Source organism: Eublepharis macularius, chromosome 3, assembly GCF_028583425.1.
Source record: "Eublepharis macularius isolate TG4126 chromosome 3, MPM_Emac_v1.0, whole genome shotgun sequence".
Classification (NCBI taxonomy): Eukaryota; Metazoa; Chordata; class Lepidosauria; order Squamata; family Eublepharidae; genus Eublepharis; species Eublepharis macularius.
The window spans coordinates 89,173,488-89,295,383 of record NC_072792.1 but is presented as its reverse complement, the minus strand read 5'-3'; the positions used below and the strand labels follow the sequence as shown (position 1 = coordinate 89,295,383).

General features: G+C 41.4%; 3 protein-coding genes across 6 annotated transcripts; all 3 read left to right on the top strand.

The window, feature by feature from the left end:
- Positions 1-1,623: 1,623 nt before the first annotated feature.
- On the top strand, positions 1,624-80,724 carry TRAPPC10 (trafficking protein particle complex subunit 10). 2 transcript variants are annotated; one of them, XM_054973780.1, is made up of 24 exons: positions 1,624-1,857; positions 35,269-35,350; positions 36,724-36,859; positions 37,205-37,401; positions 40,524-40,719; positions 41,455-41,566; positions 41,743-41,990; positions 44,955-45,101; positions 47,845-47,959; positions 50,523-50,599; positions 52,011-52,102; positions 52,720-52,860; positions 55,583-55,695; positions 57,772-58,286; positions 63,508-63,649; positions 64,674-64,832; positions 65,653-65,882; positions 66,411-66,511; positions 66,900-67,026; positions 68,705-68,875; positions 72,437-72,614; positions 73,399-73,593; positions 75,288-75,347; positions 79,295-80,724. In XM_054973780.1, exons 1-24 carry the CDS (start codon positions 1,740-1,742, stop codon positions 79,531-79,533), a joined length of 3,891 nt encoding a protein of 1,296 aa, XP_054829755.1. In that variant the 5' UTR covers positions 1,624-1,739; the 3' UTR covers positions 79,534-80,724. The 2 variants fall into 2 exon arrangements, with proteins under 2 accessions (XP_054829755.1, XP_054829756.1); XM_054973781.1 differs by lacking the exon at positions 75,288-75,347 and having other exon boundaries at positions 1,625-1,857.
- Positions 80,725-83,909: 3,185 nt separating this feature from the next.
- Positions 83,910-106,301, top strand: PWP2 (PWP2 small subunit processome component). Of its 3 annotated transcripts, XR_008596733.1 has the most exons (22): positions 83,910-83,998; positions 85,664-85,776; positions 86,980-87,074; positions 87,341-87,440; positions 87,815-87,958; positions 89,227-89,362; positions 89,988-90,208; positions 91,473-91,616; positions 92,612-92,682; positions 94,985-95,121; positions 95,811-95,959; positions 97,085-97,232; positions 97,642-97,792; positions 98,695-98,875; positions 99,242-99,389; positions 100,038-100,146; positions 101,129-101,194; positions 102,102-102,320; positions 103,802-103,952; positions 104,268-104,342; positions 105,003-105,214; positions 105,494-106,301. XR_008596733.1 is itself a non-coding variant. In XM_054975118.1 (21 exons), exons 1-21 carry the CDS (start codon positions 83,981-83,983, stop codon positions 105,157-105,159), a joined length of 2,733 nt encoding a protein of 910 aa, XP_054831093.1. In that variant the 5' UTR covers positions 83,910-83,980; the 3' UTR covers positions 105,160-106,301. The 3 variants fall into 3 exon arrangements, 2 of the variants coding, with proteins under 2 accessions (XP_054831093.1, XP_054831094.1); XM_054975118.1 differs by having other exon boundaries at positions 105,003-106,301; XM_054975119.1 differs by lacking the exon at positions 83,910-83,998 and adding an exon at positions 84,021-84,103 and having other exon boundaries at positions 105,003-106,301.
- Positions 106,302-106,820: 519 nt separating this feature from the next.
- On the top strand, positions 106,821-119,845 carry GATD3 (glutamine amidotransferase class 1 domain containing 3). Its single transcript, XM_054974401.1, has 8 exons — positions 106,821-106,914; positions 108,831-109,132; positions 112,823-112,875; positions 113,091-113,204; positions 113,602-113,721; positions 114,805-114,897; positions 117,650-117,806; positions 119,068-119,845. Exons 1-8 carry the CDS (start codon positions 106,821-106,823, stop codon positions 119,194-119,196), a joined length of 1,062 nt encoding a protein of 353 aa, XP_054830376.1. The 3' UTR covers positions 119,197-119,845.
- The last annotated feature ends 2,051 nt before the right edge of the window (positions 119,846-121,896 follow it).

Here is a 121,896-nt window from a genome sequence, read left to right as displayed (position 1 = left end):
ATTGGCTGTGTCAAGGTAGGGACTATTTTCCAGGCTAGTCTGAGCTGGAAGGTCTTTTTGCAGCTGCATTAATTTGCTTCTCTAGCAGCACTGCTAGATCCAGTATAACCCCTAGGCTTTAACTCAGTCTTCCAGGGTTAACTGAACCCTGTTGAAAGTGGGAAGCACAATGTCTTTCAAGATCTCTGCTTTCTCAACCAGCATCACTTCTGTCCTATCTGGGTTCAATTTCAGTTTGTTTTCTTTCAAACATTTGACCACAGCTGTCAAGCAGAGACTCAGGACTTCTGCTGCATTATTAGGAGATTCACATAGCAAGACCTAGAGCTGGATATCATCTGCATATTGATGGCATTGAGTTCCATAGCTACCATGCTCAGTTCAAGGTATTGGTTATCACATGCAAAGCTCTTCACAGCCTTGGCCCTGCATACCTACGGGGCTGCCTTCCTCCCTGTGTCCCTTCACAGTAGCTTCGTTCATCTGAACAGTCTCCTGCAGGTGCCACCCTGGACATGGGTGAAATCAACAGCAGCCCATACATGGAACATAGAACGGCCTGCCTGAGGAGGTCAGGAGAGCCCCCACTCTCCTAGCTTTCTGCAAACAATGCAAAACCAAATTATTCCAAAAGGCTTTTGTATTGTGGGGAGGGGCTTTCAGGTGCTTCGCTAATGAGTTAAGGACCATAGACTTCACCACTACGTTGCCTTACATACTACCTGTTGTCTTAAATATGTGCTCCAATGAGCTATTTTGTGCTTCATGTGGTCTGATGTCAGCCTTAGAATTGCCTACGTTCTGTTTCAGCATTTCTTCAACTCTGTATTGGATTCTTACTAATGCTATGTCTTTGTAAAATTGTATTTATTTACCCTATGGTATTGTTTATCAAAATCTCCTCGAAACTGACTGTACTAATCTCACACAGTGTAATCTGCCTTGAGTCTCAAAGAGAAAGGCAGACTACAAACAAACAAACAAATTTCTCTTATGTGGAGGGTGAATAACATGGAATTAAAATTTTATTATAATTTTTAAAAAATACAGTGGTGACTATCCAGTGTTTTGTTTCTATCAGTGGCCAGTAAGTAGCAAGTAGAACTCAACTGATTAACAAAAGGGGAGCACTCAATGAAGAACCCGGAAACAACACGTTATGCCCAAATCAGCGTAATCTGATGGACAGGCAGGAGTGGTTTGGGGGCTCCCAAAACAGTATTGTATGAACTAAGGCTGGTTTTCTTATACAGTTTATATGCCACCAAAGCTTGTACCATGTCCCTCTCTACATAGCCAAAAAGTCTTTGTTTTTACAGAAATAAGTACATTAGCCGCTCCCCTGTTAGATGGGAAAGCCAGCTACTCCCTTACTGTCCTCTCCATGCGCCTGCTCCTTCCACTGTCTGCACTCCCCTTTAAGGGGTTGTTTAAATCGGAGGCCACAGACCACGACGCTACCCTTCCCTTTAACACTCACGGCTTCCTTTGCCGGAAGCAGTAATGCTGATCTAATGATACAGGAAGCGAATGAGCGAGGGACTCTTTTCTGTTCGTGGGGGTAGCGCGTGAGGGGGCAGTTGGGGTTTGGGAGGGGGGAGGGGAACGGAAGGGCTTTTCCATTCCGTGGCAGACCGGGGGGGGGCTGCTGTGAGCGGGCAAGGTGTGGTGCCGGCCGTTCCATGGCGTGCAGCAGGCGGGGGAGTCGAAGGAGCCGGGGCTGAGCGCTCTGCCGGTCCATGGAACCCGCCCCGGCGGCGGCGGCGGCCACTGAAGAAGCGGCAGGGGTGGAAGAAGAGGCGGTGGTGGAGGTACCGCCGGTCATCTACACCATGGAGAACAAGCCCATCGTCACCTGTGAGTGACCGGAGAGCTTCGGGGCCGGGGAGGCGCGTCTGCGGTGGGCGGCTGCATTGTCCCCCGTGAGGAGCCGAGCGTGCCAGGGAGGCACCCACGGGGGCTCTTCTTCTCTCGCCCACTCCTCTCCTTTGCGAAGGGGCGTGGGGAGAGTTGTGCCCAGGGGTCCGCCGTGGCTCTCCCCCTCGTCTCATCACCAGCCTTGGCCATTGGCCTTCAGACCTGACGCTGCCGCCACCGCAGGCGCCGTCGGGGCAGGCAGGTCGCTTTCCTCAAACTCTGTTTGCCTCTCTTGTAAAATGGGAGCCCGCTCTGCTTCCAGGCTGCACGGGTGGCCCCCTGCGCTGTTAGGCAGGAAAATCCAGGGTGGCCTGAAGTGGACTCCGGTGCCTGCCTCCTTGCGTGGGTTTTCGGTTAGGAGGTTGCTTTATTTATATGTTGATACCTCTGGCAGGGATATAAGCCTCGGGGATCTTCACTTCTCCCTGTATATGACGAAGGGAATTCTGGCTCTCGAAAGCTCATACCCTGAAAATCTTGTGGGTCTCTAAGGTGCCTCTGGACCCAAATGGGTGCCCGTGCATTGGCCAGCTGTCACGACCCACGCCCTTTGCATGGCTAATGTTATGTGTTGGCCTCAAGCACCATTGTTAGTGATCAATGATTACACAATAGCCAGAAACTAAGTGGTCACTGCTATGTTGACTCTTTTTATACTGTTGTTATTGTGCTTTTGACTTTGCTGCTGGGAAAAAAAATAAATCTCAACTAGTTATACCACTGATGCACCAGTGCAGCAACAGCCACCTTAACTGAATGACAGGATAGGGCAGTGTGACAAGCAAAGGCAGCATACTTTAATGAACCTGTGAAATACAACAAATGTTTTAATGTTTTAAGTTAAGTCAGTTGCAAAAGAACATTCATTGAGTGGCTATACAGGAAACACTATAGTAATATTAAAAAAACTGCATAGTTTTCAGCTAACCACTATCTGTTAATTAGGTTTCATTTGCTCCCTCAGTTTTGAGTTTTCCTTCATCTTCAATAATTCAGACTATCCTTACTCAATTGCAAATGCCTACAGTGATGTCTTTGCATGTTTTTTTCTCCCTGCAGATCTAAGTAAAAGTATTGCCTTTTCTCCAGAAAGTTAGAGTAGGACTCAAACACACCCTTATAGTTTAAAAATCAAGTTCAAACTTTATTTTCCCTTTCTCCTTCCAACCCTATTTGACTAATATGTTAGCAATTTAGAAAAATGAAAATTTCAGATGGAATTGGGGCCATATCTGAGTTGCCCCTTCTTGCCAACAACTGGCATTCTTACAAAATTAATCACATGCCCTGGTGCCAAGAGTTAAAACATGGTAAGGCTTGAAAAGTACCCTGCTATTCCAGGAAGGTATTGTCAGTTCTAAAGCTATGTCCCTGTCCACTTAAGTAAAACATCCTTAAAGTCTTTGCAGAGCTCATTTAATTGAGACTGCATCAAAAGAAATTTTGCAGAACTCAAGGACTGAAGTGTTTATCACATTTTTTTAAAAGCAGGAACCCTTGCAAAGCTTCACAATTAAATGAACAAGATTAACTTTATTGATTTTTATCACAGCAAGCCAGAAAAGAAAATCAAGCGTTTCTTGTTTCTTTTTTATGTGCAAGAATTTTGAAGTTATTAAAAGGTGATCCATAACTCAGTGAGAGGAGGTAGACAAATGTTTAGCAGGAACATAAAACATTTTGAGCTTCATAATAACAACCAAACACTGAGTTTCCAGCGCATGCTTGTCTGTCACCTGAAGTTGCTATTGTCAGATAACTCAATCTGCAATGTATTTAAGCTAAAGAATGATATACAGAGCTAGTGGGCAACTTCAGTTCAGAATATTCTGGGTTCAATGGGAAAGGGCACAGAACTGGAAGGTTTTTTGTTTGTTTCTTACTCCTGGTAGGTGTTGATGAGACCTCTATAAGGAAGAGTCTACCTTTTGGATATTCTGATGGCAACAGTAGTTTAGTGAGAAATGTGAAAGGCAGTGAGGCTAGATTTCTGGTATTCTTAGAAAGCAGTCAGTGCTATAACCCATCATGATCTGGGACCCACAATTTGGAAGGACCGTCTCCTTCCATATGCCCCAGTGTTCCAGCTATGACCCTCAGTTAGCCATTTGTTGGCTGTCCCACCATTTAATTTTTTTTACTTCATTTATATCTTGTCTTTCTCTCCAGTGGGGACCCTAAGTGGCTTACATAATTTTTCTCTCCTCTGTTTTCTCCCCTCACCACAACACTGTGAGGTAGGTTAGGATGAGAGTGAGTAATGGCTTAAGGTCATTTAGTGTGCTTCCATGACAGACTGGGAAATCAAACCTGGATCTTCCAGATCCTAATCCATCACTCTAGCCACTATACTACACTGGCTCCCATAATTAATGGCTCTGAATATCTTAAATGCTCATAGTTTCCAGAGGACCTAAAATTCCTACCAGATCTTTGGATAGTCTTTTTTAACTGGCACCATTCCCAGTCATATTAAGCAGGCTCTGAATATAATAGCCAGGCGGGCAGTAGGGCAAATGGCCTCATTCAAGTAATGGTCTCACCCACGTCCCAAAATACTTTGTCTACCTCTCTTCCTTACTTTTGCCCACATCTTCTTTCACATTCAGTTGTTTTGTATTATTCACTGTCCATCATGCCTTATGGTGTTGTAAAGGCAAGGCTTTGGTAAGAAGATCCTGGTGAAGTGTTGTAGTGGGGAACCACCGCCCCCTTCCCATTTTGTGTTACAGCGTCAAGACATCTGATACAAGTGAAGTTATCTCCATCAGCTCATCATAATGTTTCCACATTATGATAAGGTGTATTGCACAGAAATGTAGTTGCGAGGCCTTGTTTCTGCCAGGTTCTTCTGAGTGGCATGTAACAGAGCAGTGGCAAGTGCAGCTTTCCTGATTATTTCAGCTCCATCCTAGGTTGTTGTTTTCCCTGCTGCCTTATACATTTTAAAGAGTCAGCATGGTGTAGTGGTTAGAGGGTCAGACTAAGATCTGGGAAGCCCAGGTTCAAATCTGCGCCCTACTATGGAAGCTAGCTGGACCCAGTCGCACATACTCTCAGCCTTACCTATTTCACAGAGTTGTTGTGAGGATAAAATGGAGAAGAGAACAATATATGTTGAATGTGGGATACCACTGAAGTAAATAAATAAAAGTCTAAAAAGATTTAAAAGCCCTGGGAGGGGAGAAGTCTCTTCCCAATGTTCACTGCTGCATGCCTCACTTCTGGGCTTAGGTCTGCAGGGCATTGAGTTTGGCATAGCCTTGCCTCTGAATTTTGGCTGATGGTCTGTGAAAATCTGAGTACCACATGGGTAGTAGTTGCAAAGATGGTGCTTTTGACTGTGTGCTCATTGTACATTTTGTAGGTAATTGAGAGTATGGGTATATTTACATTCTGCATGCCCTAGCCAAGCTTCCCATTCTCTCAATGAGTGCATTCAGCTGGTGGGGCTCCAGATATTTACATCTGAAGATTTACCTGCTGAGAGATGTGATGGTGTTATTAACATAGTGACCATCCCATGAAAGGAGTTGCTGTTTATTCTGATCCATGTGTCCTGATTTGGTCCTATATGCAAGAATGAGTCAGAGGTATTTGGCCAAAAGTGTTAATAGGTGGAATAATTAGTGTTCATCCAGTAAAAATAACCGCTCACTACTGCTTTTCCTTGTACCTGGTGAGAGTTTTCTTTCATAGCACATTGTCTGTGTCCTCTTTGTGGGAGGCACTGCTATTTCCTGCTGAGTAAGGAAGAGTTATTTAGACAAAAACTGTCTGAACTGTTTGGGCATGGATGTTGGATTTCTCAGAATATATTGTGTGTGTGTGTGTGTGGGGAGGGGAGGGTAGAGAGTTATAGGTTCTTGTCATGTGGGTTCCACCATGGCAAGCTTCTGCTTTGCTTACCTGGGTGAGTAGTAGTATTGTTGAATTGCCTAGTACAAGTTTTCTGGACTGTGGTGCTAACTACAAGGCATCTGAGAGTAAAAGATTTGATCAATTTGCCTTTCCTTGGTTGCTTGTCTCAGCTGGCTGTTTTGTACAGAGTGCCCATTTATGCTTTTGAATACTCATATTCATATGTTGTTTTGTGCCACTCCTCTTGATTTGAGAGCTGTGCACTGTTGTTGAGGGTTATGTCCTTTTTGTGTTGTACTCTTACTGGCTGTTTGGTACCGTAGGCCTCAACTTGGCTGGTGGGAGCAAGATATAACATCTACAGCTGTCCATTTTCTGAGTGCTTTTACTTGTACCGCCTATTTTGTAGGTATAGCTTATATTGATGGAGGAGGCAGAACCAACACCTGTTGGCATGTGAGATCTGAACTAAATTAATCAGTCCTTCCCATTATATGCACCTATATGGCAGCAGAGTTGTTCTGGCAGAACATTTATGCTGAAGGTTATATCACTATAATTGCTGTTTCAGTTTAGTAGCAATCCTACTTTAATCCTGCTGCCATAATTGTAATGATAGGATTTCATTGTTAATCTGCTCAGACTATATAAATTGCTTAATTTGGGAATATTTACTTTAAATAATCTGCATATGTAATTATCACATGCTGTTCATTGAGATGACTTTTAAACTTACATGTTCCTTGAATCTCAGGAGTCAGTGAAACTTGTTAGTGATCTTTCTTTCTCATTCTCAGAATGTTATCAACAATATATAGTCTTATTTATTCTGGTGAAGGTTGCAATATCTCTGAACAGAAAAAGATACATTCTGTGTACAAGACAAATTCCAAAAGTGTAACTATGTTAGTCTGTTACAATAGCAAGAGTCCTAGGCATTGAATTCTAACTGGTTGACATGAGCTTTCATTGACAGAGATGTGCTTCAGCAGGTAAAGTGGTCTAAGAATGAAAAGGATGCGTACTAGTACAAGGCACTTGTGGAAACTTATTCCCCACCCCACCCTGTGCGCAGCCTCCTAAGACACAAAAAGCCAGTGCTAGGGATTGATGGACAAAAAGTCACATGGTGGTGGTAGGGAGACAACAGTAAGAAGTGGGAATTAGATAAAATTAGTGGTACTTCTTTATGGTGTAGGGAGTGTAGCAGGGCAGGTTTTCAGTTTGCTTAAGACGGAGCAACTTGACCTGATTGCCCTTCCTCACTGTGATCCCTGTGCCTCCTGGCATTTTTCTGTGAGGCTTTTGTAATTCCTAGCACTCTCTTTTCAGAAGTCTTAAAAGAGAGATGGGAAAGATGGAGAAAAGATCCACTTCTGTGAATGTTCTTTGTTCACAGGATCCAAGCCATTGAATGCATCCTGCTGTAGATGACACATGAAAATAATGCATAATCTACTGTTACAGAGATTTATTACTTTTTTATCCCACTCTTCAGTTCATTGTCATCAATAAATGCATATGGTTTTCACCTCTTTTTTAAATCTTCACAAGGACCCTGTTACACAGATTAGTTTGAGAGAGAATGACTGGCCAAAGTCACTCTAGAGAGGATTGAATCGGAGTCTTCTCAGTTGTAGTCCAGCACTTCATCTGCTGCACAACAATGTCTCCCTCTCATTAAAACAGTCTTAAAGGTTAAATTAGAAATTTCTAGGACTATGTTGAAATTTCTGTCCAATGGTTATACAATAGTGATGAGATCATTAAACTGTTCAGATGAATGTTGATTCTGTATCAGAACTCAGAGGAATGCTGATGAAACTGTATCAGCCTGAAAACAAACAAAAATGATGGATGGAAATACATCTAGAATATTGAGCCCCTATCCTGATGCAAGGATGAAAAATTACTTTAGATTTCTAGATGCTTCTGTGAAATGTAAGAATCCAGGCCTTTTTTACAGTCCTCATGAATGCACAATGTGTTTCTGACTAGGAATATGCTTGGAACAATGATTACTTCACATGGATGCTTCTTGAAAAATTCGTGTAATCTCTCAATTCCATATACATGTCACCTCTACAGGAATCCTTCCAGACACTTATATGGAAGATATTGTTAATTTTGGAATCTATCCTCAGTGATGTGTTGAAAGTATTCAAGCAAGAAGTTCAGCAAAAGAGTCAAGCTGGTAGTGTTTTGTGTTAATGATGGTGTACTTGGTGTGTGTGGGAGGGGGTTGTTTTAGATATTAAATGTTGGGAAATTACCAGAAATATTGAGACACTGAAAAATTTATTTCTGTTTACATAAGCTTCTCATTGTGGAATAGTGTGCCTCAGGAGGCTGACTTTATTACAGCCATTCTGTATCTTTTTGGATTTGATAGGCAGTTACTTTGTTAAGCTTGTTGTGTCCTAGGAAAGGAAATGTATCTGTCAGAATTACTTTGTGTGTCATTTTTTACTTCTGTTTTTAGTTTGTATCATGTGCAGAGTGACGATTTAAATATATATAAAATAAAAATTCAGTGGTACACTGTGTACTTTGTTTTTATTTTCCTAAGGTAAAACTGGCATCATCGTTGTATTATTTTTGCATAAACTAAAGGTTTCAGAAGCAAGAAGCCAAATATTTTACACATTTCATTTTTAACAGAGCATAGTACTTAGTTAAATGTTAATGGTGTTTATGAATCATACCAATCTTTTATTTAAAGCTGTCATTGGGCATGGCTTGGTGATGGTCAGGGAATACTAATAGTTATTCAGTGCAGAATATTATCTTGGTCATGTGAATGGCAATAAATACACTAGAATTGGCAAAAGATCCTAAAGTTATCCAGTTTGAAAATGTGGGCCAAGAGATCTGAAAATACAAATAATAAATTTTGTAACTGACTGAAAGATGGGGAGAGAGTCTGGCAGGCAGAATTTCTTGGGAGGTTCAAGGTGCAGCTGTTCTGAAGCAAACACTTCATGCTGTGTTCTTGTTTTACACTTCAGGAATGCCAGCTCAATTGTTTGCATGTGCATAGAATACTAAAAGACACCATGTGTGTTTTCGGCATTGTTTCAAAAGAAACAGACACTCTACAGTTTTCCTGCTTGCGGAGGCCAGGAACATGCAGCAATGTTAACTAAATGGAAGGTCTTGCAAACGAAATGTTGACCTGAATGTGTGTGAGAGAGATGTCCCGTCTGCACAAGAATTACTGCTATTAGCTCTAACACTTTTCCTTCCCTCCACTTAATTAAGATGATGGACAGAAAGTGGTTGCCTGGCATGCTTTCTGTGTGGCTTGTTTTTCCACACAGCCCTACTAACAGAAATAACCGTGCTGATTACCATTTTGTTGGTTCGTATTATAAATACACTGGCTTTCCAACAAGTTGCAGTTAGATTAAATCTGCATACCGCAGGTATATTGCATGATCATCCATACTGCTAAACGTGGAATTTTTCTTCCTCCAATCCTGCTTCATTCTATATTCATGTATTTGCTTCATTTATACTCCACCTTTCTATCAAATGGGAACTAAACTGGCTTACATTGTCTTCCTTGCAACGACCCTGTATGGTAGGCTGGGCTAGGAGTGTGTGACTGGTCCAAGATCACCTAGTGAGTTTCTGTGTAGGCATAATGATTCAAATCTGCCCATCTCACATCCTAGTGCAACATGATAATTGTTATGCCATTCTGGTACTAGGAACTTACTTGTACTTTTCAATCTGCTTACAATTTATTTCTAAAACTTTCTCTGTGGTTAGTAATGGGATGACTGTGTAATGTGTACCACCATAATGTGTGTTCTAAGAATATATATTCTTAATACTAAATATGGTGAACAGTGCAGTTCACTGTATTTTTTTATAAGACAAGTAGCTTTGAATAGGCTATTGGTGCATATGCTTTTGGAAAAGAGTAAAGTCAAGCATTACAGAATGTTGGTTGTTGTGGGTTTTCCGGGCTGTATTGCCATGGTCTTGGCATTGTAGTTCCTGACGTTCCACACTGTGACACTGAGAGATCTCTGTCTTTTGATGCTACACCTCTGAAGATGCCAGCCACAGCTGCTGGCGAATCGTTCTCCGGCCGTGAAAGCCTTCGACAATACATTACAGAATGTTAATCAATGTTGATACTCCATTGAAGAATGTAATATATAATGCTTATTTGTAACCAGTAAGTGTAGAGAAGCTTAGTTAGTCTAAGTCTTAGTTAATCTAAAAAAGGTTTTTAAGGCAACTTTTGTGATCTGAATTATATGTTTTGCTGTTTTAAAAATTATGAATGTTTTGGATGTGGAGCTCCCAGTTACCTGACAACATGACTTGTACAGTGAGTAAAGATAACCAAAAATGCCTCAGTAAATGCTAAACTGAGGGATGTCAAAAGATTGTGGACAAGGTATAACTAAACACAAGTTTACTCATGTATGTAACTTATTTAGTGCACTTATTCCGCTCATTGATTCTCAAGGTTTCTAACAGATTAAAAGCTGAAATATATAACACATTTGATTTTTAAAAATCTCCATGAAACCATAAGGTAGATCAATACCAAAATGCAAGGAAAATAAAAAGCAAACTGCATGCAGTCCTTTACCTACATAGCTCAGAGACCTTATGGATTTTAACTGGCACTTTGCTCACCTCCAGGTTAGATTTCTGTAATGTACTTTATATGAGACTGTCTTTGAAAGCGGTTCAGGAACTACTCAAAAGTAGCAAGGTATCTTAAGGATCCTCCTGTATCAGCCTTCCTGGTTTTTGAGGTCAATTGCATCGTCCTCTAGGAACTAAACTCACCCACAATAAAATTAAATGGGCCCTGTGGCTTTCTCTCCAAATTGAGAGAAGGCCTGAGAAAAAGCCAGAAAAATTAGGAACCCCCCCCCTTCCCTGAGGACTTTGCTGTTTAGATAACCTTTTATAGCATTCTTCAGCACAATAAACATGAGAGAGTATTGTTTATTTTATTATTTTATGCCCCACCTTTGGCTTACATAGTTTTTCTCTCATTTTATTCTCACAGCAACCCTGTGTGGTAGGTTGGTTGAATTTGTGTGACTGGCCCAAGGTCACCCAGCAGGCCTCTATAGCAGAGTCATGATTCAAACTTGAGCCCCCCAGATCCTGTTGTGAGACTCTAAGCACTACAGCACAATTTTTGTATAGTAAAAAGAAATGGAAGTTTTGTAACACCTTTCAAGACTAACTTTATTTTGTTCTAGCATAGGCCTTTGTGCCTACTTTTTTAGATGCATTATATCAGATCCTCACAGGTACCTCTTTTCTGAAGGAGGTTTAGGTAAAAATGGAGACCATTACTAGTTTTGTTTAGCCAGTTGACATCAGTAATTGAAGCAGGGTTCAGGTTTTGTTGAGACAGTTAGAAGTCCCAAGTACTTGTTCCTGGGGATGGGGGAAGAGGAAAGGAAATAGTGCTAAACATTGTAGCAAGCCTCCCTAAGCCAAAAGAGAAAACTAGTCAAAAGTTTCTGATAGTTCTTGTCATTGTGTAAGTGGCAATGACTGTAACTGCTGACTAGGAGGGAAGTGCTGACTAGAAGGGGCGCCATTAAAGCTACCAGGAAAAGTCCCAGTAGGCCCAAAGGAAGGCAGGGAAGGAGGTGAATGTACCCCCAAGCTCCATGATGGGTAGGGAAGTAGGTATGTAGTCAAGGAGATGCCTGACCACAACTGCAGGTCTGGCAGAGCGGGTTCTTTTTCCTTCCCTACCTTGCTTACACTTGAACTTCATTTGCCCCTGTGACTGACTGCACTTAACAGCAGGTTTCCAAAATGCAGTAAAATCAGAGAGCTGGGAGGGGAAGGGTTAACTGTTCCCTAGAATGGTTAACTGTTCCCTAGAATGAAGAGCTTGAATGTCAGGCTGCTCCCTCTTTTCTGATTGAACAGTTAGAACCAGTCTGAAGGCAGTCAGTTGGTTTCTGACAGAATTTGGAGTCAGTGAGTCTGACAAGGAAAGTCAGACAGGTTCACCTTTAGAATGAAGGGAGAAGTCTCCTTTGCCTTAACTGTAGTATTACTGTCCTGAGTAAGAATTCTAAGAATTAGTGTCACCATAAGCTGAAGTAGGCTTTATACAGACACCAGAAGTTGGGAGTGTGTTTTGGCGAGAGTGATTGGGTAGTGGCTTGAGACTCCCTTTCAAGCCAAAAAGAATAGGGGTTATGTTTTCTGAGAAGAAGATTAATTCTGGCTCAGTTTTTGAAAGAGGTTGACTCTGAGGAGGACCCCGGGTCAGTTGTGAAAGGAAAATGGTTTTAGCCTACTCAGGAGATGGAAATACCCTGAAGTTTCACTAAAAATGAAGAAAAAGGAGGAGGTAAATATAAGTAGGAATATATGCCAATTAGAGATGGGCACGAACTGAAATACGAACCGAAGTTCGTGATGAACTGGGCCAGTTCGTGGTTCATCAGAGCCCATTTCTGATGAACCGCCACGAACTTTAGGCTGGTTCATTTGGTTCGGTTTTTGGTTCATCACGCCAATTTCCTAGGCAACAGGATGGATTTCCTGCAGACCTTCTGCTGACCCGGAAGTGGCCTTCTGCTGGCCTGGAAGTGACCTTCTGCTGATCTGGAAGTTATGATTTGCTGACTTGGATGTGACATTTTCATGAACCAGTTTGCGAACTGGGGCAGATTCGTGAAAGTTCATGGTTCGTGAAATGCGATGAGCTATGAACCAAAATCAAATTTTATTATTACGGTCATAGACCAGCAAGCAAGATACAATACAAACTGCAGAGTTTGTTTTTTCCAGTTCGTGTCCATCTCTAATGCCAATTTTTCATTTGAAGAGGTCTAACTGCAATATATGTTTTACACAAACTCTAATATTACCATAAGCAAACATCTTGCCTTTCCATCTACCCTCCTCCTAATCTTTCTATATTCTTACCCTCCTCCTAATCTTAAAAAACACAGATAATTAGTTCATCTCTTTCTTTTTCTTGCAAAAAGTCTATAAGGGGTTTCCATATAATTAAATATTTATCAAAAATCTTTTTCCTGATCAGATGTCTGTAGAAACATTTCAGCATAGTCCATCATTTTCGCCAGCCACTCTTCTACTGTAGGTAATTTTGTAGTTTTCCATTTTTGAGCATATAAAACAATCTCGCTGCCGTTGTCATATACAAAATAAGTGTGCCATATATGCCTTCCAACGGTTTGTCCTTTAAGCCCTGCAAAAAAGCCTCTGGTTACTGTCGTACATTAGTCTTCAAAATCTTTTGAATAATTGAATGTATTTGTTTCCAAAACTTCTTTGCTTTGTTACATGCTCACCATAAATGATAAAATGTCCCCTCATATTGTTCACATTTCTAACATCTGTTCATATTGTTCACATTGCTAACATCTATTTGAAACATTATTATACATTTTTGCTAATTTCTCCGGTGATACATACCATCTATACATCATTTTATAAAAATTTTCTTTCAAACACAAATTTAATGTAAATTTTAAGACCCTTTAGCCACATATTCTCCCATTATAATAATAATAACATTCAATTTATATACTGCCCTTCAGGATGACTTAACACCCACTCAGAGCAGTTTACAAACTATGACATTATTATCACCACACGGAAACAAGAAAAACCTCAGAACCCAGAGAACACACTACAAGGTGTGCAAATTCATATCTCTATATTCAGTGCAATTCAACACATATGTACAGTGAATTCAATAAATAAATATATATCAAAAACTATGTAGTTCTCAGTCCATTTGTTCATCAAGATACATTATGCATACACAGTCCTCTTACTGAACAGTCCGATGACTTTGTGAAGAATATACTTGTTAGTTGAATTCCAAAGCCCAATGGCTACTGTGGCATCAAGTCAGAAGGCCAATTCTTTCTCTGCTTCCCCCTGACAATGTGTTAGTCCAACGCACAATGGCTCCTAGGGCTGAAAATCGCCTCTAAATTGACCAGGAGATTGTCCGGGAGATTGGCAGCGAGCCTGCCAGCTTCTTACTATGCTCGTTCCGAAACGAGCATAGTAAGAAGCTGGCAGGCTCGTTGCCATTGTCAGGGGGAAGCAGAGAAAGAATTGGCCTTCTGACTTGATGCCACTGTAGCCATTGGGCTTTGGAATTCAACTAACAAGTATATTCTTCACAAAGTCATCGGACTGTTCAGTAAAAGGACTGTGTATGCATAATGTATCTTGATGAACAAATGGACTGAGAACTACATAGTTTTTGATATATATTTATTTATTGAATTCACTGTATATATGTGTTGAATTGCACTGAATATAGAGATATGAATTTGCACACCTTGTAGTGTGTTCTCTGGGTTCTGAGGTTTTTCTTGTTTCCATTTGGTTTTGGAACCCTCCCGCTTCTTTTTGGTTGAATTATTATCACCACAACAATCACCTTGTGAAGTGGGTGGGGCTGAGAGAGCTAGAAGCTGTGACTGATCCAAGGTCACCCAGCTGGCTTCAAGTGGAGGAGTGAGGAATCAAACACGGTTCTCCAGATTAGAGTCCTGCTCTCTTAACCACTACACCAACTGGCTCTACACCAAACTTGTTCAAGTTGCATATTATATCCAAAATTATTTGCCCATTTTATCATGCCTGTTCTTCTGTATCCACTCTCAACAAAAGTTTATACATTTGACAATAACATGGTCATCATTCATACATAGTTCTGTTTCAAATGCCATCATAGTTCAGTCAAATCAATCTTTTTATCAACTTTAAAGTACACTGTTAATCTAATGATTTTTAAAATCCACATTTACTTGAACTTTATCATACCATAGATACGCATGCCATCTGAATTTTATATCATGTCCCTCTAATTCAAATAATATTTTATTACTCAATGATAACCATTCTTTGAGCCAAACCAAACAACAGGCATTGAAATATATATTTGGACTAAGTAAACCTAGACCCCTTCTTTCCTTTGCATCTTGTGATATTTTATATTTTATCCGTGGTTTCTTTCCTTTCCATACAAACTTATAAATATCCTTCTGCCATTGTTTAAATGGTGTGTCAGATGTCAGAATTGGTATTGTCTAAAACAAAAATAACATTCTAGGTAAAACATTCATTTTAATTACAGATATTCTACCCAACAATGATAATTGTAGTTTTTCTCATCTTAATAAATCCTTCTTAATTTCTTTCTGTATCTTAACATAATTATTGTGAAACAACATATAATTCATACTTGACAACATAATATCCAAATATTTTACTTTCTATTATTTTATTTTTCCTTTCCCTGTATGTTTTAACTATTTCAAAATTATTTCAAAAACTCTAATAAAACTTATTCATAAAGAAAAGAAATACCATATAGTTTCAAGAAATGAGCGAGCTAGGTGCAGAAAGAAAGTGACTTATTCCAGGAAACCTGAATTGTCATAGGAAACTTTCTGAAGAAACATTGTTGCTGTACATAAATTACTAAGTAAAACACCTCTCACTGTAAAGAACCAAGAATATATGAAAATTAGCTCCAAGGTTACCATTTTGCCTGTTACATGAAGTGTATTCTGTAACACCAACAAAATTTTACCCCTGCATTTCCATCCCGTCTACACTTACTCAATCCCTACCTGTTAAATAAAATTATTTCTTTTGAATGTTAATACAGTCTCCATTTACATTTCCATCAAAAAAGAAGAGGGGTCCAGCTTTTCTCCTTCAAGTTCCTGGGAGGGGCTAAAAAGCCCAAATTATATCTGCATGTCAGGGTGGGACAAACAGACTTTCAAAATCACAAATATTAACATGTTACTTGTGGCTTGTCAGTGGAAGCAGAGAAACTGAATTTTGGTGCCACACAGTGGGGAGAGTGAAGGGTGTGTGTGTGTCCATCATAGCCCTGTTGTTGCCCATTCACCCAATTTGCAGAGATCCTGCTAGAGCTCTTCACAGTTGGCTTTGGTTTTTACTATCTTTACTATGATTAATTTCCTCCAATCACCACCCCCGACAGAAAAGAGGCATAATGAAAACATTAGTGGATCGTGCAAGACGGATATGTGAGCCGCGCTTTCTCAATGAGGAAATTAATCATCTAAACCACGCACTTCAGGCAAATGGCTACTCCAGAAATGAAATCCGAAGAGCAATCAAACCCAGGATGAATCAAACAACCAAGGAAAAACAGTCACCTACAGGAAAAGTGTTTTTGCCATATATCAAAGGAATTACTGATCAGATGGGAAAGCTTATGGAAAAGCATAACCTTCAAGCAGTATTCAGACCCACCCGAAAAATACAACAGATGCTACGATCAGCAAAAGACAGCAGAGACCCCCTCACCTCTGCAGGAGTATACCGTATACCCTGCAGCTGTGGACAAGTTTACATCGGGACCACAAAGCGTAGCATCCAGACAAGAATAAAAGAACATGAAAGACACTGCAGACTTGGACAGCCTGAAAAATCAGCAGTGGCTGAACATAGCCTAACTCAAACAGGGCACAGTATCTTATTCCAGGACACCAAAATACTGGACAACACTTCCAACTACTTTGTCAGACTGCACAGGGAAGCCATTGAAATTCACAAGCATAAGCAAAACTTCAACAGGAAAGAAGAAACCTTAAGAATGAACAGAGCATGGGCTCCAGTTCTGAAAAACACCAGGCCAACAAAACACTCCACACCCGACAATAGCCCTGCAGAGAAGATTAGCACATCAAGCACCAATCCATATGCAAAAGAACCTCCTCAGGTTACAGTGAAGCCTCCCGCCATTAGCATTCCACACCCTGGGAAACTCTTACAGAATGACTCAGCTCAACCCCACCCCTCCTGAGTAGATACAAATGACCTACATCTTTTCCACACTGTGACACTGAGAGATCTCTGTCTTTTGGTGCTACACCTCTGAAGATGCCAGTCACAGCTGCTGGCGAAACGTCAGGAACTACAATGCCAAGACCACGGCAATACAGCCCGGAAAACCCCCAACAACCATCATCTGGAAAAACCTTGAGATAAATCTTGACATCAAGCTAGTCCTTCAGCTCAGACCCGAGACTCAGAAGGGAGGATGGAGAAGCCACTTGTTTCCGATAATGACGCTGACTTACCTCAGAGATCCGAGGGATTGGGGGATGATGACAGAGAAGTGCGGTCAGAATACTGTAGGGAGCGCCACTCGACCTCCTTGAAGCAATCCCCATGTTCCTATCACAGACAACTATGGTATCTGCCATACCCACCTATTGATGACTCACAAGGATGGGAATATTATATCACATATTTGTCGGCATTGGCTTCATTACGTTTGGTGCCGAGTATCAGCTCGCGTAGCTCAGACTCGACCTGGTATCTATCCGCCCATACATTGTCGTCGAGACATGAATCTGATTTGGGATTGGAGGGGGAAGTAATTGGTTCCAAGCATAGTCCTAATTTACTTTGGACCCATCTTCTGAGGAGGCGATTGGGATATTGAAGAGAGATTCTTTTAATATCAACCACAAGTTGTATGTGGAGCAGAGGCTTTGCATGGCAAAGTCCTTGAACATAGACTATCAACCACACAAGAGAAGCCAAAAGACAGCATTCTAAAACATATCTATTCAGACACTCCAGATGTGGTCACTTTCCCCATGATTTAAGGTTTTGTAGAGATCATGGATAATCTATGTTAGAAACCAGCCTCAATTCCATCAACAACCAAGAGGATAGAGGCACTCTACAAGGTAAAACAGGTCAAGTATCCATATCTATTTACACACCCTCCAGCGTCATTCATGATAGCAGAAGAACTACTGGCAAAACATTGCCAGGTCAGCCTAGCTACACCAGCAGATAAAGAGGGAAAGAAGCTGGATGCAGTAGGCGGGAAATTGTACACAGGATCAGCCTTAAACATCAAGATGGACAATTTTCTGGCCATTATGAATGGATACCAAATACTCCTTTGGCAACAAGTGTCAACTTATATGGAGGCATTACCAAAAGACAAGAAACCTTTAGCTAAGGTAATTCATGATGAAGCGATTATGCTGTCAAGACAGCAGATAAGTGCCAGCAAACGTACGTTAGATGTGTCAGTGAGAGCCCTTAATACTGTGGTAGTCCTGCGCTGGCATGCTTGGCTACGCGCCACTGTGCTCCCCTTTGAGATCGGCAATAAAATAGAAGACATATCCTTTGAGGGCACCACATTATTTGCTGAAAAGACGGATGAATATCTGGCAAAAAGAAAAAAGACCGTCAAGCTGCCAAATTGTATGGAGTGCTGCTTCAATCACCTGGATATATGGGATACAAGTAGCCTGGAAGGAGAGAATATCAACAGAAACAGGACTATAGGTCTTATCGATTCCAGCCTTATTGACAACAGTATCTGTTCAAGTCAGTCACGGTACAGGAGGAAACAATCTGGCAGGTCCAAGGCATCCCATCATGCTCAACCAACCAATGGCCCTTCTCAAGGGCAGAAAGACCAATTCTAACTAGAATCCAAAGTAGAGCCAAGCCTACTTGTATTTGAGGACAGGCTAGCTCAGTTTGCTCAAGCTTGGCGAAGCATTTCTGATGATCTTGGGTTATTAAAGTTGGATACAGGTTGGAGTTCTATTCACTGCCTCCTACTTCCATACTGTGCTATGCTCCAAAAAATACTCTTTCTGAACTGCAGGAGGAAATTCAATCCTTACTGAATAAGAGAGCCCTTCAAAGGGTGCTAGATACAGACAACCCTTTTGGGTACTTCTCGAGGCTCTTCTTAGTAGATAAGGATGAGGGGGAAAGACCTATTCTAGACCTAAGGGGTCTTTTATTTTTTTATATATAATAGGAAGGTTAAGAAGGAGAGAGAGAAGAGAAGAGGGGGAAAAAGTCATTTAGACTGCTTACATCAACATTCTAGTTATTTATACATCATGTTTTTCCTACCAAGTGTTCGACTGTGGTTACTGGTAATAAGTTACAATAGTGCCTTTATATATTTACTACATTCTAGTCTTTATATTTAATTTTAATCCAGTTGTAGAAGGGGGTCCATGGGACAGAAAAGTCTTCTTCCATTTATGAAGTTAATTTGTCCATTTCCGTGTTTTTCATTATCTTCGTTATTAGATCCTCTTGCAGGGGTATTGTTGGGCATTTCCAGTAAGATGCTAATAAAATTCTTGCCGCTGTTACTACGTATACTATAAGGTATTTCTGTTCTTTTTTCAGTACATCTGGCATACAATTTAACAAAAATAACTCTGGTTCAAAGGGAATTGAAACTTGTAAGATAGTTTGTAAAATTGTGTGTACCATTGTCCAAAATCTGTGCACCTCTTTACAAGTCCACCACATATGGTAAAATATCCCTGTATACTTCCCACATTTCTAGCACTTATTTGACATGCTTTTATACATTTTAGCAAGCCTATCCCGTGTTAGATACAATCTATAAAACATCTTATATAAGTTCTCTTTAAATGCGACAGACTTAGTTATTTTAACACTCACTTTCCATATCTTATTCCATTGTACAGGAACAATAGTATAGCCTAGATTCTGTGACCAAAGAGTCTTACATCTTTCCCCCACTTCATTTGTCTTCCTTTGCATCAAAAATAAGTACATCTTCTTAATCAGTTTTTCATCAGAATCACATAACAATTTTTCAAAATCCTTTTGAAAAGGGGTCTTAATAGCCATCTGAGAATTGCAAAATTTAGAATGGTGACACTCCCATAGGTGATTAATATGGTCCTTCAAGATGTGTGGTTTGTGATCATGGGTTTGAAGGACGCATATTTTCATATTTCCATATACCAAGAGCGTAGGAGATACTTACGCTTTGTATACCAGGGTGAGGTATTCCAATATATGGCTCTCCCTTTTAGTTTGGCAACAGCACCTCCAGAGTTTACAAAATGTGTTGCAGTAGTGGTGGCTCATCTCAGGAAATGGGGTTGCTCAATCTACCCCTATTTGGATTATAGGTTAATCACAGCACACTCCCTGGAGGCACTGAGAAAAGACATAGCATTGATTTTATCTACATGTGAGGCACTGGGTTTGGTAATAAATAGGAAGACATCCAACTTAGAACCAAACCGCACCGTACAGTTCATAGAGGCTGTTTTGGATGCTGAAACTAATAAAGCTTTCTTGCCCAGAGACAGAATAACTAGAATAATATGGTTGGTTCACCATTTTTCGGTTAATAGATTTCAATCTGCAGAGGCAATTCAGATTTTGTTAAGTCATGGCATGTACCACAGCAGTGGTTCCATGTGTGAGACTGAAAATGAGGAGGTTACAAATTTGGTTCCTTAGGGGATTTGATCCTAAACGTCACTCCCCTCAGGAAAAAAAAATCAATTCTGAGACAGATATTACATTCACTAGCATGAGGGGTAAACCCTGGGATCAGAAGGGACTTCTTTTGGTGTTCAAAGTCATGAGCTTCCCCTCACAACAGATGCATCCCTAGAAGGCCGGGGAGGACATTGTGAGGATATATCAGTTAATGGTGTCTGGTCAAAAAGTGAGAAGGAATGTCATATTAACTTGCTGGAGTTAGGTGCTGTCTAACTCTCACAGATACAGTATCTCACAGAAGGGTCCAGTGTTGCCAAGTAGGCCCCCTCTCCTGCTTTAAGGCCTGCCATGAACTGTGTTAAAGTTTCCTGCGTTGCTGTTTCACTGCTGCACCAAAGACTGCCCTGCACGTGTGTATTCTGGTACACGTGTCAGTTTCCTGCCTGCGTGTTAATTACCTTGCTGCTGCAATAGACTGTGTAGTTCCCTGACTCCATGTTTGGTTAACTGCACAAAGGACTCTTTTCCTGGGCAGCCCTGCCCAGACCTGTACCTGGACTTCCCAGAGTGTGTTTGGACTTTGTTACAAGTGTGCCCCATGCCTGTATAGCCATCTGCCACGGACCGTGCCTGTTCCCTGCTTTGGACTGTGTTTTGTGTGCTGTTTCCCCTGCCTCCATGGAAGCCTGCCTCATATGGGCCCAAGCCGCTGCTAGCAGCCGGTCGCCTGCCGGGGAAACCTCCAGCGAGCCTGGCTAGGCGCTCCCTGGTCAGTTCCCGCCTGGAGTCTCCCGCAAGCCGGTCGCCGAGCTTGCCCTCGCTACCGGGCAGCCTGCAAACCAGCCCCAGCTATGCCCAGCCGGCATCCATGTTCTTAGGCAGCCAGAAGACCCAGGGAAGAAGACTGCTTTGAGAAGCCATTTCGGCGAAGCGGGCACACCACGTCCGCAGCGAGAGCACCTCGCCCCGCTCTGCATATCTTAGGAGCCGCCCCGGAGAAGGAACTAAGTGCCGACCATCCCAAGCACTTAGAGAATGCATCTCAAAGAAACCTCCGCATTCCAGAGCTGATGACATCAGGACAAGCCCTGTCCGCTGGAACATCCTTTCAGCCCACTTGGATTTCCCCCCTCCCTCTTTTGTCCCCTCTTCCTGAGGTGTCACTTATCACAATCTGATTACCAAAGTGGCCCATCCAAGCCATTCAGTAACCCATTAGAACCTTTGTTTTAATCTGTGAGAACCACCAAGTACAGCACCAGCCCCAGGGTACGTTTTGGGGTATTTAAGCCGGTCTTGCAGACCGCATGGTGCTCGTGCCATTCCCGTCTTGTCCCAGCAAGGCGCGTGCCACCCTATCCAGCACCCCTTGCTGTCCGTCTGTGGTCCCAGTGCTGGCATTGGGCCACCTCGCTGTTGTGTCTCTGCTTCGCTTCAGGATTGTGAGTATTCCCCACCATCGTTGGGAACCTGCTAATGCGAAAGTCTCTGCATTTCTTACTCTGTGTTTCCTAGATCTTGTATGCTTTCTCGTGTGTATGTGCAAGTTCAGGCTTACGCCACACTATTAGTAAATACACGTGTTTGAACCTATTTGTAGTCTGCCTCTTTGTCACTAGAGTGTCTGGAATCGGGACCTCCGTAAACATAGGTTAGATCCGCGCTAATTTTAAGTTACAGACTGCTAAGCTAATTTCCCCCATTTAATATAGAGCAGTTCTGGTAACACCAGATCTTATCAGACATCACCACCACCATTTTTTACATAAACAAGCAGAGTGGCACAGTGTCAAGGAAGCTTTGTATGGGAGCCGTTCAACTGTGGGAATGGGCTATTATCCACAATATTACACTTTCTGCCCTACATATTGCTGGGACATCCAACACCAGAGCAGACTGGCTGAGGAGAGTAGGCAGCTTACACCACGAGTGGATTATCTCAGACAAATATTTCCAAGAGATCTTCCAGTTGTGGGGCTTCCCAGAAGTGGATTTATTCACAACACAGGACAATACCAAAGTCCCCAGTTTTTGCTCAGTAGGGGGCAGTGGCATGGGGTCCTTAGGGGAACGCCTTTCAAGTTTATTGGATAGGGAAATTGTTTTGTGCTTTCCTTCCATTTCCCCTAATACATAAAGTCGTTTGCAAAATGCAGTCAGATGGGACAAAGTGTATCCTGATAACCCCGTTTTGGCCATGTCAGCATTAGTTCCATATGCTCAAACACCTGGCCAGGGACAATTACATTCAGTCGCCCATCGCGCCCAATGTGGGGCTGCACAGAAGGACGAAGACGAACTTACAGTTTTCTGAGGAAGTGGCGAACATACTGCTGAATGCTTGCCCTAGACCATCTTATAACTTTTAAGTGGAATAGATTTGTTTTTTGGGCTCACAGTAGAAATGTAGCCCCAGACACATGCCTGCTGTCCACTATCTTTGATTGTCTTGTGCATTCATGAGCTACAGGCCTAGCATTGACATCCATTAAGGTTCATTTGGCTGCAATCTCAGCCTTTCATACAAATATTGATGGAAAGTCAATTTTCTCACGTTATTTATCCAAACAATTTGAACCTGCCAAGGGTGATCCCACAGTAGTGCTATCCTTAGTTTTATCAAAGTTGATGTTAAAACCTTTTGAGGCAATGACAACATGTCCTCTATCAGTCTTGTCTTTTAAAGTGGCTTTTTTGTTGGCAATTACCTCAGCGAGGCGAGTCAGTGAGTTACTAGCTTTGAGAGTAGACCCCTCTTTCTTACAGATCTATCAGGACAAAGTGGTCATGTGAACTAGTTTACAGTTCCTACCAAAGGTAGTTTCTAAATTTCATGTGTCATAAAGTTTATCCCATCCAGTATTTTTTCCTGACCCGCAAACTCAACAAGAATGCTCACTACACATGCCGGATGTAAGAAGGGCAGTTTTATTCTACATGGAGAGAACCAAATCTTTCAGGAAAGACACAACTTTTGTTGTTTGTCATTTGGGCCCCAGCAATGGTATGGCAGCTTCAGCCCAAACAATATCTAGATGGGTAGTCTCAGCCATTAGATTGTGCTATAAAACTGAAGATGTCCCATGTCCGCTTGCACTGCGAGCCCATTTGACAAGAGCACAGGCGGCTTCCGCTGCATTCCTCCGTGGAGTTCTGTTAGGAGACATCTGTAAAGCAGCTACATGGTCTTCTGAGGAGATCTTCGTGAAGCATTATGTGATGGACATCAGCTCTAGAAGGGAGACAGCAGTGAGTCAAGCAGTTCTACATTCATTTTTCAACTGAGAGCATCACTCCACCTACTTGATAGGTAGCTTGCTATTCTCCAAAATGTGGGACTGCACTGAAGACCGTAGATGAAAACAGAGTTGAACTTACCTGTAACTGTTGTTCATCTAGGTCTTTGTGCAGCTACACATTCCCTCCCTCCTGCCCCGCTATGAGCTCTCTTAGATGGTATATGAGAAGCTTGTGGCAGCACAGGAAAACTGAGGGAAGGTGGGGGCAGCCTCGCTCCATCATGTGACTGTTCTGCTGGGAAAATCTGCCCTGGGCTGGTTTGGAGGAGGTTGCCCCCTTAATAGCCTAAAAGCTGAGAAAATTCTGTTCCGAACGGCTGGCCTGAGCAAGCGCAGTACCCAAATGTATACCTGCACGAAGGCTTAGATGAACAGCAGTTAAAGGTAAGTGCAACTCCTTTATACTACAATTTCCCCCCGTTATACTACAGTTTTTTCCTTTATACTACAATTTATCAAAATCTAAATAGTAGACATGCTCAAGATTGGAGAATTCTTTTAGTGTTGCCACCAGTTTGTGATCAAGGTAATTCTGTTGCTTAATAAGTCTCTGTTTTGTTGATTGATACAGTGTTTTACTATCGTAAGTCTGTAGTTATATACATCTGTTGTTTGCTGTATCATGGTGTCCAACTGTGCGGGGGCAAGGTATCTACTTCCTTTTCGGAGAAAGCGTTCAAGAACGGACAATAATACTCGGGTATTTGTTTTATGTCCTCCCGGGTGAGAAGAGCTTTTTCGGTGTGGGAGGGATCACTACCCCAATTTTGGTCCCATCGATGGGTTTTACAGTTAGCGTGATTAAAGGTGACGCACCCTTCTGCCCAATTAATGTGGGGGTTGTGATCACAGAGCCACTTGCTGCCTAAAATCAATGGGTATTTGCCGTTGAGCTGATGACGAAAGATCTTTTCTCCCAGTGTTGGCCCATGCCCGTGACCACTGGAATGGTCTCGGTGGTAACAGGGTTCATGTTAGTGCCATCCATTTGTTCAAAAATTACTGGGTTCTGTAATTCGCGGACTGGCAGGACCAATCCGTTGACTAGGGCTGGGGCGATGATATCTCTTGAACAGCCCGAGTCAATAAGGGCTTGTACACGAATGTGCATCTTCCTCTCCGGGTTCAGCAAAGTCACTGGCAGGAATAGTATGGACCCAGGCGGCCGGTCCCGTGTTGGGACGGGCTTGGGGTGGATCTGTCGTTTGGGCCCTTTTACGACAGATCCATTTCGTTTCCCGACAGGGGGCTTTCTGGATTCCCCTCCACACTTGGGGAAGCGGGGTCGTATTCCATGACTTCTTCCGCCTCCAGGCCCCTTTCTGAGGCTGGTCGCTGGGAAGCGCCGCGACCTCTGTTCGCTCGTGGAGCTGGAGTCGGGCGTTGGAGTGTAGGAAATGGAGCAAGGGTTGGACGCCGTAGTTGGAGCGGAGGTCTTCGCACAGGCCGGTGGGGGCATTGTGCTGCAAAGTGACCGGCTTGTCCGCATTGCAAACACAGCCCTTGCTGCCATCTAGCATCTCTCGCTCCACGGGTGGCATATCCAGCGCCCCGTCCTCCCCTTTGTAGAGTCAATGGTCTTCTTTGTCCCGTTTGTTGTTGTTGTTCAACCAAACGGACTTCCAAAATGCGATTCTCAACTTCGCATGCAAGTTGGATCCAGCCTAATAGAGTAGGGGGATTATCCTGCATAAGGGCTCTATCTAGGAGTCTCGGGTTTAGCCCTTGCTTGAACAGGATAATTTTGGTGGATTCCTCACACCTAGGGCATTTAGCAGCTAGTTGTCGGAATTTCGTAATATAGTCTCTTGCCGACATGCTGCCTTGTCTAATGGCTTGCAATTCTGTTCGGGCCCTAGTTTCCTCTAGGGGGTCTTCGTATTGTGCTCGAATAGCATCCACCAACCCCTGGAGAGTATTAAGTTCTGGGGCCCCAATATTGTATAGACCTACATACCAGTCCGCTGCTTTACCTTGTAAGCGAGAACCGAGATGCTCAATTTGGCTGGCCTCGCTACCAAAGAGGTGTCCCCACCGGTTGAAGAATTGTACTACTTGCACTAGGAAAAATCCCAGTTTGGAGGGATCCCCATCAAAAGTAGCTTCCAGTTTCACCCAGCCCATAGGAAGGTCTTGTCTCGGAGCCGGTGCTGGGTAAAAGTCCATCGGAAGCATCAATTGCCCTTGCGGTACGGGGAGGGGTCGTTGGGGACCCGGTTGTGGCGGCGGTGCTGGCTGCGCTGGCGGCGGTAACACCGGCTGGGCTGGTGGCGGCAGCCCCGGCTGGGCTGGCGGTGGTGGTCTGGGTTGGGTTGGTGGCGGTAGTAACGGCCGGGCGGGCGGCAGCAACCGCGGCCGTGCTGGTGGAGGCAACACCGGAGGCGTGGGCAGTAGCGGTTGAGGTGGAGGTGGCCGTAGCGGTTGGGTCATGATCGGCCGCTGAGGGGCGGGTCGGTGGGGTCGCAGTGGTATAGGCCCCGCCGGTTGATTAGGAGGTGGTAATATTGGTCGGTCCTGAGGCAAACGTATCGGTTGCTGTAACGGTATTAATTGCGGTCGAAGCGGGAGGGGCCGCAGCGGCGAAGGCCTGACTGGTGGTGGGCCGTGCGGGCTTGCCCCTCCCGGCGTCGTTACTCTGGGAAGCAGAGGCTGTTCCTGTGGCACCGGTAGACCTTCCCTTGGGATTTGCTGAATGGGAACAACTTCTGGCTGTTGGTGTGGCAATCCCTCCCTTGGAGGAGCCGGAGGCTCTTCTGACTGATCCGGCCGGACCGTTATTGGAGAAGCGGGAGGGGGTATCACCGGCGACGTGGTCGGACGGGTTGGCCCTTCCTCTCCGTCTCTAGGCACCTCAGCTGGAGTATCTCCGGGAGGTGGATCTCCGTCCGGTCTAGGGGGTTCCGTTGGAGCTTCTCCAGGTACCTCAACTGGAGTATCCCCGCGAGGTGGGACTTCGTCTAGTCTGGGAAGTTCCGAGGGAGTTTTCCCCGGTTCCCCAGGACAGGATTCCTCTTCTCCTGAGGGCGGCGGCTGCCACGGGGCGGCATCCATCGGATAGGAAATAACGCTTTGGAGGGTAGCTATTTGTACAGCCATTTCTTCAGGTGATAGTCTCTCTCCTGCCCCCATCGCTGCGATTAGATGAATGGCATGTGCCAAACTTTCCTCCATGTCGATCAGTTTAGCTTCCAACTGTTGTATTCGACTTGGACCCGGTTGCCCCATCATGGAACCTCCCTCAGTTGCGGTCACTGGGGAAAACGGCCCCCAAGGCGGGGGGTCTCCTTGATCGACTTGCGATCTCGCTGCTAGAATTCCTTTGGCTAGACCCGTCACTGCCGAGATGCCGGAATCTACAGCAAGGGTGCGACTTTGCATCTGTACCCAACTTTGTTCAGGAACTTCCGTTGGCTCTTTCCACGGGGCAAGTTCCGTATAATCCCAACTCAGAACGCCGCGGCGGGATGTGTCCCCGTCCGTCTGTTCGGTCGTCCTATTCCAAAACAGCCACGGTTGGCTGCTGTCCAATTCAGGGACAGTCTCTAGGCTTCGGCGCCCGTCCATAGAAGCTCGTGGATGTAGCCCGCTGGCCCGGCGCTCTCTCGTTTCTCGGGGTCTGGCCCCCCACTCCGACGGTGTGGGTAACGAGATCAAGGGGAGGGCAGCAGCCGTCGGCCTTGTCCCCTCACTGCCGAGGTCGATGAGAGGCAGGGTAGTAGTCGAGGCTCCGGTCCCTGCTGGCACAGGTTCCTGAGGTTCTTGGGGTTGCGCTGGTTGACTGTCGGGAGACGCATACGGATCGAACAAAGGATCCCTGTCCGGGACTACCTTGGATTCCGCTGGGCCCGATTCAGGCATGATTGGTAACAAAATGTCAGACTGTGGCTAAATAAGGCTCTTCCTACAGGTTCCCCCTCACAAGCAGACAGGAGTCCATTGTTTGAATAAGGAAACTTTACTGCAGAAAAGGTCCATTATAGTCCACTGTCCTGAATAGGAGACTCAGGATGGTACACGATCATTGTTACCAATGAAGGGCAAAGCATGAGGTACAGAGTAACAGTTCCCAGCTGGACCAGCCTCCCCCCACAGTTCTCAAAACAACATCTTTCAGTCTTGGGAAGTTGCTCTCTCTCAAGGCCAATGCCTGGTGGAACGGTGTTAGACAAAACAATCTCCTCCGGTGAGAAATCTGCCTGGGAAGTGGTGAGGCCTGTGGGGGAAAGCACTTAAACACTAAAAGCATTAGAAAATGGAGTCAGTACAGTTTACATGTACACTGGACCTGACATCCAACCACCATGACTCCAACTTATACAATGTGACAAATATGGGTACCTGTAACAGGGCCCCCACCAAAGAGTACTGATTGCTGAGCAGAGGTTGCAGTCTTACAGAGAAAACCAGCAGCTTCATACCATACAAGCCCAACACTTAAACACTAATCATTGGGTGGTAAGAGATGGCAAGTGAATATAACATTGCTGCTACAAGACAACAATTTGTGGCAATTATTCCTTTTAAGAAGGAAAAAAGTCATACTCTGCTTTCTTGGTATTTAGTGATTCTTTTGTCACTAGCAGAGTATCCCTGTTTGCCTTAGCTTCAAAAAAGATTAGGGCCAAGATTGTTTCCTTAGAAACCTAATTTTCCCATAACTGTCTGGTATTTATTAAGATCCCATTTTAATTGTATTCTATTTTTATTATCTTAATAACTGTATTTTATGCTTGTAAGTTAGATTTCTATTTTTACTGTTTTTAACTTTGTATTGTGACGGCCTTTGGCCATATACAATTAAACCTGAAACCAGTAAACCAGTAGTGTAAGGCTAGGGGGACAGAGCATAGAGAAACCACAGTCTGTCAGACAGTGGCTTGCTGAAAGTTGCAATCCAGACTACCTCTTGCAATGAGACAAGAATCCATTGATTTCAAAAGATTTACTGAATATAAACAACCATTATAGTCCATTATCCAAGATACTAGGATCTTGGCTGATACACTAGTATTGTTACGAATGACAGGCAAAGGCTAAGGTACAGAATAGCAAATCCCTGCAGGCCCCATCCTCCCCCCATAGTTCTCAAAACAAACGGCTCGGAGCTGAGAAAGTGAAAGTTTCCCAAGGCTGGAAGGGTTGTAGTCATAACATTCCTCTTCTCTAAGATATCTTCTACGGAACTGCTTACCACCTGCAAGAGAAGCACTTAAAACACTGACAGTATTAAAATGGAGTCTCTTTGGTTTGCACATACAAGAAACATAGTCAGAACATGACATTCTGCCCCCTCTAAAATGCTCTTCCCCCAGGCTTGAAAGGGTACAGAGTGTGAAACGCATTCAACAACTTAGGAGCATGAACATGAATAGACTCCACCTACTCATCATACCCAGAGTCAAAGTCTTTCCACCTGATGAGATAAAACAGTTTATTACGTTTGATTTTAGAGTCCAAAATTTGCTGTACTTCGTAATGGATCTGGTCATCAATCAAGGTTGGTATGGGAGGAGCACGGGTGTGCCATTGATTTTCTGGGGGAACCCTTTTTAATAAGCTGATGTGGAAAGTAGGATGCACATGACGTAGATTCTTTGGTAAATCAAGTGCTACAGTCACTTTGTTGATTACTTTACGAACAGGGAAAGGTCCCAAAAACTTCAGCGCCAATTTACGGCTGGTTTGTGCAACTTCCAAATTTTCCGTGGACAAATAGACGAGATCACCAGGATGCAGTTCCCATTCAGCCACACGATGGCGATCTGCGTATTTCTTATAATCCTGTTTAGCTTTGTCGAGATGTTTTTGAATAAGAGTCCATTGCTGAGCTGCCTCCCCCCACCATTCTGAAACATCTTTAGAAGCTGCAGCAGGGGGAAGAGCTTCAAAAGGAAATGGTTTAAAGTGATAACCATAAACTACTTTGAAAGGTGTTTCCCCGGTAGAAGCATGTACACTGTTATTGTAGGAAAATTCTGCTAAAGGCAATAAATCAATCCAATTGTCTTGTTGGAAATTAATGTAGCAGCGGAGAAATTGTTCTAATATTTGATTAGTTTTTTCTGATTGCCCGTCGGTTTGCGGATGGTGGGCGGAGATTAAACCTTGTTCAATACCCATAAGTTGAAGAAGCTCCCGCCAGAAGTTGGCAACGAATTGTCCGCCGCGGTCGGATATCACCTTCGATGGAAAATGGAGTTTTACAATGTATTTCAGAAAGATGTCCGCTAACTTTTTTGCTGAAGGCATAGTGGTACAAGGAATGAAGTGGGCTTGTTTTGAAAACAGGTCTACTACAACCAAAATGCAGGTGTGATTTTTGGAGGGGGGGAGATCTGTGATGAAATCCATAGAAATGATTTCCCATGGTCTACTTGGGGTTTCAAGGGGTTGTAAAAGTCCAGGAGGCTTGCCTTTTCGCGCTTTGGCGCTGAGGCAAATGGGGCATGAAGCCACATATTGTGAAACATCTTTGCACATGCCTGGCCACCAAAATTGCCTTTGGACCAGATGGAGAGTTTTTAAGTATCCATAATGGCCAGCGGTTGGAGCGTCATGACAGCGTTGCAATACTTCTTTTCTCAAACTAGCTGGTACATAGAATCGATCACCCCAAAGCCATTCCCCTTGTTCGGATTGAGTCAGCTTCTCTCTGGGCACATTCTCCCCCTCCTTTTCCACTTCGTTTTTCAGTTTTTGTCTCCACCCCTGATCTGACTGAGGAATTCGCGTTGCGCGGCTGCGCGTAGTGACCACTCCTCCTAGTTGTGTAGGCGAAAATACTGTATCCACAGTCTCCTCCCTCCTGCTTTTAAGTTGGGGCATGCGCGATAGGGCATCCGCAAGGAAATTCGTTTTACCGGGCAGGAATTTGAGAGTGAAATTGAATTTTGAAAAGTATTCCGCCCATCTCAACTGTTTGGCATTTCGTCTCCGAGGACTACGTAAAGCTTCCAAATTTTTGTGATCTGTCCAGACTTCAAAAGGATGGCGGGCCCCTTCTAACCAATGTCTCCAAGAGGAGAGTGCCACTTTTACAGCAAAAGCTTCCTTTTCCCAAACATTCCAATTTCTCTCTGGTTCAGAAAATTTTCGAGAAAGATAAGCGCAAGGTTTAAGAACATTGTCCTCCCCCCGCTGTAGAAGGACACCCCCAATTGCGGCATCGCTTGCGTCCACCTGTACTATGAATGGACGATTTTCATCGGGGTGTTGCAGCACTGGCTCGGAGACAAATTGCTGCTTTAGGAGATCAAAAGCTAACTGGCATTGTGGTGTCCACAATAGTTTAGCATTTGGTCTCTTTGCTTGTTCCCCTTTGTTTTTTGTTTTTAACAGTTTAGTGAGGGGAAGAGTTATTTGGGCAAAGTTTTGTATAAATTCTCTGTAGAAATTGGCAAACCCCCAAAAGGATTGCAGTTCTTTACGGTTAGTGGGGGTTTGCCATTCTTGTACTGCTTTTACTTTGCCTAGATCCATTTTTAGTCCATCTTTTGAAATGCAATATCCTAAATAACTGAGTTCAGTTTTGTGGAATTCACATTTAGACAATTTGATGGGCAGTTTGTTGCACATTAGAGTAGTTAAAACTTTTTGTACTAGATTTACTTGTTCTTCTTCTGTTTCAGAGTAAATTAGGACATCATCTAGGTAAACAACTACTCCTTTATATAAAAATTCGTGCAAAACTTCATTGATCATGGACATGAAAACAGAAGGGGCCCCAGCCAGGCCAAAAGGCATAACTAAATATTTGTACTGTCCTAAGGGCGTATTGAACGCGGTTTTCCATTCATCCCCCTCCCTTATACGAACGTGGAAGTAAGCATCTTTTTAATCTAATTTTGTGAAGATCTTACCTTGTGCCACGACGTTGAGTAGATCTCTGATGAGAGGTATAGGATAGGCGTTTGTGGAGGAGACTGCATTGAGTCCTCTGAAGTCAGTACACAGTCTTAATCCTCCATCTTTCTTTTTAACAAACAGTACTGGAGCAGCATGAGGACTGTTTGCTGGTCTGATGAACCCTCTTTGAAGATTAGTGTCAATGAATTTGCGGAGCTCCTCTCTTTCATTTGGGCTCATGGGATATAGTCTGCCTTTGGGTAAGGTGGCTCCTGGAATGATTTCCACTGCACAATCTGTCCTCCTATGTGGTGGTAGGGTGTTAGCTTCTTCTTCTGTGAAGGCTTGCAAATAAGCCCTGTATTCTTTAGGTATTTGATTAATTTCTTCTTGGGTTAAGAGTGCTTGTTCCAAGAGGACGGGATTGTTACCCCAATTCTGGTTCCAACGATGATTTTTGCAGCTATCGTGTTAAAAGCTAATGCTTCCAGCTGACCAGTCTATGTCTGGGTTGTGATCCCACAACCATCTACTCCCCAAAATCAGAGGATATTTAGCTGTAGAGCTAATTACAAACGATCTTGTTTCCCAGTGTTGACCCATGCCTGTGATTACAGGTATTGTTTCAGTGGTGACTGGGTTCATACTGGTACCATCTATTTGTTCAAAAATAACTGGAGTTTCGAGCTCCTTCATTGGGAGTACTAGTCCATTCACCAGAGCAGGCGCAATAATGTCTCCAGAGCATCCGGAATCGATAAGGGCTTGTACACGAATATGAGTCTTTCTTTCAGGATTAACCAATGTAACAGGCATGAATAATATGGACCCTCTAGGTCTTTCCACTATGGGAGTCGACTGGGGCTTGATCTGCCGTTTGGGTCCCTTTACGACAGATCCATCTCGTTTCCCGAGTTGGGGCTTTCGGGTCCCTCTTCGCTGGTTAGGGCGGTTGGATCAAGGTCCATAATTTCTTCTAGCTCTAACCCTTTCTCGGGAGGATTTCTTAGGGTAGCCCCTCACCCCCTTGCTGTTCGTGGAGTTGGCGTTGGGCGGTATGGTGGGGGAGGGGTGGTAGAGATTGGAATGGAGTTCTTTGCACAGGCCTGGATGGACATTGTGCCGCAAAGTGACCACTTTGGCCACAATGTAGGCATAGTCCTTGTTGCCATCTAGCATCTCTCGCTCCTCTGTCTGCGTACCCTGTTCCCCTTCCCCCTCTTACAATTATTGAAGTCCGCCGGTGCCCTGTTGCTTGCTGTTGCTCAACGAGCCGTACTTCTTGCATGCGGTTTTCTACTTCACATGCCAATTGAATCCAACCCAAGAGTGTGGGGGGATTATCTTGCATAAGGGCTCGGTCCAGCAATCTGGGATTCATGCCTTGTTTAAACAAAATTATTTTGGTGGATTCCTCGCACCTTGGACATTTAGCGGCTAGTTGTCGGAATTTAGTAACATAGTCTCTGGCCGACATACTGCCCTGTCTAATGGTTTGTAACTCTGTTCGGGCTCTGCTCTCCTCCAAAGGATCTTCATATTGGGCTCGAAGTGCTGCTACTGTAAGGATTCTAATTCCGGGGCCCCCAATTCATACAACGCTACATACCATTCCGCCGCCTTTCCTTGCAACCGGGACCCCAGGTGTTCAATTTGGCTAGCTTCGTCCTCAAATAAACGTCCCCAACGATTGAAGAATTGTAGTGCTTGCACGAGAAAAAATCCCAACTTCATAGGATCCCCATCGAACGTAGCTTCTAGCTTTACCCATCCCATCGGTAACTCTTGAGGTCTGGCTACTGGTGCCGGAAGTGGGTAGTACGGTAAAGGCGCTGGTCCCGGTCTCGGCTGTAGCTCAGGTCTGCGTGGGATGGGTTGCATTGGAAGCGGTTGGGGTCTCGGTTGCGGGGGCCTCTGTGGTCTCAGAGGTGGAGGACCTTGTGGCCTCGGTGGTGGTCCTTGCGGTCTTGGACCCGGAGGACCTCGTGGAAGTGGAGGGGGTCCTTGGGGTCACAAAGGTGGAGGACCCTGTGGTACGGGTCCCGGCACTAGACCTTGCGGGAGAGGTTGAAGGGGCGGCTGTTCTTGTGGTTGAAGAGGTTGGAGAGGCGGTGGGAGACCCGGAGGAATCTCCCTTGGCTGCAGAGGTTGTTCTCCTGGGAGGATTGGCGGTTCCTGCGGCTGGAGAGGAGGTTGATCTGGCTGACCTCCTCCTTCTTCGTCTCCCGGTGGGCCTTCCGGAGGGGGTCTTACTGGCTCTTCTTCCTGGAGGTCCTGGGGTTGGTCAGGTGGTGGTATTACTGGTTCTTGCTGATCATCAGCTGGCAAGACCGGTTGCTCTTCCTGAAGGGGAACCGGATCTGGTACCGGACACATTCCAGGTAAAATTCTTTGAAGAGCTGCCACTCCTCGACTAATCGGAACTCTGGTGTGCTCTTCTTGCTGGGGCTCCTCTCCTGAGCCTTTTACGACCAACACTGACAACAAATGGACCGCATGTGCTAAACTCTCTTCCATGCTACTGATTCTTTCTTCCAATCTTTGCACATGTCTTGGAGTTGAGGTGTCAAGCTTCTCCTCTGGTGAATCCTGGGGTTGTTCGGTTGGAAATTGAGTAGTCTCAATATATTCCGCACAGGAAGCGGCAGCTCGGGGCCACGGCCGAATCTCTCCCATTCCTGTGGCCCCGGTGCCTTCTCCTTCCTCCGATATACCTGCTAGGATTCCTTTCGCTAGCCCTGTTATTGCTGAAATTCCAGCATCCACCGCTAAAGTTCGGCTTTGTAACTGCTGCCAACTTTGATCACTCGACTCGCGTTGCCCCGTCCACGGGGTGACTTCCGCGTAGTCCCAACTCATCAGATCGTGACGGGAGGTTTCCCATACCTGGGTGCTTTCAGAACCTCTTAGGTCCAACTGCATTTGGTCGGATTCTCTATTCCAGTAATACCACGGTTGACTACTGGAGACTTCCACTGATGAACTGACCACTCTGGAAAACACCGTACTCGCTCTCCTCTCCCTCATCTCTCTCGGCCTCGAACCCCACTGCCTCGGTGTAGGTAACGATATTAGGGGTTCCGCCGCCGCCCTTGGTCGAGCTCCCACTCCGTCAGGCACGAGGGTATACACTGTTGTACGGCTTGACACCATTCCCCCCGGAATGGGTTGATTTGTAGGTTCCAGTCCTTCCGAGTTGGAGGCATAAGGATCAAACAAAGGGTCCCTGTTGGACGCAGCCTTGGTATCCATCTCCCCCGGCTTAGGCATTGGAACAGCGGTGATTCGTAACAAAATGTCAGACAGTGGCTTGCTAAAAGTTGCAATCCAGACTACCTCTTGCAATGAGACAAGAATCCATTGATTTCAAAAGATTTACTGAATATAAACAACCATTATAGTCCACTATCCAAGATACTAGGATCTTGGCTGATACACTAGTATTGTTACGAATGACAGGCAAAGGCTAAGGTACAGAATAGCAAATCCCTGCAGGCCCCATCCTCCCCCCATAGTTCTCAAAACAAACGGCTCGGAGCTGAGAAAGTGAAAGTTTCCCAAGGCTGGAAGGGTTGTAGTCATAACATTCCTCTTCTCTAAGATATCTTCTACGGAACTGCTTACCACCTGCAAAAGAAGCACTTAAAACACTGACAGGATTAAAATGGAGTCTCTTTGGTTTGCACATACAAGAAACATAGTCAGAACATGACACAGTCAACGTGAAAACAAGCTTGGATAATTGAATATCTAGCAATTGCTCCTGTTTTGTTAAAGTGCCACTCCACAGTAGTGATAACAGTGGGTCTAAAGAATGATACTTGGTTACTGTTAGTGATTCAGCTTGCATTCTTCCACATTGTCATATAAATAAAATAACGTGACTGATCTCCTGATTTTTATCTAGAATACCATTTGCTGTAGCTATGACAGATCTTGAAAAACTGGATTTATGTAATAGAACTAATTTTTGATCAATGTTTTTAGTGCTTTTGACAAGAACAAGGTTCAGATTGTTATATTCTTATCTTTTTAGGTGCTGGAGATCAGAATCTCTTCAGTTCTTTATATCCCACACTTTCTCAGCAGCTCCCAAGAGAGCCCATGGAATGGAGACGGTAACAGTAATACTACTTTTCTTTTTAAGACATAAATTAGACAAGGAGTTAATAATAATTTCTTGGGTACTGTGTGAATTTTTAAAATAATTTTAAAATTATACTGCTGCCTTTAAATAATTTAGTCTGCTTCTGAGTTTTTACTGTATTTTACTACTTTCTTATTGTAGTTGCTGCACAATTCTATACAGAATTGAAGTCAATGTGCTGAGAAGGGTGTGGTGGTTTTTAGGATTGCACTTTTAGTATTTTAATATTTTTTAGTTAAAGGCTATTCTAAGCTGCTCTGTATATGCATTTTAAGTGGAAGGGTAGCATAACAATCTGGCATCCTCTAACAATCTCATATTAAGAGTTGCAGAAAACTCAGAAGCTAAGAAGAAGAAGATCACAAGTTCAGGGGCGTGAAATAATATTTGGCTATGGGGTTTTGTTCCTACTCTTAGTTATGTCCTGTTTTACTTAAAACTGATAAACAGAACAAAAAGTGAATTCTAACTGGAAGCATCTTTAGCTGATGCTTGCAATATCTGCCTCCTGATGCATGAGTTATTTGTGTGTTTGTAACAATAATAAATATTGAAATATCTCAAAACTAGGTCTTTTTTCTGATGGTTCCTAAGTTTGGTAGAAAACATTTATAAAAGTTCAGACATGTTTTTTTGGGAGGGGGGGAAGGAAAAGAAGAAGATTTTAGGCTGATTTTGTACAGTATGGATTAAGTATTCATATATGGCACTACTACATTGGGATTTTTAGACTGAGGAGTTTTCTGCACAAGATTTTTCTATTGGTACTACTTTGATTCCTGCATGCATTTTTTGCCTTTAGTTTTTGCTTCTGTTGTTTTTGCTTTCCCCCCTGGTTCTTTTGAGATGACTTTTACCCTGATCTTTTTTTGAAATCTGTTTTTGAATCAATTTAAGTGTAGGTGGTGGAGCTGCTCCCCTTTTAGACTTCCCCATGCATAGACTTCCCATGTGTTCATTTTCAATCTTTTAAAAAAAATTATAAGCATATGACAAAAAGACTAAAGGGGGGGGGTGCTGTTACATCATCAGTGATGCCACAGATGATGACAGCACCCTCCCATGAAAATCCTGACAATTTAAGCCATGTGAAAAACAAAATAAACCATAAATGTATGGTTTGTAATGAAAGGCGATATGTTGAAGAACCATATCCAAATTGATTCCAGTGTTTGGTGATGGACTGCTAAGAAAATCTGGAATAAATAGAGTGTGCAGAAGATCCCTGAATTTCCTTGCTATCTTGCCTTGGTATAAATAAATTCTTGTTGTAGAGCCCTTTCTACATATTTTATCTTTGCTTTGTATATATCAATTAATGCCAGTGTTTTATATACTATACAGATCTTATGGCCGTGCCCCTAAGATGATTCATCTAGAATCTAATTTTGTACAGTTTAAAGAAGAGCTACTACCTAAAGAAGGAAACAAAGCTCTTCTGACATTTCCCTTTCTCCATATTTATTGGACAGAATGTTGTGTAAGTACTAATGTGTGTATTCAAAGCACTGACACAAAAATTGACAATAGATGAAGGCAATCTAGAATTGCATCTTATCATGAATGTATTTTTAGGGCAAGACATTCTACTAGGGGTGAGGGGTGTTTTATGTGTCAGGCAGCAAAATGAGTTTTGATTTTAACAGTTTGTTCCACTTACACTAGGCAATTGTTCTCATTTAAAAAACCAATGATAATTTGCCAACTAAGTGTCTCTATACTAATTCAGTGGCATGAATACTGATTTTTCTTCTTCTGGTGAACTAGATTAAGCATTTCAACTTTGTTCAGTTAGTCAATTTGATCTTTTGATTTATTCCCTCAGGACACAGAAGTATACAAAGCAACAGTAAAAGATGATATCACCAAGTGGCAGAATGTTCTGAAAGTTCATAGCTCTATGGATTGGTTAATTGTGGTGGTAGAGTGTGATGCCAAGAAAAAAAACAAAACCAATATTCTTCCCCGGACATCTATAGTAGATAAAATAAGAAATGACTTCTGTAACAAGCAGAGTGATAGGTAAGTTTTTGGTACTGCAAAATGTAATTGATGGTGCTGTTTGCTAACTAAGCCATTGAAGACTTCAAAAGTAAAATAATTTTTGTTGGTCTTGCATTCAATCCATTAGTAGTGCAATCTGTGATCTTAGCTATATCAAAAATAATAAAGATAAAGAAGGTTGTTTAGATTTTTGTCGTCTTTGCTTGGGGAGGTTGTACGATACAGAGTTAGGAATTTTTCTTCTGTCTATGTACATGGGGCAATTAGTATTGCAATCTCAGATTTACAAACTGGGAAATTGGTATAGGAATACTGAATGATATTAAATGCTGTCAGTAGTTTCAGAATGAGATGAGATTGCTGTGGCATTGTCTCATGCTCTTTGTCCCTCAGAAGCTCTTTCTGCAGTTCTTGCTTGAGTATTGTTTGGGTGGGAAAAATAGGGAAAGATGTGTTTCACGTGACCTGGAGAACAGAGAAACAAGAAATATGAGGGATTTGTGATGCTTTTCTCTTTTCCCCTTGCCCTGTAAATTAAAACTGTTCTCAGTAATTCAGTTGTGACAATTTCGTATAAATATTTTTTAAAAGCTTGATATGTAGTGGGAATTATGTAAACATTAGCTTTTAAGCTCACTAATTTGGGTTTCATTTTTATGCTTTTTGTGAAGCTTTTCCTTCACTTTAAAATTCAGAATTGCTTTGATTTTCAAATCCGTGTGAATTGCACCACTCTTTCCCTTTTTTTCTATAATATTTTAATCATTTTTTTACTTTGTTTGATACGGTATGTTTCTCTTAGTCTCATCCTTGTATACCAGACTGCATGGATGCTATATAGCTTTCTATAAGGTATTCTCCAGGATTTACACCCTGTTAATTCTTTATTGGTCTATGACCCCACTAGAAGGGGAACCTTCTTAGCAGGTCAGACTAGGTGTTTTCAGAAGGTATCTGAGTGGTGGCAGCCATTACCAGGTCCTTTCTAAGGAACCCTGCATTGAAGGATGTTTCCCCAACAAGGAAAGACATCTTTCCCCCTTCCTTCCATCACATATTTGCACTTTAAGTGGTTCATAATGGTTTTCCTATCCTGCACTATAATGTATTTCAGTGGACAGCATCCATTGTTCATCCTCTTGCTGTATATGTAATCTCTAATTGGGACCTTTTTTTTTTTTTTAGTACTGAAGGCTCTCAGGCAGGGTGGATAAAAATCAATGATTTTTTAAAAAAAATCTAAAAAATCGGATTTTTTAAATTTAAATCGGATTTTTTTTATTTAAATCGGATTTTTTAAAATTTAAATTGGATTTTTTTAAATAAAATGCTTTTTGAGGAAAATATGTTACCATCCAAAGGTTATTCCATCATGAAATAAAGATTAGTTTTTAATTATGTAGAATAAGGCTGTATATGTTTAATTTTTTTGGTAAATAAATTCCATTAATCCATTCACAATGTCATGCTCTTCCAGAGGTTTTTGTAAGATTATTGGGCAGTTTCTCTGCCTACAAGATATTATCACAGATGCTTGGTTTTACAGTTCTCAAAACTGAATTTGTGTCAGCTCAACAGAGATCACATGCCTCTTCTTCACAGCAAAAATGTTATAACATGAACAGAGTTCAGAAAAAGACCTTAATCCTATTGCTCTACAAACCTATGAAGACAGAATCAACCCCTCCAGTGCTAAGTTTCAAGAAGTTCAGTGAATAGAAACAATATTTTTCTGATTGTTTGGAGAATAGATCTGCACAAGAAGAAACTAAGTGTGAGGAGGGAGGGGCAAGCAGTACAAAATGAAAGTGAAACTCTTTGAGCACAATACTACACAAGTCTTTGGATCTTTTGTGTGTATGACCTGAGGTTTATCACATTCTTTCCTTGGAGGAAAAAACCTATAATGGCAGCAGGCCGTAAAAGAGACCCAGTTTGGGAATACTTTAATGAAGTTCCTTTACCTATCGGTAAGGCAGGCATCTACTTGCATATTAAAGTTATACCAGCAAGAATTAGTCTTTATGTAGAAAACTATGATTTAAATCAAGCCTTAATGACTAGTGATTTAAATCCACCCTGCTCTCAGGGAAACTTTTGTTGAACCTTTGAGAATAATTTCAGTTAGAGAGATCTTGGGGAGTCTCTTCTATCCTCTTCCAAGTTTTCTATTTTCTTCTTTGCCCATGTGGAGGTGTCTTATGAAGTTTTATGTCTGTAGTATGTGTTACTGTTGTATCCATGTCTTGAACTGTGGCAGGTTTTCTCCTCCAGAGGAAATGTCAAGTTTGCTGACCCTGCCCTCTGTAGGAGGAAAGGTTAATATTTGATGCCTGCCATGATGACATTCCTTTGTCCTTAAACAACAGAAATACACCAGAGGCGTTTTTTAAAATTTCAAAAATAACTAGTTTATTTACTTTAGAGGGTAAAGGTCAGGTAAAATCAAGGGTTGAAAAGTTTCTGAGGTAATTCAGCATTCCCTTGTTTTTTCTCAAGCACTCTATGATACTTTCTTTTAGTATTCTCTTTCTCTTCTGGCATTAAGAATGCTGATTCTCACTTTTTGGTACCCCAGCCGCCTTCTCTTCACACACCAATGCTTTCCTTCAGTTGTTAACTGAATCTGAAGGTCTCCACAGACAGTTTCCACCCACACCTGACCAGGGATCTCTTCACTCTCCAGAGCTACCTCCCTGTTTGACTGGGTAGGGAAAATCTCCTCTCCTTAGAAGATCTATTCCCTTTCTTTGGCTCATTTGGGAGTCTGCACCTACTTCCCAAACCTTCTTGCCAATTTCCCCCAGTTCTCCTGTTGATGTTAAAACTGCTCTTTATTAGGACTCTATCTCCCAACTGTTCAACTCAATTTCTCTCTCTCTGCTAGAATTGAAAACAGACCCTCCTCTTTCCAGCATACACTACCCAATCAGATTCCTTGGAGTAGCCTGTCACTTTCAAAGCTTTCTGATTCTTTGAGTGATTAACCCTTAACAGCCCTGCAGCTTTGTGTGTACAGCCCTTCCAGGCTTTATAAAATGTGCAGTCCGTCACACCTGCCTTCCTGTTTTCTGAACATAATGGTAACTTCCCATTTGATTTGGGTATCCTGACCAAAATATTCATTAATCTCTTTGCAGATGTGTAGTGTTGTCTGACCCCTTGAAAGATTCTTCCCGCTCTCAGGAGTCCTGGAATGCCTTCCTGACAAAACTCAGGACACTACTTCTCATGTCATTTACCAAAAATTTGGGCAAATTTGAGGATGACATGAGAACGTTGAGGGAGAAGAGGACAGAACCAGGATGGAGTTTTTGTGAATATTTTATGGTCCAGGTATGGTGAAGAAGGCAGTATGTGGAAAAATAACATTATTTTCTAACTCAGTCTAAGGTTTGTTTACTGTGCGACTCGCATAAAGCGGTGCTTTCACATTAAAAATTCATAATACTAAGGCCATCTTAGGTTATAAGCAAAAGCTCCTGTTTCAATGCTTAATTTAGCACATCTCAGTAAACATACTGAAGCAAAATCAGTTATCTGTCAAAATGCCTTTTAGACAAGGGATCTACAGATAACTCTGTGTGTGTATGCTATGTGCTGGCAAGTGGCTTCTGGCAACCCTGAGAAAGAATGACACCCCCCCCCCCTAACATTCTATCATTGACAGCCTTTGCTCAGGTCTTGCAAACTGAAAGCCCTGGCTTCCTTATTGAGTCCATCCATGTCATGTCAGTCTTCCTCTTTTCCTATTGCCTTCAACTTTTCTTAGCATTATTATCTTTCCCAGTGAGTTTTGTGTCTCATGATGTGACCAAAGTACGATAACCTCATTTTAGATATGGATAATAGAAGGTATAATACGGATTATAGAATATTGTAGAAGGGTTTCAGGCATTTTGGGGAAATGTTGCTGTTGATTTCCTAAAAATAATCTGTGGAGATGAGAGGAGAGGAGGAAAGAACCAATCAAGTACACATTTGTTACAGTGATTTTATAACTGATAAATAGTTTTGTACGCCAAACTGAACAGTGCATACTAAAACATACTTTTCTTTGGATGATAAAAGGAAGAGTTGGCCTTTGTCTTTGAAATGCTGCAGCAGTTTGAGGATGCCCTGGTGCAGTATGATGAACTCGATGCCCTGTTCTCCCAATATGTTGTCAACTTTGGTGCTGGTGGTAAGTGTTTAAATCAGCAAGTACGTTGCTGTTTTTTCTTTGCAAAATTAAAAAATCTAGCATTATGAACTCTGTAGCAATCATAAAACAGTTCTTGCATGTGTGTATGAAATATTTATTGAGTAGAAAGTATGTGACATGTGTAGTCAATTGTAATTGTTGCTTGCTTTACATAGATGGGGCGAACTGGTTGACATTTTTCTGCCAGCCAGTGCGAAGTTGGAATGGTCTGGTACTCCGCAAGCCAATAGATATGGAGAAGAGAGAACTAATTCAGAACCAGGAAGCTACTCTATTAGATTTGCGAAGTTACTTATTTTCTCGCCAGTGCACATTGCTAATCTTCCTTCAGAGGCCATGGGAGGTATCTCAGCGAGCTCTAGAACTTCTCCATAACTGTGTGCAAGAGCTAAAGCTCCTTGAAGTAAGTTGATGTAACTTTTAATCAGTGAAGTGACTAATTCTTAAGCATTTTTGCAAGTTGTTTATCCCTTGCTCTGGATTACAGAAGTCTACTGGGGTGGCTAAAGGTAGAGTGTCCTTTGGACAGTGTTTAGTCAGTTATGTGAAAGTTTGAAGCATCTGGTTGGGAGGAAGTAGTTCTGTAAAGTAAACTGTACGGTAAGGGGTGTAAGTCAAAGGACATGAAGTTAGTCATGCAGTCTCTATAGCAGTATATATGGCTATATACTTGTAATGATATAGGGTAGTAGGGTCAGGAAACTAATTTTTTGATATGCCATTTCATCTGTTAAAAACAACCCTACCTTGTAAGTTATTCTGTGGTCAGTGTCTCTCTAAATGGTGATATGCTTGTACCCTGGTTGCATATACACTTTTATAAATTAACCAAATAAACTTTGGGGAATTCACTGGTGGGCAATCCCCAGTCCCAGGCTAGATTCAGAATTTGTTTAGAAAAAATAATTTGCAAAACATTTTAAAAGCTGCTGAAATGACCTAACCTACTCCTGTGGAGCACACTGAGGTCACCACCCATCTTCCCTTTTCTCAAAAGTCATCCTGGTTGTTTGGAATTAAAGGCTTCGGGATTAAACTATCTGTAGTTCCCAGTACTCTGAATTTTGCAAGGCAGTATCAGGGTTTAAAGGAGAGCCCTGCTGTGGGTCTTTCCATAACTTATGCCATGTAAGACTGGGTTAGAAAGGGAAGAAGGCGGTACAGAGGAGGAGTTATAGTGAGGGCAGCTCATTCCGAAATGGGACCCAAATTCTAGTGATATTTGGACCTGGATCTGGAACTATTCGTGTCCTTCTGTGTCCATTTTTAGATGATGCAATCAAAAGTTTAAAAAGATATTCAAGATGAAGTTGTAACTCTAGTCTTGTGTATAATCCTGCCTCCCAGTATACCATTCTTGGTACAGTGTAAACTTCTGTGCCAAATCCAACACTGCACATGTATCAGGCATTCAATACAAACCATCCACAGCAGCATATCTGCTTGATGGAGGTAGCAAACAATGCATGGTTCCAAGGACTGCTGTGTACTGAATTTATCCTCAATGCTCCATAGTTAGTTTACAGCACTCCCACAGTAGGCTTGAATGTGATTATTTTAAGTCTTTTCTAATATTTCCTGCTGTACATTGTATTTCTTTTTGTGTCTGGAAGCTGATAAAAGCTATGTGAACATATATATGTGTGTATTGCTTCTTCTGGAACTTGTATAATATCCATTTTTCTAGATCCAGAGGAGTTAGCTGTGTTAGTCTGTAGTAGCAAAATAGTAAAGAGTCCAGTAGCACCTGACGAGTCCAGATGCATCTAACGAAGAGAGCTGTGGATCTCGAAAGCTTATGCTACAATAAAGTTGGTTAGTCTTAAAGGTGCTACTGGACTCTTTACTATCCTTTTTTCTGATATTTATTATCATAGTCTGCCTTTTTTCACTGGTACATTGCTTCGCTTAGATATTATTGGTCCCTTTTTGTATCCTGTTTCCAGGGGTCATTTCATAGAGAAAGAGCTGCAGGAACTCATTAGCATAACTCATTAGCATATGCCACACCCCTTGACACCACCAGAAGTGTGTCATTAGCATAACTGATTTGCTTATGCCACACCGCCTGACATCACCTATCCTGGCTGTTTTGGACCCAATCCTGGCCATTCAGGGCCGAAATTGGGCCCAAAATGGCAAAAAGGGGTTGAAAATGGCCCCAAAGGGGCCCAAAATGGTCAGGATCGGGCCACAGTTGAGCAGGACAGTGATCCACCACCAAGCCTGATCCTGGCTGTTTTGGGCCCAATCCTGGCTGTTTTGGGCCCAATCCTAGCTGTTTTGGGCCCAATCCTGGCTATTTTGGGCCCAAATTGGGCCCAAATTGGGCCCAAAATGGCTGAAAGGGGCCCAAACAGCCAGGATCAGGCCCAAAATGGCCAGTATTCGGCTGCTGCCAGACGGGAGAGTGTTTCCCCACCTAGCAGTGGCCTGATCAGGGCCGTTTTGGCTCCAATTTGGGATGAAACCGCCTGATCCAGGCTGAAATGGGCTCAAAATGGTTATTTTGGGGATGTTTTGGCCTGGATCGGGCCCAAAATGGCCCAGATCACGTCGGTGCCGGGCAGGGGAGGGGTACCACGCCCAGCACCGACCCAATCCAGGTGGTTTTGGCCCTGATCCTGACTGAAATGGGCCCCAAATCAGGGCCAATATGGCCCGGACCAGGTTGGTGCCAGCCAGGGGAGGGTTCCCCCACCTGGCACTGACCCAGTCCCGGCCATTTCAGCCCCAATCCTCGCGGAAATGGGCTCAAAGCGGCCAAAAGTGGCCATTTTGGGCCCTTTTTGGCTTGGATCGGGGCCGAAATGGCCTGGATTGGGTCAGTGCCGGGTGGGGGAACCGACCTGATCCAGCCGTTTCGGCTCCCATCCGGGCCACCAGACAAGTGACCTCTTTGGAGAACTGCCAGAACGATGTTCCGGCATGTTTCCCCCTCGAAATGAGTCCTGCCTGTTTCTGTATTGTCAAGATCTCCTTGCAGACTTCTGGAAGCCTGTCTTCTGTTTTAGTGCCTTTATTTTCTAGCTTATATATTTACTTTGTGTCAGTGGCTATTTTCCCTGAGGGCTGCGCTTGATCCTTTTAGAGTCTGTGCTTTTTAGGTGGGTGGGGAACCAAACCAACCCACCCCAGCTTCTTCCTAGTTTCTATTCAGTTTTTGAAGTGGAGTTATTAATACCATTTTTACTATCATTTATCTTGATAGTGATTCATTATAATGTGGTGGTGTTTGCAAATTAAAATTCTTCCAAATAATGTGCATCCAGAACTTTTTTTAATTAGTTAATCTTTTTTTGCCATACTATGTTATGTTAGAATCAAGTTCGTGTCTTAACAGAGCTTTTTACTGTTTGGTCTTAAGGTCTCTGTTCCTCCTGGTGCTTTGGATTGTTGGGTGTTCTTGAGTTGCCTGGAGGTTCTGCAAAGAATAGAAGGCTGCTGTGATCGGCCTCAGATTGACGCCAATGTTTCCCACATGGTTGGCTTGTGGAGCTATGCCACTGAAAAGGTAAGGAAAGTGGGTAGTGTGTTACTAGACTGTCAGTGAGTGTTCTGTAGTACTTGGTGGAAGATGTTTTAATCAAAAAATTGCTCTTTGCAGTATGATACAGATATTCTTTGGGGCAGATAAGAGATTTGGAAATGGAATACATGCCAGGATTGAGCACTTTAATACTAGGATATGCTTGCCTGTCTTTGTTCCAGTGTATGCATTTTTGTGTTCTTTATGCGTCATCAGTCCAATAAGCTGCTACCTGTTTTTTTCAATGAAGTGATGACTTGTGTGTGTAAGATCCTATGGAGCTATTTGTAGCAATGAATGATTTGGTCACACTGTTCCTCTCCCCACCTCCTTCAGTATGCTGATCTGCCCCCATGACCATGTGTTATTACTATATTTACCTGAGGTGGGGAAGATTGTCTAATGTATAGGTACACTCCGATTTTGTGGTGTGTAGGTTGTCTAATTGCTCCTTACTTATGTTGGAGTAGATGGCTCTGATAGCGCAGTGTAGTAATTACTAGGACTCTGCATCTTGATTTAAATCCCAAACGTTTCCAACTCCCTGAATTAGGTTTGTGCCAAAGTTGTAATAAGCAGTTTCACCCAAATATAATGCTTGTATATATACTGGATAAAGTTCTTACTATGTCACTGACCGGGGGATAAAATGGACACTTAGGTTTGTTTGCATTGTGGAAATTATTTAATTCATATGTCTATAATCCAAGTAAAGATATCAGAATTTTTTGAAAGCGTATTGTAAGTGAAGTTAATGTGTATCAAAGATATACAAGATATTACTGAACTAAGAAATAGTGAACAATTGAATTCTTAAATAGGGCAAGGTGCAGGACAGCTGTATTTTTTTTAATGTGAACTTTACTTTGAGTTTATATTTTTAAAAAAGATAATACAAAAAGACAGAAAGTGCTTCACTTTTTCTTATGGTGTAAGCTGACTAGCAGCTCTTGACAAATAAATTTTCTTTTTATAAATTTTATTTCAGTTTATAAACTCAAAAATACAATCATATAATCCCTATACCATACATTTATTATCATCTACTTCTACACAAATTAGACATATACATTTTAATATAAACCTAAACTAACATTATTCAAATAATTCAATTCATATAGTTCAGATATTTGTATAGACTTGCTTTATATATATATTCCTGATTTTCCACTTTGTTTCAATATTTCTATTCTATCTTTACCAGCTATCTTTTCCCCCAATAATTTTGTTCCCAATAATTCCCCCCCCCCAATAATTTTGTTAGAAACATATATTAGAAACATATATTACCAATCTTTTAACCTCTTCTAATTTAAAAGAAAATTCTTACTTATTCTTGATTTTTAACTAAGTAATCAAAAAATACTTCACATTTTTCTTGAAATTCTGCAGTTGGCCGGTTATGTATATAAGATGTTAATTTTGCCATTGTTGCACAGTCATGTAATTGAATCCATTCCTTCAAATCTGGACATTTTTCTGCTTTCCATTTTGCTGCAAAAATCCATTCCCCAAGTCTAAGTCACCAAGATTTTCTGGAATATCACGAAATTGTAGATTGTTACTCCTAAATTGTTTCCAAAATTTTGATTCTTAGGTCTGCTTCTGTTAGTGGACTTGTTTACAGTTCTTGTACTAATGTGATGGTCATCCTAGCAACATTAAGGCTCTTGTATTGTTTATAGCAGTGTAGATGAGAGAAGTTTGGCAGGAGGAGCTTGTTTTATGATGATGTGTCAGGGCTTTGATTCACCTGCCACAAATCCTTACTTTATACAACCACTAAAGGTTCAGGAGGTGTAATGCTGAAAACTTGGCAGTCCTTCATAAACTGTAGAATGTTTGTGTCAGGCAACTGTAAAATTAATTATTTAGTCAACGAATAGTTTATTTAGCTTAAAACAAAGAAGCTGTCATTTTTACTAAGTATGTTTTAATATCTATTTATGATAATATTTTAATGAGCTCATATTTGATGGGTACCAAACAGCTTTCAATATATTTTTGGGTTGTTGTTGTTCCTTTTTCCATCAATTTGTATTTGTTGATTTCTGGATGGTAGAGACTGACAGTGAATTATTGTTGCCATTGTGTCATGCTTATAAGCCCTGCTGAGGCATCTGATTAGCTATTGTAGGCAGGTAGAGTCCTGAACCATATAGAACATTATCTGATGACCCAGCATTGCAGTTTAATGGAAAACTTCGTTGTAAATGTTATGAAAAATGTTGGAGTATTTTAGTTAAAGTTTTTAAAAGAGCTAAAATTAATTTCACAGGGTTGTATCTAGTACTTACGCAAACAGACATTTCATAGAAGAGCTCTTTTCTGCCTTACCATAGCAACCCTCTGCAAGGTTTAAGAGACCCTCAGAAAAACTGTGGAATGCTGCATGAAGGACTATGTAAAAGAGTGGTGGTGGTGGTGGCCAGAAATATTTCTCCTCCCTGCTTATGTGAGCCTTTGCTCTGTTCAGAGCTTCTTCACTTGTGCATATGCAAGATTTCTACTGATTAGCCCCTGCTTTCATCCCTGGGCTGAATCCCCCACACTCCCTGAGGGGACCCTCCCCCCCCCCCACAGCCTTAAAGTAGCTAAAGAGCAGGATCCTGCTCAGACAGGGCAGCCATGCCAAAATCAGAAGTCCTCAGTCATGCTACATGAGCAAGGAGAAGTATGCCATTGTTTGTTATGAAATGTGATTTCATAACATGATCTCTTTTTACAGCTAAAATCTCTGGGTTACCTCTGTGGACTTGTGTCAGAAAATGGGCCTAATTCAGAAGATCTTCATAGAACAGTTGATCTTCTAGCAGGACTTGGAGCTGAACGCCCTGAAACAGGTATTGCTAACAGTTTTTATCAAATGTGACTGCTTTCCACATAAGTATTATATTGGGAGAAAAGTCCATTCCCCATGAAGCAGCCAGTGCCAAGTTGTCTATTTGTCAAAGCTAACCCATATTTAAAGATTATTTGCTCCTGTGAACTCAGTGCAAACAGTTGATTGATATTTCCATATTGTCCATGGTGCATTTAGTTGGGCCATTGTTTGGTCCAGTATAATAATTTGTATGTTCAGTTTACATGAGTGCTTCATTTTCTGCAGTGGCAAAGTATTGCAATGCTATAGTCATATAACTTAATTGATGTTAGGAATTTAAGTTTTCAACATGCATAGATTGGTGTAGCTTTACAGGCTTTATAGGTAGGTAAGACAGTAAGCTCTACAAAAAAATTAATGAGACTTTTCTAGAAGACATTTGGGAGGAACCTGAGCTTTTCAGTGAGAGGAAGGTTCCTTTTCATGTGTATTCCAGTCTCTTCTCTTCCCTATCAGAGTAAAAGAAATGGAAAAAGTTGAAAATAAGACAGAGGGTGAGAGAAAGGGGAAACAAAATATTGAGGGAGAAATGGGTTTCCATATAAGGAAGATGCATTAGAGGGCAGTGTTCTGGAAAGTGAAAGAATAGGAAATTGGTGAAAGAGGATATGACAAATGGGAAAACTGAGTGGAAAAATGAATAATGTTCTTTTCTATTGTCACACCTTTCTAATCCCAACATTAGATGCTAAGCAGTGGAGGAAAAAAACAAATCAAAGGGAGTTGAATTTTGAAGAACTTCATTAGGATCCACAAATTTAAGGCTTAGGTTATTAACCAAGCTATTATCTATAGTTGCCCCTGAGTCTTGTGGCATATATTGAGAATATGGAGGAAGGTGTACCTTCAGGTTGGGGTTTTGCAGAAGATACAAACAGTGACTTGATGGTGGTGCCTTATGCAAAAGGAAGGGTTAGAAACCAGTCCTCTTTTCTATGGTGGAGATAGGCTGACTGCTTTTTCTGAATACCAGCAATCACCACCTGAAATGACTTATCAAAGCACCATTGTTCTCTTCTCAAAAAGGATACTAGGAGCCAAGCTACAACTGATGCCTGACATGAGGAGAACTCGTGTCAGTTTCCCAAAAGTTTTGACAGGAAATGTAGGCATCTGGTTTGGGGGGGGGGGGAGGCAGCATTTAAATCTCCAGAGCAGAACCTGGATCCAGCGGGGAGGGCTGAAGCACTGAGCCTCTCCAAGTTTCTATTGGGGCGAGCTACTGGGGAGGGCTTTCGGTGTTCCCCGGCTTCTTTTGCCTCCATTGCGCAGGTGGTGTCCAGCCGGCCCCGGCCCCATGTCCCTTTGCTCCGTTGGGAGGAAGGGTTCCCTTGCCTCCAACGAGGCTTCAAACCCTTCCACCTTCCAGGCACACCCTGACCACCCCCCAACCCTCAGTGCGGTCCGGGAGACCGGCCAGGATACAGGACAACTACCTGTGCTCCGGCTGGGCCACGCACCCGCTCCATGGCTTTCTGGCCAGGCACCAACACAGCGAGGCAGCGGGCTGCAGCCCAGCTGGAGCCTCTCACATCCGCCACGCGCCTTTCCCGGTGCTGGTGTGGGAGCCAGTTGAGCATGGCAGTGGTGGCAGCGTGGCCTGAATGGTGCACACTCGTCCTGGCTCTCCCGCGTGGCACGGTGCAGGAATCTAGCTGGCGCAGCAACTGCCAGCTTCACAGTTGTGGCAGCCACACAGGGAGTAGGGCCGGGCATGTGAGGTGGGAAAGTGGGAGGGTTTGAAGCCTCATTGGAGGTGGGGGAACCCTTCCTCCCAATAGAATGAAGGGGAGCGGGGCCAGCTGGACGCCACCTGTGCACTGCAGGCGAAAGAAGCCAGGGCTGGGGAACACCATAAGTCACCTCCCCAGTAGCTTGCCCTGATCGAAACCTGGAGGGGCTCAATCCTGCGTGCCCTCCTGCCAGAAAATAAGTCTCTCTGCTGTGCCCCGCTGGATCCAGGGCCAGCTCTAGAGATTTAAACACTGCCTCTCCCCACCCCCGGTATAATTCTGAGAGCTTGTCAGTCAAACCAGACACCTACATTTCCTGTCAAAACTTTTGGGAAACTGATACGAGTTCTCCTCATGTCAGGTGTCATTTGTAGCTTGGCTCTGCTTAGATGGAGTGTAGAAACAGAGGTAGCAGAAAAGATGTGTGGCAGAGATTTTCCATACTGCAGTGTACATGGGAAGAGAAAGACCTACTTCCTGCTTTATTCACCAGTCAGGCCCAATTTTTTTTAGGTGATACTGCCTATTGGGTGCTTGGATTTTTGCATCTTACCTTGTAGGCAGTGTACTTGGATTGTGTAATGCAAATGGAGTTTTCATTGGATCAGTTAATTCTGATTACAAAATTTGTCACATCAGACTAGAAGAAATTTCTCCAAGCTCACATAACATTAATGCAAGTCATCTCTTAAATCTAGTGCAGTAAAACGAGTTGTGTTTTCCTGGTCAACTGTATGGTGCCTTTACAGGCAGTAATTTCTTATAGCATATCCTGTTTTACTTTTGAAGCCAATACAGCACAATCTCCTTATAAGAAACTGAAAGAGGCCTTATCATCTGTAGAAGCTTTTGAAAAGCATTACTTAGTAAGTATGCCTTATGAATATTCTATGTATACAAGCTGAATTAGAGACAAGTATAGCAATGAATGTACAATAGGTGTTTGTGTTGGATATATTTGTTGGATTAATGGCAGCACTTTTAGTGTAATATTAGGTACTAGATTTATATTATGGACGATTTTAAGAAATACAAGATTATCAGAGATATGCATCATTTTCAGTATATTGAATTTAAAAAATTAACTTTTTGTCAACAGATAATGAAAATTAATAGCTGCTAAAATATTATCTGTAGCAATCCTTCACTATAAAGTGAATTGTGGAAATAACACTAGCTTTGTCCTATCATTAGCTTTTAAAATGATTTAATATATTTTGTATGGCACTTTACAGAGTAACATCAAACAGGTTCCAACACAAAGTCTACATTTCAGTAGTAGTTAAACACAAAAAGAAGAAGGCAAGGTTAGGTGAGAGAAAGGAAGAATGGGAGAGGTTAGTTTTTGTTTTTTTCCTCCTGGAATTTGTATGTATTAAAGTTTCTGTTATTTGCCATATTTTAATCCTTACCAACTAAGAAAGTCAGATTAGGATCTAGGAGATCTGGGTTGGAATTCCTATTCTGCCATGAAGCTTGCTGGGTGATCTTGGGCCAGTCACACTCAGCCTAACCTGCCTCACAGAGTTGTTGTGAGCACAAAATGGAGGAGAGGAGAATGATGTAAGCCACTTTAGCTGCCCATGGAGGTATAAATGAAGTAAATGAATAAGTGGCAAATTCTTTAATTGACAAGGATGAGATGAGACTTTGCCCTTTGTATTCATATTAATGAAAAAATCTATTGAGCATGTATTTCAGAATACGTTTTAGTAAAATATGAAGTGCCCTATTGCTAAGGCTATCACAATAAAGCTGCTGCTGCTGATGACGACAACTATTGAGGTAGTCTTCAGCCTTTCTGGACTGAAGACCACTAAACAGCAAACATGTTGATAAGATGTCATATTACATCAGAGTCATCTGATGGGAAGTAATGGCTTCAATAGTCAAGGCTAGGACTATGGAGAACAAGCCAAGAGAGCCAGGGAAAGGAAACACAAGCTGAGCACCAGAAGATGTACTGTTGTAAGGTACAACTCAAGAGTCAGAGCTATAAGGAATCTTCTCTGCTGCTGAATGACCTCTCCAGTTGCTCCTTTGCATGTGTGCAGATAGGAAGGAGGCATGCCCTCGCACACTGCATGTACACACTTGCATCCAGGTTTTTCCAAAAGGTAATAAACAACATTGGTAGCTCTGCAGGGGCTCTGTGACCCCCTTCAGGGTCCTATCCCTTGGGATGAAGACCACTGCACTTTTGGATTCTGTAGCAGAAATTTACTGTAATACGATCTTCCCTAAAAAACAAAAACCTTTCTCTTTTCTCTTACATAGGATCTTTCTCATGCCACCATTGAAATGTACACAAACATTGGACGAATCCGCTCAGCTAAGCTTGTTGGAAAGGATCTGGCAGAGTTTTACATGTAAAAAAATCTTCAGTTAAATTATATGTCACTTAAGTTTGAAGTTTTCAAAGGATGTTTCAACCACTTAGGTTGAAATTTTTAATGGTTCTTTAAAATATATTCTGAAAGGGGCATCTCTAAGAACACTAAAAGGCAACTTCAGGCTTGTGTTTTGCAAAGTAATGGCAAACCAAAAATTTTCAGTAGGTTAAGTAGTTAGCTTCTCCATGCTATAGTAATATATACTTGCTCAGAGTAGTTACTAGCTATACTGATAGTTACATCTCCAAGTTTCATTCCGTTTTCTTTTGCAGGGATATGGAATCTCAGTCAAGAAAAGATGTCTTATATAGTTCAGAAATGTGTAACAGGTAGTACAAAGACTAATTTTTAGAGAAAGAAAGCTGTAGTGGTTGGGAAATTAAATTTTCTGTCAGTTACATTTATGGCCAGTGTAACTAAGTTTATGGGCTGAAAATCCTTCAGTGATATTCTGACAATTTTCCCCATGCATGATGAATATTGCAATATTAAGTCACTTTTTACCTGTTTTGTTTTATCACATTTGTAGCATGGACAATTTAAGTATTAAATTGCATTTGTCTCTTTCTCCCTCTCTTGTGACTCTTCCATAGGAAGAAGAGGAGTCCCCAAAAGGCTGAAGTGTATCTTCAAGGAGCATTAAAAACCTACCTTGCTGAAGGGTGGACATTGCTTATTACACATACACGGAAGCAGCTAGCAGAATGTCAGAAACATCTTGGACAAACTGAAAAGTATCCTTCAAAAGAAGGGAGAAGTTGGAGGTTGATTTATTATGTGGTGTTCAGGCAATTTTTATAGGGAAAGGGTGGGGAGGAGAATCTAAAATATGTTTGACCAGAAACTGTTCCGTTTCTTCCATGTTCATAGCCATTAAAGCTGGAGAACTTTTGATAAAAATCATGTGGTCAGAGTTAGCATTTAGGGCTGCCAAGAGGGACAGAGAGCTGTGCACATAATGCTCAATGAAAGGAGATCAAAAATACTTATTGGAGTGAATGAATAGAATTTAATGTGTTTTAAGTGGTAGAGAAAAGCAAGTAAAAACCAATGTGAGTGTGGCGAATGAATGTTAGGAGTGACAGGGCTGGATTAAGTAGATGGATAGTAGTTGTTGAAAAAAATTGTTAGATGATAATTACTTTAGAAGCCACACTGTCTTTTTTCTTCAGTAGAGCCTTTTTCTCTGTCCTTAATAACAATTCTAATATAGTTCTGTTTTTAATAACAGTTTACTCCAATTTACCTGAACAGACATACATTAGGCTAACTGGCATTCAACTGCCTGGATCTTTAGGTCTCAGTGAGAAAGGTGGATTATAAAAGTAATTATTTATTATTAACAACAACAACAACAATGTATATTTCTCCTTGAAGGCAAGTTACAATTTAGGGTAGTGGTGGTGGGTTGTTTCAGGAAAACAGTAGAGGAAAGCTTTCCTCACCCAAGTGCTGCAAAGTTGCTCTAAAATGCTGTGATTTCTATATAAGCCACCATTTTGTGACTGGCTGTACACACTGATCTGGTATTTTGTGACTGATGGTTCTCAGGGCTCTTGCAAATTAAGTATCTTCCAGAAATATAAAGTTGGTCCTCCCCTGTTTTAATATCCAATGGCTTCTTGACGTTTTCCCTGCTTCCAAAAAATGAGTTGTTATTTTCTTAATGAACTTAGCATTACGATCTTCAAATTCTCTTGTATTCCTTATTAATTTACATTTACTTTGCGGTAACCTGTGTTCTTGTTCACCTTGTTTGGACAAGACATCCATAGCTTTCTTGACTTTGTCACGAAGCACACTGGCACCCTCTTAGATTAATTGATAACTTTCTAAATCAGAAAGCATATATGAACCTTTATTATTAGGGAGTTAAATAACTTCTAAGTATTGTGAGGAGGTTTGGTGCTCCAATTCCTTTCAACATTATCATTAATTTGAGCAACCTAATCTGATCTTTTTTCGTGTGTATATGTGTATGTGTGCAATGTTGTTATGATATTTCCCTTCCTTTATGAAACTTGAGAAGTTTTTGCTGCATAACTAAGCTGAAATTGATACATTCTCAAACAAAAAGAGGCCTCTTGAAAGCATGGCTTATTTTGAGGGGGAATGCGCCGGAACACTGTTTCGGCAGTTCTCCAAAGAGGTCACTTGTCTGGTGGCCCCGGCCACCTGATTTTCAGCCATCCTGGGCCTGTTTCTGCCGGATTGGAGCCCAAATGGCCTGGATTGGGTTGGTGCCGGGGGGGGGGGGCATCCGGCACCAACCTGATCCGGATGGTTTCAGCCCCATCCGGGCTCAAAAGGGCCCAAATCAGCCATTTTTGGCTGTTTTGGATCCTTTTTGGCTGGGATTGGGGCCGAAACAGCCCAGATTAGGTCAGGGCAGTGGAGGGTTCCTCCACCCAGCACCAACCTGATGCAGTCCTGATCCAGGCCCGGGGGGGGGGGGTCATATTGAACCGAGCCTTCAAACCGAGTGATCTGACCATGGCACCGGCTCTATCATATCCAGAGCCACATCCAACCCCGCCCCAAAGATCAAATCCAGCATTTGGCCTGCTTTATGTGTAGGGGCTGATACAAATTGGGAAAGTCCTAGTGCTGCCATGGCTGACACCAAGTTTACAACCTGGTGGAATGCTCTGTCAAATGAGACCAGGGCCTGGCAGGATTTGTTATTGTTCCACCGGGCCTGTAAGACAGAGCTGTTCTGCCAGGCGTATGATTGATGCTGGTTAGGGCCCCCGCCGGCCAAATAGAAATAGAATGAGTCCCTCCCTATCAGAGCATCCACCTCCAAAACCTCTTCCTTTAAGAAATGTTTCAGTGATGGTTGGATGAAGGATTCAATTATGTACTCTGTACATAATTATTTACTCTGTACCGTTTGAAATTTTGTACCTGTAATTTTAAATTTTTAATTTTTAATGTATTTATTGTGATTTTAAATTGAGAAACTGTAAATTTGAACATCTATGAATGTAATCTGCCCTGAGTCTGCTGGTGCGGGGAGGGCGGAATAGAAATTTAAATAAATAACATAGCATTTGGGGCTTGTAAATGACAAGCCCAATCTTGTTGACTTTGGTTAGTAGTTGGGATGGGAGACCTCCAAGGAAGGCCAAGGTCTCTATGCAGAGGCAGGCAAAGGCAAACCACCTCAGTTAGTCTCTTCCCTTGGATGCAATATAAATATATTATGCAAGATAATGTTAAAATATAGCACAAGTTATTTTAGGATTATTAATTTCATTTTTAATTATAATTTTGCCCCACATTTCATTTTAAATCACTCAGAATAAAACAATCACAGGATAATAATCAGAATTAATGAATTTAACTCATTTCATAAAATTTTGCTGGAAAAGTGTGTGAATATTTATGAATAGAATATTAATTCTTTTTGTCTGTACATCACATTTTTTCTGCTATGCCTCAACTGTGTGCCAGCTATCTCCAAACAAGCAGCCTTTTAGCTGCTGATACTAACTTAACAGAAGAAGAGCGCAAACATTTTTGCCAAGAGATCTTAAATTTTGCCAAACAGCCCTCAGATGGCAAAGGTAAGATTTTTGAAAAAGATTAGTTATAAAACTTTAGCAGTTTCATAGGATGGGCTTCTGAAGCAAGACTTGGGATACCTAGCATATCAACACTTCCCCTGTTTTGTTAATAACTTTATGCTTGTGCTTGCAGGCTTTTTAAAAAAACATTTCCTCAGTTATAACATACTGCCTTCCTTCTGCCAGGTGTCTTGTTTGATTAGCAATTTTAGAAGGTTCGAGTATAGCATGTTAACCTGGTTCAAATTGTAGAGGGAGCTTAATGAATCATGGTCAAATTATACTCCCTAGTAGCCTTCTAAAAAATGTAGCTAAAGAGGTTGTCACACAAGACAGAGAATCCTGACTTCCTCCTGTAATTTCAGTATGAGTTTTGGCTTTTACCAGTGTGTCTTCAAGCTATGATTCTACAGCCGTACAGAAAACTTATGTAATGTGGCTGCGGTATTAAGTTTTTCAGGAATTCAGCTTCATTTTTAAAATAAAAATTCCAGTTTATGGTGAAGCTATGCTTGAAAACACATGAGCAGCATTTGCTGGATCTGAAGGAGTAGGTTGAGTGTGTTTTCCTGTGGCTGGGGGTGAGTTGTTTGGGCCAGGGCTTCAGTGCGTTCCATAGTTCCTTGTCACTTTCCATAGCAAGAACAAGCACTATACAAGTAGCAAGAAAAATGCAAATACACTTTGCATAAACTATGTAAGTTACAGATTGGTCTTTTCTTAGCACAGAACTTTTATTCAATTGGTGCTGAGCATAGAGTAAACACAACCCAGTTAATCTGCATCCTGTTTTCCATAGATGGAAAAGCAAAGCCCTCATAGAAATGTTACTGTGAGTTTCTCCGTCAGCAGGGGGCGCCGCGTCCGTCGGGTCCGTCGTGGTGGGAGTCTGTGCAGCCGGCGAGTCCGGGGGGGGGGGTCCCGTTGCTACCTAGGCTGGGCAAGCGGCCTGTATGCTGGCTCCCGGGGTCTCAGCTTCCCTTCAGATTGGCCTCAGATGGCCCCAGGGCTATTAAGCCGTGTCTGGCAACAGGCAAGCACAGCCTCTGGGCCCAGGGATGGTCCTTCCCTCAGGACAGCCTCCCTGTTTCTCCTCCCCGGCCAGGAAGCCTTTGTCCCCTTTTATCCCCTCCCTCGCTAGGGCCAGCCCCGCCCCGCTCCCCAATTGCCAGCGCCCCAGGTGAGGCCCATTATCTGCCCCAATGCCGGTAGCAACACCTGGCTCCAGCCTTTCCTGGGTGGGAGGCCCGGTGTTCCCTTCTCCCGCCTCCCGGCCGCCATTGGGCACCATTCCCCCGTTCCCCTGGTGGGCGGGCTGGCCTATCGCCTGCCACCGCCGGGTCCGGCTCCCACCCCCTCGCTGCCTCGCGGCACCGGGCGGGGCTGGGCCAAGTGAGCGTGGGCCTCGCGGCTGCGCTGCCTCGCCTCTGCCGCCGCCGCCGCGTTGGGGCCGTCTGCCCCGGTGGCGTCTGCCCCAACGGCTGTCCAGCCCGCCAGTTCGCCTCCCCCAGGGCGCTCCCTCCGGCCCGGGGCGTCGCCGCCGCAGCCTCCTCCGCGGCGCAGCAACGGTGTTCCACCCGGCCGCCGAGCCGACTGCCGCGGCCGCGCTCGTCCGCCGCCGCGCCTGCCCCGGCCGGGTGAGTTTTGGGGCCTGTGGGGCCGGGGGGGGGCAGCGGCGAGGAGGGAGGGGAGGCTCATCCCCGGACAGTTACTGAGTTTTAGAATATAGTGTACAACCAGGAAGGTTTATCATTCTGTATTAGAGCATCTGCTTTACCTACAGAAGGACCCAGATTCAATCTCAAGTTAAGAGGATCAAGTAATAGGTAAGGATCTCTATCTGAAACCCTAAGAGAGCCTGCCAGCCAGAGCTGACAATATTGATCCAGATGAACTAATGGTCTGGCTCAATGTAAGGCAGCTTCATATGCTATAAAGCTAGATTCTTCCTGGTAAATATTCTGATCTCGATTAGTCCCTCCATTCATAGGAGACATTTCTCCCCTCTTACGGTGAATGGAAGCTTAACTTTTGTTAAACTGAAACACCCAATATCCAATTTTGTCTTCTTTTCAGGTCAGAAAGTTATACTGTCTATGCATCCCTTTGCACAGCTCAAGAATTTACATTTTGATCCTCCTAATGCTGTGGTCCATGTGGGTGGAATGTTGTCAACAGAACTCACATTGGTAAACCAAATGCCCATCCCGGTCAATGTGGATCAGATTGCCATCAACGTCCATTTTAGCATTGAAAAAAATAGCTACCGGAAGACAGCTGAATGGCTCACAAAACACAAGATTTCCAATGGTATTATCAGCTTTCCAAATGAGGTTGTAGGTCTCTCTCTCTCAAGAAGTAGCTTGCCAATGCTGGAGTTGTATGAGATGTATGAAAGGAGCCCCTCGGATAATTCTTTGAACACGACAGGCATCATCTGCAAAAATGTGCACATGCTGTTGCGGAGGCAGGAGAGCAGCTCTTCTCTGGAAATGCCCACAGGGCTGACTCTTGAAGATGGTGCCCATGTGTTAAAATGTAGCAACTTAATACTGGAACCAGGGGTCAATAAAATAACTTTCAGAACTCAGGTATGTTTTTCTAGAAGGCACACTATAATTCAGTACTGTTCTCTTGCCACAGCTTTACAACTTTGCTGAATGATTCTGCATTCATCTTTTGTCAAATCTTGGCCTGTCTGGATTGCTGGCAGATTCTGTGATGCAGCTATAGGAAGCTAGGAGGACACATGTCAAAATCACTTAAAAAACCATTATTTTCTCATCACTCAGCCAATAGCTAGAATTAAAATAAATATTCCATTTTCCCCCAAACTGTATTCATTGTTAAATAGCAATGGAAAAGGTAAGGTTGTTTTGGTTTTGATCAAATTTGCTCAGAATTAGTTATAAGATATTTAAAGTGATGGTGTCATTTAAAATGTTCAGTTGAAGGTGATATCTTCCACACATTGTCTTTGTAATTTTGCTATAGTGTATAAGATTTAAAGAGATTTTCTAAAACACATCATCACACTTAAAAAATCCTATGTTGCAGCATTACTTTTTTTTTTCATTTTGCAGTTTCAGTGCTCCAGTCATTGTATATTTGTCACTTCTGATACTAACTTTCCCCTGAATATAGAACTGAGACATCGAACTACAACTATGCTGTCTTTATTCACTTATAGCCTGCCTTTCTCGCTGAGACTCAATGTAGATTACAAACAGTAAAAGTAATTCAGTCAGACAACATAGTGCAGCACAGGATGTGCTTTCTATGGTAGGATGTGCAATGTGGCTTCATGGTGGAGTGTATCTGGCTCTGCACAACAATATTCACATGTGAAGTGGACATCTACATGTATGGTGAGATAATGGTTTTGACAACTGAGACATTTTTGATCCCAAGAGGGATAGAAGGATTGAAAAAATTGGCCAACTGTATAAGTATATAGGTCCCCAACTTTTTTGAGCTTCTGGGCTCTTTTGGAATTCTGACACAGAGTGGTGAGCATAACCTCAAAATGGCTGACTTAAGCGGTGGAGCCAACCACAGTGTTAGGGAGTGAGGCTATGCATAACTTAATAGTAACTTTTCAACATTTCAGGCAGAAGCAGTTTCATATATCTTTTAAAATCAGCATATATTTTAAAATATTTTCTTGCATACACATAGCTTACCTTCAGTAATGCAGTGAAGACCTTGTGTTGGTGCAGATGCTGCTGTAGCAACTTTTAAAAAATCTGCACAGCCAATCAGAAGTTCTCTGGTCAAAAGCCATGCCTGGCCTTGCCCTCTTTCTAAAACACTTGGCAGGTACTAAGGAAGGGTGTGTCCATCTGTTACTGCCACAGTATAAACATAACAAGGTAGAAATTAACCCTGTTCTCCTTTTGCTACAGATATTGCTCAATAGCAGGGGCCTCATTCTCTCTCCGTCTCCAGCAGAATAGCTAACCACTGATGGATTCTGGGAGGAAGAAGCCAAGTGACAGTTTAGCTAGGTAGTTGAATGGTAGAAGCCCCTCTCTTTTTCCATGTCCATCCATTCTCAGGGTTGTAATCTTGTGGAAGCAGGTGAGAGTGTCTTAGAGACCTGAATTAATGCCCCTCCTTACTTAGTCCATTCTTAGAAATGTCCGTACAGAGAGAACTTTGTTAATGTTTGTTAAGTAATACAATGTGTTTGCTTCATACACATGCCTTATGACATTGCACATATAATTGTAAGGATGCCAGGCAACTCTCAAGAGACTTCACTTCAAGAGTAAAAGTTCTTTATTGATAAGATGCCAATATCATACACTTACACCATCCTTGTTATGACTGGCAGCTACAGACAAGTATCAAGACTGAAAAGGGGAGGGGTGGCAAACCCCGTTACAATCTGGTATGTAAGAAAGGACAAGCCCACGGGGAATACAAAGAAACAATGCTTCACAAAGTGTTAAATTTTTAAAGTGCCAGTGCTATATAATTCAAACATTCATACATATTTGTGCAACTCCTTCAGGAACAAGAATGAATCCATCATACAAAAAGTGCATTCATGAATATTGCAACATGTCCGGGTGTAATAAAGCCAGTACAAATTTAAATCCTTGCATTGGTCTCTTCTTTCTGGTGACCTTTCCATGCACAGAACAAACGCAGAGGTGGGGTAGATGTAGAAATCCTCCTCAGGCCCGATCTGGGGCCGGCTTAGAAACCACAGATTTCGTATCCTCTTCTACAGGAGCACGGCCTCTGGTTCCATATGCTTGGAGATTCTCACATTACATCAACCGGATTGGGCGGGGTGGGGTCTACCCCACCTCTGCATTTTCTCTGTGCATGGAAAGGTCACCAGAAAGAAGTAAAGAGACCAGTGCAAGGATTTAAATTTGTACTGACTTTATTATACCCGGACATGTTGCAATATTCATGAATGCACTTTTTGTATGATGGATTCATTCTTGTTCCTGAAGGAGTTGCCAAATATGTACGAATGTTTGAATTATATAGCACTGGCACTTTAAAAATTTAACACTTTGTGAAGCATTGTTTCTTTGTATTCCCCGTGGGCTTGTCCTTTCTTACATAACAGACAAGTATCAAGCAGATATAGGTTCTCCAAGGCTACTCCTAATTCCCAACCCCCCTTTCTTCTAACAGTCCTCTAACTCTGCAGACAGGACAACGGGCTGTGTGATTCATGGACTGCTCAAGGTCAAGCAGGCTCCCAGGCTCAGGAGAGATTACAACAGGAACAAACACCTCCCGTTCTCAGGTTCCCACCCCGGGTTCAAATAACAGAATCACCCCAACAGCATCAGCTTCAGCTGCAGGGGGGTATTGAATATGACAGGTGATCCTGTGCACCTGACAATAATCAGGCCAATATAAACCATGCCCCAAACTATGTCCAAGTGGTTGCCTTGATGTTAGCATTTGAGATATCTTCTAGGCTCAAGGGGTTGGGCAGCAAATGGGAAAGGAACTGAACTGAAACTAAACAGATTCTACATAAGAATTACTCTAATCTAAAACACTTTTTAAACTCAAATTTATCTTGTGCTTATGCTATATTAGTGTACAAGATTTTACTCTTTGAATGCTAATAACTAATAACTGTTATTGAGACCAAGGGAGTGTTTCTTATGTAGGGTTTCAGGTTAGACAAATTTCCAGTGCTTTATTTTTCAGGTAGAAAATTTTCCATTTTGAAAGGTTCATTGTTTCATAAAACTAATAACCAATTTATGAATGCAATTACCAATACAGTATTAGATAGTTTGGCAGTTTAAAAGTTATGATTAATATATTTCAAGTAATTATCCCTAGTAATTGTGAGAGAGTACATGTATGTTTTATTGATTTGTAAACCTGGGGAGGGTGGATAAAACCACAAATACATATAATCAGATTAAGAATCAAGATGTAAATTCATCTGACAAATTATAAATTTATATGGTGGAAGATATACTGTAATTGCCACCTTTTTTTCTTTAAATAAAGTAAAAGAAGTGCATGCAGTAAAAACTTTGTTTACCAGCATTCACAAGGAATTGAGATTGCCCGTTAATTAAATATGCCAGTTCAGAAAGATTTTATCCAGCTGCACTTACGCTAGCATACTGGTTAACAAAGCTTTTATTGTATATTTTTACAGGTATTGTTCCAATAAAAATAATTTCCATACAAAGCTTTGAATTTGTTTAAGTACAATATTTAAACAACATCATTTTCTAAAAAAAATAAAATATTTCAGTTTGCTGTTGCTAGGTCATAAGATTAATATTGGGTACTTTTATTTATTTATTTATTTGATTTCTATCCTGTCCTTCCTGTAAGTGGGCTCAGGGTAGGTCGCAGTATCATAAATATCAATAAATATAACAATCCATAAAACAATAATGAAATATTATAAAATACAATGTAAAAACAATTAAAACAGTCCACAAGGACCTCCAAAATGTAGCTCTCATCCTACAATTTCAGTCACAAACTTGCTGTGGGTTTATTAAATAAGTCATGTATGGTAAATGGATCACACTGTATTTAGGATATCAGATAATCTTCTCATCATTATGGTTGTTGTGGGTTTTCCGGGCTGTATTGCCGTGGTCTTGGCATTGTAGTTCCTGACGTTTCGCCAGCAGCTGTGGCTGGCATCTTCAGAGGTGTAGCACCAAAACCCACAACAACCATCGTTCTCCGGCCGTGAAAGCCTTCGACAATACATCTTCTCATCATTAGCTTTCTGACAAACAAGCATCACAATTCTTATTCTTAATTATTGGCCATAATTTGCTAGAACAATTTTCTGCACAAGCACTGAGTTGCAGAGTACACGTTTTTGTTTTGTGTCTACCATTTTTGTTTCAAGTTCTGAATGTGCGATGCCTGCTGGCTGATGTGAGTGCTAGCAAACTTGAAATGACGCTGTGTTTGTATGGTTGGTATGGAACAATTATTAGGTGAAATATACTTGAATGGTTCATACATTTTATCCTTTATTTGCGATTCCTGTCTGCAACCAGGAGGTGCCTAATCTGTAACTGAATTAACACCACTATATTTTCGAAATGGTGCACCGCTGAATATATTACTGATTTATACTGTGCTTTTCTTCCCAGTGGCAACCCAAAGAGGCTTCCCTCGTTTTCTCCTCTCCTTTGTTTTTTGTTATAGAAAAGTGGGGATTCAAACCAGGGTCTCCCAGATCCTGTTCTGATGCTAACTATTAGTGGTAAAGGATACTGCAATACCTTGATAAATACCACAGCATTTCTATAAATGATTTAAGTATTTTTCCAGTGATCATTTTTCCATAACAAACATTGATAAAAATACTGTGGTATTTTAGGAACATGAGACAAGCAGTCTTGTAACAACATCACTTGAAAACAATTGTTGCTTATGAGTTTTTCATCTATTTTGAAAAATAAATGTGTCACAAAACCCACTTTATCTCTTCCATATTTAAATTGTTACTTTCTTGGAATGAGAAATTCTTCCCTGTTCTTTGATCAAATTAGTAACATTCTCCCATTTTTATAGCAGTGCCAGAGGGAAAATACACATTTATTGAAAAGCTTTTTTACAGCTTGCTGATTCTGATGATGTTTGTATAATATCAAAGTCCATGCTTTTTATATGTGTAGTGTTCCCCACTATATGAAGATATCCCCCATAGAATCCAGTATGGTCAAAATAATTTTTTTGCATGATGATATTGTCAGTGACTATTATGATCTACTATTTTCTCTGCCCAGGTACTCCCAACAGCTTTCTGGAGGAAACTTAATTTTTAAAAATTTCTTACAGGGCAAGGAACCTGGGACATATACTCTCAGGCAGTTATGCATTTCAGTGGGCAAAATGCAGTTTGCCCTCCCTCATATTTATCCAATTGTGCAGTATGATGTCTACTCTCAGGAGCCACAGCTAAAAGTGGAACCATGTACTGGTAGGTAAACCAATTAGAAATCATACTAGTTTATTCTCTTGCTATGTGTTTAAGGTAGAAACTGCCCAATTTGGAATATGCTGGATATTTTTTTGAACGTTGTCTTTCAGAACTATGGGTTGGATTCTAAAATCCTTGAGTTCATAGAAGCAGATCATCATTGCCTCCCCTTCTGAGCAGTATGTCATATACTGCAGGGGACTGTAATAAGTAGGGTAAAGTGGGCAAAACAGGAATGAAGTAAACTTAGCTTGTATGTGCAGGGAATGTTTAGGGACGGCAGGGAATATCTATTCCCATGTACTTTTTTTCCTTGCTAGAATTTGGATTCATTCCCATATTATTAGGTTGGTACAAGTCATTTACCACACAGTACTTTAAAATAATCATTTGAGTATTGGCTAGCAAGAATGGAAACTGTATGTTGTAAAGTAATTTGGGCATATATCTGCTAATGCCTTAGATAATTAGGCACCTATGTACTCTTTGGAGACAAATGCATATGCTAGTTTAATTTGGTGAGACCAAGGAGATTCTTTTAATAAACCGTACTGGTAAGTAAATGGTACCACCGTCCTTCTCTGGTAACTAATCGCAACATCTGAACACATCCATGGTGTGGCTTGCCTTTCCTTCTCCCTCCTGTTCTTAATTTTAGGATGTTTGTTTGTACTGTGGCCTCTAATGCAAGGACCCAGTCAATATTTATGTAAGAGAGGCTCTGAAAGAGAAAGGGTTTTAAAAGGTACCTTTTGAATTGTATAACTTTATTTGGGAAACTTAATGCAGTAGATTTCCACTCAGCTAAAAAGGTTGGAGCAACTGAAGTGTATTTAGCATAATGATGCATCACTTTTAAACTAAAAAAAGTTGACTAATGTGAACCTGTATTGGAATAGTGTTGTGGGTTCATCACCCAAAGCCTATTTGTAAATTATTTATTGGCCTTGTAGGTTCATTGTAGGTGCCCAGGGCCAACAAGTGTTTCTCTTTATCATGATTTTTTGTTTTCTTTTTTTATCAGATAGTCTTTTGGGTGGGATTCCTCAGAAGGTAAAATTTACAGTGACCACTGGACATTATATCATGAAGAATGGTGATGCCTTGCAGCTCAGTAATGCTGATGCCATGCCAATCCTGTACCACCCAGAAAGCAAAGCAGTGATTTATTCAAACACCAGGGGTATGCAGTTTCCATATTATATTAATTGCTTTTTGGGATTCCTTTAGGTGGAGTATAAAAATATACCTACACAGTTTAGTAATTATAGTTGTGGAAGTATCACTCTGTTTTGATAGTGGCATGCTGAATCTACTTCAGAGTAAGAGGCTATATACCAAAGATTCTGAAGACAGTATAGGCCACAGGCAACAGAGGATAGTTAGAGGTTACTTCTTCATTGCCACCCCTGAATACAGTGTAAGAAAACACTTGTAGGAGAATTAACTTTGAATGCAGGTTTGAGTCTTAGCAGTTCAAAACAGAGTTGTTGTTCTTAATTTTCATTAACTGGATGAGAGAACTTCTTTCTTTGCAACTATAGGCAGAAAGTTTTTGCCAAAACTAGTCTATTAGCATCTTTCCTTGATGTATTCTAAAACTGTATCTGAAACTCCCTTGAGTTTTTTGTGGGGGAGAGGATTTCAATGTGAGTTTTCAATGGAGAAACTGCTTTGTGTTCATGTTGTCTGTTGTTATTCTTTTTCCTGGTATGAGTCTCTTATCAAAACATCTTTTGTTTTAAGTCAGGAATGTTCTTAGTCGTAAGGAGTTGCTAATGGAAAGCCATTATGCTAACTGATGGACTGTGCGTTGTACTAGATTGACTTGGCTCTGTTTATGTAATGATGCCACACAGTGGCTAAAATGTTGCAGTTACAGTTGCTTTAAAGAAACAAAGCACTCTGAGCATTTTAGAATGTACTTGGTTTCTCACCTGCATTCTTTTTTCACGTTGAATGTTCACACATACCCAGCAAAATAGTCTTTCAAATCTTTCTAGAAAAGGCATCAGAAGCTTCACTAACAATACAGTCATCTGAGAAAATTACAAGCATCAGCTTGCCTATGGCTCCTGCATATCATGTGATTACTTTTGAGCTTGAAGTTCTGTACTTACCATCAACCCCAGCATGTATGATGGAAAATGAAAACCTAGCTGGTAAAGAGCTTCGGAGAAAAAGCAAAGAGAAGGAGACTTCTTACAGCCACATGGCTACAGTTGACCAAAAAGTAAGAAAATATCAAAAGCAGGTTCTTAATTGTAAAACTTTGTTTTGACTAGAGAATATTTAAAAAGTCAAGTAAAATTGAACCAATAAATGGCATATTTAACTTTCCTTATTTATGGGGAAAAAATTCTAATCTTTAGAAGGCTGATGTCTACAGTTATACAGGTTATTTGCTTTTTAAACTATTCCTTTTGGTTCGTCAGAGATTGAGCTTAGTACTTCCATACTATTTTGGACAATAATTTTTACATGAAAAACTATTAGTTTTTTTTTGTTCAAATTAGTTGATTTCTGAACTAAAAATGTCTTCAAAAATTTGCGAGCTGCATGATTTTATTCCTGTTCCAGCTATCGTGTGTTAATGCACTTCTTGTGTGAACTGAAACTGTAAAGTGGCAGAGAAGATATGGTTTATTGTCTTTCCTGCCACACACTGATACAGAACTTCTAGAAAAGATTGCAGCTGTGTAAAATGAGGAGAAATTAAAATGTCTAATTTCCCAGATAAGAACTTTTTTCCCCCTTGCAGGTAACCATTGATTGTCCATGGTCAATTTACTCCACAATTATTTCGCTTACATTCAGTATACCTTTCAAGGCCAAATATTCCTTACTATCAGCAGGCAAAAGGTAACCTTCTCTTCTCTGTTTTCATATAAAGACACATTCCAAACTACCCACAGTTAGTTTAATTTGGCTCCAAAAAGTTCAGGAGATATTTCTGTAGCCAGATGTCTTATGTTCTCTCTATTTTTGGGCTTTAAATGTATGATGGGGCATCTTTTTTTTTTTGCTTTTTAAAATGAGAATCTAGAATGTAACCCCCCCCCCCACTCTCTGTGACAATTGCCTGCCTTCAATATAAATTAGTGTGATGAAACAGTGAGATGAATATTTTAGAAACTGCTAATTTTTAAGCCTGTATTTGTAAAAAAAAATTAGCAGGGGATGAAATATACTATGTAATAGCTCTTTGCAATATTAAAATACATATTTTGATCTTTCCCCTTTATTTTAGGAAGTATATACAGGTTTGTGTGCAGAACATGTCTGAAATCAGTTTTCATTTATCTGACAGTAATCTAAAAAGTTCTGAGAGTTGTACAGGTCTAATTTTGGATCCTCTAAATTCCAAAGCTGAGCAGGTAAAGTATCTCAAGTTTATTATTCCTGAATATGTGAAATAGAAATGTGAATTGTAGCTTTATACTACTCTTTCTGAATTTGAGAATAGAGGCATTAACTTATTGCTGGTGACAGAAAGTCACATAGCTTTTGTTAAAGAGCAAGCAAACAAAAACCTGTTCTGAAAAATAGTTGAGTACTGTGACACTTCCAAAGTATTTAAAAAGAAACATGGACTCAAAGTTGTTATGGTTCTTTTGCTCGTATGTGTGGAGGGATTTGCTAATTGGTATTTTGGGATCAGGGACTGCAGTGAGGAGGAATAGGACCTGAAAAAGTTGTGAAGCATCTTTATGTGAATGTTATTTAAATTGAAAACATGTTTCTGATTACTTGAATTGCGATTTTTAAAAATGCATATTAATTATCTAAAGGTCTTTCGAGAGAGACAGTAATCTATTTGTCACCTATACTAAGCTTCAGTTAGTAAAGAGGAAAGAAAAATCTGAAAGCAAGTGAGAGAGAAGGCTAGGTCTGAAATACAACTTGTTAATCTCAAAATGTTGTGGTCAAAAACACACTTATACTTGCATGTTCTACAAAAATTGTACAATTACTCCTTTAGTCGTGTAGTCTTGTACAGTTTGACTAGCAGTCCTTTTTTATTGGTTATGTACTAGGTAATAAAGAATCAACGTGGGAATGGGTAGTTAACATAAGAGCAGAAAAGCCATGAGGGAGAGTTGAATACTTGCTCTTGTTTTGGCATAAACCCCAAACTTGTGTTCATCTGATCCCCTATTGTGATTGCATGGAAATAAACTTAAGATGCATTGAGAGCCAGGGGTCTGGATGAACTCTTTAAGTTTGTATCAGAAGCCAGATCACTGGGGTGGGCAGGGGGGTAGTCTGCCCCTGGCGCTGCCAAAGAGGGGGTGCCGGGCGCAGCTGCCAACCCAGGAGCATGCGGGCGGCAAGACAGGCGCCTGTCCTGCGGAGCTGGCGGTGGCAGCACGGGTGGCTGGGAGGCCACCCGCACCATTCGCCTGCCCCGCAGGACAAGGGGCGCACGGCAAGCCGGCCGCCCCTTGTCCTGTGGGGCAGGTGAATGGCGCAGGTGGCCTCCCAGCCACTTGTGCTGCTGCCGCCAGCTCCACAGCATGCCGGGACAGCCGGCTTGTTACGGGGCGGCACCGCGATGTCATCACGCAGCGCCAGGAGCGCGCGTGCGAGTGGCCGGACTTCAGTTGCCCTGGGTGCCAGCAACCGTAGATCCGGCCCTGCATTTCTGTGAAATGGTAGTCATGCAGCACATGGAGACCTTTACTGATTATGTCTGCATAAATGCAAATATTTATTTTGTTTCCATGTATGGTGATGGTACATGCATCTTAGACATAACTACCAGTTTGATGTAGTGCAGCACTAAAACTTTTGCAATACTAAAAATGGAAATAATGTTCTTGAAACACCTTATACTTGCTAATGTAACATTATGCTCTTTACTCTTCAAAAAATCATATTCCACCTTTTGCAGTATGGCTACCCAAAATTTAACAAATACATTAAGAGTGCAGTTCTATGCAGAGTTGATTCCAAACTAAGGCTTAAAATGGGAGTAACTACGTATATGATTACACTATGATTTGCAATATACAAATACAATAGCCGTGGAAAAATAACTTCTCTCTCTTTCAGCATATCTATAGTAAGCAAGCAGTATTTTTTGTATGGGAACTGAAGTGGATGAAAAATCTTCCCTCATCCTTGCAGTGTGAGTTTTCAGTGAGCTTCCGTTCAGCTTCCTCTGAAGAGCACTCACTCTCTTTGAAGCCGTACATTTATGAATTTCAGTTGGAAAACTTTTTTGTAAGTTTCACTGTTACCTTCCTAAGGAGTATTGAGATAAGGGGGAAGAACTGTTAGACTGGAAGCAGACAGGTTCAGTAAAAGCATAGTAAAAATCTGCATAAAAGTCAGTACAGTATAGCTTGCAGCAAGAAGTTTTATAGTGCTAGTTTGTGCTTTATCAAAAAGAGTCCAGTAGCACATCTGTATCATGCATCTGACGAAGAGAACTTGATTCTCGAAAGCTTATGCTACAATAAAATTGGTTAGTCTTAAAGGTGCTACTGGACTCTTTTTGATTTTGCTACCACAGACTAACACGGCTAACTCCTCTGCATTTGTGCTTTATGTTCACCATCTAGAGGCTGAAACTGTCTCTACTTGGCAAGTGAGCTACACTGCAACTGCAGCATCTAGAGCTTCACACCTAGTGGATTGTTGCATTCGTAGAGTTTTCATGAAGGTACTGGATTTCCTGATATTACTAGTGATGGCATTGAGGATCTCCACTTAAAGACATAGATGCAGAGGAATTAGCCGTGTTAGTCTGTGGTAGCAAAATCAAAAAGAGTCCAGTAGCACCTTTAAGACTACAATAAAATTGGTTAGTCTTAAAGGTGCTACTGGACTCTTTTTGATTTCACTTACAGACAGACCTACGAGGAAAGTATTCTAGATGCTACAGTTGGCATTTGGAGCAAGTACCACTTGGAGGCAGCAGTCATGTGTTGAATGTAATGTAATGGGAAAATGATTATTTTAAGGCTCTGCTGTTTCAACAAGATAACTTTCAGTAGTTTCAAACTGCCATTTTTGCACTAAACAGCATTGAATTCCAGGAAACTTTTCCTAGTTTGCAGTCAGATGTACAAAAGTAGCTGTACTATAAATATTACTATAAATACTAAAAGTATGCTAACACCAATTAGTGTTTTAGCTTTTCTTCTATTAGGCTAAAATGAAAGTCTTATGTTGCAACAGAACTAGTAGTAACCTTATTCCGATTTCTGGTTCAGTTTAATGGTCTGTGGTAATCCCATGAATGCATAGTTTTTTTCCTGTTTATAAAAACCCTATGATAATAGCGATGAGTTTAATATTTAGATCAGCTCGAAGAAAAACAACCTAATGACAACCTTTCTTATTATTGAAACTTTTGATTTTTTCCACTTTTTACTTTGTAATATTTTCCTCTTTTACATTTGTTTGATTATTCCATCATTGCTATACTTACATATTTAGAAAATGTGTATGCCACCTCTCCAGATCTGCTCAAGGTGACTGTCAGCTAAAGCAATAAAACAAAAACAAATCAAAAATCAATAAACAGCCAAGTCCATAAAATAAATAAGAACACATCAAAAAAAGCAAGATGAGGTATAAAAGCAGAGGTGGGATAAAGCAGAGCAATCTAAAATTACATTTACAATATTTTTTATTATTTATTTATTCAATTTTATATCGCTTCTTTTCAGTTAAGATCTCGAAGCGGTTCACAATAATTACCACAGTTAAAAACCAATACAAAAATACAATATATTCAATAAAATCACAATAAAACAACAGTCTAATACAAATAATTAAAAACTGCTCTAGTCCCAACCGGAGTCTATAAAACCCTGTAAATAACATAAAATTGTAGGTAGATAAAATGCACAGCAATTTGCTCTGCCTCACTGTAGAATATTAGATACCAAAATAATGCCATAATAGTTCTGCCTTGTAGAGTCTCCAAAACATTAACAGGTCCCGCTGAGCAAAAGTACCTTTTGACAGTGCATTCCAAAATGAGGGCACTACAATCATAAAGGTCTTCTTCCTAGTAGAAGAAAATCATGCCACCCCAGGACTGAGACCCACCAGCAAACCCTGTGAAGATGAATGAAGTAGGCAGGGGAGGGGGTTCATAATAGGAAAAGCGGACCTGAAAGTATGAGGATCCCAGACTGTGAAGGGATTTAAAGGTGAGGACCAACACGTTTAATTGGATCTGGAGGCTAATTGATAACCAGTACAGTTGCTTCAAAATTGGTGTTCTATGAGCTGACCATGGTGACTTGGTCAGCAACCTAACAGCCGCATTCTGCACCACCTGAAGTCTCTGGAGCATCTTCAAGGGTAGCCCCATGTAGAGTGAGTTGCAGTAGTCTAAACGAGAGGTGACTGTTGCATTGATCAGTGTGGCAAGGTCAAATTGAGATAGATATAGGGACAGTTGTTGGGCCCGGCAAAAATGGAAAAATGCCATTCTAGCCACCGTGAACACTTATTTGTCCATGGAAAACTTAAAATCAAGCCCAACCCCCAAACTCTATACCGAGTCTGCAGCAGAAAGCTGGGCTCTGTCAAGTAACAGGACTGACATTCCCCTCAGCCGCAGGACCTCAGTTTTCAAAGGATTTAATTTCAGCCAGCTACCCTGCAGTTCCCATCAGGATGAACCTTCATCCCCAATGACCACGCTCATTGAGCGTCCTTGGAGGAAACATGCAAACCATTATAAGGCAGTAGTTCTTACCCCCAGTGAGGCTAGGCAGTCAACCACGATCAAATGATCAACTGTGTCAAAGGCTGCTGACATATCTAATAAAATCAGCAGTGCACAATCACCTTTATGTAGCTGAAGCCAAATGTCATCAGTCAGAGCTATTAAAGTAGTCTGAGTTCCAGTGCCCAGCCTGAAGCCAGACTGGAATGGATCAAGTGCTGATGTGTCATTCAAAAACCCTTGAAGCAGGTCAGCCACCACCCTCAATGACCTTACCCAGAAAAGGCAAATTTGACACTGGGGGCAGGGGTGGTAATTTACTAGGTCCCTTTTATTCAAAGAAGGCTGAGGCCCCTCTGCTGTCTCCTTGAGGGAACTAGGAAACTGGCCTGACATGAGAGAACCATTAATAATTGCTCGCAAAGAGCTTCCCAATGCAACATGGTAAGATTTAATGAGCCCTCATGGAAGATTCAGACCTACTTGGATTGAGAAATATTCATTATAATGCTTGTTCATGCTGCTTTGAAGCAATTTTTGGTTGTTTTAGACCAATGGTTTTCAACCTGTGGGACTTGACCATCAGTAGGGTGCATACAAGTCTTTGTGATGCCACCATTTCTGTTATTTTTGCTGGGACTTCTGGCCAGTGCATAAGTATGGACACCGTATTTCTTGCTGCTCTTTGAATGCACACTGGGAGGAACAGGAAGATGAGTTGAGGACACATGGTGGAGGAGAGGATTCCTTTTTATCAGAGGTTCAGAAACACATCCATCCTTGCAAAAGCTCTCCCTGCTTTTCTTCTTTCGATCTGGCCCAGTTGGACGCTGCATCAGCTGATCCTCCAGAGCTCCATGTGTGTTTGTTAGTGTGGAGCCTCCCCTCCCAAGTACTGTCAAGTGTATCCCAAGTCCAAGATGGTCTTGGATTTTTTTTTGCAAGTGTAAGGGGCAGGAGATTATCTCCTACCCTGCTAAAAACTCCCATTTACAAATACATGGAGTCTCTTATCTGACCAGTTCAAATTATGTAGGAAGAGTTTCATTTTATTCTTTATATACTGACTATGAATATTATTATGCTCCTGCCAGACATTGTATAATGTGAAAGCTGAGATTTCCCCCCCATTGGGGGCAGAATATTGTAAAACAGGCTCACTCTGCTCATTGGAAGTGTCAATTACCCGCCTTTCAGACCTCCTGGATGTGGATAAAGATGAGGCACTAACGGAATCTGATGGATACTGTACAACAAAACTTTTGTATGAAGGTAGGCAAGTTGATTGGGCTTATGGTGGGAGACTTTAGGATATTCAGTTAAGCTTCAGTTTGGCTATTTAGTAGTAGTTTCATTTAATAATTCCAGTGCTAGTTCTGAAAACAGATACATCTTCTTTGGGACCCCAGAACGCTACAGATTTAAAATTATTCAGCCATTTAAATTTCTGCATACAGATTATTATAGTTATTGATAATTCTTCATGATTTTATAGCACTGTCTAGTACACGTTTACTTAGAAGTTCCCCTGAGTCTCATGAAAATGTACGTAAGGTTGTAGCCCTATCTTTTTACAGAATTTCATTTCCTAATCTTGTAAAAAAAAACATTAACTTCTATAGTTTAATAGTTGCAAAGTAGAGGTAAATCCCACCAGATTTCCAGGTACTGTCACTAGAACTTTGCTTCAGATTCTTGCAATGAGGAAATATTAGCCATCATTGCCTTTTCTTTTCCACTCCCAAAATTAGCTTCTGGTCTTGGGCTTATCCACCTTCTTTCTCTTACTCTTTCTCTACTCAATCATACAGTTAATTCTTTAACTTAAGATATCCTTAAGTTAGTACTTTATGATTGTGAGTTATAGGAGAGTCCTGGTTCTTCCAGATACTAATTGGATAATGTTGCTTACTGCCTCAGAATTAGCATTCTATTCACATGTTTTGCACAGGTCCCTAATACTGAAGCTTGTACAATAATTTTAATGCATATAGGAACAATAGATGTTAATAACATTTCCTTGTTTAATAGTGTGTTCAATTAGTATTTATTTCAGTTGTAGATAACAGTAGTAACTGGGCAGTCTGTGGGAAGAGCTCTGGAGTAATATCTATGCCTGTAGCAGCTCAGGCAACCCACAAAGTGCACATGGAATTGATGCCTCTCTTTGCTGGATGCCTCCCTATTCCTGACATCAGATTATTTAAATACCTCCCTCATCATTCTGCTCATTCTGTACAGCTTGATGCTGGTAAGTATACATTTATTTAATGGCTGTGTTGGAATCCTCTACCCTGTTTCAGTTTCAGTTTATTACATTTATATCCGTCCCTCCCCACAAGCAGGCTCAGGGCGGGTCAACATTTAAATACAGAAGTTAAAATAACAACTAACATACATAAATAGGCATCAGATAAAAGGCTTTCAAAAACTCCCCAAATAATAGAATCATCTATATATATACCTTTCCATTTCAAAACACGAGTCAATTCCCTAAATATTGCTGAGTAATCATGTATACCTTGGGAATTTTATTTAGATGTTTATGTTACCCATGATCTTCTGAACGTGTTGGAAATGGTCAGCAAACTGCATCACAAAAAAAAGACTCCCAAGGCATCTTCCGTAGCCTACAGAGTGTATATAGCTACTTGTTTGAAAGGTTTTATGAAAAGAAAAATAGTATTTCCAATAATGTAGTGAGGCCCATTTTAAACTTTTCAGTATTCTTCAAAATGCTGTAATATATTAATTCAAGTATTGGAAGCCATGGCTGCAGTACATAACTGCTGAGGTTCTTAAACAGGCTGAAGTAATAAAAACCAGGAGCTGTTTCCATTGAAACTTTATTTCAAAGTTATATGCATTAGTTCAAGAACTATCATGTCCTTTACTATTATGCCCTTCACCATATTTTTAAGATAGATGCAAGATGAGACAAAACATTGTATTGATTTGTAATATTGAAAATGAAAAATGCATTGTTTTCTAGTGAGGATAGGCAAGAACATTTATAATAATAAGAGTTAAACACTGATCTCTCTTGTTTTCTGATATTGGGAACGTTCCATTCCATCATGCCTGTTGAGATTTTTCTGTTTGAAGTAAAATGGATCATAAAGCTCTTTTTAAAAAGCGTTCTGAGTGTGGGGCGAAAATGCCACAGACCAATGATTGCACCCTCTGCCTGATGTGTCTCGTGTAAGAACATGATGTGGTTAGATGTTCCATTTGCTGCCAATTTACCCTGAAGGCTAGAAATTATATAGAGCTGTGAGACTCAAGACTACCTTGCAGGGAAAGGCCTTAGAGGCCCATTTGAAGGAAGAGACAGCACAGTCTACTTCCCTCTGTATCAGTGCTGTCTACTTACAACTGGCCACAGGCATCATTTGTTCCACACAGGATCTATTAATATAATAATAACATTAGTATGTTATTATTATCTTCATGACAATCACCCTGTGAGGTGGGTGGGGCTGAGAGAGCTCCGGGGAACTGTGACTGACCCAAAGTCACCCAGCTGGCTTTAAATGGAGGAGTGGGGAATCAAACCTGATTCTCCAGGTTAGAGTCCTGCTGCTCTTTACCACTACTTCAGATGCAACATATCTGTTAGTTCCAAGGGCTCTGTTGTGTCCATCAGTAGAGGTTGAATTAATTCCTATCCAGCACAGCAGCTCTGAACTGGGTGTGAAAAAAACCAAACATGAGTCAAAGCATTTGGACCAAGCAGCTCTGCTACAGTTTCGAAACTGAAGCACTCCCCAAAGTTCCCACTCAAGAAGAGGCCCTTGGCTCTGTTCCCAGAATGCTATCCCTTCAGCGGCATTCCAAGCCCACCCACTGTTTCCTCATATCCATATCTGATGGAGAGATTGTGCACTTAGCTAGTCCGCTACATGAATCTGACTGGGCTGATTCTCTGCCTCTGCCTTCTCCTAGGCAGCATCACAGTCGTTCTCCAACCCTTACTGGAGAGGTTTCAAGATCATCTGGCTCCAGGTATGGTTTCCTGACATCTAGAGATCCTTGGCCACACTCACCATACAGCCCATGGATGGAGGGATCTTCCACTGTCCCTGGGGATCATCTTACAGTTATGATGTGGACATTTATATAGAACTAGCAATAAAGCCTGTTGTGGGAAAAAATACATTGGGCTGTAGAAAGGGGAGGGCGGTTATATGGGCATTGCCTCCTCCACCATGACTGATCCCAGCTGGGTGAAGGCAGGGGGGTGGCAGGCATTGCCACCTTCTCCACTCCTGATCCCAGCTGGGTGAAGGGGGGGTATTGCACCTGCTCTGCTACTGATCCCAGCCAAGTGAATGGGGGTGGGCGGGCATTGCCTCCTGCTCCATGCCTGATTCCAGCTGGGTGAAGGGGGGGGAAGGCATTGCAACCTGCTCCATGCCTGATTACAGCCAGATGAAGGGGTCAGGCATTGCCGCCTGCTCTGTGCCTGATCACAGCTGGGTGAAGGGGGGTGGGCATTGCCTCCTGCTCCACGCCTCATCCCGGCTGAGTGAAAGCGGGGGGGGGGGCATTGCCACCTCTTCTGTGCCTGATTCTGGCAGGTTGAAGGGGGAGTGAGCATTGCCACCTACTCTGTTTCTGATCCAGGCTGGGTGAAGGAGGGCAGGAATTGCACCTGCTCCGCGCCTGATCCCAGCTGGATGAAGGTGGGAGACGGGCATTGCCACCTGCTCCGCTCCTGATCCCGGCCACATGAAGGGACGCAGGCATTGCCACCTGCCCCACGTCTGATCCCAGCTGGATGAAAGGGGGGCAGGCATTGTCTCCTGCTCTGAGCCTGATTCCGTTGAGGTGATGGGAGGTGGGCATTGCTGCCTGCTCTGCATCTGATCCCAACGGGGTGAAGTGGGGGATGGGCATTTCTACCTGCTCCGCTCCTGATCCCAACTGGGTGAAGAGAGGTTGGACATTGCCTCCTGCTCTGTGCCTGATCCCATCTGGGTGAGAGGGTGCAGGCATTGCTTCTTGCTCTGCACCTGATTCCGTCCAGGTGAAGGGGAGTGGGCATTGTGGCCTGCTCCACATCTGATCCCAGCTGGGTGAAGGGGGAGGTGGGCATTGCTGCTTGCTCCGTGCCTGATTCTAGCGGGTTGAATGGGGAGCAGGCATTGCCACCTTCTCTGCTCCAGATCCTGGCATTGCCTCCTGCTCCATGCCCGATTCCAGCTGGGTGAAGGCAGGGGGGTGGCATTGCTACCTGCTCCGCTCCTGGTCCCAGCTGGGTTAAGGCATGGGGTGGACACTGCCATCTGCTCCGCTTGTGTTCCCAGCTGGGTAAAGTCGGGGGGCAGGCATTGCTACCTGCTCCGCACCTGATACCAGCTGGGTGAAGGCGGAGGGCGGGCATTGCCACCTGCTCTGCACCTGATCCTGGCCTAGGCTTCCTGCTGCAGCGCGCTCTCGGAGGGACTGGCTGCCTCTTGTGGGCTTCCCTCCATGGCAGCACCCTCTAGAGGTGCACCAGGGTAGGAAGTGAGTTGTCTGGAACACAGTTAGCCTTTTATATAGTAGGATGAAGCCACCCTAGAGACTTACCAGGCTGTGCTCCTTGCTGCAAGAGGCAATAGAGATACCCTATCAATTACAGGCCAGCCAGTTCTACCTGAGGTTGAGCCTTTGATTCCATCTGAACGTTCTGCTTACAGTGTTGACATCACTTACTGGATGCACATTTCCATGTTTCCATACACCTTGATCACAGGCAGTATCTCTGCTTTCAGCGCGGGGAGTTCTTTCTTCAATACACAGCCCTCCCTTTTGGTTTGGCTATGGCTCCTTGCCTGTTTACACAGGTTATAGCAGTAGTGGTGGTCTACCTAAGGAGTGTGGATGTGAGAGTTACCTGTATTTGGACGATTGGGTGGTAGTAGCAAATAGAAGCAAGTTACTTTTGCACCTCCAGACCATCAAGTCCATACTATTCAACGTATGGCTGAACATCAGTTGGAGAAAGTCCAAACTTACAGCTGGTCCAGAGACTCTCTTTGTAGGTGTAAGGATCTGCAAAGCAACTCATAAAAGGTTTCACTGCAGGCAGTAAAAATACTTGATTGAAAAGCTGCTAGTACCAAGAACTTACTCCATCTAATCTGGAGAACTGGGTTTGATTCCTCATTCCTCCACTTTAAGCCAGCTGGGTGACCTTGGGTCAGTCACAGCTTTTAGCTCTCTCAGCCCCACCCACCTCACAGGGTATTTTGTTGTGGGGATAATAATAGTAACATACTTTGTAAACCACTCTGAGTGGGTGTAAGTCATCCTGAAAGGCGGTATATAAATAGAATGTTGTTGTTTTTGTTATTTTTGCCAGGAATAATGTTCACATGCAAGCATCAAACATATATAGGCTTCCAAAGCGTGAGCAAATTCTAAAATCTGCCCCTCTGCCAGTCTAACGGTCAGCTAAGCTCAGTGGGAAAGTATCTAAGCAGGAAAACAGCAGAACTGATATATGGGACTTTCAAAGTTGTCTGTGCAGGCACCTCTTTCCAGACTAAGGAGAGAGGGCCCTGGTGCAGTTCAGAGGAGCATACAGATAACAGCAGGAACAAACGCCTCCTGTTGTTTCACATTGTGGGTCCAAAAGACCAGGCGAGTAACATTTGCTGTCCAGTCAAAGAATAGCCTCAGCATTTAACCATAACATAAAGCATTAGACTACAATCATAACAGCAGGGTGTTGCTGGGTATGACAGGTGATGCGAAGCACCTGACAATAGGGACTGTTCTGGACTCCATACAGGCAAAAATGTTTCTACCTGAGGACAGAATGTCATACATTCAGCATTTAGTGTGAACCTGGGGCCATATGTATTCAGAGACTACTGGGCCATGTCCTCAGCCATGCTGGTAATCCTGTTAGCAAAGTTACACGTCAGAACCTTGCAGAACTGCTTCATCTGAGTATTTTACCCTCTCAAGTACAGCCAGTTGAAAAAATTATCCATTCCTTGAGCTGTTTTGCGTTCGTCAAGTGATGGTTGCATACAGATGCACTGTTGGCAGGGATGAGTTTTGGAGTTCAGGTAACCACAGACACCTCACTTCAGGGCTGGATCCAGTATCATGGATTTCTATTCTGCCCTCCCCACGAAGGGCTCAGGGCTGATTACAACATATTAAAACACATCAATTTATACAGTTAAAAACCACAAATAGATTGATAAAAAACATAGTATATTATAACATATTTCACATATAAAAATATATATTCAGATATATATTTAGATTTAGATGGCGGCAGTTGATAGCAGCAAATACGACACGATAAGGTGGTGAACTTGACCTACATTTCTCCTTATGCCGTTGATGTTAACTCTGCAAGAGAAATGGCAGTGGGTAAAGTGGTACTCCAGAGCCTTTTTCATTGAGAGCCTTACACCTGCCATCCTTGTTGGGTAAGTTAGTTCACAGATTACCTATGTGGGACTGCACTGTGACCATGACGATAAAAACAGTTGGACTTACCTGTAACTGATGTTCATTGAGTAGTCACCAGTGCAGTCACACATCCCACCCTCCTGTCCCACTGTAATATCTATTTTTTGCATACTAAAGCTTTATAAAAATTTCTCCAGTGGTGGCAGAGAGAACTGAGGGAAGGCACTCCCTGCTCCCTTCAGTGTGCTGAAAAAGGCAAAAAAACTTGCATGTGGAGAGAGGGAGCACCAAAAGCACTCTTCTAGAACTTTCTCCTGTAGCAGGCCTGCACAGGTGCAGTACCCATGTCTGATTGCACTGTTGACCACTCAAAAATTAGTTACAGGTAAGTGCAACCATGTTTTCCTCTTACATATAGGAGTGCCATTAAGTATTCAGAAATCTCATGTCAGGGCGTCCCCTCACTGCTATACTTCTGCATTCTTTATGTGTTTCTTTAAATAAGTAAAGTTATTTGTTATTTTCTTAAACAGACAGCTGGATTGAAAACGATAATCTCTCAGTGGACAAGAATATGGATGAACAAGCTGACAACAGTAGCATAAAGAGCAGGGGTAGCATACATTCAGCAACCAGTGCAGAACATAAAGGCTTGCCGATGCCCCGTCTGCAGTCATTTTCCCCTGGACAAGTCTTCAACTCCAGTGCTGGCATGCAGGTTCTTGTCATTCCCAGCAAGGATGATCATATTCTGGAGGTTAATGTCACATGACAGCTCTCTGTACATGTGTGTATGTAAACACACATGAGACTTGAATGTGAATGCACTTTAAGGGATCATAACCTGGTTGTTCTTCATTGAACCATTCTAACACTAATGAGGCCTATGGCAACTCAGCCTTTACTGGCCATGGAAGCATCCAACAATTGTATCAATTTAAAATGTACAGTGAAACTTGTGTCAGCTGGTTTATATTGCTGCTTTAGGGTGTTTGTGTACAATGACTTTTGGTTCCCCCCCCTCTCCCCAATCACTTGGTGAAATAAAATATGCTTCTTACAGTTGATTCTTTAAGTTGAGCAGTGTCTCGAACTGCTATTTCTTTGGAAATGCTCGTTTCTGTTCAAAGAATATTTTAGGTCAGGTTGACATACAATAAGCCTTGCAGTGTGGCTGTCAATGGCTGAAGTGTGTGCCTTTCTCGTCACGTGACTGGTTTCTTGGACCAGGGTAACTTTCAAATTCCTGTATAATAGTTATGGGATTCAGAATCATTCACTCTATCTACAAGATTTTAAATATGTATATATATTTTCTTGAAGACTTACTTAACGACTTCTGTGCCTTGGGATACATGGAATTTATTAGTGCAGTAGCACTCTTAAAATCATATCATATACAGAGATATTGTACAACATTACTGTGGAAACACATGATACCCTCTTGATGCAAGCAGTAAAGTGGCACAAAAGTGGTTAAGTTAGAAATAAAGGTTCATTGGACCAAGATTCTCCCCATCTGATTGATAATTTAAATAATTAGGAACTAGTATATTGAACTTACAGCTTTTATTAAATATTTGTCATTTGATATTTTTTTAAACCAAAGTTTTTTTCTTTCCCCTTTCTTAACTACTGTTAACTTATTGTGGACTACAGAGCCATATATATATATATATATATAAAAAAATATATATTTGCACCTTATTCTAGAGTAATCTTAGAAGAAGCAAATAAAGGCAAGTATTATAGAGGACCTTATTTGACTGCTCTTCCAGTCCAGTTACAGGGAGATGTAAAGTCTAGTTGAACTCCTCCTGGTCCAGCAAACAGCAGTCACACCATACCAACTGATTAATTTTCAGTTGTAAACTTGTTGTACAAATTATTATTTAAAAAGTCTGATGTAATTGTGTATAATTTACGGCAGAAATCAAAGTCAAAATAAATGTGTTTTTATTGATGTGAAAGTTACAGTTTGTAAATAAGTCTTAGCGTTTGGAAACTTTTCCAGCTCTCAGAAACAATGTATTTTTGTACATAAGCATTTCTCTGAAATTCACTGGTACAATCTTAGTTTCTGTTCTCTCCTATTACTGGGTTACACAGTTTCCCCCCCTTCTTGCAACCTATGTAGCTCCGAGTAGCCTCTAGCCTATGAATGAATGAATTTTACAGCAACAACAGGAACATTTGGTAGTTTTGCTAGATTTTTAATATCTGGGGGCGGGGGGCCTAGGAAACCAAATCTTTACAATTATCTAGTCTTTCTATAGTGTGTATTTCCAGCATTGTGCATCTCTATAAACTGTTTACTACTTTCATGACTTAAGAGCTGAAGTTTTATTTTTGCAGGAACATGGTAATATTCCAACATGTTTGCCAAAATTACTTTATCCTGAAACTTAAAATCAGTTTTCTACCTAGATTTGAAATTTACTCTTTAATTTGAATATTATACTCATGAATGATTGTCATAAACTGGGTAGCTTGTTTCAATTAATTGAGAAAAAGCAATAATTGAAAAACATTTATTTTCTAACAAAACCACCTGACTTTAGCTTGTCCTTGCATTTACTGTATGAGAATTATAGAGATTACACAATGTCAGAATGTGCACACTTAATTTTTCACCTCAACTACAAAAATCAGTTAAGCTGAAAATGTTTTTCTGCACAGTACATGTGTAAAAAAGCAAAATATAAAAGTACAATTTCAACATATTAAAAATTTGATTTTTTGTGAAAAATCTGTAAGTAAGATACTTTTGTTAGCAGGGATGAGTTTTCTCTTGTCCGGTTTTAAAGCAGAATAATATATGCACAACTGTGTTGAAACTGATGAACTAAAATGCCACAGAAACGTATCACTGTTTGAGGAGATATTTGTGTATATTAAGGAAGGGGATTGTTTCTGGGTACAGATGTAAATAATTGATTAAAAATTTGCAATATGTGTATCTGAAAAGAATTCTATTTATAGCTAATATCTGTTAAGTTTGTAAATACTATCAAATGGGTTAAAGGAGTATAATTTTTATGAATTTCACAGATCTATTTGTGACTGGAAAAATTAACTCCTAGAATGGAAATTGTTGAAGTTAATGTGAGATTGTGGCATTTCTTATCTGCAACTCTGTAAGATTCTACTAAAATAATCCACTATGGATTAAACACACACAAGCAAAATAGTGAGGGAAGGATTTAAAACAGAAATAGGAAATTTGTCATGGAAAAGAAACTGGAAAATAAGTTAGTGGACAAAAAAGCAAATAAAAATCCTGAATATTTTAAACAAGAATTGTTTACAGTTCTCCTGACCTTCAAACTTGATTTGTTTCTCTCTTTTTCGGTTTGAAATTTCTAGGTGAAACAGGCCAGTAACCAGGTATTAGGTATCTACAGTCTTCCTCTTAACTACCTTCAGAAAAGGAAGCAGAGCCATAAGAGTCCCACAAGCCTTAAAATGCGTAGCTTAAACTCGAGGAATTTCATGGAACACCATTATCCAATATTGTTTAGGGTTGCTTTTTTTTAACTTACCAGAAAACAAAATTCACTCACACTCTAGTGGAGCATCTTGGCATTTCACAGCTGTGAAACAGTTTGATATGGCTGGCTGGTGTATAAGTTGTCATTATTTTCAGTCTTCCCAGAAGGTGGAAGGTATTAATAACAATTCCATTCTGTGATCCATCTTGGATTTTTCCTATCAGCTTTCTTCACTGTCCAACTTTCACATCCATCCATAGTAATGGGGAATACCATAGTTTGAATTATATTGATCTTGATTCCCAGAGAGACATCTTTAAGGATCTTCTCTAGCTCCCTTACAGCTGCTCTTCCAGGTCTCAATCTTCTAATTTCTTCATTGCAGTCTCCCTTTTTGTTGATGATTGAGCCAATGAATAGAAAATCTCTTTTCTGGCTAGTGTATAATGGAAAGAATAGAAAAGAGCCTTTTAAGGCAAAAGAATTCGCTATGCTATACCTTAAGTCAGTGATACCCTTGTGTTTGGGAGCCTGCTGTTCTGAACACCATTCCCCAATGTGGAACCCACCCTGTGTCATAGAATAGTAGGCAAGGGTATTGCTCAGTGGGGCTTGTAGTTGGTACCTGGTTTCCATCTTGAGACACCTCCTGGCAGAGGGCTAGAGGATGGGTAAGCTGCAGCCCCCCACTGATGCAGGCCTTATGCCAGGGGTGGAAGTGAAGAGTCTATCCTCTCCAACCCCTCCCCCTACCCTTTACAAATGTATCCTATAATTTTTTTAAATGTCTTTGAAATTGACCTTATTATTCACACTGCATATTCTGCCCAGTCTAGTGAGGTGGGCTATAAATGACATAACAAAAATTAAAAATTGAGACTGTGGCAGGATAGGGAAGGGGCGCCTGGGGGAAAAGTAATTAAGGCACAATTGAGGAGGAGAAAACGAGCATGCAACACAATCGTAGATTTGTGGCGTCAAAAAAGAGGAGGGAACTCTCGACACCAGCTTGCCATGCTAGAGCCACGTCTCAGACTTGATTCAAATTTAAATGCGATGCTGGCCGGTTATCTGCATGGTCGTGCACGAACCCAGCGGCTCCTTTAAAACCCTGTGTAGACGTGTAGTATTGCTAGGTATACTATATTAGTACACTAGCGCAATAACGCCACGATACCACGGCCTGGTCAAATTGCACGAAAGGCGGATAAATGATCTCTTTAAATGAGACCCTGCACGCCTTGAAAGGCCATGTGAACGCGCCTGTTTGTCTGTATCACGTGTGAATCAGGCGTGGCTGACTGGCGCAGAATCGCCTGGTGGAATGGCGCAGGGTCCATGATTCCTTCCATTTCGGAACGTCCCTTCGCGGGTGCTGGTTTTCTTGCAGCAGGGACGGGGAGGGGGACGTTCCTAACGCGATCCTTCGCTTGCAGCTGCGGGGGCCGTTCCACCAAGTCCTCCTCCCCCGCTGTACCGGAGCAGGGCTCAGAGGAGGAGTTTTGAAGGGCGTGCCCAGACCGGCCGATAGAGGCGCACACGGAAACCTAGGAGAGTCGTGTGAGGAAAGGCCGAGCGTGAGCAGCTGCCCTCTCCTTTCTCCTCCCGTACACCAGGGGGAGCAACGGCATAGCGAGCCGTTTTTCCGGTCGGAAGGAAGGCAGAGGCTGAGCTTCCGGGTCGCCCTTCCCACGTGTGCATTATTTCGCATCGGGGACCTGCGCGAGGATGAAGTTCGCCTACAAGGTGAGGCAAGGCGAGGCGCGCAACTTGGTCTTGCTGGGGCGCTCAGCATCTCCCTTCTCGCCGCCCCCATCCCGAGGCCGTCTGGGCCTGCGGCTTCATTTAATTGTGCGGTTAACCACTCGCCCCAGACGTTTCTTATAGCGCCGTGGCGTTTGGTCAAAAAAGTGGAAACCTGATGCACGTGCTGTGCCAGCATTGTGCTGGGGGGAGTGTTACCTTTCCCGTGTTATATGCGATACATAGAGATCGGCAAATGCACCTTTAAGTCCTTGATGGAGTGTCCTGGTAGATTGAAGTGTATGTCAGATTTGTGTCCATTTATTCTTTTGCACAGAGGTTGACTGGTTTGTCCTATATACAGAGCAGAGGGGCATTGTTGGCACATAAGGGCATATATCACATTGGAGGATGAGCAGCTGTAAGAGCCAGAGATTGTGTAGTTGGCACCATTGGGTCCTTTAATTGTATTTTCTGGGTAGATATGTGGGCAGAGTTGGCATCTGGGTCTGTTGCAGGGTCACCCTGTGTTGGTAACTTTGTTAGCTGGTTCATGGTTGTTAGTGAGAAGTCATTTGAGGTTGGGGGGACTGTCTGTAGGCAAGGAGAGGTCTTCCACCTAGGGGTTGTGAGAGAGCAGCAGCATTTTCCAGGATGGGCTGTAGATTGCTGATGATATGTTGGATAGGTTTGAGCTGGGAACTATAGGTGACAATCAGTGGTGTCCTGTTGTTGGTTCTTTTTGGTTTGTGCTGGAGCAGGCTGTTTCTGGGTACTAGTCTGGCCCAATGGATTGAATAGAGACTCTGGATGGTTATCTCATAAGTAACTGCCTTTCAGGCATTCCATCCAGAAGCAACTGCCTTTCAGGCATTCCATTCAGATTCAGCTATGGAGGGGAGGAGTCACCACCCAACCCGTATTGTGCGCTTCACTTCTTTCATGACTTTTGCAAATAATTTGTATCTACTCCCGCCTCCCCTCACCACCTATATATCTCTGGCCAGTTTCTTCATACCCTCCATGCATCTGATGAAGAGAGCTGTGGTTCTCGAAAGCTTATGCTACAATAAAGTTGGTTAATCTTTAAAGTGCTACTGGACTCTTTACTTAATTGTGTAGGTGTGTGGGGGAAGTTATCACAGTGCATGTGCTCGGAAAGGCATTGGTTGCTACCTGGTCATCTTCCAGAAATGGAATAATGTTTGGCAGGTGGTCTAATTTTTTGTGCCTGGGCATAAGAGATACTAATGTTTTTCAGGCTTAATAATTTTGTTGACATGCTTATTTTACCTGAGCTTCTGGGAAGCTTCTGTCCCAATACAGTCCTTGTTCTCTGTGTGCCTTTACTTTTTTCAATTGTACCTAAGCTTCCCATTTCCTTCTCATTGTACTTTCTCTGCTGTGATATCCATTTTTGTCACTGTACTTATCTCCATTACATCTACTCATTTTCTAAAGATGAATTCTGAGGTTCCTTGTGGAATTTTTTCTCAAATGAATACCATGTTTGGGAGCTAGATGTGCATAATCCTTAATTGATAGATTTCTTAAGATACAGGGCATTTTCAAAAATCAATGTTTGAAGCAGTCATCAGGAGATTACTAATATAGGGATTCATCTACCTCAATTTTCTGATTCAGTCACATGTTATTTCTTACTTATAGTTCTCCAACTTACTGGGCACAGTTTACCGACATGGAAATTTGAATTTCACTCCAGATGGGAACTCTCTGATTAGTCCTGTGGGAAACAGAATTACTGTCTTTGACTTGAAAAAGTAAGTGCTCTCACTATCATTAAAATAGAACTATCCCAAATGAAATACAGCCTTTTGAATCTTGCTCATCAATTTAAGAAACCATTCAAGTCCAGTAGAACCTTAAAGACCAACAATATTTCCAGAGTGCAATCTTTCAGGTATCAAAGCTGCCCAAACTTTGACTCTTTGAAGCTCATACCCTGGCACTCTTGTTGGTCTTGGTACTGGACTCTAGTCTTGCTCTTTTATTGAGCTGTATCATCACATTATGTTTATCTCAAAATAAGATATTTTCTTTTACCTGTTTTGGCTTTCTAAGGTGGGGACATCTTCCACTCAGATTTACAAATCCTCTGACTAGTGCTAAGTTGAGGTGATAAGATGAGAATTGATTTTCTCACTGTGAGAAAACTCATGAACTCATGAATATGAACTCATTAACCAGTAGAGTGGAGTGGTAGGTAGATTCTAGCAAGTGCTGTGGACCACTTTAAGTTGTGAAGGGGAAGAAGAGGAGTCCAGTAGACTTCCAGGAGTTGTGGGGGCAGGGCCAGCTCACTTGTGCCCACTGTCCCTCCCTACAAAATGAATCAGTGCACAGATTGCTCTGCCTCATGCATTTTGCATGGCACTGGCCAGCTTATTTATTATTTCTGCAGCAGGGCAAATATTGTTAAGTTTTGGAAGGTTATTAGGTTTATAAGAATCTTTCTTTGAAGATATAAGGAAGGTGTCAATGTGATATAATGGCATACTTTGTAAACCGCTCTGAGTGGACATTAAGTTGTCCTGAAGGGCAGTATATAAATCAAATATTATTATTATTGTTATAAAGTAAAAGATGAACTATGAGAATGTAAATTACTTGAGCAGGTATGGGAAATATCTGCCAACTAGCAACAAAGCCCATTGTGTTTAACAATACAATGGGCTGTAGCAGGCATGTGTTGCCCCAGCAGCATTCCCGCACTCTGCAGTGGGCCGATTTTGGCCTCAAATGAACCAAAATTGGGCTGGTGCAGAGTGCAGGAGCACTCTGGGGTCTGTCGCACCACCCGGGCAGCATTCCTGAGGTCTGCACCTGCCTGATTTGGCCTGAAAGGGTGGAAATTGGGCCGGTGAGGAGAGCAGGAGCGCTCCAGGGCCCGTCGTGTTGTCCTGGCACTGTTCCTGTTGTTATTATTGTGCCATGTTTTTTATTTTATTGATTTTCTCCTCTAGTAACAAGTCTGAGACGCTGCCACTGGCAACCCGACGCAACGTGACATGCGTGGGCCTTTCTCCAGATGGAAACCTTGCTATACTTGTTGATGAAGGTATTTTGTTTTGAAAGGTGTAAGAAGGAAATATAAGCATGATGGAAAGTTTTTCTTAACATATATATTAATATTTAATACCTTTTCAAGAATAATGAAATGTGTTTTGTGTATTCTATTATGGCCTACAGAAGACCATAAATTGCTGAGAAATTAGATTCCCTTGAATAAAACTAACTTTTTTTAAGTAAGAATTTCTAGGTGACAGAATGTATTAATTAAGTGTTGTTGCATAGAAGCATATCTCTGTTTACTCTTTCTTATAGAGGGAGTGGCCTTGCTTGTCAACTTGATCAGTAAAGCTGTGATTCACCAGTTCCACTTTCAGAAACCTGTGCATAGTGTCTGCTTCTCTCCAAATGGAAAGTAAGAAGGGACTGTTTTAAATTCAATTATTTCCTGTATTTGACAAAATGATATGAGTAGAAGTTATCCCCAGATTAAATCGACTTTGTTATTAAAATAGGGTACAGAGGAATGGAATCTTTAGACTTATAGAAAAGAGACAAACCTGTTTTATACAGGAAAGGACATTTAATCTGTATGAAAGTGTATTCTAGAGATAATATAAATAGAACAGAAATGTGTCAATAACTTAATATATGTGTCTTAGACATTTGCACAATTTCACCTAATTCTCTGAATAATTATCTACCTAATACAGTTTGGCTTCATTTTATTGATTTTTCTTGGTCTGCTGAATTACATACAACATACCTGCTTTGTTTTCTTTGCAACAGAAAATTTGTGGTCACAAAAGACAAGGTTGCTCTGATGTACCATGCCCCTGGGAAGAAACGAGAATTTAACGCATTTGTCCTCGACACAACTTACTATGGTGCATATGATGAAACAACATGCATAGACTGGACTGATGATTCAAAGTAAGTCTTTTAGAATATTAACCTTGTCAAGTTCATCAAGAACATTTGCAAGTATGTTGAAAATTGGTTCAAACTTGTGCTTCTTATTTCTCTTGATACATTGTTGACACTCTTGCCCACTTGTTAATGGTACTGTATCTGGACATTGATGCTCTAGTCAGTTTTTGCATAGTGTGTCTTGTGCACAATGTCACTTGATTTAGAGCAAAACTGATGTGGAACCAAGAAGGACTTGTGAGGAAGGGGAAATTCCATTCCATCCTCCTCCTGGCACATTCTTCCCCCCTTTTCAGCTCCCCACACTTCTACTGCTGCTACGCCTCTCTCCCACCCAGCCCTCCTAATGCTTCTGCTGCTTCATCTTGCCTTCTTCCCCTGAATATCCCACCACTACCATTTCCTTCTTCTGTTTCGGTTTTCTGTCACAATTACCATTGCTGCTTCTCATCTTTCCTGCTATGTACTCCAGCAATGTTTATTGTAGCATCCGCAGAATGGCAGTTCAGATGTTGTAACACTACATTTCTTCAAGTTATAATGTCTCGTGTGCAGGCATCTCCAACGTTTAAAAAAACTTCCTTACATTTCCCCCCCTTTTCAGATTCCTGTGCAAACCTGGGGGTTCTGCCATCCCTGGGTGACCCCCCACCATGGATGTTTTGATCAACTTGGGTGGGAGTGAGAATGTTCACCATTAGATTTATGATAAATCCATGATTTATAATAGGATTGTCCCAATTTTAATTATTTCATTGTCACCCTGAGCAGGAGAGGTAGTATAAACATTTTCTAAAATATTTTTCAAAGAATGCTGATTTAATTATGCATGAATCTGTACCTGATGTTCAATCAATAGAATATGTTTTTTTACATATTAACTATTTGAAATTATTCTAAGTATCCCTTGATCTGAAAACTTCTGGAAGATTTTCAATTTGAGTATCACAGTAAGGTATTGCCCAGATTCATACCCCTACTTAAATGAATGGATCTCCAGAACTGCCAAAGGTATGAGAATTGGGGACAATGGAGAGGATCCAGTGGTTCTCTTTTGCTAATAAAAGGAATCCAATGGAAACCTCTTTTCATATGAATGGAAGGACATGGTTGCATCTAACTCTCTTTTTAGTTCTCTGTATCATTCCCATCGCCATAATCAGCTGCGTAGGTAATTAACTGTATCATGTCCCAGGTTATTTGCTTGACCCCTACAGTAACTATTAGTTTGTCCATTCAAAAGTTCTAAGCATTTTTTTTAATTCTTGTAGGTGCTTTGCAGTTGGCAGCAAGGATATGTCAACATGGGTATTTGGTGCAGAACGATGGGCCAATCTGATTTATTATGCATTAGGAGGTCATAAGGATTCCATTGTTTCCTGCTTTTTTGAAGAAAACAGTCTAGATGTATGTACTTTTTTGTGTTTTTTCACATTATCTATGTTTCTAGGTTAACAGCTAGTTTGTTTTGTGGAAACTATGGGGTCAAAGATGTACAAACTGCTACTGTCAAAATGTTTGGTTCTTTTAGAAGTGTATTATTAATGGGAACTAGAGAAGTGATTTGAAGTGTGCCAGTAACTGAGACAACCCAAATATATTTTGTATTCAAAATCTCTACACCCATCTCATATAGGAGTCTGGTTGTGGAATGTGGGTATTGGCAACTGATACTAATTTATGTACGTATTTTTAAAATAAACATGCCGCTGCTTTCTTTCAGCAAATAAGACCCAGATTTGAACAATAACCTTAATATGAGGTCCTTTGGTTGGCTATTTTTCACACAGCTGCATAGCTCAATAGTTATTTTCCAAAAACCAAACACTACAGAAGACATAGGGAGTCTTTTTGATAGGTACAGATAAATTAAGTTTTAGGAGACTCTGTTTAACGTTCCTCACTGATGCATTCTAATAGCTAACAGGTTCAAGTTAATTGTGGCCAATTATGCATGATATACTGTTTAATAAATTGGTTTAATACTCAGTTAAATTGTGTTATAATTGTCATACTTATGTTTTTGTTCCAGCTGTATACTGTTAGTCGAGATGCTGCTTTGTGTGTGTGGCAGTGTGATACGGAACTAAACGGCTTGAAACCTAGAATGCCCAAACAACAAACTGAAGAGGAATTGGCAAAAGACCAAGAGGAAGGGTTCACAGAAGAACAGCAGGGCAAAGAGGTTCAAGGGAAAGTCAATGAAAGTGAACAAGGGCGTCAAAAGAAAGTGAAATACTCATGTGCTGCCAAGTAAGTAATCTTTCAGGGGGTGGTGGCAGCACAGGAGGAATTTGTTTTAATAAACATATTTGTACTGCACTCAAAGCCATAATTTGTAACTTTTTTGTTTTAACCACCAATAATAAACTCCACTAGTTTCTAAACAGCATGAGCTTGAATTATGTGAGCTACAGGCATTACTGAAGTGAATGGCTCATTTGTAGCTAGATTTCTGAGCTACAAAAACTAACCAAAAAAAGAATAACAATCTTAAATCATAATATGACAATAAAAGAGGAGCAGCAGCCAGTGGGTGGGGCTGAGTAGGTGGAAGAAGTGAGCCCTTAATAGTTTCCTCTGCTTAGGGCTGGATCTTTCCCCACACTTTTTTCTCTTTGATCCTTGAGAAGGCATCGCTAGGGACTATCACTAGTCCCTAAGGATTCTGTTTGTTTGTTAAATAATACCCCACCTTTCTTCCCAATTGGAACCCAAAGCGGTTTACATCGTTCTCCTCTCCATTTTATCCTCCTAACAACCCAATGAAGTAGGTTGGGCGGTAGATAGGACTGATCGTATATGACTGGCCCAGGGCCACCCAGTAAGTTAATATGACAGAGGGGGGATTCTAACTCGAATCTGACACTCTAAGCAATATACCACTGGCTCTAAAAAAGCCACTGGGTACTAGATGCCACAGCCAAAAGGGAGAATTAGGGAAGATTATTGCAATAAGGAGTCTTTTTGCACAGTTTCTTTTGTTTACTGCAGCCCCCTTCTACACTGCTTGTTGAGCCTTAATACATAGGGTTTCTTCAATCCCCAGCAGTTGCCTTTGCAGGAACCGCAAACCACTTCTTTGAAAAGGGTAAGATGTGGAAAGTTCAGCTGCTACAAGTGCCTTTGTGCATCCAACCCTTAGTTTAGTAGTAGATTCTGTTTTGCTTCAGCATCTTTGGTGTTCCAGGACCCAATTTTTGTTAAGGTTGCCTTCATTTCAAGGTTTCTCTGAAAGAGTGATACCTTAAAAGTAGATTTTGGGAGGGGTGGGTGGGACTAGTCTGCTTGGCATGATAAACATCTGGTTGCTGTTTTCAGGAGACCTGTATGGTTGGTTGTAATTCTTCTGAGGTAACCAAAATCATAATGGCTGTAGAAACGGAATTGGTACATTGTTTAGTCCACTCCTCTATCTTGCATTTGAAATACCAGGTGATAAATACATATTAAACGAATAGCCATAGTATATCTTGTAGCTTCCTAACATTCCTCACTTATTTCATTGTTTATACAGGTATTTTTTCAACAAAGAAGGAGATTTTAACAATCTGACAGCTGCAGCTTACCACAAGAAAACGCACCTGCTTGTCACTGGATTTGCTTCTGGAATTTTTCACCTCCATGAGCTTCCATACTTCAGCCTCATCCATTCTTTAAGGTTAGTATGGATACACTTTAGTGGCAGAAGACAAATTTTGACATTGCAGTGTTAAAACACTGAACATCATTAGTTTTTTAGTGCAGTCCTGCATAGTTACTCGAATATTGAACTATGAATGGGTTTTAGATTTTGCATTGGATTGCTCTGAAAAGCTGTCAGTTATAATTGTATATTCTAACCTTTTTCATGGGCAAGGAAGCTTTTAATTGTTTTTAAATCAAAGAAAGGTTACATAGAGAGAGACTGCTGTTCATCTCTTACAGTTGAGTAAGTAAAATTTTAACTATTCAGTGCAAGATTGATATTACTACATACTTGACATTGCTCAGTATTTGCTTATTTAGAGTAATGTGCACATTTTAACTCGAAGGGTTTAATGACTCAGTGTAATGCATGCCAATGCATGCAGACTCTCTTCTCACCCTTCCCCTAACATACTGCGTTAGCTCTTACTTTGTGAGGACAGTTTTCTGGTTGAGTGGTCATAATTGAATCAAGCCTATTTTTCACTTAATGTTTTTTTGGATCCACTTCTAGGATGCTGTATAATGATAGGAGTTTCTATTAGGAGGTCAGTTTCATAAACACAGAAAACACAACATTAAACAATTGCTCTGTAAAAGTACACATATAGCTCTGCTGAGTACAGCGAAATGATGCATTCAGGTTAAAGTGAAACACTGTTAACCAACCCAAGTGGTCAAAATATAGATACGTTTATACAGTTCATTTGATTCATTGCATTGGAATGGGCTTTGGGGATCCGTTATACAAAATCTAGTCTGACTTTACTAGGCAAAAGACCATATATTGGTTTCAGTTAACTTCCCTCCTTTATAATGCTGGAATAAATGTTAGTCTTTTAGATGCTACTGGACTTCTATTTTGTCTTCCCTAATATGGCAGTCTGTCTTTTTGTCTGATACTGTTACTTCAAAAAACAGATTTGTTTTCAGTCTGTTTGAATTTAAATTTATTGTTTTTTTATTTAGCATTTCAGACCAGAAGATTGCATCTATTTCTATCAATAGTACAGGTGACTGGATTGCTTTTGGATGCTCAGGTATGCAGCTATTTATCAGTGGTGTGTTGGGCTAACAGTTGACTTGCTTCAACCACAGAAACTTACTTAGAGTCAGAGTTCTTGAGAGCTGTCAAATTCTGATTAGGGGCTCATGATTTCATTTCTCTCTCGTTCTGGGTTAAGAAGTAATATGAACAATAGCAGGATTATGTATAATACACAAGGGCAAAAAAGCTTTTGTGTTTTGTAGAAAAGCACAATAGCCTGTAAACCTTGACAACTATATAGAATCTCTTAACTGGTGCAGGATGCAGAGTGGATCATAGGAACGATATCATTCCAGCTGTGGTCCATCTACACTGGCTCCCAATCTGCTTCCAGGCACAATTCAAGATGGTGGTGCTGACCTTTAAAGCCCTGTAAGGTTTGGGATCAACATACCCGAAGGACTGCCTACTCCCTTATGAACTCACTCAATCATTGCAGTCATTTTCAGAGGCCCTGCTTTTGGTGCCCTTGCCTTCTGAGATTAGGCAAGAGGTAACCCAGGAGAATGCCTTCTCAGTCATGATACCAAAACTCTGAAACTTTCTCTCCTGGGAAACTCATCTGTCCCCTTCTATTGCCATCTTCTACCAGCGAGTGAAGGCTTCTTCTAATCGTCTCTCCTTCCTGCCCACTGTTTTAATAATTTTTAAAACATATTTTAACTCTGCTTTTAATTGTTTTAATGATGTGTGTTTGGTTTTAATTGTTTTTAAGCTTTGATTTTATTATGTTTTCTTAGCCATCTTGGTGGCCCTTATAAGCATAGAAAGGTGAGGTATAAATTTGGTAAATTAAATAATCAAGGATATGTATTTAAAACAGAGAATTATAAAAATAGGTGTATATAGTACAAAGAATTATATAGTATATAGTTTATTATAGAGAGATAGAGAGTATATAGTATAGTATATAGTACAAAGACAGCAATTAAAACATAAGCAGGGAGGGGGAGTCGTTGAGGGGATGCCAGATGAAACAAACAAACAAAAAACTCTTCACCTGCTGGCAGAAGACAGTGATAGAAGTATAGAGACAAATATCCATAATTCTAGTGACGTGACCAAGAAGGTTCTCTCTTGGGTTACCAGTCATCTAATCTCAGAAGGTGGGGGTATATGAAGCAGGACCTAAGAAGATTTCCCATTATGTCCCCCGAAGGGCCTTGCGCTCTGCAGATAAGCGGTTTCTGGTGGTCCTCAGCTTGAGGGACATTTGGCTGGCCTCGACTAGAGCCAGGACTTTTTCTGCCCTGGCTCTGGCCTGGTGGAACACTCTCCCAATGGAGATTTGGGCCCTGCAGGATCTTTTACAGTTCCACAGGGCCTTTAAGACAGAGATGTTCCACTGGGCCTTTAACTAGGGGCCAGCATTTTGTCCCCCTTCTGACCACCATGCCATCCTTTTGCAGCTGCCCTGGATTTACATCATGGCGGTGCCCATGGTTTATGGTGATTTTGCAGTAGCCTGATTTGGTCAGTGGCGCCTGGACTCTTCTCATATTTTTGGGGTCAAGTTGGTTATAATGTTTTTATTGTATTGCTCAGGGCGGCTTCCAATAAAATATACAGTTAAGTTTTATTGGAAGCCGCCCTGAGCCCGCTTGTGGGAAGGGCAGTGTAAAAGCTGAATAAAATAAAATAAAAATAAAAAGATGACCATAGTGGTTGGGGTAGGTTTATATGGGAGCAGACAATTCTTAATGTATTCTGGTTCCAAATCTTACAGGGCTTTAAAGGTCAAGACCCACACTTTGAATTGGGCCTGGAAACAAATAGGGAGCCTGTGTAGACTGAGACTGGAGCAATATGGTCCCTACAACCCATTCCAACCAACATTCTGGCTGAAGTTTCTAAACATTTTTCAAGGTCAGCTTCACATAGAGTGCATTGCAGGAATCATATTCTAGGTGTTCTCATACTATGTACCACAAGAAAGCCTGCAGCTGGCTAACCAGTCAGAGCCGCAGCTGATTAACCCAGTCACGGCCACAGCTGCACCTGCTTATCGAGCAGAAGGCCTGGATCCAAGATCACCTCCCAAATAACAGACATGCTCCTTCAAGGGGAGTGCAACCCCATCCAGAACAGGATTCACCTCAAATCCCAGGAAGACTTCCCTGATTGACTCTGGAGAATTGCACTTTTCAAAAACTACATGCACACCTAATCTGTGTGTGTTACCTTAAAAAAATAAAAGTGAATAATATTGCTAAAAATGGCATTTATTTAATAGTTTGAATTGGTTCTTTAAAACTAAACGAAATGTCCTGCCTTCCTTTCCATTGTGTTGACAGGTCTGGGACAGCTCTTGGTGTGGGAATGGCAAAGTGAGTCCTATGTGTTGAAGCAGCAAGGTCACTTCAACAGTATGGTGTCACTTGCATATTCCCCAGATGGACAGTATTTGGCAACTGGTGGGGATGATGGAAAGGTAAGTCTGGCACTGTTGATAAAAATGGAATTAGCAATTGTCTAAAGCCTATAGTTTCTGAATATATCCTGTAAAGAGATCTATTACTTCTAAGGGTTCTTCTGTTAAAATACAAGAGCACTTGTTTATTTGTGTGTATGTATTGTGCAAGACCTGAGGAAGGCTGTTAATGATAGAACATTTTGGAAGTCATTACTTCATAAGGTCACCATAAGTTAGAAGTGAGTTGACAGCACGTAACTCACATGTAAACACAATACATGTGTCTTTATTTTTTGTGTATAATTTGGTGGGGCGGGGGAGCAGAATATTCTTTATTTGAAAAAGTATTGGTGATATTCTGAAATAGGAGAAAAGCCACATTCATGCTTGGCTAATATTGAAGTTGTTTAGATTCTCTGTTGCCTGATCATGATATATAGCCACATAATTAATCAGAAACATAGCTGAGGATAAAAGGAAGTGTTCTTGTCATCGAGATTCTGGTGGCATGAATTTGAATTCTGTGCTCAAATAAAAGCTTATCCCTGCTAAGGTTGGCATATGGGAATGCACTTTCATTGCACTGGGCAGGGGGTTGGACTAGATGGTCTGTATGGCCCCTTCCAACACTATGATTCCATGATTCATTGGATGAAGTTGAAGTTAAATACTTTGTTCATCCCACCTTAAGGACTTTCTGGTTTCAGGTGAAGATATGGAACACCAGCAGTGGTTTCTGCTTTGTTACCTTTACAGAACATACCAGCAGCATATCTGCTGTAACATTTACCTCTTCAGGTTATGTCATTTTGAGTGCATCTCTGGATGGAACAGTGCGAGCATTTGATCTTCACAGGTAAATTGTCCATCAATCTTTTGATCTCCCTGAGCTTTGGGGTTTTTTTGGTGTAAAGACCAGGGAGCCTGTTCTCATCAGATCTCAGAAGTTAAGCAGGGTTGGCCTTGGTTAGTAATTGGATGGAAGACCTCCGTCGAAGACCAGAGTTACAGAGGCAGGCACCACCTCTGTTAGTCTCTTTCCATGAAAACCCCACCAGGGGTCACCATAAGTCAACTATGTCTTGAGGGCAGTATTTCATTTTTTCAAAGACAGATTTATATTCTTTTTCAAAGACAGAATATTCTTTTTTAAAATTAAGTTGAAAAGCAGATTACATTCATATGCGGTGGGCATGTCCCAGGGCTCAAGTTTATTGGAAAACAATAGAAAAGACAGTTTTTGAGATACGGGGATTGGTCCTTAATTTGAAACTTGAAATTTTATCTTTTTAACTGTCGATAACGTAACAACGGATTCCAGAGAACTACTGCTGTATGCTGTAACTTCTGTGAGGATGGTATTTGCACATTATAGGAAACAACCGACATTGCCTGGCAAATTAGAGAGGTTCTTAAGGATGTAGGAATTGTTTATCAACAAAATTAAAAGCAATTCAAAATTCTAAGGATATTTTAGATGGCAAAAATCAGACACAATTGGCTACTTTTTTAAAACATCTTAAGCTGTTAGAAATGAATGGTTAAGAAAGGAACAACTATAACTTTGTCCATTATCTTTCTTCATTTTTTAAAAAATTTGTGAACTGGATGTGGTGTTTGCTGTGCATACTGGCTCTGGTTGGGAATTGTTGCATTTTAATAAAAAATGCTTTAGGTGCTTTTTAAATTTATGTTATGAAATCTTTTGCTGGGTTAACTAAGGTAGAGTCAGTGTCCAAATTCTTACTATATCACAGTCCTCCCACATAGTTGTACCACTTCAGATTACATACGTACATTTGGTAATTTTAAATATCCCATTTCAGAATCACTCCCTGAAGCAGTTAATAATGCGTGTCATTTTTTCAGATATTTATTTCAAATAAACCTTTTTCAGATATTCAGATGTGAAATTAATTTGTTAAAGCTAATAAAAGAATTGTATTTTGTTCTTAAATCATATTTCTGCATTTTTTTACAGATACCGCAATTTCCGCACTTTCACATCCCCTCGACCAGCACAGTTCTCTTCCTTAGCTGTAGACAGCAGTGGTGAGATAGTTTCAGCTGGTTCTCAGGACTCCTTTGAAGTATTTGTGTGGTCCATACAGAGTGGGCGACTCTTGGATGTAAGAAAAAAACTTGCTTTGGTTGTAGTCTCAGACTATTTGGAAACTCTTTCCTGAGGCCAGTTTTATGCCCAGTGAAGGAGGACTTCTACTAGTATATTAAAAACTGCATCAAAATAAACGTTCCTTAGAATTATATGCAAGATCCAGTTTGTTCCCTTTTTACTACTGCAGTAGTTTATGGATCTCTTGTATATGTTTTAAAAGAAGATGGCAAATGCAGCTATGTAATGCATGGTGTGGAAGTCATATACCAGGGCAACTTTAAGTGTAATTGTAGCTTGATAGTGAAATTCCTGATAAATCTTTCAACTGAATGCGTTCATTTAAACACTTTGATATAATGTTGCATGTTTAGGTAGATATTCTTGTTTAATTCCATGTTTGTTTGTATTTTTTTCTCCATTAGGTCTTAGCTGGCCATGAAGGCCCCATCAGTAGCCTGTGCTTTAACCCAATGAAATGTGTTCTAGCAAGTGGTTCTTGGGATAAAACAGTCAGATTGTGGGATATGCTGGATAGCTGGAGGACCAAGGAAACCCTGTCACTGAATTCAGATGGTAAATGCAGATCGCTCTAAGGGCTAAACTTTAAAATCATTTTAAAATGCTGCAGAGACCTGATCCTGATCTGGCCCATTGCACAGTGCTCTTAACCCTGCCCCCTTTCAAGTGGGGTGTATGTGCAGCCATTTCAGCACATGAAAAGGCATGGGGGAGGGGGAGGAAGAGCCCTTCGCTGTGGGCCTGATCAGGATTGGGTCCTCATAACCTTTAAAAATTATTTTAAAACGGCAGCAGTGTCCTCATGGCATCTAGTTTAGCCCTGTGTGAATTCAGACAGCTTTGTTAATTGTGTGATGCTTGAGAATTTGGGATAGCCTGTCTATTTGAAGTTAGAACAGTTAGAACTTAAGAACAGTTACTTTGCGGAAAGGTTGTCTGTTATGCAACTCTTGCCATTTAAGTGGGCTTTAAGCAGGTGATCAAAATGCAATCTAATTTGCAAGGATATAATAATATTGGAAATGTTAAAACGGCAAGAGGATATATTCAGATGTGCGGAAGTACAGGTATCAAACCATGTATTTCCATGCACAATTTTATCTATACACATGCACCAGTTCTGCTGAAGTGTTGGTTTCCACACATGTGGACAAAGGTGAAAATGTTTGGTGATGTGAGACAAATGAATTTTGTTTCTGAGTAATGGTTCCAATGTAAGAGCAAACCATGGCTAATTAGAGAACAAGACTGAGAATCCTCAAGCTTGCCTGTTCCCTCCTACCCCTTTCCTCCCTTTCTGTATGGCTTGAAAATTAAACATTAAAATCCTAAGCTTGTTCATGTAAGAAGCCCTGTAGTGTCTCATCTTCACCATGCATGCGAAACTAAAACTTGTAAGGATGTTTCTTAAAATGAGACTTAATTTTTACTTCTCTCATTAAACAAATCTTATGCAGTGCTTGCTGTTGCATTTTCCCCGGATGGTAATGAACTTGCAGTTGCTTCCTTGGATGGACAGATAACCTTCTGGGATCATGACAATGCTGTGCAGACTGGATCAATTGAGGGAAGACATGATCTACAGATGGGGAGAAAGGAACTGGACAAAATAACAGCCAAGCAAGCTGCTAAGGGGAAGTAGGTGGCAGTATTGGTGACCATTTTTTAGATTTGGATTTTATTACACTTCTTGTAATGAAGACGGAAGCTTGTGCATAGCATGCACCTTTTCAAGACTCCTCTTTGAGTGTTCTGCTGGCTTATTTGGAGTCTTAGGATATTGGCTATCCTTTTAAAAAATTCTCATGCAGTGTGTCTTGGCTGCAGATAGGCATTTCAGTATCTCGGTGGCGTTGATTCTAGTTTGAGATGTTTTTTGTATTAAAGCTCTTGTTACGTATGAATCATTAAATCCTTACTAGTTCCTGCCTAGAAGTTGCTAATAATTATTTAGTCCGGGGTAGATAAATACAATAACTAATTAGTACTGTTTTTTGTTTCCAGATCTTTTACTACTCTCTGTTACTCGGCTGATGGGCAGTCCATTCTGGCAGGAGGGTTGTCAAAGTTTGTTTGTATTTATCACATCAAAGAGCAGATTCTCATGAAGAAATTTGAGATATCTTGCAATCTTTCCTTAGATGCAATGGAGGTTAGTGACAGATTTTTGGATGGTGACAGTGGAGTTTGGTACAGAATAGCTATAGAGCAGACTTTATTGAGTTCGGCAACAAATTGAGCTAAATAAGACCATGAAAGAAAAGTATGTACAGCTAATGGTAAACTGATAACGAATTTATTCTTTGACTAATGTAATGCAGCTCTGCATATCTGGCTCTGCTGTGTACATGGCGGCTCTCCTGGATCCTGAGTATCCTGTGGCAAGAGAGTACCCATCCCCTGTGCTTTGCTTTCTTGTGGGGGCTCTCACATGCAGGAATTACTCACTGCTCGCAGTCAGGGAGCAGAGAAAGCATCAAAATCTTTCCCCTCCAAGGAAGGAAGTGCTCAGGAATTATTGTGATCACTTGTGTTGGACTTGGACTGTTCTAGGGTAACTGGAGCAGGAAATGAATGACTGCTGCCTCAGTTCTTATTTGCAAGACGGTAGTCAGAGCTCATAAATAACCTAGTTTCTCTGCAGTGTTATTTGAGACAGTATTTTTATTTTCTCAGTCTTTGGCCTTCACTGTTTTGAGAGCAACCACCACAGTCCATTAACATTCTGAAATTCCAAACACTTGATCTGAATTGGTTTGTCTTCAAGGCTGTAACATAATAAACCTTCAATTTCTCACAGGAGTTTCTGGATCGCAGGAAAATGACTGAATTTGGAAGCATGGCATTAATAGATGAAGGAACTGGGGATGATGATGGTGTGGCTATCCCTCTTCCAGGGGTTAAAAGAGGTACCTCTTGTTTTTTTAGCAGTATTCAACAATTCACCCATGACACTTGCCCTTCTCTGTGAATGGAGTTTCCTTGCTGAGTCATGGAGTGATGGAAAAGACAATAATATTTAAACTACGTATTTTGTTACTTTACTTTTCACTCTCTAACAGTCACACTTTTAAACCTAGAAGACCCACAAATTATGCTTTTGTTTGGGATCAGCAGGGGAGAGAAACTGACCATGTGAGAATATTTGCACTAAATTATGTACTCTTAGTTAAATTTTCAGTTTGGCTGTAGATACAGCAACCAGTCACATGACATTAAATTCCTGACTCCATATATTAGGAACAATTTGTTTCTTAGGTATTACTTGAATATGTTATTTTTGAACTGTTTACAGCTGTCTCAGTATTGTTCAGCGGTACTTTGATGACTTAAGTAGCAAACTAAATTTTATTCTACTTTGGTATCAAGTGCATTTTTCTCTCAGAACTCTTAATAGTTTTTTAAACGATTGATTTTTGCATTTGGAACTCAAGAAAACATAGGATTTAATCCCACAATCCACCGATGCTAGGGTATTTGAGCTTTCCCACATTCCCCTCCCTCCTGCAGTCCTTTCCAACCACAAAAAAGCTTATTCCCAAGGTTGTGGGGACCTCTACAGTCTAAGAATAGCAAGGATCAGGAGGCTGCAGTGCTGAGGGGACTGAAATTACTCTGCCCCTTCTATTCCATAAGCAGAGCTGTGCTGGTGGAGAAGACAATGATTTTGTCTCTTGCTCTCATACTGCCTGCTCCCAAGCCCCATGGATATTAAACTTCCCTGGAGTCAGAAAGAGCTACCAAGGAAGGGGAACACTGTATAAAGTGTTATGAATTGACATGCTGTCTTTGTCATACATTGTGGCTGACTCAGTGGACTTGCAGTGTAAAGGTTGGTCTATACCCAAGTAAATCCAGCAAGTTATAGGATTGCTTCTCATTTTGTTTCAGGTGACATGAGTTCTCGACATTTTAAACCAGAGATAAGAGTGGCTTGCCTCCGCTTCTCTCCTACTGGTGTGTGTCTTTATTTTTACCTAGCTTCACTGTTATGTTCTCTCCATCCCCTCATCTCCCCATTGCCTGCCAAATGTGTCATGCAGCTTGTTTCTGTTGTTTTGAACTAGCCTTGGATCTTTAATTAATCTCCTCTGTACATTACCTCAGGAGGGCCCTGGTCACAACCAACACTCCTTTTATGTCCACTCACATAGAGCTTCAGATGTTTTCTGTCCTGCCTTATACCTCGAAAACACCTTCCTTTCGGAATTTGAACCCCACTGCTAACCCCATCCTTAGTATTTTGTCCTGATAGTGTGACCTATATATTGCTGCTTCCCAGAAGGTTTTCACTTCCACTGAAGGCTTTCAATCTTAGATTTCCTCTGTTTATCTGATACTGTAGGAAGGCTCAGGGCAGGTTACAACAATGTCAAACATTATACAAAGAATAATATAAATTACAGCATAAAATTACATTAAAACAACAATCTACAACGTAAAATAGCAATTAAGTACAGCCAGCTGAAGGCGTCTGCTAACGTATCTAAATAAGACAGCTGTAGAGAAGCCAAACAATGCAGATAGATGGATATCTCCTCCAAAGAAATCCATAATGGCCACCAAGCATCAAGTCCTCCCTCCATAATGTCTAGTAGGCTATCCCTTGATAGTATGGTAGTAGGCCATCACTTGGTAGTATGGCAGAAGAGTCAGTGCATGATGGTAGTTGTGAGGTAAAAAAGGAATCGTTTTTTGCATTACCAAAAATAGAATTTATTTATAAGTACATAAGCATGATAGTTGCAGAATATTGATAAGTGTATTGGTTCCAGAATTGTTCTTCAGCTTGGTGGTTTCAAAAATAATTATCTTCTTATAGGTATATTCACAGTGTCTTCTTAACTAATATAACCCCTTGCAGGTCGAAGCTGGGCAGCAACAACTACGGAAGGCCTTCTGATCTACTCATTGGACTCTGGTCTGGTCTTTGATCCATTTGACTTGGAAATTGGTATTACCCCCAGTAATGTTCACAGAGTACTACATCAGAAGGAGTATGTCAAAGCAATTGTCATGGCTTTTCGACTGAATGAGAAGAAACTAATTCAGGAAGTCTTGGAAACTGTGCCCTGTAATGATAGTAAGTGGGGCTGCTGCTCTAAATTGTTGCCAAGCCCATGTGATGGTTGTAGAAGGCAAAACTTTCTGGAGTTCCTGGCTGTCAGCGAAATAGCTTGTGGATTGTGGAGAATTTATTTATATTTATGTCATTTATAGGCTGCCGTTCTTCCTGAGACTCAGGGTGGATTACATAGTGCGAGTCAGTACAGTCAATTTCAGTGACATTTCAGTTACAATGTAATAGGGTATATAAATGCAAATTCACAAAGATTTAAAGCCCGCAGAAATCAAATACAGATTTGAAGAAATGCTGCAAAAGAGCATAAGCAATTTAAGACCGACAAACAACATAGAAAGTACTCAGTAGGGTCGTATATATAGCAACAGACAGTACATAGCAGTAAAGTCTTTACTGATGCATCTCTTTGAGACCATTTCCTTACATTACAGCCCTCGTATCTGAGCACCAAGCCCTCTTGAATAATTCAGTTTTGTGTAGCTTGCAGAAAGCCAGGAGAGTGGGAGCTTTCCTGACCTCTTATGGTCGTTCCGTAAGGTGGGTGCCACCACAGAGAATGTATGGGCAGTTGTTGATTTTGCCCATGTGCAAGGTGGTAGAAGGCCCTGTTCAGATGAGTGAAGCAGCTGGGGTGGAACATAGGGAGAGAATTGGTCCCGTAGATCTGTTGGACTGAGGCCATGAAGTATGTGATAGCCAGTACTTTGAATTGAGCCCAGTAACTGATAGGTAGCCGATGAAATGATGGCAGAATGGGAGTAATATTCATGCTCCTCCCAGCTCCCTATAATAACCAAGTTGCAGTGTTCTGCACCAACTGGAGTCTCCAGTTTAACTTAGAGGGAAAATCTATATACAGTCCATTACAGTAGTTAAGTCTCAGTGATACTATGACATGGATCCAGGTGGCCAGAGCTAGAGGGCCATCTTTCAGGCTAGAATGAGTTTGTATAAAGCCTTAACTTGATTTTCTAGCAGTAGCACTGGATCCAGTATAACCCCTAGGCTCTTAACTGAGTCTGCAAGGGTCAGATGAACTCCCTTGTCTCTGATACTTTACATCAGTGGTAGATGGTTATTTTTTTGGTAATGGGAGCCATCACAGGAATTGGGCGAGGGAGGGGGAGAATTTATTAGGTTGCATTATGATTTTCTTCACTTGAAGATATAAGTAGATTTTTTTAAAAAGTTAATTTGTCATATCAATCTATTTCATATCAATTTCTTTCCGTATTTTCCAGCTCCGCTCGGATTTCTGCTGGTTTCCAAATTTCTGTTGTCCTTAACCCTATTGTATTAACTAGTTACTGTGTAATCTGCCTTGAGTCTCACTGAGAGAGGCAGACTATAAATAACTAAATTTGGGACTAGAAAGCTTTAGTGATGGGTCATGTATAATCTAGCATAGTGGCCACTCTTTTTGCAAGTAAATGTCCTGTTTCTTCCTGTCATTTTAACTAATCTTATTTTTTTTAACATAGTTGAGGTAATCTGCTCATCACTCCCAGAACTATACATAGAAAAGTTGCTGGAATTTTTAGCCTCTTCCTTTGAGAGATCTCGTCACTTGGAATTCTACCTCTTGTGGACTCAGAAACTGCTTATGTTGCACGGGTGCAACTTAAAAACAAGGTTTGTATAAACTGGAAGATTTAAGAAAGATGCTTGCTAATATCTGCTGTTCATTCAGAGAATTTGCAATGAGAACAAATTGAGCCTAGATCTGGCTTTAGAACTAGAACTATATAAAGCACCTTTCAATCATTCTTGAGATGTTTACAGGTGTCATATTGGAGAAAAGTTGGGGGGGGGAGTTACCAGATCTGCAAGAAATAGATGTTTTATTGTTTATTTTAATATTTTGAAATACTAAATGTAGCAGTTTAGCTTTTCTATAAAAATGTACTGAATGTTTTTATAAACAGAGTAAGCTTTGTGCTTTTGCAGGTCAGGGAAACTGCTGCCTACCATTCACTTTCTTCAGAAGAGCATTCAGCGTCACTTTGAAGATGTTTCCAAACTGTACGTATTTTTCTTGAATGCATTGTTTTAACCTCTTTACCCTCCCAATAGAAAGGGATAACTGTGACTAGATTGTTTAAGGCAATCCTGTATTTCCCAGTGAAAACATCTTCTGTTCTTCCCACGTCACTCTTCTATAGTAATGGGGGCAGCCTCTGATCTAGGAGCTTTCTGATTTGTGTGGCTTTGTTCTGGCCACTTGCTCACTTTCCCTGTGTTGCATTAAATAGTTTGTCTTCATGTTTCCATATATACGTGATATTCATACTCAATATTAAAGGCCTGATATCAGAAAAAATGGAGGCATGTCTGTTTTGCCTTGCCTTTTCTGTACTGGAAAATTTGGCAAGAGTCTGTACTTGCAGAAGCAATTAATAAGAAATACAGGTCCTGTATGTTATTTGGATGTATCTAGTGTCATGAATTGCATGTGTGAATTGAGACAGCATTTTTAGATTTTTCATATTGTTCCAGATGGTAGTGTATTTCAAAAGTGCTAGTCAACATGTCTGTTGTGCAGATGTTAAGTAATCTACTCTCATGAGCGCATGTGGAAACCAGTCCTAGAAGCATATTATTGCTTGTATTTGTATACTTTGTAAAGGCTCTTTCACTGCTCTCAACCTACCTGAAAAACCACTCTGTTTGTTGTTTCTACAGTTGTGACTGGAATTGCTATAACATGAAATATATTCTGGCTATTTCACAACAACGGGGTATAAAACGTACAGCAGAAGAATCTGAAAATGGAGATCTGCAGTATTTGGAAGAGTCCAGTAATGATTCCTTCATAGAAGAATCAGTTGTGCTTTCATGAAAACTTATTTTATTAATTGTTGAAGACTTTTAAAAAATTCATAGTAATTTAAAAGGTGAACTGAACACTCCTCATAGTGACTTATTTTATGCAAATGATACAGATTTGCAGCACCTTGATTGAACAAAGAGGGAGTTCTCCTGACTCCTAAGTTATCTTGTATTCTTGTATTCTTCTGAATGTGCAAAATAACAAAACTAATACATAGACCATTTGTCAATCAAGTGAAGTGAAAGTATATAATAGTGAATCTAAATATTCCCAGGTAGTTTCCCATTCACACTTGGGGTGGTGGTTGGGGAGAGGTGTTAAGCGGCTTCCTTCTGTTTTCCAGTGGCAGCTCCTGGTGTGCCCCCAAAGTTGGGAATCTTCCAAAACTGCGTAAGGGGCAGCTGGTTGAAGAAAACATCTCCTTATCCCTTGTTTTCAAGTGCTTTCTGCTAATATGTGGGGAGTGGACTGGATCTCAGGCAAGGCTCTTCCTTTTACATGTTTTATCTAATGTCACAGTATGGAAATCATATTGTAACTTGTCCATGCTTCTCTCAACTGATAGGAAAGATTAGTGATTATCAACAATAAACAGAAGGGAAAGGCCAGTCCGGAAGCTCATTATTCCCTTCCTTCAAATTCTGAAGAGTTAGTTGGGCTGCTTTTCATATTGGGGTATGCATAATGTGATTCTCAAGAGTATTTCAGTAAATGTGTTCCTTATTTGTGCAGTTTGATTACCAAAGCAGAGGCGGGAGAAGAAAATCTGGTATTGTATCTCTTAAGGTTACATTAGTGTACTTTTTTTAAAAAAGTGGTAGTTTTTGTGCTGTCTGGCAGCCTGTCTATCAAGCACATCAGTTATGTAGCCAAGCTGCTTAGGTTTTCAAAAGACTGGAAGATCCATGAGTCCATTCTCCTATGCACAAACGGAATGTGCAAGAGACACTGCACCAATGCTTCTCTAGAGGAACTTTTATAGATTGATTTAGTAAAACATGGTCTACTTTTTTATAAAATTATTGTTTTTGAAATGTATGATATAATCTGAATGGGGTTTTTTATATATGTCACAAGAGAGCTGTGGACTTGGGAGGGAAACACTCAATTATACAATTGTACATATGTGCTCACTTTTTATAATTAAAGAAGATAAGACCCATGAAGACTAGCAAGAAGTATCTCATTTCTCCCTTATTCCCCTCCCCGAACTATTTCTTCTTTCCCCCAGCAGCCTCCGCATTTCCATCTTCATTCTTTCCTTCCCATCCAGCAACCAGACGTACCTTTATCCATGTCTGCCCTCCACCCCATCATTAGCTTTCTCTTTACCTAGCAGCTTCTTCAAGTTGCAGTAGTAAGTCTGCAACTTACTGTGGTGACCACTTCCAGGCGTGATCACATTGTGCATTAAGTTGTGTGGTGACTGCTGCTTGGCCTTGCCAACTTATGTAGTAGAAAGTCATTCAGTGCCTGAGCCTGCTTGTGTAGAGGGCAGGCTATAAATTCAATTAATAATCGTCATCATCAGTGGTCACTGCCTGGCTCAGTTGAGTTGTGTGGCAGCTCAGTGCCTGCTGATGGGCCCAGCTGAGTTATGAAAATTGTGCAGTAGTCACCTATGTGAGTCATCAGCTAGCTGCCATTGGACCCAGGTAGGTTGCGAGACCATGAGTTGTTCAGTGCCTGTCAGTGAATCTGGCAAAGCTGCACAAGTCACACAGCAATGTGCCACAGCAATGAAGTCACACAAGCTTCCAAGTAGTATGTCATCCATGAGAGCTGTCTGGTGGCTGCTGCCAGACTTGCTGCAGTGTCACTCACAAGTGAGGTGCAAGATAGCAAGTTTCCTAACCTGACAGCAGCTGTTGTGCGAGCCAAGCAGTGGCCAATGCTGCTGGGCCAGGCTGAAGTGAGTATTTTATCAGTAGGGGGTGGGGTGGGACAATTTCTAGGGTTCATTTGGTCTCCCCCTCCCCTATTTTACTGAAATGAAGGCTGGGAAGGCTCAACAATATTGTGGTTGTGTGGTGATCATTGCAATCTCAGAATGTAGTCTTGCAAGAGCTAAGTGGGCATTCATTTTTTAAAACTACAGTAAAACTTTCACTTTGGGGAGTTTCAGTCTCCCAATGTTTTTCTTTTTAGATTTCAGATTTTTATGCAAAACTGAGGCTAACCATCTTGGACCAGATCATTTTAAGTAAAAGAAGCGTTTACAATGGCACATTTCTCCTGCTCATTGGGGTTAAGCAGACATTGGCAAGATGATTGGCTTTACTTTGCATAGACTCTTTACTTTTGCTAATCTGTGCCCCTGACATGTAGCTGTTCTTCAGCATTATTTATTTGTTTATTTTCAATTTTTATTCTTCCCTCCCTGCACAGGTAGGCTCAATCCCTTAAAATGATTTTGATCATTAATTCTTCGTAACATAACATGTCTTTTAAAGAAGGTAAATAACAGTTCCTAAAAGATTATGACAACTAGGTTAAAATATGGTAAATAGGAACACACACCTTTTTCTATTTCCAAAGGTAGGTATTACTCTATAAAGAACAATTGAGAGCCAGTTTGGTGTAGTGGTTAAGAGCAGTGCGACTCTAATCTGGAGAACCAGGTTTGATTCCCCGCTCCTCTGCTTGAAGCCAGCTGGGTGACCTTGGGTCAGTCACAGCTCTCCAGAGCGCTCTCAGCCCCACCCTCCTCACAGCGTGATTGTTGTGGGGATAAGTTACAAAATAACTTTGTAAACTGCTCTGAGTAGGTGTTTAGTTGTCCTAAAGGGTGGTATATAAATTGAATGTTGTTGTTGTTATTTGTCCCTTTCAAAACTGGAAAAATCTATTTCCCCTATAAAGATTTAACATCACTGTGGATCATTCTAACAACTGTGGCGGTAGACTGAGGTGATTTGCAGTTCGGAGAAAATGTTCCGGTGCCTGTAGATGAGTACTGCTGCCCCTTCCTGGCCACATTCTTATATTTCTGCATTCCTTTTATCATGTGAGGTCACTGAGGCAAAAGCACCTCATGAAATGTAGTGGTTTTTCAAGCCTGCAAAAGAGCAAAGTCCTAGAGTTCTTTTTGCTACAGCCAGCATCTGGGTGGAAATGCTAGTTTGTGACACAACGGTATGCCAAGTATGCACACGTGGATGGATGTTGTGCCTCATATCACAGGATATTTTGAGTTAGCGTGTACACTACCGCTCTGCATGCTGTCGGGGTCATTTTTGTACTGTATATATCCTGCCCTTTCCTCCTCCAAGGCGCACCTTCAAGGTGCCTGACAGTTTATTTTAAACGACCAAAGGACAACTTTAACACCATACAATCTAAAATCCAAAATACGCAGTCCAAACAATTAAGCAGATTTGTATTATTTGCCGTCAGAAGCTCAAGAGGGCAAGCTTCCTACTGCTCAGCTCCCGAAAGAATAAGGAACGAAAATCTATCTCCACCCAACAGCGCGAGGGGCTGGCAAGGCAACAAACCTATTATACCGCGTCTTCCGCTCCTAATTTCGGACGCCCAGAGCGGCTTAGGGCCAGATTTAAAGCAGCGGCGGAGCCGGGACGAGCTGAAATAGCCCTGCGGTGCCCTCTTGGGAAGGGAATCGGAAAAATTGGAGGTGACCTGAATCCTGGCATAATCTGGCGGCCTCTCGCGTCGCGGAGAACGAGAGAGATCGAGAGGCCTCCCTGCCTGTAGCAGACGCTGTGCGGGGCTTCCGAGGGCCGGGCTCCAGGCGGGGCCATCGTGCCGTCTCAGCCCGCCTGCTAGCCTCGCGGCATTTTCTTTTCCGTTCGCTGTATCCAGCAGCAGCTCCCTTGCTGCGGTCATGTTGGCGGCGAGGTTAGCGACCTGCCGGCAGCCCTTCCTCTCGTCGCCGCCTGGGCTGCTGCTCAGGGGGATCCCGGCGGGCCACGCTTCGTTTCATTCCTCGGCGCAGCAACTCCGCGGAGCCAAAGTCGCTGTGGTGAGTCCCCGGAGAGGTGGGCGGGCACGATAGTTTCGTAGGAGCTATTAGTGCAATGTCCCCGCCAGCCTCGAAGTCCCTTCTCCTTTAAAATGTGGAGCAAGCCCCTCCTCGGGATTTCTCCTTTAAGGCCCAGGCAGAAATTCTGCAGGTGCTGCTTGTGGTTGCTGTGACAGACAGTGCCGTAGACGATGGATTTCTGCCGGTTCTGCTGCTATTAACGACAAAGGAGCTGAGGTAGGGAGAAAGAGCATCAGGCAGAAATGTTCAGGCCGGAGAAAAGGCAAGTTAGAGTGGCAAGCCTGGTGCTTTAGTGGTTGTCCAGGATAATTTTGCATTTTTATTTCAACCAATAAGCTTCCTAAAATGGCTTACAATAAAACGTCTAACTACACCAAACTTTTGCTATACAAATTTGTTTAAGTCATAAGAAAAAAAGCAGGAAGAAGTTCAGGTTTGCTCCCTGATTTACAAGTCAATCCAATTCATAAGTGTCACTTCAAGTCTAAATATATGAGGTAAATTGGAGTTCTTGGAAGTCTTAAAAAGTTGCACTTGAGCTTTAACAAAGCACTGTGCTGTAAAAGAGCATTCCAGAAACCAGTTTGTAACTCTACAGTCTGCGGTTATTTCCTGAGTGTCTGCAGAGTTGGGATGTTCTGTTCACTGATGATGATGCAGTACTCTGATCTTACATTCTAGTCTAGAAAGAAATAGAGTTAAAATCATCAATACCAACCTCTCTAGCTAATAACAAACTATTGGTAATTACACCAAAAGTTCTAATAATATCATCAGTAGAAGTAAATTGACTGTACTAACAACTGTGCAATATGCCTTGAGTCAGTGAGAAAGGGGGACTCCAAGTAACTTGCATACATACATAAAGTGTTCGCTCAAAAATGGCACACAAAGGCTGTTCCTAAATAGAAAAGGATTTACTGAGGAGAAAATGGACTCCCAGGGTTGGAAGGAAGGAAGGGGCCCCCAAATCCAGCTACACAGCATGGACTGTCATTTAAAGGAGAAAAGTGAAGTAGAAAAATTGCCCTGTTCAGGCCTCTGAGATCTTCCTGGAGGGGAAGATTTTGAGAGATGGGGGAGTGGTTTCAAAATGCCCTATGGGATTTACCTCTAAGGGAATTTTAAACTTGGTGTGTTGATATTTGTTACTGTAGGCAAAGACGGCTTTAAGAGTGTAAGAGAAGGCAAAGGTACCTGTTGCTGCTGCAGCTATTTCTAGAGTCAATGCACTACCAGATTGTGCTTGTCGTCATGCCATTTTGATGTGATAATATTGGAAAATGGTGCTGGTGCTTTATTACAGTTTGATAAGTATTTATTATTGGAGATACAAAGTAGCTGCAGCTGGAAAACCAAAGTGAGAGGGATGGTTGAGAGAGGTGCTGTACAAATGCAATATTAGTTTCTTTAAAAGACCGCAATCCTATGCACACTTGTGCGGGACTAAGGTCATTGAAATCGGTAGGCATTACTTCTGAGTACACAAAATTCAAGTCCAGTAGCACCTTCGAGACCAACAAAATTTTCCAAGGAATAAGCTTTTATGAGTCAATGCTCTGGTATCTGATGAAGTTTGAGCTTTCACCCTGATGAAATGAGTTTTGGCACTGGAAAATTTTGTGCTGTTAGAATCAAACTTTGTTCTGCTATTAAAAATTAATTTTACTACCCACTTGAAACTATGTATAGGGTTGTACTGAATATAAAATATAGCATTTATATAGTGAAGTGCTTAAAGAGCTTCACAGGTACACGATGGTCCTTTGTTCTGTTTTATTATCACAAGATACGGCTTAGAGAGAAAGCCCTGGCTCAGGGTCATCTTAGTAGCTTCATGACACAGTGGGGTTTTGAACCTAGCTCTCATCAGACACTCTATAATCATTTCTATTGATATTATCCCTATATTGTAGATGGGGAGCTGAGGGAGTTCATAGCATGGCAGATGAAACAATTGCATCTGGCACCTCCCCCTGATTGCATCTCATCTATTCACTTAAGAGGCTATGCTAAGGCAGCTATGATACACATTGTACTGATTTCATTTTTCACTGATTTCTGTACTTCATCATAACACATGTAAAGCATTATTGTCAGTAATACAAAAGTCTAAGAAAAGACTTATGAAAAGAAGCAACTCTTCTTGATCAGATTAGTTAAGAGGTATCTAGAAGTTACAGTGTCTGGGAAGTACACACTGGCACAAAAAAAAGTGTTGTGGAAAGTTCACATATTGTACTCAATACCAGAACAAACCCAGAAATCAGATTTGAGAAAAATGAAGATCTATCCCTTTCTTTGCCCTGTTTGAAAGTCTGCACCCACTTCCCAAACCTCCTTGCCAGCTTTCCCCAGTTCTCCTGCCTGTGTTAAAACTGCTCTCCTCTTCCCAACTCTTCACACTTAAAATCCTCTCTGCTTGGACTGAAAAACAGACCCGCCTCTTTCCAGCTCATTCCCAATCAGATCCCTTGGAGTAACCTGTCACTCAGAGGAGAACTACAAGTGACAAAAGGCACAGATTGGACACTTGTCAGCTTCCCTCAAGTTTTGATGGGAAACGTAGGCAGCTTGGCGGAATGTTCGACAAGTGACAGTTGAAAAGTCCATTGGACAGCAGTCAGAGAGCCAAGCTGCAAGACTAGGATGCCCACATTTCCCATCAAAACTTGAGGGAAGCTGACAAGTGTCCAATCTGTGCCTTTTGTCACTTGTAGTTCCGCTCTCAGTTCTCGGATTCTGTGAGGAATGAACCCTTAACAGCCCTGCAGTAGTGTGTGTACAGCACGTCCCGGCTTTTTAAAACATGCAATTTGTCACAGGGATAATTGCTAATAAGCCTGATGCTAAATATGTACACTTAGAAGGAAGCCCCACTTAGGTCAATAAGGTTTACTCTCTGTTAAGTTTGCTTAAAATTACAACCATGCATTGCATTTCCAAGCTGAGTATACTTTTGTGTAACTGCAAGTTACCCCAGCTGTTTCCAAGTAGGAAGTATTAGGGTCACAGCTAACACCTATTTTAGACTTAAATGTTTCAATGTTGTTGATTGTTAACTACTGGTACCAATTTTGTTTGATAAGGCTGTGGTTCCTGTTGTTTTATCCTAAGCGTGTTCACTCCTTCTTCCTGTATTGTCCAGCCTGCAAATGAAGATTGGCCTTACAAACCTCGCTCTCTGTACTTCCACCAGCAGAGCAAGCTGGTGGCAACCAGAGACAGGGCTTTTTTAGAGGCAGCCCTTTCCTGTGGAAGGCCCTTTCCCTTGAGGCTCACCTGGCATTTACCCTACTGACGTTTAGGCATCTGGCAGAACATTTCCCCCATGTTTTGAACTAAAGCATTTGATCTTTTAATATTGTTTTTACATTCTGCTTCTACCCTAATGATTGTTTTACTAGGATAGTTTTATTATTTATTGTTTAATGACTATCATTTTGGGCTGTTAAATATTTTATACTCTGGCTGAGTTTTTAATGGCTAGGTTCTCAATAGTTTCTTAATTCTGATTATTTTAATGCAGTTTTATTATTTTGTATGTTGTATTTTTTTGAGCTGCCTTGAGCAAGTTTTCTGCAGAAGTTGCATATACCTTTTCTCAATAGTAAGTAAAATATAGTTGTGATCCTGAAACAAATCACTAAACTGGTCCTCTTTCTGCAGGTCCTATCCGGATGTGGTGTTTATGATGGCACTGAAATCCATGAAGCTTCAGCGTAAGCATATTTGTCCAGATAAAAAGCCAAAGCGATAAACAGTCCGTTGAGCTACAGGTCTAGTTCCCGCCTGCAAAGGCTAGAAATCTCCTTGGGTGTTTTGAAGCAGCCCTTCTGTTTTCTCGCAATATTTTATGTCAGAATTCAGTGATATGATCAAAATCATTTTGGTGTGCTTCTTCTTCCTCTCCCATTTCTTTCACTGTATTTTATAGCATATTGGTCCATTTGAGTCGTGGAGGAGCCAGTGCTCAGATGTATGCTCCAGATATTCCTCAGATGCATGTTATTGATCACTGCAAAGGACAGCCAACTAAGGGTGAATCAAGGTGAGATTTACATTTAAAATGCAGTGTATGAAGAAACGTTTATATATAAATCAGCTTGGTATTGCATTGTTAATCCCTGTGCCCTAAACCCAGTTCCCCATCCAGGATTCCATTTAAATCATATTCCTGTTATTCTGATTGATCTGAATATAATCCACAATATGTTTGAGACTAAGTAAATAAACTTGAGTTCAGTAACTTTATCAAAAATTTGAGGAGCAGATATAGACACTTCTTATATAATGATTATTATGCTCCTCATTCAAGTTATGCGCATTCTTTATTACTTATAGCAATTTCAGTCCTCAGTCCTTTGAAAATGTTACTCTTTATTCTCTGTGTTGATGCTCATACATAAATATTTATTGCTCTTTGCCTTGTGTTTTTTCCCATCAAGAAATGTCTTAACAGAATCAGCAAGGATTGCTCGTGGCAAAGTTACAGAACTGACTAAACTTACTGCAAAAGATCATGATGCTGTGATATTTCCTGGGGGCTTTGGGGCTGCCAAAAACTTGTGAGTGTTAATTATAAACTACCATAATACTTTATTATTCTGTGATTGAGAGCCAACATGGTATAGTGATTAGCATGTTGGAGACCCGGGTACAAATCCCTGCTGTGCCATGGAAACATGCTGGTTGACCTTGAGCCACTCATATATGCTTAGGCTAATGTACCTCTCATGGTTTTAAGGATAAAGTGGAGGAGAGGAGAACAATGTAAGCTACATTAGGCTCCCTCTGGGGAGAAAGGTGGGATATAAATGAGGAGGCAAGTGTCTCTATGTGTGTTTGTTTCCAGGCACAATTCAAAGTGGTGTTGCTGACATTTAAAGCCCTATATGTCTTTATGCCTACTCCCTTATGAACCTACCTGACTACTGCAGTCATCTTTGGAGGCCCTGCTTCAGGTGCCCCTTCTGAGATTAGGCAGGTGGCAACCTGGGAGAGGGCCTTCTCAGTTGCAGCACTAAAATTCTGGAACTCTCTCTCTAGAGAGATTTGCTTGTCTGTTGCTGTCCTCTGCCAGTGGTTTTGCATTTCCTCAGTCTTGCATCCCTAATGTTTTAATTGTTTTTATCTTTTATATTTACTTTTAGCTCTTTTAAAAATTATTTTAATTATGTACTTGTGTGCTTGTTTTAATGGTTTTTGAGATGAAATTTTAATCAGTATGTTTTAATTTGTTAGCTGCCTTAATAGCTCTATTGGGGCAGAAAGGTGAGGTGAAAATCTTGTTAATAAAAATAAATAATATATAATCAGACTTTCTGGTAGCCATTGCATGAAAAAATGTCTATTTGTAAGCTACTCCAAGGAACATCATTAACAAGCTCTGTTAATGCAGGTATGTGGTTTCCTTAGAATAAATATTATCATTGCTCTGCATTTCTTAAGCCCTCATAAAAATGATACGCTCCACCCCCAGCCTAATGTAACGTAAAATTGCTTTCCTTTGCATGTATTGGTGCTACTCTGTAAAAGAGCTTACTTTCTCCAACCTGAGGTAAGTTCTTAATTATTTTAAGCACTGCCGCATCATGGTTATGCATTGTTGGTGCTATGATGTAACTAGTGTATTCTGCTGTGTGTGGCAGATCTACCTTTGCTGTGGATGGGAAAGACTGTAAAGTAAATGGAGAAGTTGAACGTGTGCTAAAGGATTTCTACAAAGCTGGGAAACCCATTGGGTATGTACATCTTAAGAGGGACCTTTAAAAACATTTTCTGTGTAGATAGTGTCTGAAATGGTATAGACATACTTATGTGTTATCATCATCTGCCTGGGACTGCTAAAATGGAACCTGTCACCTACCTGGAAAGCTACAGTATGGCTTTTGGCTTGGATGTACCATAAATTAGGTAGGCTTTATTTAGTTCATTACTTCAAAATAATGTGATCTTTCTTGCTGCATTTTGGCTTCCCGCCTTATGTAGTCTCCACTCCACTGCAGTCCTGTGTGAGCATTCTGCTGTGCCTGAGCTCCTGCCTTCTCTCAAGGCCTAACTACATTGTCCATGTGTCTGCCACAGGCTATGCTGACATGATGTGCACTTGAGAATTCTGTGCTTGAAACAGAATGGCCAGGACATGCTTCCTCTCTCCGCCTCCACCCCCCAGCAAGTTCTGTGGACCAAATATACTTGGAAGTGAATTCCCAGGCATGAAGGGTTACAATTTGTTTCAAGAGGGGTAGTAATAATAATAATAATAACCGATTTATATACCGCCCTTCAGGACAACTTAATGCCCACTCAGAGGGGTTTACAAAGTATGTTGTTATCATCCCCACAACAAAACACCCTGTGAGGTGGGTGGGGCTGAGAGAGCTCCAGAGAGCTGTGACTAGCCCAAGGCCACCCAGCTGGCTTCAAGTGGAGGAGTGGGGAATCAAACCTGGCTCTCCAGATTAGAGTCCTGCGCTCTTATTTAAGTCTGCCCCCCCTGTGCCAGTTTCCTGACCTGAAATGGCTGTGAGAGGCTATTGTTTGCATCAGTGGGAAAATTTATGTTTATCAATGGGCTACGCACAAGTCTCCTCAGCAGGGCAAACAGTGGCTCTCCCAAGCCATTTCAGGTCAGGAAAATGACTCAGTGGGAGGCTTAAGCCCACCCTCCAAACATATCATGCCCCTGCATGCATAGGAATTCAGGTCCAAGCATGTTTTGTCAGCAGCATTTTCCCTGCATCTGTTTCAAACTCTGCTTTCCAGCTGTCAGCCTCCCGTCTTCTTTGCATTTCAGCTTCTGTCCATCTATTCTGCTAAAAGCATTTAGTTTCTTCTGTTTTAGACCCTGTGCAATTTTTTTCTTACACACCAATCGATCTTTACCTCCTTCACAGAATGTCATCTGTCAACATGCTATTGCTGATAGTCTCCACCTTATTAGTTTAAGCCAAACAAGATGCAGTATGGCAGGCGTGTTCAGTGGTCTCCCAACTTTTTAAAAATATTGACAGTTTACCATCAGGAGTGCAAGAACAGAGGGAGGGAATGTCAGTTACCCTCTAGCCAGGAGAGGACTGGAAAGTGAAAATAGACCTGGAGCAAGCTCGTGTTAAGTGGCTCCATGTGGTGCTACAACATAGCTCTTCAGATCTGCTTAGTTCAATTGGGCCAACAGTCAGTATTAGCTCACCCATTGTTTTGTCTCCCAAACAGGCAGCAGTACATGAGGAGACAACTGTTGAGCTGACACCAACTGTTGTGGCTGATAAAGGATCTAAGCCAAATGGCCCCTGAGGCATTAGCAGAGTTCCTAGGGGTTGGCTCTGCTTGCTCCTAGCCTGGCCACTAGCAGCTCTCTAGGACAATAGCCAATTGGGAAACTTCCTTGTGAGTTAAATGGCCAGTCCACCCCTGCCTGTAGTCATTTTTCTACTGAAAATCCCTCCCATCCCAGTTGCTTTTCCACTTATGGGTCAGCAGGTATATACAAATAAGTGTTTTCTTTGTGGATGCCAAAGCAGGTGGGGGGCGTTACGAGAGAGGTATGCCTTAAGTAGGCCCTCCTCATTATTCCTTATTGCTCAATGGTAAGTTAAAGGGGGGGGTAGGTTACAGTGCTGAATTTCATTCTTTTTAAGAAAAAGTTGGAAGAATGTTATATACTGATTTGTTTCAAAGAATGTTTGTCAATATTAATGCATCATTGCAGAGATTCAGCCTGCTGTGTATGTTTTGTGGCATGGGGATATGCAGTGTCTATAAGATCATTATTTTTTAATTTAAGATGGCTTTTGTTAAGCCACTTTTTAATGTATGGGTAGTTTTTAACCGTGTTTTTAATATATTTTTGTTTGTTTCTGTTTCATATTGTAAGCCACCTTGAGCTCCTCCAAGGTAGAAACATGGCTGATAAATGTTTTAAATAATAAGCTCCATATTGTAAGGTATCGTTTAAATTTCTCTCTTTTGAGAGGTTTTGACAAGATTGTTTTTCCTTCCTTGTTTTCATGGTTCTGTTGATGAACATACCATTTTGGTGTTTAACTGGAAGCACTATCACTGGTTTGCAATTTGTAAGGATCTTAATTTTTAAATTATCCTTTTTAGTCACAAAGTAGCTCACAGAAATAAAAACAATGCATGTAAACAGTAAAAACCTTCCTTGGGGAAGCGATTTTCAGCTGCTGCTACTTCTCCTCCCTCTGATTGGCCTCATCAGTGTCAGCAGTCGGAAACTGATTTGAGTATTTCATGTGCATTAGTGTGTGCCTAAATGGAGTTAAGCCTTCATGATTTGTATTTTTACCTTGTAAGCTATCTTGTTGGCCCAAGGAGGAATATAAATTGAGTTAAGCCTTCATGATTTGTATTTTTACCTTGTAAGCTATCTTGTTGGCCCAAGGAGGAATATAAATAGTCTACATTTGCTTAAGTCACTAAATCCTTTTGTGAAGCGACCTCAGTGGAGGTTTTCTGTCTCCTTTCTTCTAGTCTGTGCTGCATTTCACCTGTTTTGGCTGCAAAGGTTCTTCCTGGTACTGAAGTCACAGTAGGGCATGAAGAAGAGCAAGGTGATAAATGGCCTTATGCTGGAACTGCTGCAGCCATTAAAGCAATGGGAGGAAAACACCATGTTAAAGAAGTAACAATATCCTTTTTTGTTTGTTTGATGGATTAAGAAAGAATTGAAGAATACCACCACCCAGATGCACTCACTAATATGTTTTCTTTGCCATACTAAGCAGAATCACAGTGTCCTAAACCCAGTTGGGTTGGCTTCAGTGGAGGGTGTAAGTCTGTTTATGATGGCACTGTTAAATGTGCATGAGTTGGGGATACATAACACATCCTAGCAGTATACTTTTATATAAAAAGTTTTTTTTTCTTTTTACATAATAAAAGGACTTTCTGAAACTTGTGCTAATGATACGTTTGGATCAGACAATAACATTCCCATTAATGGCATGACCATGTTAAGTCATTGAAAGACTTTCCCTGTTCCCCAGTGCAAAATTACGTAAGTCTAAGCACAGTGAAATCAATGGACTCAGCCTGGAGTTACTTTGTATAGAATTGTACTGAAAATACTCTCTTGTTAGCTGGTGAATGTTGCCATGAATACTCAATAACTATGAAAACATTACTTCAGGAAATTAATTTTTGTTAAAGAGCAGAGCATTGTGACTGGAGAATCCAAGAGTGTTTTTTGTTTTTAAACTTGTACTGTGTCCTAAGATTTCAGGACCTTCTGCAATACTCTACAAATACAAGACATTGTTTTGAATTACAGTAATCCACATTTTAAAACTGAATTTCTAAAGAGTTCTCTGTTACCACTTTCCTATTGGCAATTTTGCAGTAGTAATAAAATAATACAAGAAAAAAGAGATGTTTTGCTTACCCTCAGATGAGTTTATACAGTCTATTCTAATAGAGGAATGTCACAAAGTGGTGTTTTTCTTTCCTGATTACTTATTGTTGTGGTCTCTTTCTGCATAGTAGTATTCATTTATACTGTGTTTTGTACAATTGAATCAACAATGAAAAACAAACTATTTTCAAAGTACATGAGACCACAAAAAATGAGAAAGGAATGTCACTTTGTGGTGAAATTTACTTCAGAAATTTAGCTAAATTCAGCCTTAGTATTGGCCAAACAGTTGGCGAGGCATCCTCCTTCAGGCTGTGGACAAGGTATCAATGTGTATATGCGAACGTTGAAGACAGAGGCACAAAGCATTGGGAAGGGGATTACTTCTTGGTAATTAGTTGATTTCTTAATAGGCACCTAAAATGTAGGAACTGCTGGCTTGTTATCACATGAGATTACACTAAGCTGCTGTTGGGAAAATCTATTTTTACTGGCTGTAGTTCTTTTTGATCTTTTGTTTTCCTTAACTGTCTTCCACGATGCCCATGTTGACACAAAGAACAAAGTGGTAACTACTCCAGCCTATATGTGTGAAACAGAATTGCATCACATCTTTGATGGTATTGGGACTATGGTAAAAAATGTGTTGAGGCTGACAGGCAAATGAAACAGAAGTCCATGCTAGCAACATAATAGGTTGCAGACTTCACAATACTGATTTGCTTCTGTGCTCAGGGTTGCATTGGAATGACTTGTTTAATTGCAGGGCACTGGAACTGTTTAGGCCTATAGAATAATTGCCCTCTGCTTTTTTCGTTAGCATTCAGACAATATAGCTGGAAACTCCATAGATAGATAAAATTTCCACTCAACAAAGTGAATAAAACCTGTAAGAAATTTCATTATCATGGTCCTAGCAGTTAAAATGGAGTAAATTAGTGAGTGATCTAAAAATTGTGGAGCTCAGTATGTGGATTGCTATCATGGTAAAGTCTCCAGTGAAGCTAGTATTCAAGAATTACAGGGTTAAGGTTTTCTCACTTGATGCTACTTCTGGATGGTTATAGTAAAATTTCTGTGTCTTGTCTGAACCTAATTAATGAGAATATTTCCAGTCATTTGATAAAGTGAAGATTATTTGAATTAAAATTGTAGCCTTTAGAATACACAAAACATGAAATAAAACAATGTCTTTGTTCTTGGCATAATTGTATTTGGCTTGATTTCACAAAATTACTAGAAATAACAATATGGCAATTTGTCCTAAATACACACACACACACACACACATCATGGAAATAGTTATGTCTACATACAGCCCCTCTTCAACAAGCCTTGTTTTTTGTTTTAATGAAAATGAGCCTTGGAGGTCTTTGGGCTTGGGAGCTCTCTCCTTCCTGTCTGCAGCTCAGCTATTTAGGTTTCCTGGAGTGCCACAAATTGTAGTTAGTTGTTACATCCAAACAGCAGCAAATGGCAACTTGCAGTGTGTTCTGAAATGAGAGGTCTTCACTAGCCAAGGTGCCACCACAATTTTCTGGTTGTAGCTATGCACATGTACCAATGACTTGCCATTCATCCCAAACATTTCCCCCTGTCCTTGCCACATAAGGAGGGGGAGCATACAAGCCAGAGGTTTATTCTCATAACTAGCTGACCATGAATTGTGCATTATATCTGAATGTAGCTGTTGTGTACAGTTTGTGCGCTGTGGCAAATTCCCCAACTTTTCACAGCCAGCAGAGGCCCAAAACAATAAACATTACTTTTAAAAAACAGTGGCCAGTAGAGGACACTATTTCTGTTACTTTTCATCTTCAAGCACTATAGCTTTCCAGATGATATTATGAAGAACTGTTTTATGAGGAATGCATTTAGCTTATAGAAAAGGTTGGATTCTTTAGGTAATTCCTCTCTTATTCCCTCAGGTTTGGCAACTATGAAAATCCATCAGTTTATTGATGACAAAGACCTTAGCATAATAAGCAGTTCACAAGTATGTACTGTCCACAAATTGAGTAAGCGTGCAGCTTTCTGTGGTAGAGCATAATGCTTAACTCATGAGTACACTGGTAGTGGAATCTGCTTTACCCAAATCAGTCCCTTTATCAGGCCTGTCAAATGAAGAGCATCCCCTGCCTATGAAGAACTAGAATGTGAGTCGTGGAGCAGAAAGGGATCATTTGAATCAGTTATATTCGCAGCTCCCAATTTAGCACAATAAATCTCCAGGGAGGGGAAAATGGAAGTTGTTTAACCAGAAAATTAACCTTAATACCCTATTCAAGATGCAGATAAAAGAGGAGAACTAAGATGGTAGCACAAGGCAGAGACGCTGTGAATGGTTCAATTACAATACAGCAGTAATTTACATGTGATGATTCAATAAAAACCATCAACTTTGCACAATCCTTGTATTCAATCGTATTACTTTAAATGCCCATGTAGTGTGTCCAGAGAAACAGACTTGAAGAAAAGAGGTAGGGCAGATGTTGACCAAAAGGGGCCAGAAGGTGCATTAGGATTAAGGGGTGGGGGAGGGATTCCCTACATGAGGGGTATAGGGATACTGTGAAGAAGGACCAGCTGGCAGCATGGCAGACCGGCCACAAACAAGGGAAAAGTTAAGAGCTGAGAGGAGATAGGAGGATGTGAAGGATGAATTCCAGGAAAGGAGAACGGAAGGGGGAAAAGCATATTCTACCTGTTCTAATGAGGAGTGTCCAGAAGAGGAAGAAGGATCTGAAGCAAAGGGGTGGGGACAATCCTACAATTTTCACTAGTGGAATAAGGTTTGGGAAGAAGAGCGCTATCTAATAAAATAGAGGCCTTGGGGTGCTGTTCTCACACACCTGGATTTACACAGGCACAAATAGAGTATTCAGTATTCAGGCTGTCAAGCTGCTACTTGAAAGCACCAGTGGGCAATTACTGCCTTGGAAGCATTCATCTGTGCTGCAGCCTACTGACATCCAGAAGATCTTGGGGTTTAAATAGGGGAAAAAATGTCTTGGAGTGGGATGTGGTCTTCAGGTAACATCTGATGCTGGAAATGGAAGTTGACTAGCATGCCTACTGCAGCTTTTTATGAGAAGTTTGCTAACAGGAAAAGACTTCGGTTTTACTTCAAGTGGCAGGTTAGAACACTTTCAAGCAGAGGACTGCAGTGGAGGGAATGGCCTGTGTTCTTTGCTGTGACTGTTCAAATAAACATAATAGGAAAGGAAGATTCAAATCCAGTAGAACTTTAAAGAACAAGATTTCCAGGGTATAAGCTAAACTTTGATAATGGGAGCTTGACTCTCATCATCTCATATCCTGGAAATCTTGTTGATCTTTAAGGTACTAGTGGACCCAAATCATGCTG

Bases quoted from the DNA above. Each gene is read 5' to 3' on its own strand.
- GATD3 (XM_054974401.1), top strand. From the start codon at position 106,821: ATGAGTTGTTCAGTGCCTGTCAGTGAATCTGGCAAAGCTGCACAAGTC. The intron at 113,205-113,601 runs GTGAGATTTACA...TTTCCCATCAAG, and splicing joins CCAACTAAGGGTGAATCAAG to AAATGTCTTAACAGAATCAG. The intron at 113,722-114,804 runs GTGAGTGTTAAT...TGTGTGTGGCAG, and splicing joins TTTGGGGCTGCCAAAAACTT to ATCTACCTTTGCTGTGGATG.
- PWP2 (XM_054975118.1), top strand. The intron at 87,441-87,814 runs GTAAGAAGGGAC...TCTTTGCAACAG, and splicing joins TGCTTCTCTCCAAATGGAAA to AAAATTTGTGGTCACAAAAG. The intron at 89,363-89,987 runs GTATGTACTTTT...TTTTTGTTCCAG, and splicing joins TTGAAGAAAACAGTCTAGAT to CTGTATACTGTTAGTCGAGA.
- TRAPPC10 (XM_054973780.1), top strand. From the start codon at position 1,740: ATGGAACCCGCCCCGGCGGCGGCGGCGGCCACTGAAGAAGCGGCAGGG. The intron at 41,567-41,742 runs GTAAGTGTTTAA...TGCTTTACATAG, and splicing joins TGTCAACTTTGGTGCTGGTG to ATGGGGCGAACTGGTTGACA. The intron at 75,348-79,294 runs GTATGGTTTCCT...TTTCTTAAACAG, and splicing joins TCAAGATCATCTGGCTCCAG to ACAGCTGGATTGAAAACGAT.